The following is a 136,383-nucleotide window of genomic DNA, read 5'->3' as shown; positions in this document are numbered from 1 at the left end:
TCAAAATGATTAAATTGTTCTTTGCATGGTGCAATTGTTCTTTAGATAGATGGAGAATGTGTTGTATGTGGTTCTATACAGAATCTTTTTGAAAATGGTTCTACATAGCACCAAAGGGGTTCTGCAATTGTTACAAGCGTGACATCATAACAATAGCAGAGCCCTTTTAGTGCTATATAGCACCATATACAACACATTCTCCATCAATCTGAAGAACGATTTAGCCCTGCATAGCTGCATTTAATCAGGCAAATTGTTCTTTGAGTATTCATGGTTCTAAACAGAATCATTGTCTTTACTAAAGAACCCATGAGGAACCACCTTTTTTGTAGGAACTGGTTAACATTTCATGTTCTGTTAACTTACTATTTAAAATGCTTTTAACTCAAAATAAAAAAAAACATTAACTTTTTAATTGATTACAACCTTTTTTGCAGTATGTAAACAGAGTGATTCAGAGTGGTTTGGTGTGAAATGGTTCAGATTTCAGTGGTGGTGATAGGAACCAGGGGTCACCATGACTACAACACAAATATTGACATTTTATTTACTGTCCAAAACTACTAGTGAACCTACACAGGTCAAATATATTAAATTTGAAAAAAAAGAATTTTCCCTGGAGACTATTTTTCCTCACAACGCCCTGACCATACCTCCCCACCATGTACAGATTGGAATAACAGACCATTTTAGGCCAAAATCTTCAATCTTATGTTGCAAAACTAGCATAAAACAAACCCTCAGGCATCATTAACTAGTGTAACTATTTCCTGTAATAACTGTCTGTGAGGGAGCTTTTAGAGGTGGACGTCTGGTTCCTATCACCACCACTGTGAACAATTCTGACTCGGTAAGTTTCTCTAGAACAGAGCGTTTCACACCAAACCACTCTGAATGACTCTGTTTTCAAATTAAGCAGTAATTTTGAAAAATCAATGGAATTCCTCTTTTATGCTTCCAAACTTTTGACTTTTTGTCTACTATTCTTGTCACACCTGCGCTGCATTCTGGTGCTGCAGTGAGCTGCTCCAGTTTGCTTGTCTAGAGTGTTTTACATTCTTGGCAGGTTTGGATGTTTACGAGAGTCCTGAGTTATAAATGGAACGTTTTGGGTGTCGTTCCACATGGTAAGGTCATCACAGTCTATCTGTGTTTGTGTGGGTCTCTCTCGTATCTGTGATGTCATTTCTGCCATCTCTGTCTGTCTCTGCTCAAGGTGTAGAACGTGCTCCACTGCATGTGTGTGAATGTGAGTGTGCATGGAAGTTTGTTTACACAACAACGCCAGCTTGAAAATCTTAATCTTTTGATTTGTTTGTCCTAAGCTTGTCCAAGCTGAACATCTCCTATCACAGCTTTCATCATAAATCCAAAATTGAACCTAAATAAAAACTCGAGCTAAAACTCATAAATATAACAAAAACTTAGCTGTTCATTCATCCACTGACTATCTAAGCTGGGTCACGGTGGGGTTACTGGAGCCTATCCCAGCACTCACTGTGCAGAAGGCAGGAAACACCCTGGACAGGTCACCAGTCCATCACATGATTTAATATCTCTAATCAGCCTGACTGCAAGTCTTTGGACTGTGGGAGGAAACCCACACAGACACTGGTAGAACATACAAACTCCACACAGAAAGAACCCTGATTGCCCGGCCGGGGAATCGAACCCAGGCCCTTCTTGCTGTGAGGTGAAAGCAAGTTTCTTTGTGTGGTTTTTTAAGGCTACTTGTAGCTTAGCGTGCTAGCTAGCTCTGCCAACTCAGGCTGTTGTTTCAACTAGCTTGCACTAGGTTGTCACAGCCCTGTTGTTGAGCACTGTTACTTGAGTGACATTAGCAGGAGTGATTAGTGATTTAATTAATGTCTTACTAGAGTGACTCAGCAATCTGTTACAAAAGAGAAACTCCACCAATTTTCAAAATTCCCCATAATTCAGTGTTTGAAATGTAAACAGGGTGATTCAGAGTGGTTTGGAGTGAAAAGGTTCAGATTTCTTTATAGTCACCATGACTACAGCACAGATATAGACATTTCATTTATTATCCAAAACCACCAGTGAACCTACACGAGTCTTCTGAGTTTTATATGGAATGTTGATGATGGGAAAATATGTTAAATCTGAAATAATAACTTTCTTTGGGGACTACTTTGTGTATTTTGCCCTGCAGGCACCCCTCCACCATAAAGAGATTTTAAAAAGCACATTTTAGCCAAAAATCTAATTGCAAACCTATCATTAAACACTTAAATAGTGTCTCATGCATCAGGCTGTTTGTGTATAACCATTTCACAGGGAAGCAGGAAGGTGTTTTATGTTGGGTTTGCTAAGCAGCGTGTATGTGGCGTGACTGATGACATCATGCAGAATGATTGTCCTTTTTTTATTTAATTTATAAAAAAATCTAACAGAGCGCGTCAAAGTGTATAATGAGGCGAGAGACAACAACATACACACACAACTAACACATCAGGCCACTGACGCACAGACTCACTCTGTTCTCTCATTCTGGACGAACTAAATGCAGCTTACCTGGGCAGCGACCAGTCAGACTGTTGTTAATGTGTGGTGTTGTGACACATTGTGTCACATCTACAGTCACACGGTGAGATTTAACACTAGAATGCACACCAAACAGGAGGTATAGCAGCTTCATTATTACATGAAATGACTCTTTTTAAGCTTAAAAAAAGTCTTAGGCTGCTTTGGGGTTAAGAACTGGTCTATAACTCTGCACACCCTTTTCCTCTTTGCACCTGTGTGTGTTTGAGCGATGTGCCCAAATTGGCCAACAGTTTTTGATTCACTGTAATAAAAATACTGTTTCATTCACCTAAAGAGTGCAACTACTGCAGATTTGGAAAATAAGCCTTCAAATTTCTCTCTAAAACAAGCATATAAGAGCCTTACAATGTTCAAAGTTTTATAAAGTTCCAAAACTTGTATTTATATTATTTATTTTTAAGTTATTATTATCATTTTTAACAACTGGAATCCTGAAATCAGCACCCACACTTCCCACATCCCTGCCATTTCATGTAATAACTTTCTGTGGGGGAGCTTTTAGAGGTGGACGTCTGGTTCCTATCACCACCACTGTGAACAGTTCTTACTCAGTAAGTTTCTCTAGAACAGAGCATTTCACACCAAACCACTCTGAATGACTCTGTTTACATGTTTAATTGTGTAGGAATTTTAAAAAATCTGTGGAGTTCCCCTTTAAGGTTGGGGGTATAATGGTAATAAAGTATACTTGGGTGGGAGCTGACTGATAGCTGGCATTGATAAAAAGAGCCAGGAAAAACTCCGCCCACTCACACTGAAGCTATAAGGGGTGTTTCAGCCCAGACTACTCTTTGAACTAGGCACAGCCAATCAGAACAGAGCTCATTTACATATATTAGTCTTCAGAGCATAGCTTGTTTAATTCTAAGTGATAAGGAAAGGCTGTAAATGGTTATGAACCTACATTACAAGTGGACAAAATGAGGAGACAAAAGGAAAAAAGGAGAAAATAGAAAATGCATGAAAAAAGTCAAATACAGGCCCTTTAAAGCCTGGAGCAGCCAAGTGACCTTAGTTAGCCTAGTTAGCGTCTGTCTGTATATCTGTCTCTGTGTCTGTCTCCCATACTGGTTATGAAACATGGCCCGGATGTCCATTGCCTTCAGAAACATGCAGAGACACACTCACGCATCTCAAGGATGTTTTCAGTGCGTCTCGTGTTTTGAATTTGCATAAAGTTTCTCAATGTTTTTGGATAATGAGTTACAGAAGCAGCCAGGTGTGAGCAGCTCAGGTTATGAGTGACTGACTCTGGGTCGTTTATTGCTGGGTGTACACTGAGACACATGCAGGTCAGAGTTGTAGACGCTCGTACTCGTACTCCACGTCTACCAGAGAGCGAGTGTTAAACGCATTGCTGAAGGGCAGAGAGGTGATGTGTGTGTGTGTTTAACTGCCTTCACGCCCTTGCCAAGGACCATCAGGGCAGTAGGCCATATCACTATTTTGTATGGTTCTCCAAAAATCTGTGGACACCTCAGTTTTTATAGTGCTTTTAACACAAATTAGCATGTTTTCACTGTTGGTTTGCAATAATTTATAATATTAAGACTTAATCAGGTTTATTTAGAGGAAAACAACAGACATCTGATGTCCGGTCATCATTTTGCAGGTCCAGGAAATTGTCAAATACTTATTCTAAAGAGGAATTCCACCACTTTTTCAAAATTTCTGATAGGAACCAGGGGTCGCCATGACTACAACACAAATAAAGCCATTTTATTTACTATCCAAAACCACCAGTGAACCTACACATGTCTTCTGAGTTTTATAGGGAATGTTGATGATGGGAAAATAGTGATAAATTTGAAAAAACAGGTTTTCTTTTGGGCCAAAATTGTCTTAAAACTATCATAACACACTGTCTCAGGCATCACGCAACATATTCATAACCATTTCATGTAATAACTTTCTGTGAGGAAAGTTTTAGAGGTGGACGTCTGGTTCCTATCACCACCACTGTGAACAACTCTGACTCTAAGTTTCACACCAAACCACTCTGAATGACTCTGTTAATGTCTTAACTGTTTAATCATGCAGAAATTTGAAAAATCAGTGGAATTCAAAATTTGGAGTCAAAATTTGAATATTGCTACATACAGGCTGACACTGCTGCGGGCTGAACTGGCAAGACTGGCAGTCTTCACATTTAGGTGTTTTCTCTGCTCTAACACAGCTAATTTGATTTGTAATTAACAGGTAATTATGAAGCCCTTAGTGAGCTGAGGCAGGGTAAATTAAGCGAAAACACAGAAGTGTCCAGCAGCCCCTCTTCTACAGCCCCTCATCTACAGCCCCTCATCTACAACCCCTCATCTACAGCATCTGACTTCACTAATGAGCTCTACTCCTTAACAAAGAAACTAATTAAGCTAATCAAATGCTTCATTAATGGTACAAACATTTTGTGTTTGTGTTTGTAGCCATAGCAGCTATCTTAGAATCTGTACAGTACTGTTCATAAGTTTGGAGTCACTTTATTAGTCATATCATTATCTCATTTACAGAGCACAATTCACAGCCCCACAAATTCCAAACTTGTTCTTGATCCTAAGTGTGCTTTTCGGTCAGCAACTGAGGCAGAACAACTAAAAAAAACCCTCCCAGTACAATCAAAACTCCTCTCAGTACAACCAAAACCCCTCCAAGTATGACCAAAATCCCTCCCAGTACAATCTAAACTCCTCCCAGTACAATCAAAACTCCTCCCAGTACAACCAAAACTCCTCCAAGTACAATCGAAAATCCTCCCAGTGCAATCAAAACCCCTCCCAGTACAACCAAAACTTCTGCCAACACAATTGAAACTCCTCCCAGTACAACTGAAACTCCTCCCTATGCAGTGTCACTGGTTGTGTGATCCGTGTCTGTGAGGAAGATCTTCATAGAGGACTCACATGGTTGGGGATGATACTGATACTAAATGCTTAATAGTGATATGGATGAACACTGCTGTGCAAAACAAACTGCAGACGAAGAGGCTGAACGATAAACTGTTGGTAATTGGTTGCCGTGTAACGAGTTGATTTGCATATTCCGTCCCACACAGCAATCAGACTTTAGTCTGACTATGGAGACACATTTGGCTACCAAGTGTAAATAAAAAAACTCATCAAGATACAATCTAGACACAGGAAGGATCAGGAGTGAATGGGGTCTGTCAGTGGGGGGAGGGCCTGCTTTTATAACTGTTATATAGAGCAAAAGCGTTTGTTATTTTATTTACAGAGATGATCTGACTCTGTCTGAGGGGGTCCCTCAGCAGCTGCTTGTAGCAAGAAAGGGGTTAAAGTGTGCTGTGTGTGATGTAATAAGATTTTCGCTGCAAATCGTGCAAATTTCACCACCCAGAGGATTAAGAGCTTATTCAGGAGAGGGGGGGGGGTAAGGGAAAAGAGGGGGGGGGGCGGTGAGAGGGAAAGAAAGAGTGGAGAGAGAGAAAAAGATGAAAGGAGACAGGAAGAACAATGTAAAATCTGAGAAAGGAGGGAATGGGAGAGAGAAAGGACAGAGGGAGAGAGGGGGAGGGAGGGAGAGAAAATAGAAAAGATAGAAAAAGAAGGAGAGAGAAAGAGAGAGAGAGTAGGAGTGAGAAGGAGTGTGATAGAAAGAGAGAGAGAGAAAGATAGAGAAAAAAGGTGAGAAGGAAAGAAAGGACAGATAGAAGGCAGAAGACAGAAGGGGATAGAAAGATAAAAGGAAACGAGCGAAAAGGAGGGAATAGGAGAGAGAAACAGGAGGAGTAGAGAAAAAGAGAAAGAGAGGAAGAGAGAGGGAAAGAGAGCAAGAGAAAAGAGGGTTAGAGCAAAGGGGTGAGAAGGAAAGAAAGGGGGATAGAGAGAAAAAGTGGAATGGAGAGAGAGAGAGAGAGAAAAAAAAAGCAAATGCGAGAAAGGAGGGAGTGGGAGAGAAAGAACGGGTGGAGAGAGAGGGGGGAAGGATGGAGAGGGGAAAGGAGAAAAAGAAGGAAGAAAAAGAAGGAATGAGTAGGAGAGAGAAAGTAGGAGTGAGAAGAAAAGAGAGGGAAAGAGAGAGAGACAGGAGAGTAGAGCGAAGGGGTGAGAAGGAAAGAAAGGAGGGAAAGAGAGAAAAAGATGAAAGGAGAGAGAGAGAGAGAGAGAGAGAAAAGGAAATGAAAGAATGAATGGAGAAGAAGGAATGGGAGAGAGAAAAAGAAAAAGAGAAAAACAGAGAGAGAGAGAGAAGAGGATATGACAGAAAGAGTGAAGGAGTGAGAAAGAGAGAGAGGAGGGAGTGTGTGTGAGTGAGAGAGAGAGAGAGAGAGAGAGAGAAAGAGAGAGAGAGAGAAAAAGAGAGAGAGAAAAAGAGAGAGGGAGAGAGAGCAGGGAATGTGTGAGTGTGAGAGAGAGAGAGAGACAAAGAGAGAGAGGAGGGAGTGTGTGTGTGAGTGAGTGAGAGAGTGGGAGAGAGAGAGTGAGAGAGAGAGAGAGTGAGAGAGAGAGAGAGAGAGTTTATCAGATTGGATCTGGGGGGGTTTGTTCTACTCTGAGTTCTCAGTTTGTTTGTTTGTTATTTGTTTGTTGGCTTTGGGGATGCGGTGTGACCATGGCCGATCAGCAGGGTGACCATGAGATGCCGTTAGCAGTTAGCCTGTGATAACTCTCTCTCTCTCTCTCTCTCTCTCTCTCTCTCTCTCTCTCTCTCTCTCTCTGTGACGAGCCCTAACACATGCACTTTCATTGCTCTAATTAAACTCTCTGATTTCACAGCTCGGCATCTTAGAGTCATAACTGTGAAAGTGAGATGGCCGAGCGTCACTGAGCCACAGTGTGTGCTGATCCAGACATATCGCAGCCCTGTGGACTGGACACAGCGTTTCTTTTGAAATGAAGGGCATTAATAGGGAGTTAATGCAGTAACAGCCTCTGCTCTTCTGTGAAGGCTTTACACTAAATGTCGAACATTGCTGCGAGGAATTGATTGAGTGTTAGTGAGGTCAGGTACTGATGTTAGATGGTCAGTTCTGGATCTCTCTAACTCATCCCAAAGGTATTAGACGGAACTCCATCACTCCAGAGAACACAGTTATAAAGACCCACAGCATTGGTCTGGGGGGCTTTATACCCCTCTAGCCCACACTTAGCATTGTGCATGGTGACCCTAAGCTCATGTGTAGCTGCTTCAGAGCGTCCCGTTCTATTGGTCAGTGCTTTTCTGTGGAGATTTTAGCTGTAAGTGCGCAACTGAACACCTGTATCAGCAATGGGTGACCTTAAAGTAGCTGAGGTCACTCATTAGAAGGGCTGTCTGGATACTTTTGGACAGTGAACCTACACATGTCTTCTGAGTTTTATATGGAATGTTGATGATGGAAAAATAGTGGAAAATCTGAACAAAAAGAATCTTTGGGGACTATTTTGCCTTAGAACACCCTTCATGTATTCCTTGGCCATATTAACAGATTAAAATAAGTACGTTTTAGGCCAAAACTTTATCTAAAGCAATGTCTCAGACATCAGGCAGTGAATTCATAACCATTTCATGTAATAACTTTCTGTGAGGGAGCTTTTAGAGGTGGACGTCTTGTTCCTATCACCACCACTGTGAACAATTCTGACACGGTAAGTTTATCTAGAACAGAGCATTTCACACCAAACCACTCTGAATAACTCTGTTTACATCTTAACCAGTTAATTATGCAGAAAAGAATTCAATATGAGAGAATATCCCCTTTAACATTGTGTCCTGCTGTATCTTCAGTGCAGAAACATCTCAGTGATGTAAACGGATACTGCAGTAATTTTATTTGGCTCCTATAAAGATAACGCAGAGCCACAGTGTGAGTGCTGATCTCTTGATTTGCGTCTGTGGAAGGTGTGAAGACTTACGCAGACGACGGGTCAGAGTCTCAGAGACTGTAAAACTTCCACTAAACGGATGTACACAGTGTCCTTGGAACCAACGAAGCCGCGGAAGCGCCGCTCTGCCCATGTTCCATTGACCTTTGACCTTTTCTGCTGCGTGCAGAACAGTGGAGCACACTGGCGTCATCACAGCTGTCAATCATTACCCCATGACTCAGAGACCACCCTTTTATCTACTTACTATCCAGTCAAAATGGCCATTAGGTACAAGTTATTCATACTTTAGCAGATATTGTGCCTCATTACAACCACCTGGAAGACCTGGTAGACCCCCAAAACTGCCCCCATCAGATAAACTGCATTTTCATCTTTGATAGAGAGGAGAAAATCAAGCTGCTTCAGATCTGAAAACAGCCACAGGTGTTTCTGTCCATCCTTCCACCTGCGTTCTGCTTTTGAAAATTGAATAATGTTATTATGGGTGTTCGTCCAGAATTTATATGAATAAACGGTCATCCCTGACTTTTGTTCAGTGCTGTAGAATGACCAGCTCAATATGTTTTTATTAGTATTATTATTTTTGTTTTTCCTTATGTCTATATCAGGCGTATATGAATGTACTGAACACTGTGACTCAACAGCATCAAGGTTATAGCAGTATTCTGTGATATTCAGTGCATTTCAATGCAATATTCAATGTATGCAAGTATGCATTCATTTTTATAGAATTAAAATATGAACTCAATTCACTGACTATATGCAAAAAGAAAATATTATTTTACAAAGGTTCTTACATATATACGCTCTTAAAAAAGATGGTTCTTCAAAGGTTCTTTAGAAAGACAGTGGTTCTATGTAGACACTCAAAGAACCATTTGCATGCTTGAATGGTTCTTTGCATAGTGAAATGGTTCTTCAGGGTTCTATATGGCACCAAAAAGGTTTCTGCTATTGTTACAAGCTTGACATTGTCACAACAGGAGAGGCCTTTTTGGTACTATGTAGAACCATTTTCAAAAAGGTTCTATATAGAACCATATACAACACAAATCTGTTTTTCTGCATACTTTGTTAGCCCCCTTTTACCCTGTTCTTCAGTGGTCAGGACCCCCATGGACCCTCACAGAGTAGGTACTATTTGGGTGGTGGATCATTCTCAGCACTGCAGTAACACTGACGTGGTGGTGGTGTGTTAGTGCGTGTTGTGCTGGTATGAGTGGATCAGACACAGCAGTGCTGCTGGAGTTTTTAAACACTGTGTCCACTTACTGTCCACTCTATTAGACACTCCTACCTTTTCAGTCCACCTTGTAGATGTAAAGTCAGAGACGATAGCTCATCTGCTGCTGCACAGTTTGTGTAGGTCACCCACTCAGACCAGCACAACACACACTAACATACCACCACCACATCAGTGTTACTGCAGTGCTGAGAATGAACCACCACCCAAATAGTACCTGCTCTGTGAGGGTTCATGGGGGTCCTGACCACTGAAAAACAGGGTAAAAGGGGGCTAACAAAGTATGCAGAGAAACAGATGGACTACAGTCTGTAACTGTAGAACTACAAAGTGCACCTATATAGTAAGTGGAGCTGATAAAATGGGCAGCGTAGAAACAAGGAGGTGGTCGTAATGTTATGCCTGATCGGTGTAAAGGTGTCTTAGGTAAAGAAAATCGTTCTAAATAGAACCTAGCACCAAAAGGGTTCTGTTATTGTGTCAGTGTCAAGCTTGATTCAATAGAGGAACCCTTTTGGGTGCTATATAGAACCCTTTTCAAAAATGTTTTATAGATGTTTTATTATTCTTTCCAAGTCATTTTGTTCTTTCCATTCATCATTAAATTTACACACAATGTAAAGACTAACAGGCATTTTCAAATTATGTCAAAAATGACAAAAAATGGAGATACAAGGTTTTCCTCCGACAGCAGCGATATACTTACACATGTATTATACATATGGGCCATATTATTATTACATATATGGGACATATGTATGACACTATGTCCTGACAAGGAATGCAAACAAACACAGATGTAGAGATGCTGCCTGCAGCGCTGATGGCAGTGACAGAACTTTCCCTTTTAGAGCTGTTACATAACTCCTCCTGTCACTAACTCGGCAAAACACGGCTACAGTCTAATTTCCTCTCTGTGACCTTCAGCTCACAAACCCCAATTTACACACACACACACACACACACACATAGACACACACACACAGCCGAGTGGCCTTATCGAACATCAGATGTTCCAGATAAGATGGATTGCACGGTGCAAAGCGGAGAGGATCCGCTCTGACTGTCACCGTCTCCGTCTACAGAAAACGCAGTGTGGAAATGTGTGATTTCTGTACAGAGGTGGTGTACAGCAGAGTTATGGGTACTCAAACCTGGTAAGCTGGACTGTGAGGCAATTCTAATAAATGATTAATTTAAATGAGGACGACGGATAAACTCAAGGCCTTCAGGGGCCACAACACTGCAGCATACTGATTTCCCTCCTCTGACAAACAAAACACACCAAAATCATCACATATTTACCCTAAACTGCAGAGGCATTATTAAAGCTGCACTATGTTAGATTTTAGGGGTATAAAAGGGCAATAAAAACAGGCTAAAATATGGTGAGCACGCACTGCTGTGAGTCGCCCTGTAAAGCCTAAATTATCATTTAAATGTCAGAGGCATCGGGCTGGGAGTTTTTCACACCACTCGAAAAGAAGATCCGGTTTGATGTTTAGGCCTCAAATGATCCCAAACAACATTAACATTAAACTGATGAAGATGTGGTGACAATAGTAGATCATTCACTCACATCCTCAGAAGATGCGTCCCCAAGTTTAGACTGAGTTCTCTTTGAATTCTCTTTCAAACATTAATCCTCTTGGTAGCAACACACGCTACAACATGTTCCTCCACACTCTGCATGCAGTTACACATTTCCTCCAGAAAGTGTTGTGGAACCAGAGATTAGGATTAAAAGTTAGAAGCAATATTTAGCAATTAGTACAAAACTTTACCACAAACAGTACAACATAGACATAGTGTGTGTGTGTGTGTGTGTATTTGTTAAGGCAATGTTCACTGTTCGTAGCTGACCCCAGGTCCAGCCACCGGATACATCAGGCCTCCTCAGTGGAGGTCGGCCTGCTGATCGATCGGCCATATGGATTTAAGCTTTGACAGGGAACAGCTATAATGGGCACTGAGTGTAATAAACCAGCTCTGGCAGAACTGAATCTGGGTCATGATTAAAGGACTAGTTCATTTTACCAGCTCTAAAGTGCTGTTGGAGCTGGATTAGTTTTATCTGTAATTTTTATAATCACCAACAACATACATGATTTTAATTCAGTACAAATCTGCACTGTTTGTGGTCTCACTGGGTGGGCAGCATGGCCCCTCCCCCATCACTCAGACTAGGCGTCTGTTAACGACGTAACAGAACTGATGGTTAACGTTCACCTCCAATGATGTTGCAGTAGCAGCAGTTAGAAAAGATGCGGTGCAGCTTCACAGGACTCGGAGGAAGCCTGTGCTAGCTTTCGCCCTCCTAGCGCTGGTGGTATTGTGTGATTGGGGGGAGTGCTAACTAGTGGGTGGAGTCGGATACATCTAACCCGGGGAGAAAACTGGGAAAAAACAACTCCGTCTAATAGAAAAGTTTCCTTTTTTTCTTTCTTTTAACCTGAAGACAAGGCTAACTGCTAAAATAGAGCTTGATTTGACTCATGCTCAAGTTCAACAATTGAAATTCACAACAATTCAGTGTATATTCTCTCCTTGTGCCATGATCATGCAACATTATTTGGAATTGCCATTGACAACAGGCATCACCCCACACATTCCAAAGAAGTTGGGACAAAGGGCTGGTAAATTTGTGTAATGCTAAAAAACACCTGGTGGTTAATTTGCAACAGGTCAGAAACATGACTGGGTATAAAAAACAGTGCATAGTTCAAAAGCCAGTATTAATGATGGTATAGGGGTGCATTAGTGCACATGGCATGCGTGACGTGCACATCTGTGAAGGCACCATTAATGCTGAATGATATATACAAGTTTTGCCAACATATGCTGCCATCCAGACAACATCTTTTTCAGGGAAGGCCTTGATTATTTCAGCAAGACAATGTCAAACCACATTCTGCATGTATTACAACAGCATTGCTCCATTTTAAAAGAGTCCAGGTGCTAAACTGACCTGCCTGCAGTCCAGACCTGTCACCACTGAAAACATCTGATAACATTTGGAGCATTATGAAATGAAAAATACAACAAAGAAGACTGTAGCAACTCTAACCGTGATGAGAGGAAAGACGCCGGGGGCAGGGGTGAAGGCGGAGAGCTTCTTTTTTATTAATTATTGACACAATGCAAAACACGCGGCTAATAGCCCACAAAAGTATTACAACACGCTCGCTGGCCACTTTTCAGTGACTTCAGTCCTCAGGCTCAGCTCAGCTCAGTTCTCACGCCTTCGCTGGTCTTCTTCTCTCTCCGGGCTCTGCCAGCTACTGAGGGAAGAGATGACAATAAGTAGGCTGGCAGAAACAAGGCACAGGTGAACAACATCAGCTACTTAGGCCCGCTGGTTCAGCCCGACCAGCTTCTCCGTCCCACATTCGACGCTCGGCCACGCCCCCCTCTCCACAAAGACCCTGAACTGATGAGCAGCTGAAATAATATATCAAACAAGAATCGGAAAACATTTTACTTTCAAAACTACAGCAGTGCCTCCTCAGTTCCTACACACTTACAGAGTGTTGTTAAAAGAAGAGGTGATGAAACACAGTGGTAAACATGACCTGTCCCAAATTTTGGAACATGTTGCTGGCCTCAAATTCAAAATGGGCATATAATTTTCAAAAAACAATCAAATTTCTCAGTTTCAACAATTGATATGTTGTCTTTGTACTATTCTTATTTACATTCTGCACAGTGTCCCAACTTTTTTGGAAATGGGGTTGTAAATAAATGTTGAAACATGAGCTGGAAACTGCCAATTTCATAATGTCTTGCAGGTTCTTCCTGCAGTTGCCGCTGATTCATTAGAAAGCAGAGCAGGTTTCAGTGCTTGATTGCCGTTGGGCCTGAGGGTAACAGTTATGTAACTTGTCTTAATGTGTGCATATTTCTACACTTAGATAATGAAGCTGCATAAACAGGTTGTTTACATTTTACACCACATGCAGGTTCTCAACCCACTGCCCTCAAGGCCACTCCAAGAACACCTGAACCAGCCAACACAGATTACCCAGCTGAGTTGGGCTAGAATTACCCTCTCCAGGCTCCACCCACAAGTGTTTTCTTTCATAGCTACTGTTGTGAGGTTGGACAAACAGATCTGACTCAGTTTATACCACAATACCTACATTTTAGAGCCAGTTATTCATTCAACCTAATGAGAAACTGTAGAACAGACTTAGTTTATATCACAATACCTACATTTAGAGTCGGTTATTCATTCAGCCTAATGAGAAACTGTAGAACAGACTTAGTTTATATCACAATACCTACATTTAGAGTCGGTTATTCATTCAGCCTAATGAGAAACTGTAGAACAGACTTAGTTTATATCACAATACCTACATTTAGAGTCGGTTATTCATTCAACCTAATGAGAAACTGTAGAACAGACTCAGTTTATATCACAATACCTACATTTAGAGTCAGTTATTCATTCAATCTAATGAGAAACTGTAGAACAGACTCAGTTTATATCACAATACCTACATTTAGAGTCAGTTATTCATTCAGCCTAATGAGAAACTGTAGAACAGACTCAGTTTATATCACAATACCTACATTTAGAGTCAGTTATTTATTCAACCTAATGAGAATCTGTAGAACTGACTCAGTTTACGTCACAATACCTACATTTAGAGTCAGTTATAGATATAAAATTTGTTATTTATGTTTTTTTAAAGTAGCTCCAAGATGGTTCCACAACATTTGTATGGTATAATATACAGCGATATGTGCTAGATTACATTAGATAATTACTATTATAACTTATTAAGTTAATACCTTTGAGATTTGATCCTCATTTTTTTGAATATGAGGCTGTCTGAACATTGATTTGATGATAACTTCATTTTTCATCATTGTGGACACACCTAGATCATTATTGAAAGCTATTTAGTTGTATTCATATTCAATGTACATCATGTTCAAACTGTTTTATACATTCATGTGCAACACATTTGTTTTCATATTGAAAAAGTTGATTTTGCACTGTTGGATGGTAGTGCGCACTCTGAATGCTGTGGAAAAAGGCTGCATTCTAGGTGAATCTCCTGGAGGTGGGCTCTGTTCGGGGTCCTGCTGTGTGTTTTTGCACTGGGAGTGGAGTCTCCGGCTGTGGGACGTGGCTCCTGCTGGCGTTGGAGGAACAGGCTGTCTGTGTTGGAGTGAAATTCCTGCGCCTCAGGAGTTTAGTGTGGTGTGCAGAGTGTTGAGTTATCACAGCTCGTGGTCTCAGCCTGTTTTCCCAGCTGAAGCCCACCTCTGTATCGCTGCTTTTAAAGGGTCCATATCATGGAAAACCAGAAAAACAAATCTTCCGCATCTTTTCTTTTCTGAATTTTAGTCACAAAGCTTCAGTTCATACAGTCTGTGTACGGAAACTACACTTCAAATGCAGGCCAACTGAATCAGTTTGTTTTTGTGATGTCACTAAAATCCACGTATTTATATATATCTGCCTCAGCCTACAGCAGTTTAGGCCTGCCCATCTTATAACCCCACCCATGTTGAAGTTATAAGGAGAATTTTAGCCCTCCTTTTTGAATGAGGCATGGCCAATCAGAACAGAGCTCATTTACACATGTCAGTCTTAAAGGCACAGTAACAGAACCAGCCTGTTTAATTCTAAAGGATAAAGACAGGTCAGAAAATGGTCAGATAAGATGACTTATGACCATTTTCAGTACATAAAAACACACAAAGGTGGAATAAAACTGAATACAACTTTAGGATATATAGGACAAAGCCCCTTTAAGAATGGAAAATAAACATAAACGGTGACTTTGGTGTGAGAAGTAGGCTTGTTTTGTTGATAAATGTTATTGTTTATGGTCACTTTTATATGGTCATGTATTCCAAAAGTCAAACATCATACAAACATACTTACAAAATTATTTTATGGATGTAGTTGAACTATAAAACAAATCAGCAGATTTTTTTGTTGGGCTTATTTCATAATGTGACTCAGAGAAGGTTAACATTGAGATCTTCATAAGAATGTTTATAAATACAATACAAGAAATTCTTAAATACCCATTTTAAAGGGGAGATCCATCAGAATTCCCCCCATAATTCAGAGTGTGAGATGTGAACAGAGTGATTCAGAGTGGTTTGGTGTGAAATGGTTCAGATGTCTTTACAGTGGTGGTGATAGGAACCAGGGGTCGCCATGACTACAACACAAATATAGACATTTTATTTACCATCCAGAACCACCAGTGAACCTACACGAGTCTTCTGAGTTTATATGGAATGTTGATGATGGAAAATAATGGAAAATCTGAAATAATCAGTTTTCTTTGGGGATTATTTTGCCTCAGCATGTATCCCTCCACCATGAATGGATTTTAAGGACTAAATCTTCTTAAAACTATCATAAAACAGTGTCTCAGACATCAGGCAGTGTATTTATAACCATTTCATGTAATAACTCTGTGAGGGAGCTTTTAGAGGTGGATGTCTGGTTCCTATCACCACCACTGTGAACAGTTCTGACTCTGTAAGTTTCTAGAACAGAGCGTTTCACACCAAACCACTCTGAATGACTCTGTTTACATCTTAACCATTAAATTCTGCAGGAATCTTTGAAAAATAGGAAAATAGGAATTCCCCTTTAAGAATGCTAATTATAGTTAGGGATTAAGTTAGCATTAGGCTAAAGTTAGCAATTTATCATTTACAATTTATTACATTTTACAGCCTATCCCAAACAGCGGCAAATAAAATCTGCATTATATCCTGGTTTGTGATAAGAATGATGCTGTGATATGATTAAGAAAATATTTTCAAACATTTTTAAAAATAGCATTTGATCTTAGAATTGTTTAAGAGAAAGAAATGAAGGAAACTGTGTGCTGTTTATGAAGACAGTCGGCGTGTGAGGGTCATCAAAGTTCACTCTGTCCTGCCTCCTGTGGATGCAAAGCTGGAGGTTTTGTTGAATGTACTGAAGCTGTTTTCACACTCAGGGTCAAAGGTCGAGCTGCAGGATGATCAGGTTTCTTTCGTAACTTTTCTGATAGGGCAGTGATTCAAGGTCATTAATGAGGACGTCATAAGGGCTGTATTGATAACAGTGTGCACAGTAAGCATGCACTCTGATCTCCAGCACTAAAACAATAACACAACATAATATAAAGGAAAATAATGGAATTCAAGCTCTTAACTCTCAGAGTCTGTGAGTGGAGCCACACTTCAGTTCCTCACTCTCACAACTGCAGAACTTAGTTCCACAGTAGATACTGAAAAACTTAAAGTGGTTACTGAATAATACAACCCTATTTCCAAAAAAGTTAGGACGCTGTGCAAATTGTAAATAAAACAGAATGCAATAAAGTGCAAATCATTTGAATCCTATATTTAACTGTAAATAGTTCAAAGACAACATGTCAAACGTTGAAACTGAGAAATTTTATTTGGTTTTTGAAAAATATTTGCCCATTTTGAATTTCATGCCAACAAACACGTTTCAAAAAAGTTGGGACGGGGGCAACAAAAGGCTGGTAAAGTTGTGTAATGCTAAAAAAAACACCTGGTGTTTAATTGGCAACAGGTCAGTAACATGACTGGGTATAAAAGAGCATCTCAGAGAGGCTGAGTCTTTCAGCAGTAAAGATGAGGAGGGGTTCACCACTCTGTGAAAGACTGCACAATCTAATAGTGCAACAATTCAAGAATAACGTTTCTCAACGTAAAATAGCAAAGAACTGTTGCTTTTCATCATCTACGGCACATAATATCATTAAAAGATTCAGAGAATCTGGAGAAATCTCTGTATGTAAGGGACAAGACCAAAAAAAACAGTATTTGCTGGCTGTGATCTTTGGGCCCTCAGACAGCACTGCATCAAAAACAGACATAATTCTATAGTGGAAATCACTGCATGGGCTCAGAAACAGTTCTGAGAAACACTGTCTATGCAAAGAGTTGGTCTCTGCATCTACAAACACAAGTTAAAACTCTAAAAACGCAAAGAAGAAACCTCATATAAACAGGATCCAGGAATGCTGCCACCTCTGGGCCTGAGCTCATTCAAATGGACTGAGGGGAAGTGGAAAAGTGTCCTGTGGTCCAAAGAATCAACATTTGAAATTCTTTTTGGAAATCACGGACACTGTATAATATAATATAATATAATATAATATAATATAATATAATTTTTATTTCTCATTGAATATAAAGTATTTTGAATGCACTGTTCACTTCTATATTTTCTAAATGTTCATATTAGAGTTATTCATGTTAGAATTTCATTTTCCAGATGTTTTCAGAATGTAATGCTCTAGATGTTTTTAGCATTTGACATTCCAGATGTTTTCAAGATTTAATGTGCCAGATGTTTGCATGGTTTAATGTACCAGATGTTTTCGGGATTTCGCATTCCAGATGTTTTCAAGATTTAATGTACCAGATGTTTTCAGGATTCAACATTCTAGATGTTGTCAGAATGTACTGTTCTAGATGATTTCGGGATTTAGTGTTCCAGATGTGTACAAAATGAAAAGTTCCACATGTTTCAATGTTTTTTATAATAACGCTGCAAAATAACATGAATCTAAATGGACTAAACAACTGAATGTACCAAACATGACATTATTCAGAGTAAAGCAGAACAACAGTCTTATTGAGTAACACAGTAAGTCTGTGTTCAGATCACATTTCGGAGACCCACCTCGTTCTCTCAGTGTGTTCGTTTTTTGCGGATGTCAGGAGGTTCTAATCCCTCTGTGGTCAAAACATGACTTACAGGACATCACTGACTGTACATAATTCATATTACACAACCATGACCCTGCGTAATCCCCCACTCGATTCCTCCCCTCTGTCTGTGTGCTACGCGGTCAGTGCCAGTCCGGTCATACACGGCCGATCAATACTGAGGGGACGATGACGATCTGCGTTTATTTATAGCAGCTCATCATCCCACGTCTGACTGACCAGCTCACCAGTTACAACTGTATCTCTCTCTCTCTCTCTCTCTCTCTCTCTCTCTCTCCATGCTGTTGCTGGGTATGCTTCTCTTCTGTTCTCTGTTTATTAATAGAGCCTATTAAAGAACTAATATTAAAGAATAACAAGATGCAACATTGAAATTGTAATTGTATCTGTAAGGAATATGAAAAAAATAATTAAAGCTAACTGATAAGATTGACATTAAACATTACGAAATTGCAACACTGTCAGAAGTAAAAAGAAAAGAAAATAATAGAAAACAAAATGAAGGTGATAAAAGCACTCTGTCAATTTAAGGCTCTGAGCAAAGTCTCAGTTTTAAATTGTTAAATATTTACAGCTGATAAATTTAATAAAGTCAGACTGCAGTCTGATACAGACTCCAATATAACACGTGTTCATTCTGCATGATGAAGCAACATTTTGCATTTTGATCTTCCAGTTAACTTTCTTTGGTTTTGTTTTGTCTCCCTTCACTACGTTTTTCATTTCCTTCTAGTTTATTTTCTTTATTTTCCTTTCTAGTTCTAAACATGTACAACCCCCCCATCCCAACTTTTTTGGAGCGTGTTGTTGGCATCAAATTGAAAATGGGCAAATATTTTTCAAAACAATAAAATTTCTCAGTTTCAATATTTCATGTGTTTTGTTTATGTAGTATTTTCCTTTAAAAAATATGGTTTACATGATTTGCATATTATTGCATCCTAAGTTTGGAAATGGGGTTGAAATAAAACAGTTGCTGTTTTGAGGCATTTTAAGTTGATTTTTCTGGATGATGTTTTGGAGCGTACTGCCATTCAGTTCAGATTTTCACATAGCAAAACACTGTGTGTGTGTGTGTGTGTGTTTGTGTGTGTTGTGGATGGGTTGATAAGTGTGAATAAGTGTTGTGTGTGAGAATCAGTGCTGTATCTGCTCGTTATCGCTCTCATTTAGGTTGTATAACTCAGTTTAGTCCAGCTGACCTTCAGAACAAATTTCAGCGACACTGACGCTGCTGAAACTTCCTGGAATTTGACAAACACACACACACTACAAAGGAGCTTTGTTTGACTTAATAACCTTTACCTTAAAAAACCGAATAACACTGGAAACGCACAATATTTGCAAGTAAAAGCATCTTAAAGCTGCACTATGTAGATTTTGGGAATTTGGAGACCTCTCTGGTAGAAACATGTAACTGCATGCAATGCGCAGAAGCACCCCTAAAACGAGTGAATGAATCTGATGGTTGAAAGAGAATTCGAAGAGAACTCAGTCTAAACTTAGTGAAGAACGTGTCTTCTGAGGATGTGAGTGAATTATTTACTATTATGATCACTTCTTCATCAGTATAATGTTGATTTTGCGATCATGTGAGACCTAAACATCGAGCCAGATCTTCTATTTGAGTCTGTGTGTGGCGTTAATACATAAAGACATACGCTGTGGTGTGAAAAACTCTCGATTCAATGTCTCTGACTTTTAAATGATTATTTCAGGCTTTGCAGAGCGACTCGCAGCACCTCTTATCGTAGCTCTTAGCTTTATTCTCCTGACTCAGTAACGATACTTCTTTCAGTTTGAACATAGTGCACTTTAAATGTATTTATTATTGCATTTAATAATGTACAGTTGAGTGCAAAGGTTTGGGCCAAATGACATATTTTGAAGAAATGAAAAACACAGCCTCTGCAGCAAACTATTAAAAGAATATGTTACTTTTTATTTAATTTAATTTAATTAACTTGAAAAAATACTTTTCAATTCATGATGCGTTCCATTTAGCTCGAGAAGTTGGATGTTGGAGCTGAGAATGATGTCACACCCAAGCTGATCTTATTCCATTTGAATTGGGAAATCAGAAATTCTGTGTTCCAGTGGGAAGTTTAACACCATAAATACAGCCGGCTAGGCATGATCCTCAACAACTTCTGTTGTGGGTCCTTCCCCAACTATCATTTCACTCAGTCACTTTGTCAGCGTTATTATTATATCATATCTCTGCTATGGACAATAACACTAAGTCACTTAAGTCACTTTAAAATGTATATTGTCTCTATATTTTGTGTGTATTTTGTGTATATTAAATATATTTCAGTTGGTTTTTTTCTTGTATTTTTATTTTCACTTATTTACTTTCTGTAGAGTGATTACCTGAGCTTCACCACAAGCATTTCAATGCATAAATGTCCTGACATGTTGTGCAAATGACAAATATACTTGAAACATGAGCAAAGAATCATGGGAACCAAAGTGTGCTCTGACGCCATAACATAAAATGTGCCATAACTTTTGCACTTTTTGCCATATTTATTTTATGGAGCTCAGAAAATCCGATGTGCCAGTTCAAACGGAACACGATCAACTTGAGTGTGACGTCATTCCCAGCTCTGACATCCGTCTTCCAAGCTAAGTGGAACGAATTATTAGTTCTTAAAAGTTCTTAAAAGAGTAAGTAATGGCTTTCAGTTGCATTTTCAAGTGAATGTTTACATATTAAGAGAACACCAAAGCAGTTCAGTTTGGTACTGTGTTAGCTAGCGTTAGACTGTAGAGGACTGTGAGATAATTTATCACAATAATGATAAAATATTGTCATATTGCCCCCCCAAACTGCCGCACACACAACTGTGAAGTGATCTGAGTAAAACACAGGAACCATGTCAGTTTCTGGTTCCAGTTCAGAAGGTTCTGCTCTGATGACTCAGGTTAGTTGCCTGAAGTTTTTCAGCACTGTGAGTTCTGTCATGTGGCTATTACAGAACCGGTCATACAGTCATTACTGTGCCTGCAGATAATTGCAGTCATCAGCCATGTTGCAGTAAGAGTGTGGAGCCGGAGTCGGTATTTAAAGCCCAACAAAGTGCTGAGCTAACAGCTCCACAGTGAACATTAGCACTCTACTGTAGTTTAACACATCAGAAAAAAACACTCCCACACCGCACAGGAAGTGCTGGTGAAAATGGTAGACAGTGTGTGTGTGTGAAGGGTTTCCTTACAAAATGTGGTATTAATCATAATATATGCTCTAATATAATATCATATACAACTCCATTTCCAACAAACTTTACAAAATGTAAATAAAAACAAAATGCAATGATGTGTGAATCATTTAAACATTATATGTTGTATTGAAAATAGTATAAAGACAACATATCAAACGTTGAAACTGAGAAATTTTATTGTTTTTTGAAAAATATTTGCCCATTTTGAATTTCATGCCAACAACACGTTCCAAAAAAGTTGGGAGGGGGGCAACAAAAGGCTGGTAAAGTTGTGTAATACTAAAAAAACACCTGCTGGTTAATTGGCAACAGGTCAGTAACATAAGTGGGTATAAAAGAGCATCTCAGAGAGGCTGAGTCTTTCAGAAGTAAAGATGAGGAGGGGTTCACCACTCTGTGAAAGACTGCACGATCAAATAGCGCAACAATTCAAGAATAACATTTCTCAACGTAAAATAGCAAAGAACTGTTGCTTTTCATCATCTACGATACATAATAACATTAAAAGATTCAGAGAATCTGTAGAAATCTCTGTATGTAAGGGACAAGACCAAAAAACAGTATAAAAATATATAAAAGTGCAGATACAAATCCGATCTGGGATCCCATATGAAAGTGGCTCAGGTCAGATTTGAAAAGATTAGATTTGCATGTCCACAACTCTGAAACATCAGATCTGAGTCACATTAGGGCAAAAAATCGGATTTGTGCCACTTCAACCTGATAATGTGAACGTAGACATAATTTTGCATGTGCAAGAATAGAGTCCTCACAACAACGTCGTAAGCACAGCTGTTGCTGTGGTTATGCTAACATCCTTCGTTCTGGACAATGATAGTTAGAAGCACAAGTGGTGTATACAAATAAGCACAGTGCTTTCTAACAAAATCAATCTAACAACTATTCAAAATCATTTTTACTTAAAGGATATTTTTTCAAACCAGTGGAGCCTCACACACAGTGTCTTTATTGAGTATATCCAGTTTTGGCACTGAATTTGCATCCTTTTGCCAGGGTTTTTTTCAGGGCAGGAACACTGAGCTTGTTTTATCTGTTTCAACAGCCTCCATAATTGAAACAAACACAGGCATTCACCATTTTTCACTCTTTTCTGTAAATCTTTGTTCAACATGGTTCAACTTTAGAGCGTAAATACTGATGCAACTCCTTGGTATGTTAAAACTACCTTATACAATTTACCTCATTACAATTTTTTGCTCTAATGTAAATGCAACAAATCTGTTAAAACTCTAAAATGCAAAGAAGAAGCCAGATATAAACAGGATCCAGAAACGCCTCCGCCTTCTCTGGGCCTGAGCTCATTTAAAATGGACTGAGAGGAAGGGGAAAGGGTCCTGTGGTCTGACGAATCAACATTTGAAATTTTTTTGGAAATCATGGACACTGTGTCCTCCGGGATAAAGACCACTAAGCTTGTTATCAGTGCACAGTTCAAAAGCCAGTATTCATGATGGTGTAGGGGGCATTAGTGCACACGGTATGGGTGATGTGCACATCTGTGAAGGCACCATTAATGCTGAACGATATTGTTTTGACAACATATGCTGCCATCCAGATGACGTCTTTTCAAGGAAGGCCTTGATTATTTCAGCAAGACAATGTCAAAACTCATTCTGCATGTGTTACAACAGAATTGCTCTGTATTAAAAGAGTCTGGGTGCTAAACTGACCTGCCTGCAGTCCAGACCTGTCACCACTGATAACATTTGGCACATTATGAAATGAAAAATACATGAGCCCCCCGAACTGATGAGCAGCTGAAATCCTATATCAAACAAGAATGGAAAAACATTTCACTTTCAAAACTACAGCAGTTGATCTGTTGTTAAAGGAAGAGGTAATGAAACTCAGTGGTAAACAGGCCCCTGTCCCAACTTTTTTGGAAAGTGTTGTTGGCATCAAATTCAAAATAGGCATATATTTTTCCAAAAAACAATAAGATTTCTCAACTTCAACATTTGATATGTTGTCTTTGTAGTTTTTTTCCTTTAAAAATATAGTTTACATGATTTGCATATCATTGCATTCTATTTTTATTTACATTCTGCACAGCGTCCCAACTTTTTTGGAAATGGGGTTGTATTAAATTCAGAAAATAAACATTTATGCTTTAAAATGTGCAGAAGTTTGTTTCCTGCAGAGGATGAGTTCACTTACTTACTTACAAAAAACAAGTTATTTCATCAGGGCACGCAAACTTATGCCCCCGACTGTATATACAGTACTGTGCAAAACTCCTAGGCACCCAAGCACCTTGTTAAAAACTATTTATCTGGGCAATAAGTGTGTTTTTATAAATTTATAAAGGCTTATAAACTTATTTTTATTATTTTCTTAATGTAGTGTGTAAACACTGTTAAACGTACCATTCACTTTCCAGCCTGTACAGTCCACAAATATGGAGAATCAGAACAGAGCTTATTTACATATGCCACTCTTAAAGGTGCAGTAACAAAAAAAACAGCCCGTTTACAGGGATAAAGAGAGGTTGGAAAATGATCATGTAAGAATTAATGATGGCCGCATAACAGTACACAAATGTTATAAAAACATCTCAAAATGCAGGATATAGGCCCTTTAACATAATGAAGTTGAATTAATATCATTATTTTTTGAGGTACCTAAAATCACCACTTACTATACTGATAACATTAACACTTTTTTTAAATAAACACTGACTGTAATCTTCTCAGGTGCATAAACTTTTGCACAGCACTGTGTATATACACCAATAAGCCATAACATTGAAACCACCTCCTCCTGTCTAAACTCATCAGCTCCACTGACCATATAGGAGCATGTTGCAGTTCTACAGCTACAGACTGTAGTCCATCTGTTTCTCTGCATACTTTGTTACCCTGTTCTTCAATGGTCAGGACCCCCACAGGACCCGCACAGAGCAGGTATTATTTGGATAGTGGGTCATTCTCAGCACTGACATGGTGGTGGCACGTTAGTGTGTGTTGAGCTGGTGCGAGTGGATCAGACACAGCAGTGCTGCTGGAGTTTTTAAACACTGTGTCCACTCACTGTTAGACACTCCTACCTTGTCAGTCCACCTTGTAGATGTAAAGTCAGAGACGACAGCTCATCTGCTGCTGCACAGTTTGTGTTGGTCATCCTCTAGTCCTTCATCAGTGCTCACAGGACGCTGCCCACAGGACGCTGTTGGCTGGATATTTTTGGTTCTCAGTCCAGCAGCGACACTGAGGTGTTTAAAACTCCAGCAGCACTGCTGTGTCTGATCCACTTGCACCGGCGCAACACATACTTACACACCACCACCACTACAGTGCTGAGAATGATCCACCACCCAAATAATACCTGCTCTGTGAGGGTCCTGTGGGGGTCCTGACCGTTAAAGAACAGGGTGCAGAGAAACAGATGGACCACAGTCTGTAACTGTACAACTACAAAGTGCTCCTATATGGTCAGTGGAGCTGATAAAATGGACAATGAGTGTGTGTGCGCTATATATTTGTGCATATTAAAAAAGGCTGGTCAGTAAAGTTTACTGAATAAGCTGCCGTCTCCAGGAAATGGGCAACAGCACTGATTAAATTAAACACATCATATTTTGTTTTATAGCACATTCATAAGAGTCTATTTATTCTCTGCGGCTTTGTGTTGGTACTCTAGCTCGAGCAGTTCTAAGATGAATTGTTCAGTGAGACAGTGATTTATCATAAGAGCTGTGCGAACGCGATTATAACCAAAGCCACATCGTCCATCACTGTGATGAAGGTGAAACAAACAGGCCGGAAGAAAATGAGCGCGGGCTGTTTTTGTTTTGTTCTCCGTCTCTGTAATTAACAGAGAGAAGATGATGAAAGCAGAATGCTGGTGTCTGTGTTGTGCTGTGTTGTGTTGGGGGGGTAATTTTCCAGGCCCGTTGCCAGCTCAAGCCAACAAGAGACCCTGAAGGTGCATCTGTGGCCCAGAGTGACGCGGATGGCACACTAGGGTTTCAGGGAGTGTGTGGAGCTGAGGTTTCTGTGGAGTGTGTGGTCATGCTCAGTCTGTGTGGGTTGCCAGGTTTATCATTTCAACGGCTCGACTCAGATGAACTCCTCCCACTTCTGTATCTGCGGTTGTGCTGATGTAGATTGCATTGTTTGGTAAGAACTCTGAAGCTCCAGTTTTGCTGAGTCTAGTGTTGGCAGGTCTAAGTGAAAAAGCTGAGTCTGGTCTAAGAGTTTATCATAGTGCTGAGTCTGGCTTTAATGTGCAGCCACATTATAAAATTGCTGTTTCCGCCTCCTTCTAATATGCGGTGTGACCAAAATTGGATTGGGTCAGGTTTGCAGCAGTTATGCAGAAGTCTGTAATGAAGTTTGTGCTGGTTCTTCTGGATCTAGGCTAGATCCTGAAAGCGGAGTCTAGTTCTTGAAGGTCTGGGTAAGATCCTGAACGCCGAGTCTGGCTCTTGTGGGTCTAGGTGAGATCGTGAAAGCTCAGTATAGTTCTTCTGGGTTAGATCCTGAAAGCTGGGTCTAGATCTTCTGGGTCTAGGTTAGATCTTGATGGCCTAGGTTAGATCCTGAATGCTGAGTCTGGCTCTTGAAGGTCTAGGTGAGATCCTGAATGCTGGGTCTGGCTCTTGTGGGTCTATGTGAGATCTTGAATGCTGAGTCTGGCTCTTGTGGGTCTAGGTGATGTCCTGAATGCTGAGTCTGGCTTATGTGAGTCTAGATGAGATCATGAAAGCTGAGTCTATTTTTTCTGGGTTAGATCCTGAAAGCTGAGTCTAGCACTTCTGGGTCTAGCTGAGATCCTGAATGCTAAGTTTGACTCTTGAAGGTCTAGGTCAGATCCTAAATGCTGCGTCTAGCTCTTGTAGATCGAGATGAGATCCTGAATGCTAAGTCTAGCTCTTCTGGGTTAGAGCCTAAAAGATGAGTCTAGCTCTTCTGGGTATAGTTTAGATACTGAAAGCTGAGTCTAGTTCTTCTGGATGAGATCCTGAAAGCTGAGTCTAGTTTTCTGGGTCTAGGTAAAATCCTGAATGCTGAGTCTGGCACTTGTGGTCTAGGTGAGATTGTGAATGCTAAGTCTAGTTCTTCTGGCTTAGGTCCTTAAGCTGAGTTTAGTTCTTCTGGGTCTAGGTTAGATCCTGAAAGGTGAGTCTTGTTCTTTTGGGTCTAGCTCACATAGATCTAGATGAGATCCTGAATACTGAGTCTGGCTCTTGAAGGTCTAGGTGAGATATTGAATGCTGAGGCTAGTTCTCATAGATCTATGTGAGATCCTATATGCTGAGCCTGGCTGTCGTAGATTTAGGTGAGATCCTATATGCTGAGTCTAGTTTTTGTAGATCTAGGTGAGATCCTGAATACTGAATCTAGCTCTTTTGGGTTCAGGTTAGTTCTCATAGATCTATATGAGATCCGGACTGCTGAGTTCAGCTTTTCTGCATCTTGGTTCTCATGACAGGTTGTTGAAGTCCCAGAGCAAGAGGTGTTATCTCACCTCTTACCAGACAACACACTGATGCCATAGTGACAGCCCTCCAAGGCTGGGACAAGAGGAGGACAACAAAGTGAACAAAGTGAAACAGCTTGTGTGTTTTTATTCATGTTTTTCTGAAAGTCAGGCAGAGAGTGAGACACAGAAGGGTGCCATCAACATGGTGAGAAGACATCACACTTATGCTGTAGTGAAACTAGGCCAGTGGTTTAAAATGAAACTCCAGCTGGCTAGTGTGGTCTGGATCTTGGTGAAAATGGGCTGCAGAAAGATGGAAGCATTTGTGTGTGACATAAAGTATCAGAAACCACATAAGTCTATTAGACGTCTCAAAACACTGGTAGGAGAGGAATGAGTTTATGGAGTGCAGCACTGGCAGTGATGCTGTCAGCTATTAGGAGATGTAAGGACTGGAAGCGAATGACAGCGACTTGTTTAAAGCACAAACACAGCCAAGCTTACAATATAGAATTAGATAAATATAGTATTTACAGAGAATGTGTACATTAGATTTTTAAAATTTTGCCAAACTATCGCTTTAATGCCAGAAAGAGACCAGAGACAGACCAGAGGGGGGAGGGATAAAGAAAGAAGGGGCAACAGAAAGAGTGATAGATGAAGAAAGAGAGAGAGAGAGAGAGAGAGAGCAGGGGGTATAAAGACAAGACAAAGAGAGAGAGAGATGAAGAAAGAGAGAGAGAAAGCAAAAGAAAGAGAGAGAGAGAGAGAGAGAGAGAGAGAGAAGCAGAAGAAAAGACAAGAACTAAAAAGTGAACAAGAGAGAGTGAATGAAAAAAGAGGAGGGGAGGAGATAAAAGCAGATTAAAGAGAAAGAGGGAAATAAAGTTAGAGAGAAAAGAGAGAAAGAGAGAGACTGAGAGAGGAGAAAGAGAGAGATGAAAGAAGAGGGGAGTGAGAGAGGGGAGAGGATAAAAGAAAGAGAAAGAGAACGAAGAAGGAAGGGGAGAGGATAAGGGTGAGAGAGAGAGGGAGAGAGAAAGGAATGAGAAGTAAAGAGAGAAAAAGAAACATGGGATTGAGAGTGAAGGAGATGAGAGAAAAAAGAGCAATACAATACCATTAAGAGCGGGAGAGAAAGAGACAGGAGGAGAGAAAGAGAGGGACGAGAGAGATTTAAAAGTAATGAAGTAATGATCACGCAGAGTGTAATAGAGAAAACTATAGCAGCTGTAATAAAAGAACAGGCAGCTGATGAGAGCAGCTATTACTGAGTGTGTGTGTTTGTGAGTGTGTGTGTCGGGGTGGAGGGGTGGATCCACTAAAACTGCTCTGAAACCAACATCCATGGCCTTGGGCTGCAGAGTGTGGGGCTGTTAATGGCCTGATGTCTATGTGGATGTGCACGCTTGTGTTAATGGGTGTTAATGATGTCCATGTACACTAACGATCTGTATGTGTTTGCTTGTTAAAGGGGAACTCCACTCATTTTTCAAAAATTCTGCAAAGTTCAGTGTTTGAGATGTAAACAGGGTGATTCAGAGTGGTTTGGTGTGAAATGGTTCAGATGTCTTAACAGTGGTGGTGATAGGAACCAGGGGTCACCATGACTACAACACAAATATAGACATTTTATTTACTATCCAAAACCAGTGAACCTACACGAGTCTTCTGAGTTTTATATGGAATGTTGATGATGGAAAATAGTGGAAGCGTTTTCTTTGGGGACTATTTTGCCTTGAAACATCCTGCATGTATTCCTCCACTGTAAATGAAAGTGTTTTAAGGCCAAAATCTTCTCAATGTCTCAGTCATCAGGCAGTGAATTCATAACCATTTTTAAAAAGGTCGGTGGAATTCCCCTTTAATGGGGTGTGTGTTAGGCCCCAGGCAAAGAGACATTACTGTCTCTCTCTCTCTCTCTCTCTCTCTCTCTCTCTCTGTATTGATCGTTTCTGTCCAGTTTGCAGCTTCTTGACTCTGCAGTCTGAACTGCCTTACCATTAATTACATGCAGTTCAGCTGATCTGTCGCAAGATCACTCGGTTTGTGTACGTGTACTTTTTTCCTGTTTAGTCCCAAGTTAAAAGTAGAATTTAGGTCACAAAATAAAGCATTATGCAAATAAGATCATGATAATTGGTGTTATCTTCTACTCATTTATATGCAAAAGTTCAAACTCCCTCATGTTGTGTTGATTCAGTGTAAATAAGTGACACATCCTCTACAAAGACACACTTCTGCACTTTTTAATACACAATTACTGTTTATTTACTGAATTTAGCATATTGGGGAAAATATAAAGCTTAAAATATGAAACATCATGTATAAAATATATAAACTTTTGCAAACCTTTATTTACAAATAAACAGTAATTGTGCATTAAAATATGCCTAAATGTGTTCTCTGTAGAGGATATGTTAACTTAGAAAAGCAACAAAATGTGTCATTTGACCAGGGGTGCTAAAACTTTTGCATACGACTGTAAGTAGTGACGCTATGCAAAGTGAAATGCCTCATTTGTTTAACACTCATATGCCTGTAAAGTTCAGTTATTTTATTATTAAAATACAACTCAATTCAATTCATCTTTGTTGTCATTATACACAAGGTGTGAAATACAGGGGGTCCTAGGGGGTCTGAGACTTATTGGACCCCCTGACTGTCTCAAAATCAACTCTGAAAATAAACTCATTATGACGTTATGTTGTTCATTAGGGTAAAATGCAAATTCAGGGAAAGGTCATTGTTTGGCCTGCTTCTGTCTTTGATATTGTAAATCAACTAGTGATGCAGCACTGGTTATACACATTTGGGGTACAGTATAATGTGTTTTCAAATTTTAAGCACTTGTACTTAAACAATCCTCCAGTCTGAGGGTGCTGTGCCCCCCTCAGCCCACCCACTTCCCGCGGTCCTGCACATTAGCACGTTTGGTCTTACTCAGGGGTCAATGAAGAGTCATTTTGTCCTTTCAGCAAAAATCAAACCATCCATTTTACCTTTATCTTGGCTGTAAATGTGTCACTGTATGTGCTAATGTGCTAGTATAGGCTAAAAACTTTGCTCTGCTTTAAGCTTTAGCTAAGCTATAGCCGCTTTTCTCATATCTCTAACAGGAAACTTTTCCAAAAGTGGAACAGTTTCTTGTAAATTGTCTCTCAACGTTACACTTTTTACGAGGCTGAAATCAGCTTCTCACTCACCGGCTTCTTGTTCGAAATTTCCCGTTCCTCCTTAGCAGGCACCATTTAAGGTGGAATGGGAAAAATTTAACAAGAAGCTGGCAAACGAGAAGCTGACTTTGCCTTTTCATTAGCGACTAGATTGGCGAGATTGTTGTCTGCGTTGCTATGGTAACCAGTAGTCTGCTGATCTTCAGGGTTAAAGGGTGCATTAGCAGTTCTACATTAACTCCAGCATTTAGGATCATTTATTATTAAAACTGTGTTGAACGATCAGCTGAGCTTTATTTCACTGCAAAGGAGGATTATTTTATTTTTACCTACAAATCTAATTCTGCTGTGGAGTCACAACAAGACAGTAAAAGATCCACATATTGCTGACCTCTGGTCTAACTTTTCCTTTAAACACAGCCTCACCAGGAGAGTCATTCCCAACAATCAGTTTAGCAGTACATCAGGCCAAAGGAAACAAGAGTTAAGTGCTAGTTTTCTTCTTCTGATAGCAGTGATCAACATAACTAAGGCCTTCTGCACACGGTCAGCATTGGTGCTGACCAAGCTGACCAAGCATTATAGCAAAGACTGACCATTAACAGTCCAGTTACTTCACTATTGCACAAGTGGATGATTCCAGTCCCAGACAAAGATATATACAAAATTCAGGCTGCTGCTGCTTCGCTAACATACTTCAGTCCATGTTTATAGATAACAGTGTGTCCACTCTTAAAATAAATGGTTCTTGAAGGGTTCATAAGTTAAGGCAGTGGCTCTATATAGAACCATGAACGCTCACAGGACCATTTAGATGCTTAAATCGTTCTTTGCATGGTGAAATAGTTCTTTAGATTGATGGAGAATGTGTTGTATATGGTTCTACATAGCAGCATAAAGCGTTCTGCTATGTCACGCTTGTTACAGTAGAAGAACCATTTTTGATTCAACATAGAACCATTTTCGAAAAGGTTCTATATAGAACCATATAAAAAATGTGCAAAAAAAAGTACACCATTAAAATGAAAATTAGAATGTAAGAGGTTTTTTTTCCTCAGTGAGTGAGAGGGTGGGTTAGGGTAACTTTCTGGCGGGTCAAATCAAACGTCCTCAGGGGACACGCTTTGGGCAGCCCTGTCATAGAGCATTATTGAACACTCTTGTTTTTAAGTTGGTGAATGATTAAAGGTGAATGACCAGCAGATGCCCGACTGCTCTCCAGTGGTGTGAGAGTGGAGTGACTGGGAGGTTTGTTGGGCACTGGTGGGAAAATCTGAGGAAGTCTTCAAGTTCCTCTCCTGTTACAGCTTCACACACTCACTCATAACCTTTAGCCTAAATACCAGTGCTGGAGAAGCTGCTCTAAAAATGTAATTAACTAAAGCGCCAGTTATTCTCCACAGGAAACCACTAAGCTGCAGCAAAGTTTATTTAAATTAACACTAAAACGAATGTTAAAAAGGTAGCTAAGCTCTGAGACAGAACACTGAGTACAATATAACATCCAGCTTAATGAGGTTACAAGGTTTTCTGTGCATCTCATTGAAGCCTGATTGATATTAATCATCAAAATAATAAGAGATAATAAAAAACAACAAATACAACAAGTACATTTTTGCTAGTTGTTGCTTCTTTAGTTATGCACTGAAGCATAACTAGCTAAGAGGACACCAAAGTCCAGAACTAGGTAGTTTTAGTAGTTTTTAATTGAGACGTGTTATTTATTAAACATTAATACATTATAAAGATAATATAATTTGATTTTTTTCTGTAATAGCTGTCATGTATTTTGGCCAATCAGAATTGTTATGCTCTCTGTCAAGCTCTGCCTTATTTTCTAAGCTCTGCAAACACTACGTAGCCACCATTGCATTAAGCCTTCAGTTTCTTGTCAATGCAGAGCCGGTTATAAGGAGTCTGGCCTCTTCCTATTTCCCTCGTTATATCAAAAACAGTACTGCAAAACGCCAGAAGGCACCCGTGAGCAAGTCCTCTAAGCATGAGGGTGAATTGAGCCAAACAGCTAAAAACAAAAAGTTAAAATAGTTTATAATCACTCGTCCAGAGCTTTACTTTAATTGTAGAAAGTAGAAGGATGTATTTCACTAAAAAAGCAAAGAAAACGTACCTATATATTTTGTTTTTACTAGAGCAAACGGGCTTTGGGCAGCAGGATGCTGACATTACTGCTACTGAGTGCTGATTGTTTGGCGAGCGGAGCAGCTCATTGGCTGTTCACACTTACTGACTTCATGGAAGTACATGAGGCGCTGTTTTAAACTCTTATAACTAGTTCAAAAGCTCTTAAAAATATAACAGCAGTGTTACAATGTTTTATGCTGTTCTGTGTTCAGAAAATTAATGTATTTTTTTATATTTAAAATGTTTAAGCATTTATAAACTATGATTTTGCTCAAATGCTACATCTTAACCTATTCATTTTGGACTCGCTTGGGAACGCCCTCTAGCGTTTAAGAAACCCGGAAGACATTACAGGGTGGTAATTCTACAAGTTTTCTTGTCAGTGCTAGCTTGAAAAAAAGAAAAGGACATTTCTAAAGGGTTTTATGTGATTCAATGTGGAAACACTGATGTGGCCCAATCAGATAGTGACTCTCTCTAAGCTGACCTCAGAACAGATGTGAGCTGGTCACAGACATAACTGCCCCCTGTGTTCATCTCTGTACAAAACATTATGCTTATGTTATGTTATGTGACTTTGACTTCTTGAGATGTTCAGATATACAGCACACATGCTATAGGCTAACAACACAGCTATGATATGAATGTGAAAATCTATAAGTAATTAACGGATTATGATTGGAAATTGCAAACCTCATAATTTATTTTTTATTTGGGCCACGTGTAACATTGCTAGCTTAACCTGCACGCTTTAGTCCAGCTCCAGAAGCCGCTCAGTTTAGGCTTCCCATATGGAAAAAAATACATGGACATGTATTTTTATATACATTTCAATAACACTGCAGTCCACACCTAAGTACATTCCAAGCACTTAAATATATTTCAGAATATATTGCCATATTAACCAAATATATTTTAAAATGAATGGGGAAATATTACACCTAGAAATGTACCACACAAAAATGTGTACCATACAAAATGTATATAAATGTGTTTATAAAATTCATTAGAAAATGTACAAAAACAGCCAAAATCCTGTCTGATGCACTTCACTGTTTGATACCTTTTGAAATGAATTTGTATTCCAGTGTCTTAATTTTAAATATGATCAAATGAACCTTTAACATGACAAAAGCGAGTGTTGTAGGTATTGATACTCTGTGAAAATGCAGTTATGATTTAATATCTTGTTTATTTGAAATACATTGTGTGTGAGTGTCTTACTGCATACGTACATGGTTAATGTAAAGTACAATGCAGATCACAGAAGTCAGAACTGTTTAGTTCCATCCATAACCTTTATTACAACTACAGACAACTGAAAAAATGTAATAACAGATACAAATATATGCATTTTAAAAATGCATTTAACATACACATTTTTTGGCCATATTCATACATTGACAAAATATATTTGATAAATACATTTTTTCCAAATGACACTGTAGTGGGCTGCATTGTGTATTATGTAATAAATAGGTGATAAAGTAAAGTTATATTGTTTTTCCTCCTTATAACTACAACATGAATAACAAAGTTCACTGTAAACTAGCAGACAGGCTTCATCTAACATAATTAAGAAATCAACAGGTAAATTAGGCTGTATTTTGTCTCATTACTGGTCCTTTCCGTTAGCTGGTGTTTGATGGAGACAGACTTTTATAATATATGTTTTAATGTTTGCTTTTTCAGTAATCAAATATTAAGATGCTGGAGAGAAAGGAGACAGACAGAGAGAGATGAATTAAATAAAATCAATGTGATTTAGTGTAGTTTTCAACAAGTATTCTCAGCTAGCAAACAGGACAGGAGTGAAACAAGTGAACATGACCATAACAACTATGAATGGGCAAAAAATATTTGGTAAAAAAAAAATAAAACTAAGGGAAAAATTGATAGTTGGTCAATTTTCAGCGGTTAGTTTAATCACAATGTGATGTAGGTCACTTTCTGGCACAATGGACCTCACTAAAACTTTGATCCTAGTCACGGCTGTGCAGGGAAGCTACAAGGCTAATATAGCTAACAAGTAGTGCAAGCTTAGCATGTGTTAGTAAGGTGCTAATTCTTCACACATTCACTTCAAATCTTGCTGTCTTGCTAAATAATCTCTAATAGACTTTATTATGTGGTTGTATGACACACTGTTGTCTATAAACATGGAGTAATTCTGTCTTCTGCTGTTAGCCATATCAGAACGGCTAATGCTAATAAGCTTCCATTACTTAGCTACATTAGCCCCGTAGCTCCAATGCAGCAAACTTTCAACATGTATTGATTTATTCTGTGGAAGGGAAATTGTCTTAAAAAGCTAAAAATTTAGCTTTTTCACTTTAATGTACACCAAATGTAAACCTCCATGTATTAATGCTTTGATTAAATGCGCTATTTGCACAGCACTGTCTCATATTAGCCACACTTCACTCTTTTCATCCTGAAAATAAAACACTTTTCTACCACAGCACACGCTATCAGGCTCTGATCTAACGTTCGGGCTCCCTGAGCTTGCACCTAAAATAATTCTCTGGACAGCTCGGAAATACACGGCCCATTGATTCAGTTTCTTTTTGGCAAACTCTGAACACGGGTTACAGTTCAGTGACCCAGATATCCTCGCAGAGGCCAAACAGTTGTATAACAGCTTAAATAAGTTATCCTCAACATGAGCTGATAGCCAGAAGGAACAACAATTGAACGCGATTAATGTAGGTATCATATTTCCACATGTACTAAGCCGTATATTTGTTTAGACAATAAGCTGAGTAAATGATTCTTTTCCATTCGCTCCCTCTAGACCTTTATCAGTAGTCAGTTTCTGCCACACACACACACACTCCCACACACACACACACTTCCACACACAAACACAAATATCCATGCCACTGCTGTGCTGAGAATGTGCTGATAATGTGGCCAGTTAGTGGAAGTACAAGGTAGGTGTTTCTAATAAAGTGGCCAGTGAGTGGAAGCACAAGGTAGGTGTTTCTAATAAAGTGGCCAGTTAGTGGAAGTACAAGGTAGGTGTTTCTAATAAAGTGGCCAGTGAGTGGAAGCACAAGGTAGGTGTTTCTAATAAAGTGGCCAGTTAGTGGAAGCACAAGGTAGGTGTTTCTAATAAAGTGGCCAGTGAGGTGAAGTAGAAGGTAGGGTCACCGCCACAGAAAAGAAAAGCATTCCCAAACTTTCCCTCCATACTTGCTCTTGAGGGAATCCCTGCCTGAAACAGCTGAAACAGTGAGAGACAGGGAGAGAGAGAGAGAGAGAGAGAGAGAGAGAGAGAGGGAGGGAGAATTAAACCATATTTAGTTCTGAAAGTGTAGCAATGATGCTAACTGTGGCATGAGGCCTGCTCAATGACCATCCACATCACCAGGGACCAAAGTTCATAGATTGACCGTGTGGCCTCGGGTGCGCATACACCACAGCAGTGTGATGGTGAGGTGACTCAGGTCAGGAGAGGAACCAGCCGAGGCTATTTATTCACACCCCCTTAAAAAAAAAAAGAACAGTGGGCAGCATCTATAAACACAGAATGCTATTAATAACCACTGTGTCCATAATGAGAGAGAGAGAGAGAGAGAGAGAGAGAGAGAGAGAGACAGAGAGAGGGAGGGAGGGAGGAGAGAAGAAGGGAAAAGAAGAGGGGGGGAAAGAGGGGAGAGATAGAGAGAGAAAAAGGGAGAGAAGAAAGGAAGAGATAGATATGAGAGAGAGAGAGAGAGACAGAAGAGAGGAGAAGTGAAGAGAGAGAGGAAGAGAAGAGAGAGGAAAGGGAAGAGATAGATATGAGAGAGTGAGAGAGAGAGAGGGAGAGAGAAGAAGTGGAGAGAGAGAGAGGAGAAGTGGAGAGAGAGAGAGAGAGAGAGAGGAGAAGTGGAGAGAGAGAGAGAGAGAGAGGAGAAGTGGAGAGAGAGAGAGTGAGAGAGAGAGAGGGAGAGAGGAGAAGTGGAGAGAGAGAGAGGAGAAGTGGAGAGAGAGAGAGAGAGAGGGAGAGAGGAGAAGTGGAGAGAGAGAGAGAGAGAGAGAGAGAGAGGTGGAGAGAGTGTGTTAAACTCTGAAAGCCTCTTTAGGCTGATTATAACGGCTAAAGTCCAGTGTGAGGTCACTGTCCAGCTACAGGTCAGTGCTTATAAAACTGCACTGATACAAGGTTCCACACACACACACACACACACACACACACACACACACACACACACACACACACCTACAGTACTGTACAAATATCAGAGATCCCTTTTCATTTAATTTCCAATCAAAACCACCATAAAGCACAAATCATTCATTTCTCATTAAAACACATTTAACAGAAAATTACACTCAACAACTAAATCTAATCTCGGCTGTTTGAGTGGTCAGTGTGTCACTCTACCTTTATTCCAGCTTCCATTCTCTTCAGGAGACTCACTTTGAGTTTCTCAAAGAATCTGCAGACACACCTCCAAAGTTCAGTCTTAGAAGTTGGTTGATCTTTTTCTAACGTAATCAAACACATTCAGTGATGCTGAGGTCTGGACTCTGGGGTGGTCAGTTCATTGTCCAGCTTCTTTGTTTGACATGTCTGTCTCCTTTTCTCAGTGAGGCTTTTTGAACAGCTACACATCATTTCAGACCCATAGTGCTGAGTCGTCTTCTCACAGTGTAAGGATGGACAGAAACACCTGTGGATGTTTTCAGATCTGAAGCAGCTTGATTTTCTCCTCTCTCTCAGAGATGAAAGCTTGAAGTGCTGTTTATCTGATGGGGGCAGTTTTGGTGGGCTAACAGGTCTTCCAGGTGGTTGTCTGGAGTCCCATTTTCTCTGTAGCTTTTAATCAAAACTCCTGCTTTTCATTTGACTTTCTGATTCTCCTTATGCAAGTGGATTACTGTACTTATGTATTTGACTTGATGGCTGTTTTGACTGGAAATTAAATTTGCACAGTACAGTATACCACACATACGGACGTTGGGGGGCTGTAATTACCCAAAACACACTACTCACACACCTTTACTTCATTAGACATCAATTATTTATGTGAGAGAGACAGACAGCACTGTTTAAACACCAGGTAAGAAATGACAGCCTTTAGTGGCTTGATTTACACACAGTGCACACGGAATGTCTTTATATAAATGAACACTCATAAACACAAAAACACCAATGTTTTACATAAATAAAAGTGCACACATAACTGCATGAGTGAAGCTCCGCTCTCGCTCAGATCTGAAAACACCCACAGGTGTTTCTGTCCATCCTTCCACTGTGAGAGGACAACTCAGCGCTATGGGTCTGAAAGGATGTGTAGCTAACAAGAAGAAGGTTCTTCAAGAGTTCTTTAGTAAAGACAAGGTTTCTATATAGAACCATGAACACTCAAAGAATAATTTGCATGCTTAAAAGGTTCTTTGCATGGTGAAATGGTTCTTCAGATTGATGGAGAATGTGTTGTATATGGTTCTGTGTTACATTAAAAAGGGTTCTCCTATTGTTACAAGCTTGACATAACTATGGTAGAACTGTTTTTGGTGCTATATAGAACAAAAAGTTCCTATATAAAACCATATACAACACATTCTCCATCAATCTGAAGAACCATTTCACTATGCAATGAACCCTTCAAGCATGCATATACACTATATTGACAAAAGTATTGGGACACACCTCTTAATCATTGAATTCAGTTGTTTCATTCAGTCTCATTGCCACAGGTGTATGAATCAAGCACTTAGCCATGCAGCCTGACTTTACACACATTAGTGAAAGAATGGGTCATTTAAAAAAGCTCACTGAATTCGAGCGTGGTGCTGTAATAGGATGCCACAACTTTTGTAAAATTTCTTCCCTCCTAGATATTCCACGATCAACTGTGAGTAGTATTACTGAAAAGTGGAAGCTTTTAGGAACCACAGCAACTCAGCCACAAAGTGTCAGACTATGTAAAGTTAGAGAGCGGGTCGTCGAGTGCTGAGGAGCATAGAGCATAAAAGTCACAAACGCTCTGCTGATCAATAACTGCAGAGTTCAAACATCCATCACGCTTCTCTTTCAGGAAGTCTGATGGACGAGTCTGGGTTTGGTGGATGTCAGGAGAACGTCACCTGCCTGACTGCATTGTGCCAGCTGTAAAGTTTGGTGGAGGAGGGATAATGATATGGGACTGTTTTTCAGGGATTGGCCTAGAGCCCTTAGCTCCAGTGAAGGGAAATCTTACTGCTTCAGCAGTGTAAGGGATGTTTAAATTAATATGGGTTTAATTCATCTTCAGAATATTTCTGTCCCGCACTAGTTTTCTTTTTGTGAAATGTACGAATGATAGGGTACTCTTACTTTGGTATCGTGCATCTTGTAAAGGATGTGAAACTCGCGGCCGGCTCACGGGCGCTGGCACGATTTCTGGACAAAACAGGGAACTTGGGAGACGTGAAATGGAAGAGAAAAACGGCAGATTGAGCCCCTAGCTAGAGCGGGAACAAGGTATTTTGTGTTTTGAGTTTGGTTTTGTAACTCTTTTTCTTTCTTTATAATGCATGTGTTTTTCTACATACATTCTAATTCACATTCAAAGCTACGATTTTGTAATGCTAATTAGCTAGTTGAAACTGGTCTATTTCGCTCCATAATAGTGCTAGCTAACCTGAACTAGGCTTTATACTGCTGTAGAAGCTGAAACTGTTCGGTTATGATTGTCTAGAATCCCTCATGTGTGAAATGCTGTATTATTGTATTGTTTTTGTTTTGTGGCATATTATGCAGGTTAAGCATAAGTTTGTGTATGGATAAGTAAAATGCGCTTCTATATGTATAGTTCTTAACTCATTTATTGCATATGAGCTAAGAGACTGCGTGAGCAAGCTAAAATATAGTCTTGTTTCTTTGTTACGGTATCAAATCTTCATATTCTCATTTTTACTGGAGAAATTGAACTGTATTTCATGTATTTCATGAAAATGAAAATGTTTTTCTGTTTTTGGTTTTATATAGCTCTTACGGTGTGTTTATGATAACACACGGTATTAAAATCTTCATAAACCATCAGTCAGCTTTACAACTTTCTGGCTGGGTGGCTACAAGCAGACCAAGACACTTTGGAGAATTGTACACTTCCAACTTCGTGGGAACAGTTTGGGGAAGGTCCTTTTCTTTTCCAGCATGACTGAGTCCCAGTGCACAAAGCAAACCCTATAAAGGCATAGCAGAACAGAAGAACTTGACTGGCTCTCACAGAGCCCTGACCTCAACCCCATTGAACACCTTTGGGATGAACTAGAACGGAGAGCCAGGCCCTCTCGTCCAACATCAATGTCTGACCTCACAAATGCTCTTCTGGATGAATGGGCAAAAATGCCCACAGACACACTCGAAAATCTTGTAGAAAGCTTCCTAGAAGAGTGGAAGCTGTTGTAGCCGCAAAGGGGGACCAACTCCATATTAATGCCTATGGATTTAGAATGGGACGTCATAAAACCTGTAGGTGTGATGTTTACGTGTCCCAATACTTTTGTCAATATAGTGTAGTTCTTTGAGTATTCATGATTCTGTGAATGAACCAAACTCCCAAGTATCTCCAAAATGGTAACTTTACAGGAGAAAACAAAAACATGCTTTACCTTTAATGTAAGATAATGTAAAGAGATTTTATTCCAAGCAGTTTATATTAGTCCATTTATTTTCACACCATGTTAAGAGCACCAGCCTTGTTCTAATGATGGTGGTCTCTGACTTTTGCACAGGGCTGTACAGGTTAAACGCCCTTATATAAGGCATTTGCATAAACATATAAACAGGACACACATACCCCCCACACAAAATGGTGCTAAATGCCAATTATATAAACAACTGAGCACACACAGTGTGGTGTTAAATGTCCATTACATAAACAGACATGCACACACACGCCCTCACAGAAGCTGCTGACCGTATTTTCCACTGCTGGTTACGTGTTGTATGAGTGATTATGGTGGTCAGCAGTGAAATCTGAATTATGAAGTCTCACAGACTGCGGGCCAAGTCTAAAAGCAGCTGTGTGTGTGTGTGTGTGTGTGTGTGTGTGTGTGTGTGTGTGTGTGTGTGACAGTACTCGTTCATGCTGTGATCAAACTGCTGAAAGTAGGTCAAGTGTTTTCCCTGTCAAACAGGCAGGGCTGGCTTTAATTTGCTTTTGCTTAAAGGAGCCAGAAAACTTTACTCCTGCTCTCAGTGACCCAGACAGAGTTACAGAGGTCAGCTCAGTACATCCTCAAACCCCCACATGGCACCTCCATCCTTACAGGACATGACAGTATAGCTCACTGAAGGATTGCATGTCTGCAATTTGTAGTTTTTTTTTTATTTAATACAGTCCTCCCTTATTTTATTTACACTCTGTAAGTATTGTAGTAACACTGTTATTGCATTGTTAAGTTTTGGTTGGAAATAAAATGGTTAGATTTTTGAAACAGCCAACACAAATGTATCCAATCAGAATAGACCCTTTTCACAAGAGACGGAAGTGCGTAAACACTGGGTAAAACAATTTCCACTATTGCCTTTCGGACAGTTATTAACTTCAAAAATACAGGCGTTTGTATCATTTCAGCCACCACAGAAAGATTTGTCACTTTATCTTTGTCATAGTTGCCAAGATTGAAATTTGAGAATGTGTCCAGAACTGTTGGAGAACCAAACGCACAACAATGTGGGAGTCCAAACTAAATAAAGGATCGGTAAATACAAAATCGATGGATGGGTGAAAAATAACTATAACCAGAACACTAGATTAGCCATGTTAGCTGGAGATGTTGAAGCAGTTTGCTAACAATAAACTAGTTGGCAAAAAGCTAAACATACACACACATGTAGGGGGCGCGCTGGGTTGTCTGTAGTGCCTCTGTAGAAGTTTTCCACAAACACCAGGTCCAGTGAAAGAACATCTGCTCCCCACTGAGCACTCGCTTTCTCAGACACTGACAGCTTTTGAGGGAGAAAATAAAAACTGTTCCTCTGAAAGCGGCTGCAGCAGCAACTTTACAGCACAAACTGAACGTTAATGTTGGTCAGCAGCGCTGAAATACTGACAGAGGTTATTTTCCTCGATATGACAAAGTTTATTCCTTTATTAATTGCACAAACTCATTTCTCCTCTGCTCATCGTCGCTGACAAACCACTAAAACTGAGATGAGGCTGTTTTTGCTTCAAACTTGAACACTTGAGTGAGCTGTACACGCTCTACTCACCATCGTTGTAATCGTTATTGCTTTAGCAGAAGCAGCGTTACCCTGCAACAAGAACTTCCTGCAGAAAAAATGTGGAGATGTTAAAAGGGCCAATTGTTTTGTTGTGGTGTCTGGGTAGATACAGCTGAGCTGCTCTCCCATTGCTCAGGACTTCGGGAGCTGAACTGAAGGCCTTACATGTTAGATTAACTACCAGCATAATTAGGAAGAGACAGAGGAACAAATCAATTATGCCTTGGGGTGGTGAGTAAAAAAAATGTCTTCTGGAAGTTTTAGGTATGTCACTGACTAAATATGAGTCATAGTCTAAGCAGGTTAGTTGTTAGGAATGAAAAACAGTGGTGTCAGCTCTATATCAGGACTCTTTACTAAAAGATTCACTGTAAAATCGTATTGGTCCATTCATCATGAAACTTTAACACATGAACACAATGCAAAGGTAGCTTCAAATAACACAGAAAAGTGAAAAATGACAAAAACAAAAATGGAGAAATATCGAGAGTGTTTTACAATTGTATACAGGTTCAAAAATGCATTATAAACCAATAATTTTCTTTTCTTTCATGATAAACGTTGGTAGTTGGCTAGATAAATTGTGTTTTCCATGATTCTATTATATCAACTGTGATTCTTCAAATACCTGTAATATACACCTTCACAGAGCAAAATGAAAAGAAAAAACACTATATATATATATATATTATATATATATATATATAGTTGTCATAAGAAAACCTTGTATCTCCAAAACGATAACTTTACAGGAGCAGGAAAAAACTTACTTTATTTTTAATGTAAGTCAATGGAACCAGATATTTGAGATAGAGGGAAATGGAGAGAGATGGAGAGAGAGCAGTAGGTGGAATGTGAGAGAAAATAAGCAGGCATAAATTTGGCTCAGACAAACGTCTCTACAGAGCACTGCATTACCGCCCACTTCACCACCAACTCTCTCTCTGTCTCTCTCTGTCTATCTCTCTCGTGAGATTTCACATTCACTCACTGAACTCACTAACACCAGTTATTCCCACAATAATTACCTTCTCAACTCAGTATATGTATATAAAGTCTGCAGGACATACAGTAAATTAAAACAAAACAACAACGCAAGAAAGAATAAAATAAAACTCCTCTATTATAAACCACACTGGATAAGTTATTAAAGAGGTCATATTATGGAATTTTTTACACTGTAAAAACTATGAACAACAGTCAAAAGTCTGGCAGCACAAGATGCCAAAACATTAATCATAAATTTAAAAGAATAATAAAAAAAAACATAATTTGGAAAGTCTTATCAGTTGCCAGCAGAAAACTGTTAAGTAACAGTAAATATAATTGCAGCCCAAATTCTTATACCTTCTACCCAGTTTACCCAGTTTTTCTCCCAGTTTAGTCAAACCTACCCACTAGTTATGACCTCCTAGACCTCACAAAGCTGCCAGCACCTGCTCTGGTGGTCTACTGTCCAAGTCTGGCCTGGCAGGGGTTAAAACTTACAACCTCCTGATGTTGGTGTGAGCTCTTACACACTGTTACCTCCTGGTTGTTAGTCTACTTGTGGGTCTGTGCATTTTCATATCAAAAGGTAATAGAAAGAACTTAAATAATTGTCAATAACTGTAAATTTACAGCCATTAAACTGTTATGTGATGTTTTGAAGTGACAAAAAATTATACGTTAAATAATAAGTTAATGTAAATCACTTGTTGTTTGCTGTCTCTGTATTTTTTGACAAATTCTTGTACAAATACAGCCATGTTATCAAAATATACAAATTTGTTCTCAAAACTTAAGGGTAATGCATATAAAAGGTTTACTATTTTCAACAGGAAAGATTTTAACATTAAAACGATGGATAAAACCTAATTTATTGTTTTTACCTGTAAATTAACTACACTGTTATAAGTAAAAACCAAGAAAGAGATGTTAACTGGCATTAAATGTTATGGTAGACTACATGAAAATAAACATAGATATATATATTTTTTTTATACACTGTATCATTCACTCCTCAGTCCACACAGTACATATATGGACATTAAGCTGCAAAAAGAGTCTGTTTTGAATTTCATGATGTCACAAAAAACAGCATATTTATAGATATCCGTCTACAGCAGTTTAGCCCCGCCCACACACTAAGGAGTGTTTCAGCCCGGACTGCTTTTTTAATGAGGCACAGCCAATCAGAAGAGATAAAGAGAGGTTGTTTTGGTAAACAAAAACACACAGACTTTATAAGTAGAACTCAAGGAAAAAAATTAATTATAAGAAAAATACAGAAAATGGGCCCTTTAATGCAAGGATTAAACAAGGCAGCAGTGTGGAGTCAGTATTACTGACCACTGAGGAAGAAGAAGATGATCTTCAGCTCGGGAGGATAGAGAGAAAATACTGGGACGAGAGAGAGAGAGAGAGAGAGAGAGAGAGAGAGAGAGAGAGAGAAATATTTGAGAAAGTGTGTGAAAGGCATAAATAGAACAGATTGTCTTCTGAAGAGCTAGCAGTCTTTTTCAGATACATGACAAACTAGAGAAAGAGAGAGAGAAAGAGAGAGAGTTAAAGAGGAGAGAGAGAGAAAGAGAGAGAGAGAGAGAGAGAGAGAGAGAGAGAGACAGAGAGAGAGATATGAACTTTATCAATATTTGATATCAGTCTGATTGGGCTGGGTGAAGCTGATAGTGCTATCAGACAGAGGGGTCAGACGTCATGGTCAGAGTCTATAAAGAGGTCATTTACTTTAACAGGAGCTGATCTTGCACTTACACACCTTCTTACAATAATCAGAATCAGAATTAGAATTGTTTTATTAGTGCAGTACACTCTCACACACAGAGAAATTATACCAGCAAGTGCTCACTCAGAAATTAAAAAACTGAAATTAGTCTGCCGTCTTTTAGTCTGTTTAGTCTGCTGTGTTTTAGTCTGTTTAGTCTGCTGTGTTTTAGTCTGTTTAGTCTGCCGTCTTTTAGTCTGTTTAGTCTGCTGTCTTTTAACCTGTTTAGTCTGCTTTCTTTTAGTCTGTTTAGTCTGCTGTGTTTTAGTCTGTTTAGTCTGCTGTGTTTTAGTCTGTTTAGTCTGCCGTCTTTTAGCCTGTTTAGTCTGCTGTGTTTTAGTCTGTTTAGTCTGCCGTCTTTTAGTCTGTTTAGTCTGCTGTGTTTTAGTCTGTTTAGTCTGCCGTCTTTTAGCCTGTTTAGTCTGCTGTCTTTTAGCCTATTTAGTCTGCCGTCTTTTAGTCTGTTTAGTCTGCTGTGTTTTAGTCTGTTTAGTCTGCTTTCTTTTAGTCTGTTTAGTCTGCTGTGTTTTAGTCTGTTTAGTCTGCCATCTTTTAGTCTGTTTAGTCTGCCGTCTTTTAGTCTGTTTAGTCTGCTGTGTTTTAGTCTGTTTAGTCTGCCGTCTTTTAGTCTGTTTAGTCTGCCGTCTTTTAGCCTGTTTAGTCTGCCGTCTTTTAGTCTGTTTAGTCTGCTGTGTTTTAGTCTGTTTAGTCTGCCGTCTTTTAGCCTGTTTAGCCTGCCGTCTTTTAGCCTATTTAGTCTGCCGTCTTTTAGTCTGTTTAGTCTGCCAACTTTTAGTCTGTTTAGTCTGATGTATTTTGGGCTGTTTAGTCTGCTGTGTTTTAGTCTGTTAAGTCTGCCAACTTTTAGCCTGTTTAGCCTGCCGTCTTTTAGCCTATTTAGTCTGCCGTCTTTTAGTCTGTTTAGTCTGCCAACTTTTAGCCTGTTTAGCCTGCCGTCTTTTAGCCTATTTAGTCTGCCGTCTTTTAGTCTGTTTAGTCTGCCAACTTTTAGCCTGTTTAGTCTGCCGTTTTTTTAGCCTGTTTAGTCTGCTGTGTTTTAGTCTGTTTAGTCTGCTGTGTTTTTAGCTTGTTTAGCCTGCCATGTAAACATGTGTAGTTTTCCAGTATTTTAACAAAAGTTCAGCTAATTAGATTTCAGGACCAGAGTAGTCAGGTTTATAAACAGTGTTTTAGTGTAGATTGTCATATTGTTTCGGTTATTTTTGCTGAGGTTTGGTCTGAGGTCTCCCTGGACTGAGTTGTGAGTGAGACAGAAGTGGAAACTGCCAGACTGATGTAGTAGAAACAGACACTTCCATGACCTCGTTCTTGTGTAACTCCTCACGCTGCATCACTGCTGTTACTTAATCACTGTTCAGCTGAGTGAACTGCACAGAGAGAGAGAGAGAGAGAGAGAGAGAGAGTCCTCTTTGATGGACTGTTAGGTAATCGAAGGATAAAAGTGAAATGTTCTCTCTGACTCGCAGATGGCTCCGAGATTCCACAGCTTTGCCCTAGGTGTGTGTGTCTATGTGTGTGCCAATATTTGTCCCTTTATGGGGACCTAGATCCACTCAGGATGATGTAAACATAGTGGTTTTGGGGGGCTGCTTTCCACAGGGAAAAACTCCCTGTCTCCCTCTCTGTTTTCACTGCTAAATTTAAAATTAGAGTTAGTTTTAGATTCTTTTTATTACATATAGATACCTACAAATAATTTATATGGGACATATTACTTTTATATAGGAGTATTTCTATATTATTCCAAGCCAAAACGTTTTATCTCCATTTGTGTCGTTTTTTTATGCATAATATAAAAACCCCTATATGTTGTCCTTTGTCCATTGTCCTTTACATTATGTGTACATTTCATGATGAATGGACCAACAGAAATGACCCAAACTTACTTAGAAAAAAGTTTGGTTCCATTACATTAAAAGTCCTCCATGTCCTGGCATTGTATTAAAACAATTGTGTGTGTGTACTGAGGGGCTTTTTGGGTCAGTACGCCCCACTGGCACAGTGACAGATGTATGCATGTGTTGGGGGGGGGTACAGGGGATAAATGTCACTATGGAGAGACAGCCGTTTGCACCGCGCTGAGGCCGAATCCATTCAGTTCAATTCATGTAGCTTCTATAGCAAAGTAGGGCAACACCTGAAAGGTCCAGTGAGTGACAGTGATGCAAGGAAAAGGCTAAAGCAGCAAAACAGAGTGAAACAGAACTAAACCAGAAACAAAGAACAGCAACAGGGTATATAGACAATGCAAGACAAAGGGACTGAGCAAACACAGGGGTATAAATACTAACAGAGAAAACGAGAAACACCTGGGACCAATGAGAGTGCGGGGCTAGGAGACACTGGGAAACCAGAAAAAAGGCAAAAACAGAAAGACCAGGACAAAGAGTGAACAGATGTTACACATAATTTGAAAATGCCTGTTGGCCTTTACATTCTATGTAAATTTCATGCAGAATGAACCAACAGAAACAGCCCAAAATGACTTGGAAAAAAATCTGGTTCCATTGACTTACATTGAAAGTAAAGTATGATTTTTCCTTTTCAGTAAAGTTATCATTTTGGAGATACAAGGTTTTCTTCCGACAACAGTGATTTCCTAATGTATGCTACAAACTTCAAATAAAATAGATTAAATGTCTTTTACAAGCTTCAAACAGAACGACATGGGCTTACTGCTAACATACTACCCAGAGGGGTGCTAGCAGAAATTAGCATCATCGTGGCAACTCTATCTGACTTTCAAGCTAGAAAACAAAACACATGTACATCATGTGCTGGCCTCATTTAACATTATGGCCCCAGTCAGAACAAGATTTTACCATTATTGCAAATGTTTTTGGTTTAGTATGTTCTTTTATTTACCACTAACTAATATGAACTACTTTACTACCGACCAGGGGGTATTTCACAAAGCAGAATTTCTCAGTTAGCCAAATCATATAAACCCAAAGATAATGATTGTCCAATAGTCCCTCAGCTCTTTTCCGATTGGACTTTGCACTTAACTGTGAAATCCTGCTTTGTGAAATGCCCCTCAGATAACTTAAGTTATCCACCCAGAAGTACTGCAAACTTTCTGAGTTGGTTCTGATTTGGTCTTTAGAACAGCAGTGTCTGAGTGGAGTATCAGAATAGGGGTAATGGAATGGGGGCCATAGAACCTGACAGTCCTCTGACAGCATCAGATTACCCTGCACTGGATGATATTTCAGTGCTGATGCCCCATGAGGGGCAGGTGGGATTTATTGTTCCTGTTCTGCTGCCCCATCAGAGGGGCAGAGGCACATCAGGAACTGTTCACGATGGAATTAACCTTCTATTGTTCATCAGCCTCTGTACGTCAGCAGTGAGTCAGACATACCACAAAGACGTACACAAGCCAGAGAAAATGTCGCAGCGTTTAAAGCTTGGCATTCGTCTGTTTATTCTCATCTACTGGTGTCAATCATAAAGTACAATCTTAAAAAGAAGGTTCTTCAAGAGTTCCTTAGTAAAGAACTGGTGAAATTGTTCATCAAATTGTGACAAAGTCAAGCTTGTAACGATAGAAGAACACTTTTAGGCGCTATATAGAACCGTTTTCTAAAAGCTTCTATATAGAACCATCTACAGCACATTCTCCATCAGTCTGAAGAACATTTTCATGGCACAAAGAACCCTTTAATCATACAAAGAGTTCTTTGAGCATACATGGTTCTATATAGAACCATTATCTTTACTAAAGAAGCCTTGAAGAACCATCTTTTTTAAGAGTGTAGTGACCACAGTGCCCTGCATTTTTCTATTGAGAAAGCCAAATGAAAGCTTCAGTGATTCAGCATGACAGTGTTACAGAGTGTACACCAATTACGCTAATAAAGTCATTTTATTCCAAATTTTTTATTTCATATATGCCGAGAGACAGAAAAATGGTCTATGCTGTTACATAGCAGTGTTTAAATATGTAGAAATGGATTAATTTGCTTAAGTTTGAACCAATTGCTGTGAAGATGCTAATAAGTGCTATGATGATGCTAATTTCTGCTAGTAGCCCTGGTATTTTTATTGTACGTTAGCGCCATGCTAGCAAGGCTAGCTCAGCACTGTATTGGATTTTGACGTCAGTTCTAGTTTAAATACAGACATTTAAACTTGTATCAGGCACACAAGTAACACTCTTTACTTTGTTGGCTGCAGTTTTACAGCATCTTCTTAACTATGAGTCCATCTTTTATTATTGTAGCGTTATCTTGCTAGCTGGGTAGCTTTCTAGCTGGTTAGTCTCCTAGCTGGTTAGCTTTCTGCTGACCTGCTAAACCTCTAGAGAGGGCAGAATATATCCGGTTACAGAGAATATGAAGTGTAAACCAGTTAAAAAGAGTCTCATAGCAGCAAAAAGTAATGTTTAACTGGTAGTTTATCATCTGGTTGGATTTTACGGACACAGATCAGAACAAAAACAACTGGGCTTTTACAAGTAGACATTATGAAGCCACACTGAGTTTAAGAAGATATGAACAAATTGAGAACATGCCCTCAAACCCCAGAGGGTTAATGGGATATAAAATGGCAACCAAACCTTACAATGGATGACGTCTCCCTTCCCAACCGGATATTTTGACCTTAAAATTGAAATATAGTGATCAAGTGGAAAAATATGGCGGATTCCTCATAAAGAACCTGGAACTTCCAAAAAGGTCTGCAACTATGGGCTATTGTATATACTTACAAAAAGCCTGAATTTCCAGCATGTGTACTGTGTGTCATAACTGGGTCAAGACATTTAAAGCTTTTTATGCTGTTGACCCTTTTAAATGTACTTTATTACGTAAGTCTTCTCACACTGTAATGGACGTTCAGCCCTGTTGTTGTTTATTTGCGTCATTCATAAACCAGTCACAGTTCACTGAGGCATGCACGTCAGGCTTTTCTTTGTGAGAAAGCCAAAAGGAGCCTTCAGCTCTCACTGCCAGAACTGAACTTCACTGATTCAGCATGACAGTGTCTGTTCCTTCAAAAGACCCCCCCCCACTACTACAGAGGAATGCTCAGAACTTCATTCCAAAAATGCCGGAGGCTCTTACGAGAACAAAAGGCAATCTCTATCGCTGACATGCCTCTGAATATTACTTGGTGTTTCCAGTCTGTGTACATGCCGTTCCTGTATGATCCTCTAATATCGTACACAGTAGCAAAGTTTAGACACATGTTCTCATGAAGAAGCTTCATAGTGACGATAATGCTTCTTGGTTTGGACGCTGGGCCGTTTCTTGCTGTAAGCAGCACTAGCAGTCGCTTATCCCGCAAGTCACCAGTGTTGTACTTCATAAAATGTATCAAATACGGTTGTAAAAAAAATAAAGAGTGAAGTAAGAACAGTTGTTTTATTATTTTCCTTATTAAAATTGATTAAGCGTTCATTGTTTTTCTATTCTACCATACAAATCAATATGAATGGGTGGCTGAAGGGCCTCCAAGTAGACTGTTGCTTATAACCCTTAAATGCTCACAAACATCCCTGCTTGGAGACACGATTCTAAGAAAAATGTTCACAATATTTGGAGGTTCTTTACCAGGGTCCCAACCAAATGTTCAGAAATTACCCTGCTTGGACATACAGTTCTAGGAAAAACCTTTCCTTGGTATAGAACCTTCACATTATAAGGAGGTTCTATACCAATTAAAGTGTTTTTCTCAAGAACCACACCTAGAGCTCAACATTTGGGGGCTGTAAATGTTTAGAAATGACCCTGCTTTGATTTACAGTTCTAGAAAAAACTGTCAGAACCTTAACATTAGATGGAGGATCTAAGCCAATGAAAGTTTTTTTTTCTAAAACTGTACCTAGAACTCAGCACTGGGGGCCCCAAATGTTCAGAAATGACCCTGCTTGGAAGTACAGTTCCAAGAAAAAACTTTATTTGGTATATTGGTATAGAACCTTCACATCATTTGGAGGTTCTTTACCAGGGTCCCAACATGGTCCTCAAGTCTCCCCCAACATTTGTATTCCAACCCAACTCACAACATATAAGGACAAATATGCCCCATCTCTGGGGCCCTTAGAACTGGGTTGGGAACCACTGTTCTGTATCAATTTTTTTAGAACCATACCTAAAACATCTTGGAGCCCCTCAATGTTCAGAGATGACACTACTTGGATACAGTTTTAGGAGAAAGCTTTCCTTGGTATAGAACCTTCACATTATATAGAGGTCCTATACCAGTTACAATGTTTTAGAACTCAACACTTGGGGCCTGTAAATGTTTAGAAATGACCCTACTTTGATGTACAGTTATTTAAAAAAGTGTCAGTGGTCAGAGGATCTAAGCCAATGAAAGTTTTTTTTCTAAAACTGTACCTAGAACTCAGCATAGAGGAGCCAAAAAGTTCACAAACAACCCTGCATAGAAGTAGTTTTAGGAAAAACCTTTCCTTGGTATAGAACCTTCACATCATGAGGAGGTCCTATACCAATTAAAGTGTTTGTTTTCAAGAACCAAACCTAGAACTCAACATTTGGGGGCCTGTAAATATTCAGAAATTACTCTGCTTTGATATATGGTCCTAGGAAAACCTCTGATTGGTATAGAACTTTAACATTAGGTGGCGAGTCTATACTAATGAAAATTTCTCCTTGAACCATACCTAGAACTCAATATTTGGGGGCCCTAAATGTTCAGAAATGGGCCCTGCTTTGACATACAGTCCAAGGAAAGCCTTTCATTGGTATAGAACCATAACATTATATGGGGCTTCTATAATAATGAAAAGTTTTTCCTAGAACCGTACCTAGGCCTCAACAGTTCAGGGCCCCCAAATGTTCAGAAAAAAACCCTGCTTGGAAGTAAGTTTCTTGGAAAAGCCTCTTTGGTATTGTACCTTAGCACTGTGTGAAGGTTATACCAATTATACTTTTTTACTAGAACCATACCTAGAACTCAACATTTGGAGGCTCCTATATGTTCAGAAACAACTTTGCTTGGACATACAGTCCGAGGAAAAACTTTTCATTGGAATAGACCCTTAGCATGATGTGGAGGTTCTATGACCTGATCTGAAGAACCAGGCTTGGAACCTTTATTTTTGAGAGTATTGTACTGTATACAGTTGTATGAAAAAGGTATGAAAAGGTTTGAGCATCTCTTGTCAGGTTATATTGTGTTGATTTCCTAAGTGAAAATAACACTATGGCCCAATTCCATTTCACCCCTTGCTGCTACCACTTAGCCCCGCCCCCACGTTTTGCATGTTCACGTCTAGGGGTAGGGTGTCCCGATTCTTGTTGAGATAGAGGGGTAGGGCAAAGTCTTAGGGCTACATGGCCCTCCAAATGGAGGTTTTTCAGAGGCTCACTACAAACAGAGCGTTATGAGCAAAAAAAGAAAAGCTGGCAAGGTGGCTGTGCAAGAGACGAAGGGGACCCACAAATGTGAGTATTTTCTCACTTTAAAAATTATGATAACCACTGTATTATGTTATTTTACTGTCATTTCAGTGTATTATGGTCCTTTTCTTCATAACAAGTATACAAAATAAAAAAATTCCGGTTCCACCTTAAATAGTCCAGCAGTTCTGACGCCTGAAGTGTAAGAATGTAATGCTGTGCCATTTAAGGTGAAACCGGAAAATTTAAACAAGAAGCTGGAGAATATCTGACTACAACTTCATATCACTGAAGAGGTAGGGGTGGGTGATAAAATATAATCACCCCCCCATATGATATCCTAAATGTAACTAAAGCCCAGCAGTGAGGTTGCTGAACTTTACCCTCCTCTGCTGTCACTGCAGACTTGGCAGGTACAGAGCTGCACTAGTAGCTGTTAATGAAGTAATGCTCTGTTTATTTGAGGGTCCCATTTCGCAGAGAAGATTTCAACCACTAATGCTTGTAACTCAGTTCCAAGGGGCAAGGTGACACTCGAAAACAAGGGTTGGTGTAAAAATAAGAAATGGGATTGAGCCTTATTCTACAGAGAATATGCCATTTTTCTGCACATTTTATAATACAATTTCTATTTACTTGCTGAACAAAATCCCATAATATTAAATTTAGTAAATTGTGTATTAAAATGTGTGGAAGTGTGTTCTCTGTAGAGGATGTGTTCACTTATTTACACTTAGACAATCAACAGTATGGAATTTGTGCCCAAATGTTTGCTAATGACTGCATGTTTTCAGCATGTGTACTCAAACATTTGACTGGCATGTGATAACTGGATCCTGAGCTGAACTGTTAGACTGAATTCAGTACTTCATTATGTAATTGCCCTCGCATTGGCAGACTCTGAACACAAAGTGATCTGGGGGTTTTACAGGCCTGGCTGAGGCTGCAGTGACGCAGATGAGGGTCCGGGGTGCTCTATTTTAGCTCGGTGCTGCTGTGGTTTTGGGAATTTTGGCAGAAGACTGTCTCTCTCAGCTTGTGTGACCTTCCAGGAAGTGGACTGGGGGGGATGGCTAATCAGCTAAAGGAGGTTCTGTTGTTATGTTGAGGGTCAGTGCCAAATACTGTGTCAAAGTGTATCATAACAAAGCAAGATGGGGGCATGGTCTAACATGGGAGAAATAACTATTTCTTTAAACCTGCCTATAAATAGCTCTAAAAATAATAATACTTATTTGTGTAGCATCTTTGAAGCACAGAAAAGCAGCAGATGACAGAACAAAAAGGCCTAAAAAGTACCTAAAGGCCAAATGAATACATGGGTAATTGATATACAAGCATATATCTGGCAGTTGTGGAATGTTAGGATTGTTGTGTACACACACATTTACATGTAAACAAGCAATTAAATGCATTTAGGGCTAGCATCACTGCAAAAATGGTATCTTGTAAAGTAAAATGATCTTATAGTCAATAAATCCAATATTTCTGTCTCCTGTTGAGACTGTAAGCTTAATCTAAGATTATTTAACTTATTTCATTTTTTTCATTTTTATCAAGTAAATTTATCTCACTATATTGGCAGATAATTGTGCTTGTTTAAAGAATGTGCTTGAAAGATGCGTCATAGTGAGATAATTTTACTCAATAAAATGACCTAAAACAAATAAAATGTCTAGAAATAAGTTAGATAATCTTATAATCAGTGTACAACCATCTTAAAATGGAAACTTTTAGATATATCGACTAGATTTAACATAATTTCACTTGACAAGATACTATTTTTTGCAGTGAAATGAATATTAATCGGGTACAACTTTAAAATGTCATATGGTGCGACCACAATTTACCTCGCAAGTAATACATTTTAACATTACATCACATTTTACATAACATCAGCAGTCACATTCATCTCCTAAGTGCACTGCTACCCATTTTGTATAGTTAATAGACCAATTTTTCTCTCTAAAATCCATAAAACCAAATACATCCATATAAATAATAACATACATAATTCTTTTACCATTATTGGTTACACCTCATGACAGATGACAGACAGCTCTCTGCCCCTCATACAGAACTAAAATTATTATTCAGCTTTTATGTGATGCTAACTGGATGGAAGAAGCCACAGACAAACAGACGTCCAGACGGACAGACAGATGAAGCAATACGTGAACGAAGGTCTGGACAAATGAACAATGTTGGTGACACTGTTAGGGCGACAGGCAGCTACAGTCAGGTGGTCTAGCTTGCTAGCTTTTGGTCATGCTGGGTTAGCTTTAGCTCGCTAAGCTTATCTGACTCTGATCTTTAACAACACACGTTTTGAGGGAGGTGAGTGATGACTGAGGTGGCTAACTGCTGATGCTAATAATCTTCCATTACCTTTTAGCTACATTAGCCTCGCAGCTCCAGTGCTAAAACTAAAGAAGCACCAAACATGTCTTGGCTCATCAACTACATTTGGGGTAACTTTGAATAGCAGAGCCTCATTCAGATGCAGCGAACACGGACAGGATGGCGTATTCCTCCGTCCAGATTTAGCCTTAGCAGCCAGGAAACATCTCAGAGCTTACATAACATGGAGTGAGAGCGGAGAGGAGGGATCGCCGGAGCTCTTTCACTTCACTACAGCTCTAAATATAACCCTCTAGATCAAATCCGCTAGGTTCTTCTAGGTGGATGGTGCAAGTGGCTTATAATGAACTCTAGGAAAAAGAGTTCATGAACAATACAGGCCAAAAGTTTGCCTTCCTTTTTAAATAAGTAAGAAAAAAACGAATGATTTATTTTTGTGTAAATTTGTTTATAAGGCAAAACAAAAAACAACAAAAAAGACAGTTCTATCATAAAACATTCAATATCTGACAGATTATCTAGTATTCAGTGTTAAATCTCTCTCAGCCTCATTGATTTGACAGATTTTGAATTTTGTAACGTTGTTTAAACTGTTTCTTCACTAAAATTCCCAGTATGCCGTAAGCAGATGCATCACAGGCTCAGCGGAAAGCCCTAAAGCAAGAAACCCTGACCGCTAGCCTAGCTGCTAATCTACAGGCTACTAAATGCATCCACACTTATTTAGCATTAGCAGTGTAATGCTTGCCTTAGTCGCACTGGTCATGGGACAAGACAAATAAAAACCCAGACAGTACGAGGACAGCAGGCCGGTCCCACTGGAGCCACTTTTCAGCTCTCATTTTCCTTCATTGTCCTTCATTTCTTTCTTTCGTCGTTCTTTGTAAATTAGTAAATGTTGTGAGCAACATTTTCAACTATAGTCATTTTTCTCTCAGTAGTAATATTTTCATTTTCCAAAATAAAAGTTTCTTTAAATCTGTTTGAGGCGCTTAAAAACTTTAGACCTTGTATGCTGGACAGTGATCTGGGTGGTCCAAGGGTGGGTCAGCAGTTGCATATAGCCAGCGGGGTGCTGATCTTATCGAGCCAGCGGACCAATATATGCTAGCTATCTGTGAATAGCAGTTAGCAGCCAAAGGAAATGAACGTGGTTAATACTCCTCATAAAAATTATGTAACCTTTATTTGGAGATCGTGAGTACAACACCTGGCGCCACCACAGCTATCCATCACAGCCGTCCTCTCTCTCTCTGGGTTGGTAGGGTGGTCCTCCCTGCCCCATTACACAGCATGATGCTGTCTGTTAGCTGATATAACGTTATAAGCAGTTAGCACTCTCCTCCAAGAGTGTTGAGCTGTTCTATTACGTTGCATTAGCTGTTAGCAGCAGTTTGAAAAGATGTGGCGGAGCTTCATATATCTTGCAGGAAGCATATACTAACCCCCCCACCCCACCTCACCCAAGCTGCTAATATACAAGCTAACAAATGCATCCATGCTTCTAGTTAGCATTAGCAGAGTAATGCTTGTCTCAGTCACACGGGCCATGGACCAAGCTTAATAACAACCCAGATAGTAAGAGGATAACCGGACACTGTTGACCCACTGACGGAAAAGATGGCGGCTCACAGGCTACATATACATGTTCATGGCTCAAACAAGTGCGTTAGCTGGGAATGATGACGTGATGGTACAGAACTAAAGGTTCTGCGGTTTACCCAGCATGCCCCTGTGACTGATGAGCTGGAGGGATGATAACGGAGGAGAGAAAAAGGAGGTGAGAGAGGGAGGAGAGGGGGTTGCGAGGGATGGAGGGCGAATGATGAATTACTGCAGTCCCCCCCAACACCCACCCTCCTGTGTCTGGGGCTGACAGTGCAGCAGAGTAGCAGCGTACACACACAGTTACATAACCACACTGCAGAGAGAGAGAGAGAGAGAGAGAGAGAGAGAGAGAGAGCATGAGAGAGAGCATGAGAGAGAGCATGAGAGAGAGAGAGAGAGAGATAAGGAAGGGGAGAGAGAGTGGGGGAGGAAGAAACAGGGGACTACAGAGAGAGATAGGAGGGAGTTGGGAAAAGGAGAACAGAGAAAGCGAGATGACAGTAGGAAGAAAGCAGGAGAGAGAGGGGTTCAGCCCCAGCATGAAGATGAGCTAGAACCCCCTCCACTATACACACACACACACACACACACATACACACACAGAGAGAGACAGACAGTAAACTTAATTACAGTGTTATTATAATCAGACTCTGCCCACCAAATAACACACTGTCTCTCTGTGTGTGTAGGGGGGTGTGTAGGGGAGTATGATGGGGAGGTTCTTTTCTAAAAGAGAACAAACAGAAACATTTACATAACACTTAATTACTGAGAGAGGCAGAGTGGATGGGGACGAGAGAGATGAGGAGAAAGAAGTGTGGGAAAAGCGACAGAGAGGGAGTAAGGGAAAAAGAGGAGAAACAGTAGAAATAAAGCAGATGGACAAAAGGAGAAAGAGAGAGATGAGAGAAGAGAGGGAAGGAGATCAAGAGAACAGCAGGGCAAAAGGAGTGAGAGAGAAAGAGGGGGAACATAAGGGTGAGAGTGAGAGAGAAGGATATGAGAAAAGGAGACAGTGAGAATGAGAGAGAGAAATGAGGAGAAAATGAGATAGAGAGAGGAAGACAAAGAAAGATGGAAAAGAGGAGAAACAGGAGAGAGAGACAGCAGAAGGAAAAAAAAGGAGAGTGAGAATGAGAGGGACAGAGGATAGAGGGAATGATAGGAATAAATGAGAGTGAATCAGAGAGAAAAGAGGAGAAAAGGAGAGAGGGAGGAAAAGAAGAGAAACAGGAGAGAGAAAGGAGGAGAGTGAGAATGAGAGATAAGGAGGAAAGGGAAGGAGAAAAGGAGAGAGAAAAAGCAGGAGGAGAAATGGGAACAGAGAAAAAGAGAGGGAGAGATAAAGAGGAGAGAAAGAGCAGGAAGAGAAAAGCAGAGACGGAGAAAGAGTGAGCGAGAGGGAAAAGAAGAAAAACAGGGGAGGGGGAAAACAGGAGAAAGGAAAGGACGTGAGAGAGAAATGGGGGAAGAGGAGAGAGAGCGAGAAAGCAGGAGGGGAAATGAAGGACAAGGAGAGAGAGAGAGGGAGAGAGAGAGAGAGAGAGAGAGAGAGAGAGCGCTACAGACCCTCATGCCCACATATGCGTCTCTTTGTCTGCACCTAAGTGAGATGATGATCTCACCACTTTAAATTACTGCTTATAAATCATATTGTTATAGCAGGAAAACCTTCAGTCTCCACTGAACAAACACAAATAAACACACTGCTGCCTCTTACAGACACAGCTCCAAACCTGACCATGAGGACATGACACATCAGCTCTCAGTATATTTACCTCAAATTATTGTCCATCAGATTTAAAGAACTCCACAATTTCAAATTTTCCAAACTTTCAGCATCATCTTTCAGACACTGTATGACATCACATATAAACATTTTCCATGTTTATAGCTAACAGTGTTCATACAGTCAGAAGCCTCAATCAAATCTATTCGATATGGCTTAAACAGCCCACATCTTACCGTTTTCTCATATTTGAGGTCTACTTGTGACATTTGTGTGGCTTCCTATACCAAAAACAGTCTTTCTTCTTATGTTCCCACCCCCTCTTTATCCCTTAGAACTAAACAGGCTGTTTTTGTTACTGTGCCTTTAAGACTGATATATGTAAATCACATCTGATCTGACTGGTTCTGTGTTGTATTCAACAGCCCAGGCTGAATCACTCCTTAGCTCATATTCATAACCATTTCATGTAATAACTTTGTTATTTTATTTTTGAGCTTTTAGAGGTGGACGTCTGGTTCCTATCACCACCACTGTAAACAGTTCTGACTTGGTAAGTTCCTTTAAAACAGCATTTCACAACAAACCACTCTGAACGACTTTGTTGACACCTCATTTAATTATACAGGGAATTTTGAAAAAAAATGGTGGAGTCCCCCTTTACATGTAAACAGAAACACAAAGCTGGGAGGTCATTTAAGGTCAGTTTTATTTTCTACTGATGCTATACAGCAAAGAAGCTCCTTTATAAAATATACAAACCAGCAGCCGCTGGTTACAGTGTGGCCCAAAAACAATGATCACGTAATCGTACAAAAAACAAGAACAGAAAAAGAGAAGGAAATATTAAAGAAATTAGTCTTCCTCTTCTTCATCCTCTTCGTCGCTGATGACATATTTCTTGGCTTTCTTAGCGGAAGCCTCCTCGTCATCCTCGGCCTTTCTCTTGCCCGAGTTTTCTCCTTCCTGAAATCAGAATTAGAAGAAAAAGTTACGATAAATGTACTGTATGATGATATTGAGTTTTGGAGGTTTGCAAACAACAAATACATTTAAAAGGTTGAAAAACTATGAAATGAATGAATAAAATAAGATGGGCTGCCATCCAGTAAGTTACGTGTTAACATACAGTTTATAAAGTAACTATATACTGGCTGTTGTTTACAGCATCTCTGTAATTCGTCTAAATCTGTCTTTTTATGATCCATGGAGCTGTCTGGTGTTCTAGAAGTACTGCAAATACTCAGAAAAGGGTACTGTGAAATAATTTAAACCATAAAAATGAAATATTGCCATGTCACCCATCTGCATTGTAGCTACTCAGAATAAGTAACACTAAAGGAATGAACACAGAATGTACAACAATCAGGTGCATGAAAACGAAGAATGCACTAAGTGCAAACAGATGTTAGCGTTTGTTTAATTTATGACGATAAAGCTGCAATGTGACGTTAGTGCTGTAGAACAAAATAACAAAAAAATCAAATAACCAAGTAACTAAATAAATAACTGTAGAAAATTGGCCAGCAAAGAGCATACCAAGAATTACTAGGACAGATACTTTCCCACGTCCCCCACTCCCCTCCACTGGTGGTGACACCCTGGTGGTGTTGGAGGGGGTTAAGTTGGGGGCATTCAAGTGCCACACAAAAGCTCAAAAGTCAGCTGGTGGGCTGAACTGCACTTAACCAGCGACTCTCTCTGATCTCGTGAAACAGCACCACCTGCTGGCTGCAGACACAACCTGCACACATTCTACCACTACATAGCCTACATTTTTCTTGTGTTTTAGCTTAGTTTAAGCTTAGTTTTCAATGTTTGCACACTAGAAACTCTCAAAACCTCTTTAATTTAAAAAGGAACAAAAAAGTTTCAGTTTTTCAAGATACAGACACTTAGACAAATTATTCAGGACAAGGCAGGATTTGCACTCATGACCCTAAATTTGCCTTAATATCAGACCTTAATATCAGTCAGGCTGTTACGTACATGATTCAGAAACGAAGGAGATGTTTACAGGAAAATTTCTGCATAATTCAATGGTTGAGATGGTCTTAAACTCCGTTCATGGTGGAGGGATACATAATATGCAGGGCGCTGTGAGGCAAAATAGTCGCCAAAGAAAACTTATTTCAGTTTTTCCACTATCTTCCCCATCATCAACATTCCATATAAAACCCAGAACACGTGTAGGTTCACTGGTGGTTTTGGATAGTAAATAAAATGTCTATATTTGTGTTGTAGTCATGGCGACCCCTGGTTCCTATCACCACCACTGTAAAGAAATCTAAACCATTTCACACCAAACCACTCTGAATGACTTTGAAACATGTAGATATTTTGAAAAATACGTTTTTTTTTTTTATACATGATTCAGCAATGAAGCGGCTGTTGACCCGTCAGTTGAGGACACCTTGTCCTGTTTAATAAGACTTTAAAAGCAAATGTGAACAGTCCTGCAAACCCATCCCACCTCGTCACTGTCCAGCTTCTTGGCCTTCATGAGCCGCTGGGCTTTGTCCTCGTCTGACCCTTCGTCGCTGTCGGACGAGTAGATCCTCGCTCTCTCCTCTGCGTCAAACAAACAAACAAACACACAGGTCAAACAAACAAACAGGCATCATTCAGTACAGCTTAGCAGGGTTTTCCCACATTCCATACGGCTCCTGATTCCAGAGAGATGTTCTCCCCGGCCTAATGCGCTCTAATGCTCAGAAAACAATTTAAAAAAAAAAAAATCTAATCCTAACAATCCTAATCTCCAGCAAGGTTTCACTGTTACAGCGCTCGGGTAATCCGCCGCCTGCTGTTATTAGTAATATCTGTGTGGGTGAGCTCACGAGTGGGAGAGAAAGGCCTGCGTGATTGTGCTCTGAACAGCAACCTGCTGATTTTGGAATGCTACAGGCGGTTCCTGGGTCACTCGCACGTCTCTCTGCGGGGCTCAACTGTAAAAACACTGACCACACGCACGTTTGTCAATGTTCAGAGCTACGTGCGGCTCAGCACAGACCCACACATTATTCCAATATGTGCACCAACAGCGGCTTTATACGTGCACTGCGTGTTGTGATATATTCGCTGCATTTGTGGCACATTGGAATTCTGTTAAAACATGAAATGCAGTGCAGACATGACATTACTTTTCCAGTGACATGCTATATATTAATCCTTTATCGCACTGTTTTCACCTTGTTTTTTTCCCCCTTTCTGAATGACAATATATAAAAACAAAGCGAAATGCTGAATTTGAGTCACAAAGGTGAAAATAATCTACCATGAAATTTTTCAGTTTTTGACATAATTTGAAAATGCCTGTTGTCCTTTACATTGTGTGTAAATTTCATGATGAATTGACCAAAAGAAATGACCTGAAATTTCCTGAAAAAGTCTGTCCATTGACTTACAATAAAAGTAAAGTAGGTTTTTTCCTTTTCGTGTGAAGTTACCATTTTGGAGAGGTTTTCTTCCAACAACAGTGAAATCAAACAAAGTAATAAATTACTGTAACGGATCTTTCACTCTGGCATGTTTTCCTCCATTTCATTATTTAATCTCAATCTTTTGTGCACTGCATTTCACTTTTCTCACGACTGCATTTCAAAGAGGCACATACTAGTCTTAGGACAACTCTACCATCTTTTGTTCTTTTAGCATCATTTAATTTCTTAACATATTATGGAAATTGTGCTTTCCTGTATTCAAACATATAGCATTTTTGCTGTGCTATAATCCATCACTCAATACTATGAGTCCATCTGCACAACAGCAAACTAGAAAACTTTCACATAAGCCCCCATTTTACTGCAAAACAAAAGTGTGGACACTAATCCAAATGCACAAGTTTAAACCAGATATCTTCAAATGCTGCTCTTTTTAATTAATAATCAGGGTAATTTTAAATTTCAGCATTTCATTAACTGCAAATCCACATGTATTGTTTTTCAGTAAACAGGACGTGAAAACATTGTAATAAATATTTTAGTGCATATTCTGCGTGCCAATATGCAAATGTCTTGTGTGAATTGCATTTTACATATTTCCGCTGTAGTGACCGCAGTTTGACACAAATGTATCTCCATAAACACTGCAGATAACGGCAATAATATTTCTTCCAAATTCTGTGTGATAAAATTTATGTTCGTAAGGAGTGTAAACAAGGGTTGACACTGCCTCTTGCTCGGTGCATCTGGCCACAACATTTCTTATTTTGGACACTAAAATGCTGGGCTAGTGGCCCGAGGCCCTTTTTTAACAAACTAGTTTGCTTTGACATTGAACGCTTCAGATCATATGAACATTATAGAGTGCTTTTTAAAATAAACAACAGAAGCCATATCGCCCCCTACACTTCCTGTAGTGTATTACAGTGTCAGAATGACTGGGCGGATCATATGAATACGACAGGGTGCTTCTGTTCATAAGTTAATGACTTCACCTCTCAGTCCTCCTCCTTTGTATTTGTTCTTGATGGCGGCGAGGCTGATGGACTCCTCTCCCTCCTCATCCTCCTCATACCGGTCAGGCTCCAGATACCCAGCGCTCAGACCTCGCTGGTGCTGCTTCTCTCGCATCCGCCTCTGCTGCGACTCGCGGCGGATAGAGGCCCTTAAACGCTCCTCCTCTTTCTACACAGAGAGAGAGACGGACACAGGGGTCAACATAAATTCTACAGTGTGTAAAAATGCAGGTGATGATTCAACTGCATCAGTTTTGGAATGATACGATCAGTTCTAATCTATTACAGCAACATTCAGTGATGCGTGCTCTCATTTTTTTGGCTGAAATAACATTTTCAGGCTATTTTCAAACACAAAAAACTTTTATTTTGTATTTTGTTACTTCCACAACGATTCAAAACAATCATATGCATTGGCAGTGTGTTGGCCAGGTGTTGCGTTTGCATATGTACGCTAATGTTTGACCTCACAGGCTCTGGTTATTTATAGTGCTGTGCATTATGTAAATTAAAAAAAATCTGCACTGCATCTGTTCCAAGGTGTCACAACTTCAATAATTATATTTTATATACATATTCATATTCCACTTTTGTGGATTTTTAGCTTTCTGCATCATTTGAACATGGTGGCTGTCATTTACATCAAGTGAAAATTTCATGATGAATGCACCAATATAAATGCTGCAAAATGACTTGAAAAGTAAAGAATTTTGGAGACGACTTCTTTTTTGGACAATGATATACATATATCGTCACTGTCCAAAGAATTTCATGATAAATGCCCCAACAGAAATGGCCCAAAATGACGTATGTATCGCTGCTGTTTCTCCAAAATGATAACTTTGCAGGAAAAGAAAAAACATACATTACTTTTAATGGAAGTCAAAGGAACCAGACCTTTTTCTGAGTAATTTTGGGCCGTTTCTTTTGGTCTACTCATCACGAAATTTACACACAATGTAAAGGACAACAGGCATTTTCACATAATGTCAAAAACTGAAAAATGGTTAGTGACAACAGACAAACACACATACACTTATCGCTGCTGTCTGACCAAACTTTACAAACTTTAAAGGACAAGCAAAAATGCTCAACTTTTAGTGGAAAGTAATTTTGGACCATTTCTGTCAGTCCGTTCATCATGAAATTTTGAAAACTTAAAGTGCAACATTTGCCTTTTTCAAATTATGGCAGAAAATAAAATGAAGAACAACAAAATGGATATACGAGGTCTTGAAAATGTGTATGCGTTTTTTGAAAAGAAAACGCTAGAATTTCTCTGTTTACACTATCCCACACCACACACTCTTTACTTCCATTGTGTCTTGCTGCTGATTTGTCTCGCGTGGGACAGTGAGCGCTCTCCTCTTACGTGATTCTTCCTTACATAATAAATACAGTGTCTTCATTTTCATTATGTAACACAGCGCTGTGGAGATCCAGCCGCAGCTTCAGATCTTCCCAAAAACCACAACAATGCTGGATTATAGCTTTATTTTACTGATACTTCAGACACAGAGTACAAACCTAAAAACAGCTCAGCCAGTTTGCAGTGTAGTCCATGTAGTTACTGAATCTAAGCCTCTGTATGTAAGAAGCCTGGGATTTAACATGGTTAAGCCAAATTTAGTTGATCAGCTAAGACACGTTTGGTGTCTGAAGCTTGCTTCTTTAGTTTTAGCACTGAAGCTACAAGGCTAAGGTAGCTAATAAGTAATAGATCCTTATGCCCCAGTGAGCAGTGTATAAACTATAGATACAATACAGGCTTGAGTTCAGAGTGTTCTCTACCTATGCATGTTTACAGATAACAGTGTTACACAGTGTCAGAAACCAAATAAGCAATTTTGAGATTCTGTTTGAGCTTTTATATGTTCTCCTCTTTGTAAAGAACTTTGAGCTGCATTTTCCTGTATCAAAGGTGCTATTTAAAGTTTATTATTATCATTACTGAGATTACTCAACAAGTGTGTGATGATTTAGGCATGCAGCTAGCACCATGCTAATTGGTGGGATATTATAAGGTTCCATCCTCAGCAACATTAGCCTCATATCTTCACCAACACTAAAGAAGGTATATGGGGGCGGGATTACAGTTGTGTACATGTGATTCTTCGCTGAACTGATTTTAGAAGGAGGGAGTCTGTAGGAGTGGGTTTTCTTCACGTTCAGCAGAATCCAGCACAACGTGGAGATCTTTCATAACAGCGTGAATCATGAAGCTCTTTCATAACACTATTATTCTACTACATTTCTGCTGTACTATCTCAGCGACCGCTTCTCTGACTGTGTTGTATTCCTTTGTGTCATTGTGTGAAATTCCCACTTGTATTCGGGGGTCCTATGTCGGCTGGCTACTTCAGCAATGGCTAACTGCTAACTTAGCCAGTTGTTCTTCTGTAAAGTCTCTGTTCTAGTGTGGTGATGCGCTTTTCCTCACAGTAACTGAGATCTTCCTCATCTCCTCTTCTGTCTTCAGTATGAGAAATTAGGAACAGTCACTCTTTACACCAAACTCCTGGGAAACTGGGCGAGTTTTCAGATTTACAGATCTGCTGCAGCTCATTGTAAAGTTTTTCAGAGGAATCCGGGCAGAGTTACAGGTTCTAGCCTATGAAGGACCAACTGGGTGAACCAGTCTGTTACAGTGCCACCCTGAGGCAGAGCAGTGCTGCAGCTCTAGTTAGTTAAGAATATTAAAGACAGAAGCTGAGTGTGGGTGAAGCAGCTAAACAGTTGGCTTCATTGAATCTGCGTTTGAGTGTCTATTTTTCCCTGATGGACAGCATAGCGTCAGATTTTTATTTTCAGGGTTCCCCTAGAATTTTGATTTTGAGACATTCAGGCGGTCCAAGAGGTTGATTAGAGGATCCTGGACCCCTCAAGACCCCCTGTATTTCACACTTTGCTTGGTTTATGTTAGCGATGTATCAGCACTAGTATATAAGAGTGAATATCATGATGTTATTCAATCATGATACAGATTTGACCATACTGTGCCCCTCCAAGACAAACTAAACATAAGCATCAACAGCTTAAATAACTCCTCATCTCCACATAAAGCGCATTTAAGTATCAGTCTGTGCACACATGAAGCCAATCTATTGATCGCTGCCTGCCATTTGTAGCATGGCACTAGAAATAACTGACGTAGAAACAATGGCTTCATGTAAAGCGTTACTTGAGATTAATTCTTCACTATTTTGTTGCGATCTGATGAAGAAAGCAGATATGATGTGACCAGCCAAGTACAAAATGCTGAGGATGAGTGGGGAGGTTAAAACAAACAGAATAAAAGTCTGTAGGAGAGACAGGTGAAGAACCGGTTCCATTAAAGTGTACTAGAGAATCCAGTTCGAATTCACATAACAAAGAAAAGCTTTTTAGTTGCACAATGTTTGGATTTATAAAGTTAAGAAGGATCCTTGTGTCATTAATTAACTTTAGAGGGCTTATAAAGCTATTATTATTATTATTAATATTGATCCTGTGATATCACATCCTCATTATACAAGCACTCAAATAACTGATATAAATTTGAGTGTGTGTGCATGTTTGTTTCTGCAGCTCTGCTCTCTCCCTCTCTCCCTACCTTTATCATCTCATTCCTCTGTGACTCCGGGTCTCGGCCGGCCATTGGCAGAATTCTGATCTTCTGTGTTTTGGAGCATCGATCAGCCAGAGAGAGAGTCATCTTCCTGTGGGTGGCGCTGTCTGTGGAGTGGGGCCTAAACACAGAATAAGGGAATGTCATCAATTAACACAACTAATAACTATTTATTTATGCAGAAATTATGCTAAGATGTAAACATAATCATTCAGAGTGGTTTAGACTAAAATGCTCTGTTCTAGAGGAACATACTGAGTCTGAAACGCTGTTTTATGATAGTTTTGATTTTGGCCTTAAAATCCATTCATGGTGAAGGGATACATGCAGGCTGTTGTGAAAAATAGTCGCCAAAGAAAACTTATTATTTCAGATTTTCCACTATTTTCCATCATCAACATTCCATTTAAACTCAGAAGACTCGTGTAGGTTCACTGGTGGTTTTGGATGGTAAATAAAATGTTTATATTTGTGTTGTAGTCATGGCGACCCCTGGTTCCTATCACCACCACTGTAAAGACATCTGAACCATTTCACACCAAACCACTCTGAATCACTCTGTTTACATCTCACACACTCAATTGTGACTTCCCCTTTAACATCTTTTTAAGTAAAATGTCTGTACAGAAAATACCAGACTGTGTTTTGATGTGGAGAAACTTCAGACCTGCAGACCACAAAAGACATTTCTAAAGCACAATCTGAGCTCATAGTGGTCACTGTTGGTCAGTCTCACTGTCGACTCAACAGACTTTCACAGATTTCACTGATCCTCAGAGCTGAATCTAAGCCAGAGAGTCAAATGTGCTTGCAGCCGCTGTCAGAATGTGGACTTTAAGAGGTACTTAAGAGCAAAACTACAGCTCTAAATCACACGTTTACGCTGTCTGACAGACGGTGGCTGAGTTTAAACAGCAGAAGTGTCGCTAACGCTAAACACACTTACCTCACTGAGAGCCACTCGAGGATTTACAGCAAAAACTCCACTTTAAATTAGGAGAGTAAATAAAAACACACACAAGCAGAAGCCTCTCTCTAATATCTGGAGGAGAAACTTCCGGAGAAACACTGATGCTAGGCCTCATGCATGTTTAAAATATTTAGAAATGGGTTTTGCTTTTGCTCATTAACTACATATCCATTATTTTATATTAAACCAATTTCATATTAACATCTACTAAAGTAATCATACTAGTTACTATTAGCACTAGCAACTAACATGCTGCCTACAGTTCTCATGTAAATAGCTTTATGATGAAAATGTAAGCAAATAATATTTTTAGAGCTGCAACTATTGAGTATTTTTATTTTTTAAATATCTTATGAATATTATATATTCTATTTTGAATATACGAGCACTCCATAAGAATTTTTATGATTACTTAGTATTACTATTATTATTGATTGTTAGATAGTCACATGATTAATTTATATACATATATATATTTTTTTAATAAAACTACATAATGGAAAAAAACCCATCAAAAATAAACAAGTATTTTCACAGCATGTAGCACAACTTTCAACAACTTGGCTAATAAAGCATTTAATCATCAAATGTTTCACATTTTATCAAAGAATTATTGTAGCCCTTAATATTTTTGGGGCAAAGTGCTAAAAGGGTCTTCTGCCCCACGTCAGAGGGACTTCTTACCCCACAGTAGTAGTAATACTAGTTATGTTGGTTATTAATATTAATTATACGCAAAAAATATTCAATGTGCATTATCCAACAAAATATACAAAGTTAATGCAGTTGGTGGTGATGACACCCAGAGGTTATAATTGTATATCAATTATTACCCATTCTTAGCTCATCTCAACGAGATTGGATTCTGAAGATACTACGTAATTATTCATAATTAATATTACTGTAACGGCACAACTGCATTAAAACAGTGTTAAAGAAGATGGATGGGTCATAGTTAAGTGTGTAAATGTGTACCTGAATGTGAGTTTGGTCTTGAACACAGCCTGGCCCTGCAGTCCAGTACCCTGCCGGATGAACAGGTGGTTGTGGTCGCCCTGCAGTGGAGCTTTATACACATCAAACACCTCATTACCCAGGTGCAGGGACATACTACACACACACACACACACACACACACACACACACACACACACACACACACACACAGAGAGAGAGAGAAAATATACAACATGAATACAAAATGAACAAACAGCACATTTGTTTTCTCACTTCAACAAGATCATATTTCACTTAAAGCAATAGTTCTGCTCTGGTTTTTTACAGTGGATCAGCCAAGACACGTCTGAAGTTTGCTTTTTTATCAGGCTAATGTAGTAAAGGAAGGACATGTACACCAATATGCCCTTTTCACAAGAAACAGAAGTGTACAATAACTGGGTAATAGAAGTTCAACTGTTGCCTTACAGACAGTTATTAACCTCAGAATTACAGGCGTTCATATCACTTCAGCTCACCACAGAAAGATGTGTCACTTTATCTTTTTAATAGTTGCCAAGATTGAAATTCAAGGTTGTGTCCAGAACTGTTGGAGAACCAAACACACAACAATGTGGGAATCCAAACTAAATAAAAGACATAAATGCTTTGTGAAAAAATTCATTCACAGCTAACAGGGGGCATGCTGGGTTGTCAGGATCTGTAACGCCACTGTAGACATTTTCCACAAACACCAGCTCTGAACGAACATTTGCTCCCCGCTGAGCACTCACTCTCTCAGATACTGACAGCTTTTGAGGGTGAAAATGTTCCTCTGAAAGCGGATGCAGCAGCAATTTTAAAGCACAAACTGAACGTTAACGTTAGTCAGCAGCGATTAAATACTGACACAGAGTTTCTTTTCCTCTGTATGACAAAGTTTATTCCTTTTTTAACTGCACAAGCTCATTTCTCCTCTGCTCATAGCCAGCTGACAAACCACTGAAATGGGGTTAAGGCTGTTTTTGCTTCACACTTGAGTGAGCTGTATATGCTCAACTCGCCAGCGTTTTGCTTTAGCAGAAACAGCGTTACCTTGCAATGAGCAGAAAAAAAAAATTGACATCTTAGAACTACATCTTAAAAATGGAAGTTCTTGAAGGGTTCTTTAGTAAAGAAAATGGCTCTATATAGAACCATGAACACTTAAAGAACCCTGTGCAAGATTAAAGTGTTCTTTGCATCATGAAATGGTCCTTTGGACTGATGGGGAATGGTGCTGTAGATGGTTCTACATAGAACCTTTCGAAAAGGGTTCTACATAGCACCCAGAAGGGATCTTCTATTGTTACGATGTCAAGCTTGTAACAATAGAATAACCTGTTTTGGTGCTATATAGAACCCTTTTCAGAAAGGTTTCATATAGAACCATTTACAGCACATTTTCCATCAATGTGAAGAATGTTTACAAAAAAGACCCTTAAATCCCACAAACGGTTCTTTGAGTGTTCATGGTTCTACATGAACCATTTTTTCTACTAAAGAACCACTGAATAACCACCTTTTTCAAGTGTGTAGAGAAGCAAACCCAACACAACGTTTTGCCTAAACGACTGCATTTTTGGAAACTTCATAAATTAGATTTCTGTATCACATTTTAACTAATTTGTTTATATATCAGTCCCTCACAAATGATATAAAAATAAAAATGCATCACAAAAGAGTATTTAGAAATGTGGAAGATCCACTGGGTTTGATTTCTGCAGGTAAACTCTGATTATAACAGAGATCAGATAAGCTCGTACCTGCCGTCAGACCATTTAACAATGCGTGCGTTACTCTCTCGGATTTCATTTCCTTCTTCGTCTCTCCGAGAGCGCCACCTGATGGTGTTCTCCACCTTCAGCTTCAGCCTTGTACGACCTTCCTCATCCAACATCTCCTCATCCTCAAACTCATCCTCATAGTACTGAGGATCAAATGGCCTGCAGACAGAGAGAGAGAGAGAGAGAGAGAGAGAGAGAGAGAGAGAGAGAGAGAGAGAGATAGGAGAGAGTGAGAGAAGTTTATACCTTCACGACAGTTAGGAATATGAACAGTATAGTGCAAATACATACAAGGGCCCATTTTAGGGATGTGCATTCGGACTAATATTGACATTTGAGTATTTCATAAGTTCATAAACAGATGGTTTGATGCAAAGAGTCAAAAATGTTCAGAGCAGTGGTGATACAAACAAGACGTCCACCTCTAAAAGCTCCCTCACAGAAAGTTTTTACATGAAATGGTTATAAATATGCAGCTCGATATCCGAGATATTGCTTTATGATAGTTTTAGGAGGTTGTGGCCTGAAAAGAACTGATTTTCAGATTTTCTGCTATTTTCCCATTACATATAAAACCCAGAAAACACGTGTAGGTTCACTGGTGGTTTTGGATAGTAAATAAAATGTTTATGTTTGTGTTGTAGTCATGGCGACCCCTGGTTCCTATCAACATCACTGTAAAGAAATCTGAACCATTTCACACCAAACCACTCTGAATCACTGTTTACATCTCAAAAAAAAATTAAGCAGAAAATTTTAAAAATTGATGAAATTTCCCTTCAACAATAGACTCCTCTCACTGACATCATATAAAATAATGACGGTCTTTATCTATCACTCTCGGTAGTGGCTGTCTCTCGTTTTCTCTTTTAAGCATAGCGTGTACTGTACCTGGGCTCCACACTGAGGAAGTTGGGTAGTTTAACAAAGTAAAGGTCACTGCCGAGGTCAGTGCTGACTTTAGGAATCTCCACCTCTATCCGAGTCTCGGGAACCGGCTCCTCCTCCTGCTGCTCACCCTCCATACCGTCCTCATTATCCTACACAGACACAAAATACCCTCATTAGTGTACAACTCAGTCATAACGTCATCCAGTACCCTAAACACTAATCGTGCTCTGGCCTGACCGATATGACCATCGTCACTGATGCTGATTCTGAAGAGTTAAAAACTACTAATATAATAAGACCAGACACAGTAGTCAGTAGTTTTACTGACTCTACTGACCTTTCTGTTTCAAAACGTTCACCTCCTAGTTTGTACAGCCTGTATGTAGAAACTAAGCTGTAGCCTGTTTTGAATTCATTGTTTTTGTGATGTCACATATATCCATCTATTCAGCCAACAGCAGTTTAGCCCCGCCCACTCACGCTGAAGTTATAAGGAATGTTTCAACCTCATTTTTGAGTCACAATACAGAGCTTATTTACATACACCAGCCTTAGAGGCACATAGTAACATCATAAAACCAATCTGTTTAACAGATAAAGAGAGATTGGAAAAAAAAGTTATGTATTACAATATACTATATATATAGATACTCATGAACTTCAGATAAATATAAAACCAGAAAAATGAAAACAGTTATGGGCCCTTTAAAAATACCAGTGCTTTATCAATAAGATTATGGCCAATACCCACAGATTTTAGGGACGCGCTGATAACCCAATATTGACCCAATAATTTTATGAACCTAACTCCTGATATCAACCCACAAACATTTAGGAACTTTCGAAACTATGACAACCTGGGTTAGAGACACAATTATTTCTGTGGAGTTACAAATGCAGTTTAGTTTCGTTCCACAACCCAGCGTTCACCTAAATAGATACATCAGCAAATAAACTGTACAGAAGTGTTGAAAATCCAGTGCAATTCCTCTTTAAATGTTACATCTGCACATATTCTGTTAGCATCTGAAGCAGTGTCCAACACGCCCCTCCGGGGGGAAGAAAGGACAAAAAAAGAAAAAAAGGATTTCTATAAACAACAAAGAATTGCCTGATTTTCTTATTCAAACCTTTGACAAACTTTTATATTATTTTTAATTCATATTCATTAATATGTAGTTACTTCTGTTTTCTTATATATTGTGGCAACACCATGCTGCTGTATGTAGTTCAATATATAAAAGAGAAATGTTTATGCCCTCAATGTCACAGTATTAATACATTTGGTGAAAATTCTTAATCTGATCTACACAGACATCATTAGCTAATTTGTGCGCTCATGGTTCAACCTCAGTTCAGTGTTTTCGTGGTTAGGAGCTGAAAACACAGAAAAATAAGGCTTTGCGTCGAGTCTCTTCACAATTGCAACAATACAGCAAGCTGCAAGTCCAGTTTCGTTCGTTTAATATCAGTATTTTTATGCTGATCAGGGGTCAGGGGGTATGACTCTACTGTAGTTCTGACTCCCGATAGGCCGGATCATTTGGCACTAGCTGCAGATGAGGCTCCTCCACAGATCGCTGCTTCTGAGGACGCTACAAAGGACGCATTATACCTGGCAACGGTCCTTTAAATGAGCCACACCGACTGTCACTGGCCTGAACAGGCCAGCGACTGGCTAATCATACTTTTACTGGCCCTGGGCCATCAGGCCATTGCGACTTACAGCACCCTCGAAAGTCTCCAGCAGCAAGAGTGTCCTTATAAGACACACACTGAGTTTGTTTTAAGGATGTTTCTGTTAAAATATACTTTAAATGTGTTCAGCAGCATTTTGGTTTTATTTAGTTCGTGATTTTAAGCAGCTTTAGTCAAATACACCTTAAAGAGCTATTTTACAGAGTTCTCGCTTGAAGAACGTTTCAGTGAATTCTGCAGATTTGGGTGGGGTTTATGTTGATGCTGTTTGTGTTTCCCACTGACAGATGTAATCAGTGAAGCTGAGCCTCACCATTGGCTGTCCCGGTGTGGGGGGTTTCTCAGCGTCACTGTCTGAGGAGATGTCGTCTGCTTCCCCAAACAGGTCATCTGCTGCAGTTTTCTTACCTACAGGGAAGAAAAGAGCTTATTAATCATAATAACTCAGAATATAACTGACCATATTCATGTTCCTCATGAGAAACTGTAGAACAGACAGTTTATATTATAATACCTACATTTAGAGTCAGTTATTCATTCAACCTAACGAGAAACTGTAGAACAGACTCAGTTTATATCACAATACCTACATTTAGACTCAGTTATTCATTCAACCTAACGAGAAACTGTAGAACAGACTCAGTTTATATGACAATACCTACATTTAGACTCAGTTATTCATTCAACCTAACGAGAAACTGTAGAGCAGACTCAGTTTATATGACAATACCTACATTTAGACTCAGTTATTCATTCAACCTAATGAGAAACTGTAGAACAGACTCAGTTTATATCACAATACCTACATTTAGACTCAGTTATTCATTCAACCTAACGAGAAACTGTAGAACAGACTCAGTTTATATCACAATACCTACATTTAGACTCAGTTATTCATTCAACCTAACGAGAAACTGTAGAACAGACTCAGTTTATATCACAATACCTACATTTAGACTCAGTTATTCATTCAACCTAACGAGAAACTGTAGAACAGACTCAGTTTATATCATAATACCTACATTTAGAGTCAGTTATTCATTCAACCTAATGAGAAACTGTAGAACAGACTCAGTTTATATCAAAATACCTACATTTAGAGCCAGTTATTCATTCAACTTACACTGTCAGAAGTGATTGTATATATTTTTAATTATGTAATCTAGCTAGTTGGATTAATTATTAAGCTATCTATAAATAATTTATAACTGAAATTGAATACTTGTTTCTACTCACATAAGACGTAATGGCAAGTGCATAAATCAACCAGTATTTCCTAATTAGCATTTGAATCATTAACTTTCAACAAATTCTGGAGGAGCTGCAATGCTGAGACAGCTCAAAGATGAGGCTTTAAAACTGTCTCTGTACGCTCCACACTGTTTTTACATTTTGTGAATGAACAGTGTGACTCACCCCCCCTCGCACCGACATCACTGTCCGAGTCAGAGTCTGAAGCCACTTTCTTCTTTCTGCGTCCCACAAAATCGTCTTCGCTGTCACTGCCTTTAGGTGAACCTGAGAGACAAACCAGCACAACTGTTTAGAGAAACTCTTTAAGAAGAAAAACCTTATAAACCTCAGCTTTTAAGACAAAACAGCCTGCCTGTTATGCTGTGTAGGCCAATCATTATGTTTTGTTTTAAGTTTTGTTTTTTAGCTCTTAGAGCTAAAGGGAAGGCCTTTCAAGGGCAATTCTACCTACTTTTCAAAAGCTTCACATTTTTCTATATATTTTCATTAAGTTGTACAGTTACAATTGAGCATTTGAGATGTAAACAGAGTGATTCAGAGTGGTTTGGTGTGAAATAGTTCTGATTTCTTTACAGTGGTAGTGACAGGAACCAGGGGTCGCCATGACCACAACACAATTATAGACATTTTATTCACTATCCAAAACCACCAGTGAACCTACACGTGTCTTCTGAGTTTATATGGAATGTTGATGATGGTAAAACAGTGGAAAATCTGAAATAATAACTTTTCTTTGCAGACTATTTTGCCTCACAACACCCTGCATTTGATGTATCCCTTCACCATAAACAGAGTTCAAGGCCAAAATCTTCTAAAAACTATTGTAAAACAGTGTCTCGGACATCAGGCAGTGTATTCACAACCTTTTTTATGTAATAACTTTGTGAAGCAGCTTTTAGAGGTGGACATCTGGTTCCTATCACCACCACTGTGAACAATTTTGACTTTCTCTAGAACGAAGCGTTTGACACCAAACCACTCTGAATGACTTTGTTCACATCTTAACTATTTAACCATGCAGAAATTTAGGCCTATATTAAACAAAGCAAATGCATTCATGGAAAGGTTTTCTTCACAGAATAGCTTTAAATTACTTGGTTAATATCTGAATACAGCTATGTCTAGACAACTTACCCTTAGAAACACAGAAATAATTGTTTATAATATTACATTTTATTTAATGCTACATAACATTATGCTGCATTTTATTAGACTATAAACTTGTAGCTGTTTTCTGTACATTCAGCGTAAGGTACGTTATGTAACTAACACTTCTACATTATAAAGTAAACTTTTTTGTGTTATCAGAGCTGTTGATACCAAATCGCTCCACTCACCAGATTTATTGTCCCTCCCTTCATCATCAGAATGATCCCTCTCTTCGTCTGAATTCCGCTGCTTCTCCTCGTCCTCCGATTGATCACTTTTGCCCTCACCGCCCCATTTCTCGTCTCCTGACTGGCCGTCTCTGCCTGACCCCTCTCCGTCTGAGTGGGGGGTCCCGGAGCCTGACTGTGGGGTGCCGGGGTCAGACCGGGGGCTTATGCTCCCTCTCCCAGATCTGTGACTTCCGGATCTGTGACTTCCGGATCTGTGGCTTCCGGATCTGTGGCTTCCGGATCTGTGGCTTCCGGCTCCTGAGACAGGGCTTCCTGCGTCTGACCTGTGGCTGGGGCTGCATGATATATCATACCTTTAATTATTATTGTGATACTGAACCCAGGTGTTAGCAATACGGCAAAAATATTACATCTCGATACTTCAACATTTTTATGATACATAATACGCACCATAACATTTTGTTTTTCTGATATTTAGTAAGTGAGAACAGACTTACAGAACCTGTACTGCCACATATAAAAGTAATAATGATAACAATAATAATAAAAAAAAAGTACAACTTTTGTTCAGTGTGTTACAAATTGCACTGCACTATATCCAGTTAAACAGGCCTAATTATGCTCACTTTGAAACAAAACATATTTAAGTATAGTTAAGAAAGAAATGATGATTTCTGCAATATGCTCCGAAAAGTGTATTGTGACATAATGTATCAAAATAATGATAAAATTTCACAAATTTTCCCACCCCTATACTGACCTTTGCATATATTTATATAGCAAAGAGCACTGCAACCAATCTCAGAGCTTTTACTGTGTGCTGACTGTCAAAGGGGATGAACACATAAATTTAAATTTTTCCTTGTTTGTTTGTCAAATAATCTAATTCAAAATGCATTTTTTAAAATCATAAGTTATTTTCAAAAGAAAATCAGAAAGAAGATAAATAAGGTAAATGAAGGTGTTCATCCAGCAAAAGTAAATTATTTTATATCTAAATAATACAGATAATTTCTGTAACATCTTTAATCGTGTAATCACAGACGGGCGAGATTATTCATTGTCCTAATACTACATAAACGGTACACTCTTCAAAATGATGGGTCTTGGGAAAATGATGGTTTTTGTAAAGAAATCAGTTCCATATAGAACCCTGAACACTCAAAGAAACCTTTGCATTATTAAAGGGTTCTTTGCATTTGCATTTGAGTATGTGCTGTAGATGATTCTACGTTGAACCATCTTTAAGCGTGTACATACACCACTAAATCAACCAAACAAATCAGGTACAGATCACCTTTTAGATGAGCTGCACACAATTTATCAAACTTCTCAACAGTAAAGATGCTGTTCTCGGATCAGTTAATGCCTTTCAGCACTGAACAGGACTACATGGGCTGAAAACAACTGATCTAAGATTAGGGTTCCTACTCTGACACGCTTGACTTCAGCATGTTACTAGAGATACAAACACATTAAGGTCTCTCACTGGACTGTTTCATTTCTTGATTAAATTCTTAATTAAAAATATGAAGAAACTGCCCATCCACAAAGGCATATTACAACTGCTACAAGCATCATTACAATATTTTCGGCCCCACCTGTGACCTTCATCCTCCTCCTCTTCGTGATGACCCTCTGAGCCACTCTGCTGCTCCGCCTCAGAGTGCTCATTGTCAGAGTGCATACTGGCGTCTGATTGGTTGCCGGAGTGCTCGGACTGGTTGTCGCTGCCGCTGCGCTGGCTGCCCCGCTCGTCCTCGCTGTCGTCTCCAAACAGCTCTTTGTTGCTCGGCTTCCCGCCATCCTGACCTTCTTCATCGTCATCTTCGTCGTCGTCCCGCTCCCTCTCGCTCTCGCTTCCAGAGCCGTTGCTGGCAGACCTGGGCCTTTCCTGCTCCGATTCGGAACCAGAACCGGAACCCGAGTCTGCAGGAGACGACAACAGACAACTTCAGTACCAATTTCAGATGATTCACAGCCTAACTTTGTTGTTTTGTTTAGTGTCTTCAAGAATGCTATATGTAAACGAGCTCTATTCTGAGCAGCTGCTCTGTAATATGCCTCAGTCAAATAGCAGACTGGGCTGAAAAAAATCCTTATAACTTCAAAATATAACAGTACTAATAAAATCTGTGATATGCTCAGAAAAGCATATTGTGACACATTGCGATGTCGTTTATCGTAATCTTGCCCTGCACTCTTAAAAAGGAAGGTTTTCCAAAGATTTTTAATAAAGAAAATGGTTCTATATAGAATCACGAACACTCAAAGAACACTTTGCATGATTAAAGGGTTCCTTGCATCATAAAATTGTTCTTCAGATTGATGGAAAATGTGCTGTCTATACAGAACCTGTTTGAAAAGGGCTCTATTTAGCATCAAAAGGGTTCTTCTATAGTTACAATGTCAAGTTTGTAATAACAATATTTGGGGCTACACAGCACCCTTTTCAAAGAGATTCTAGCTAGAAACATCTAAAGCACATTCTCCATTAATCTGAGGAACTCTTTCATGATGCAAAGAAGGATTCTTTGAGTGTTCATGGTTCTACATAGAACCATTTTCTTTACTGAAGAACCCTTGATGAAGCATCCTTTTAAGTGTACAGTTATAAAGTACAGCCACAAGCACATAAACAGTTCAACTCAATTCCATTCTGCAGTTACTGGATGAAATATGAACGATTATTTATTGCATTCATTAGAAAATTTCCCAAACATGCAAATCCACTCAGTAGTATTAAGGTAAAATATAGTCCCAGGCAAGAAATAAAATTAATTGTGTTCTCGCACCAAAAAGGATCCTTCCATTGTTAAAAGCATGTCATTCGTACACATAGCAGTCCTTTTTGGTGCTATATACACTTCAAAATGATGGTTCTTCAACAGCTTTTCAGTAAACAAATGGATTCTATAACGCATAGCACCAGAAAGGGTTCTTCTGTTGTTACAGGCTAGGCATCGTAATAACAGAAGAACCCTTTTCAAAAAGGTTCTATATAGAACTATCCACTGCACATTTTCCATCACTCTGAAGAACTCTTTCACGATGCAAAGAACCCTTTGATCATGCAGAGGGCTTTTTGAGTGTTCATAGTTCCATATAGAACCATTTTCTTTACTAAAGAACCCTTAAAGAACTATCACTTTTATGAGTGTAGAGCCATTTTCAGAAAGATACTATACAGAAACATGTACAGCACATTCTCCATCAATCCGAAGAACTACTTAATCATTTAGCTAACCTATAGAAGTTAGCTAGCTAGCTTACGGTTCTTAGCGGAACCGTTTCCTTACTAAAGAACCCTAGAAAAACATCTTTTAATGAAAACGTATGTATCTGGGGGGAAAACGCAGGACTGTTTCTCTAACACGAGGCTTCTTATTTGCCAGCTTCTTGTTGAATTTTCCCGTTCCACCTTAAGTGGTGCCGCAGATACAGTCGGGCAAATCTGACCGGGCCACCATTTAAGGTGGAACGGCTAACCAGCTACATTCGAACGAGTAGCTGCGCTAGCTGCGGAGCTAACACGAGTCTGTTCTATCCTTAAAACTGAGCGCTACAAACAAACCCGGACAGGACTGGGACATTAAAGACAACAACATCAGAATAAGTGATTAAGCAGAACTAAACGCACCCCTCTGCTCGTTGTCGCTGTCCCCATCGCTGCCGAACAATTCATCCACGTCCGCCATTTCTCCGGACCGTAAATATCTGACAACATCCGGGCGCGGTTCTCTTTTAAAAAATAAAAGTCACCTCGCCGCCGCGCCGTTCATGCGACACTGTTTTTTTTTTCCAAGTTCAACCTTTAATTTCTATGTGAGATTTTTCAACACAGTTTTAAAAAGTACTAATCTCATAATCATTAATCTGTACAGGAACTGTGTCTGTTATCAGAGAAACCCGCTGTTATTCTTTGTGATTACCCGCCGTAAATGCGTTCATTGTGTTTTATTTCTAATTCATAATCAGCTCAGAATAATAAATGACACTTCACAGAAATTACACTGTGGAAAAATAAGCTGTAAGAAAAGGGCTCAAATGCTGACCAGATAGTTGACTAATTACATCGCCAGGTCTTTTTTTATCATCTCACACTATCAATACTCTGAAACCTGTAACGGAAAGCCCTGTAAATAACGGACGATAAAAGAAGATAAGAGCAAAAGAAGAAAAAAAAAACTCGAAAGTGTGCTTCAGTGTGAAAAAGCTTACAGCACCTGGTATTCCCAGGCGGTCTCCCATCCAAGTACTAACCAGGCCCGACCCTGCTTAGCTTCCGAGATCAGACGAGATCGGGCGTTCTCAGGGTGGTGTGGCCGTAAGCGATAGAGGCGCTGTGGAAAAGACTGTTTATAATTCTGAACCAAGAGCAGCGTGCAATTCAGAGACTACTAGAAAACTAAAAGATTTTTTATTCATGCGATACTGTTATGTCACCACCGGGTGGCACAAGGTACCCACTGTTGTGCTTCGATAGCCATTTAAAGGGGAACTTCATTAGTTTTTCAAAATTTCTGGAAAATTCTGTGTTTGAAATGGAAACAGAGTGATTCAGAGTGATTTGGCGTGAAATGGTTCAGATTTCTTTACAGTGGTGATAGGAACCAGGGGTCACCATGACTACAGCACAAACATAGACATTTTATTTACTATCCAAAACCACCAGTTAACCTACACATTTCTTCTGAGTTTTATATAAAATGTTCATGATGGGAAACTATTTTGTCTCACAACACCTTGCATGTATCCCTCCACCATGAATGGATTTTAAGGCCAAAATCTTCTTAAAACTACCGTAAAACAGTGTCTCAGTCATCAGGCAGTGAATTCATAACCATTTTGTGTAATAACTTTCTGTGAGGGAGCTTTTAGAGGTGGACCACTGTGAACAATTCTGACTCTGTAAGCTTCTCTAGAACGGAGCATTTCACACCAAACCACTCTGAATGACTTTGTTTACATCTTAACCTTTTTATTATGTAGGATTGTTCCGAAAAAATCAGTGTAGTTTTCCTTTAAAGGGATTTTTGAAAATCAATTACGTAATATAATGGCAAACATGCAATCCAAGAAAATAGCATAGAAATAGAATAGAACAGAACAGTGATACAGAGTAGTGTTAATGTGAAATGGCTCATAGTATAGAAACCAGCAACCAGGGGTCTTGATGTCTACAGCAAAAATCTGCATCCCTGATAATTTAACAGGCTGTTTTTGTACTGCCTTTAAGACTGATATATTCTCTTATTTTGGAAAGTCAGTAGCCATTTTATTTACTATACAAAACCAAAAACCTTCAAGCTTATATGCATTTATACGAATATATACACGGACACAGATGTACATATATACTGTGTGCATATATATATATATATATATATATATATATATATATATATATATATATATGGGTATATATACATATATGTGATTAACAATAGTCAAGATGAAAACAAACTACACCTTAATGGTTTTAGGCCCAAGTTGGCCAGTTTACTACTATTTACTTAATATTTTAATTTCACACTAATAGGCAGTCAATACAAGTCATCCAGGTTGCACAGCAACATAGCAGGCCTAGTCCACCTTTGCATGAGATTTGCATGACAAATATCCCTATCAACTCCAGGGATGCATAGAAAGTGTCCATGTACTTTTTCATTCACTTTAATAATCATTACAAAGTGTTTTCACCACACAATCTGAGCTGATCTGACCTGTTTTTCTTCCAACATCTTTGCAAGGTCATCAGTGCTTTTTTGGCACTAGGCCCACTTTACTATGCTAATCTTTAATAAAAAATAAAAAGTAAGCATCAATAAAAGTAATCTATCTAGTAAATGTAAGTATAATTACATATTATATCCTCAGTTGTTTACGTTGGTTTAGTTCGACGAGAGGAGATTATAAAAACGCATCTTAAAAGCATTCACTCTTTACGGCGCACACAAGGAACTACAATACCCATAAACCTCATGCTAGAGTGGGCGGGGGCTCGGCGTGTCGAGCGGCGCTCATTGGCCGCTCCGCACGTCAATCATTCTAGCTTGTGTGTCTTCCTGCGTCGCCGCCCTTAGTGAGAGCGAGAAAGTGGAGAGAAAATAATTTCTGGTGCTTCTTGACAGAAAAAAGGGGCGACAGAGGTCTGTAGAGGAGCCGAACCAGCTTATTAAGGTAAATAACCGACTTTATTACCTCTTACACGCTCCGAGTGGCGATTATAGCTGGAGAAAGTGCGCTAATAGTCGCTGTGTCTGTGTTGGCAGATTAGCTTAGCTTAGGTAATGATGAGGATGATTATGATAATTGTGCCTCAAATCAACTGCAGTATATCTCTCTACTCTTGCTTTTAACTTTTCACGATCAGTTTTTACTCAGCCGGCTGCAGACACTGTGAAGTGAGAGCTTGTTTGGTTTCTTCTGTGCTCTGTGATGCTAACAGCTGCTCTAATACACACACGTGAAGTTTTAGGGACAAAATGAAAACTGATTCATGTCTTATTTCTTAAATCTGATCTTCAGTAATCTCCTGAGACGACTATAGTGTGGAGAAGTTGTACGTTGTAGGTTAGAAGGCTCTGTTTTCGTGTCTGAAGGTGAGTTGACTTTGCTCTGGGTTCTGAGGAAAAACCTGAGCTCGATGTTGAAGAGAAACTCCACCCTCCACCAGTTTTTTTAAAAGAAAATCTACATAATTGAACGGTTAAGATGTAAATAGAGTTATTCAGAGTGGTTTGGTGTGAAATGCTCCGTTCTGGACACACTCAGCGACTCAGAGTTGTTCACAGTGGTGGTGATAGGAACCAGACGTCCACCTCTTAAAGCTCTCTCACAGGAAGTTATTACATGAAATGGTTATGAATTCACTGCCTGATGCCGGAGACATTGCTTTAGCTATGATAGTTTTGGGAGGTTTTGGCCTCAAAATCCATTCATTTACAATGGAAGGATGCATGCAGGGCGATGTGAAGCAAAATTGTCCTCATAGAAAACGAATTATATCTTATTTATCACTATTACCCATCATCAACATTACCAGTAGGTTCACTGGTGGTTTTGGATAGTAAATAAAATATCTATATTTGTGTTGTAGTCATGGCGACCCCTGGTTCCTATCACCACCACTGTAAAGAAACCTGAACCATTTCACACCAAACCACTCTGAATCACTTTGTTTACATCCCAACGCAGAAATTTAGAAAAATCGGTGGAATTCTCCTTTGACTGGGAAGCAGTTCGTGGGCCTCCGAAAAGAAGCGCGCGCACGCTCGTGCTCGTAAAGTGGGATTCCGTCATCGAGCGCACGGTTTCAGTATTAGTGTGTTCTTCCGCCTCTGTCTGAGTTTCCGAAGCGTGTGCATTATTATTATTATTATTATTATTATTATTATTATTATTAACAGAGCATTTGCTGTAAAAGGGGCTACAGTTGCTTATCAGTGGAGGGAGTTTAACGATGTCTCAGAGCAGCACCACCCTGGGACTGCTTTGTGTGTGTGTGGGAGCGCGCGCGCTCGTGCACCCTGCTCCGTGTGCGCAGGGCGTGGTGGGTCACTGAAGGATGACTGCTCTGCTTCTGCTGTTTCTGAAGAATGTGTGCAGTAAATAAACTGCCCTGAGCAGCTCGGCCTTCTCAGCTCCAGCTTCGTCCTCTCTCTCCATTAACTGGGCATTTGCATTCGTTTATTTAGAACAAGCTTTTATTCAAAGCCACTTAGTCCTCCTTCCTCAAACTAGAAGGGGGATTCCACCAATTTCTCACAATTTCTGCATAAATCTGAACATTACCAGGTTGAAGTGGCACAAATAGAGCGGAGTGAAAAAGGCAGACAAGTAAAACCACGATAATTCAAGAACTTTTCTTGACCCCGTTCACACCTGGACACTTTCTGTGTCTGGATTGTATCCTGATAAGATTTTAGCCACATGCATTTACACTTGGTAGTCAAATGCGTCTCCAGTTAGTCGGACCGCAGTCTGATTGCAGTGCGGGACGGAATATGCAAATCCGCTCATTATACGGCAACTAATTACCAACTGTTTACTGATCAGCCTCTTCCTGTGTTGTGTTAAAGATGGTTGCTGCCTGGAAGTTCGTCTGTCCATAGTGCTTTAAAGCGTTTAGTTTCGCCTGGTCCCAAAACATGAGCGTCCTCCATGATTGTCTTCCTCACAGATCACGGATCACGAGCCCTGTGATGTACTGCAGGGGGAGGAGTTTCAGTTGTACTGGGAGGGATTTTGTTTATAGTGGAAGGGGTTTAGGTTGTAGTGGGAGGGGTTTAGGTTGTAGTGGGAGGGGTTTAGGCTGTAGTGGGAGGGGTTTGGTTGTAGTGGGAGGGGTTTTGTTAGTAGTGGGAGGAATTTAGTTGTAGTGGGAGGTGTTTTGTTAGTAGCGGGAGGAATTTAGTTGTAGTGGGAGGGGTTTTGGTTGTACTAAGAAGGGTTTCGGTTGTACTTAAAGGGGTTCTGATTGTGCTGGGAGGAGTTTTTGTTGTACTAGGTGGTGTTTGGGTTGTACTGGCAGGATTTGTGGCTATGCCACCGTAATAAGAACAATCCTATCAGAATTCATGTGAGGTGTTTTTTGCACTGCGCCATTATTCAGTGTTAACACGGTCACAGGTCCTGACTGCTGTTAGCGACGGTAAACACTGCAAAAGTAACGCATCTCACTTTTCCCACCTTTTGTCTCTGAATTTTCTTTATTGTTGGTTATTACTGGCATTATCAGTCTGACGCTACAGCAACGCTGCTGTAATGCAGAGTTAGTCTGTGTTTAAGGGCTGAGAGGCAGTGTTTGTTTTCGGTCAGTTACGGGCTCGGCCTGTGAATCATATGATTTATCGGTGAAGGTTGAGTCAGACCTTCATTGTTGAATCCTGTGTGGTGAGTGGCTGTTTGTGCTGTTAGTAACAGGCTCGCAAACTTGGGACATTTATTATTCTTTCTTTCCCAAACAATAGTAATGTTGTTTTTTTTAACAAAGAAAAACACTACAGCATTACTTGGGCATCAGCTGTTTGCTAAGCTGTGGTTTGTGATTTTCAGTGCAGTATTTTTACAAATCCTTGAATGTAAACTACGATACTGTGTTTTTGAGAGTCAGTACAGTATCACAAAACATAATATTGCGATACTCAAGTGTATCAGTATTTTCTTACACCCTCTAAATACCACATAATCAAGATTACTGAGTAACCCCACATGCTTGCAGTTAGCAGCATGCTAATTGGTGGGTTATAAGCTTTCATTATTTGTTTGCTACATTAGCCTCGTAGCTCCAGTGCTAAAACTAAAGAAGCGAACTTCAGACACCAAACGCATCTCGGCTGATCAGCTGCATTTGGGGTGAGAGGAGAAACTGGGAGGGATCATATTTTTAGCTGAACTGTCGCTTTAAGACAGCGAGTGTTCAGGTGTGGGACGGCGATCAGTCCGTTATGTAAAGCGGCTCCTTCGAGGCCTGAGTGTGTGGATCCATCACTGAGCACAGAAGAAGGGATTCTAACACGCGTCCAGAGGGACGAGGAGAAGGAACAGATTGTTCTTATTCCACTAAACGACCCTGTAAGTGAGTGCAGTGTGGAGGAGAGCTGGTCACTGAAGGCCCGGTCACTACCTCAATGAGACGACCGGCTACCATCTGTAGAACACAGAACACACACCATCAGCCTGCAGCTCAGTTACATAACACACACACACACACACACTCTCACTCACACTCTCTCTCTCTCTCTCTCTCTCTCTCTCTCTCTCTCATTATCTCTCATTATCTCTCTCTCACTATGTATATCTCTCATTCATTCACTCTCTCATTATCTGTCTCTCGTCTCTCTCTCATTATCTCTCATTCTCTCTTTCTCATTCTCTCACTCTCATTTAATATCTTTCTCATTCTCTCACTCTGTATATCTTTCTCTCTCTCTCTCTCTCGCTCTCGCTTTTTCTCATTATCTGTCTCTCTTATCTCTCTTTCTCTCTATCCCCTCTGTCTCTCTCTCTTTGTCTATCTCTAATTCTCTCATTATCTCTATTTACATCTTTCTCTATCTCTCTCTCTCATCTATATATGCCTTTCTCTTATTCTTTTTCTCTATTTTCTCTCATTATCTCACTCATTATATCTCCTCTCTTTTATCTCTTTCTCACTCTCTCACTCTAATATCTCTTTTCTCTCATTATCTCTCTTATCTCCTCTCTTTCTCTTCTTTTTCTAGCTCTTTCTCTGTTCCTTTCTTTTCTTTCACTCTCATTGTCTATCTCTCTTCCTCTTGTTCTCTGTCATTCTCTCTCTCTTTCTTTCTCTCATTTCTCTGTCTCTGTCGCTCTCTGTCTTTCTCTCTCTGTTCTAGCACCTTTCTCTTCTCTTTGTGTCTCGTTCTGTCTCTTTCTCTCTGTTTTCTCTCATTTCACTCTACCTCTCTCTTTTCGGTGTCTCTTCTGTTTCTTTCCGTCTCTCTTATCTCGTTTCTGCCTCTCTTTTTTTTTTCTTAGTTTTTTTCTGTTTTTTGTCTCTCTGTCATTCTGTCTCTTTCTCTCACTCTCTCTACATCTTGCACCCTTCTTTTTTGCACCCATTCTTTCACACATTTAGTCTTTCTTGCTTTTTCTTACACTCTGTCTGTTCCTCTTTTTTCTGTCACTTCTCCCTTACTTTATCTTTTTCTTTCTTTCTTCTCTCTCCCTCTCACTCTCTTTCTCTCAGTGGAAGTGAAAAGGGAGACTGGGTGGAGGATGGAGTTTTTTCACCTCAGGGAGTTTAAACTAAATTTAGTCATTTCTTCCTGGTGATGATCTAATCTGGATTAATCTTCTTCTTCCTTCTTTCTCTCAGTCTGTTCAGGTTCCAGAGAATTGAGTTTTACTGTATATTGAAATTTGTGATGTCACTGTTTCTGTTCAGCACCACTGACAAAGAAAAGCAAATACAACCAAACAACAAACAGTGGAAATAAATATAAACATACAGTACACGTTACAAATTATATTTTAAGCCCTGCTGGAGCCGAAGAGGTTCTGTAATTCTGTAAAAAAAAAAAAGATTAACGACAAGATCCATGATTTTAGTCCAGTATGAATCTGCAGTGTGTGTAGTTTTACAGTCTGACGGTAATAATTGTGGAGTGATTTTAATACAGTCAGAATAGAGTGGATAAGCTGACCAGTCAGAGCCCACTGGGCTCACTGGGAGGCGGGGCTTAAAGACACAGGAGCTCCAACGGCGTGTTTCAGACAGAGGGTGAATAGAGATGTACAATATGAGGAAAATAAATGTAAATCTATTTTACTAGACAAAAAATTAAATTATGAACACTGAAAATGAGCATAATAGGTCCCCTTTAAGTTCACCTTTTTCCAGCAACTGTAGCTACTTTTACCGAAACCTGCAGTGTGTCTCCAGCTGTAATCCAGCTCCAGAGCCTTTAACCTGTCAGAGAGCTGAGCTGTGGCTGTTTAGATTTGGCTGGTGATGTTTTTTGGCTTGGAGTGAAAACGTCCTTTATTATGCGCTCAGGTTGCTCACATTTAAACACTGGCACAAGCTGATGAAATGGAGCTAAATAACAGGCCGTCCTGGCAGGAGCAGGAGCTTCTCAGTTTTACTTTGCAGCATTTTTTCGTTTATTTTTTGTCTGACTTGAGAGGGAGTTTGGTGTGTTTTTTACACTGTGTGTGTCCTCAGTAAACTCAAAATCATTTTGCTTTCATTGACCTGTAGAAGAAAAAGCTCCTCAGTGCTTTGTAATGCTCATATGACCCACACAGTCATTCTGATAGACAGTAATACACTACATGAAGTGTAGGGGGCGTTATGGCTTCTATTGTTTCATTTAAAAAGGGCTTTATAATGTTCATATGACCCACACAGTCATTCTGATAGAGTGTAATACACTACAGGAAGTGCAGGGGGCGATATGGCTTCTACTGTTTCATTTAAAAAGCGCTATATAGTGTTCATACAGTTTTTACAGTGGGCTTGTCACTGGTGATCGACGATACTGTCGTGAGGTGTCAGGAAAAAAGCTGTAGATACAGAATGCCGGCTGCTCCTTCTGTTGACAGACTCAGGATCGTCTTATTTGATGGCGATACGTTTCTCCAGTAACACATTTTAGCACAGCAGGTTATGTGGTAGTGCTACACTACCTGCTGTACCTGCTTAAACTGGAGAAAATACACTGTTTTCTGGTCAGAAACATGTACGTTCCTGGTTTAGATCAGTAGTTCTCGGTGTGGTTTGGTAGTTCTTGGTGTGGTTTAGTAGTTCCTGTTGTAGCTTGGTAGTTTATGGTGTGGTTTGGTAGCTCTTGGTATAGATTGGTAGTTCTTGGAATGGTTTGGTAGTTTTAGTTTTTGCTATGGTTTGGTAATTTTTGGTGTGTTTTGGTATGGTTTGGTAGTTCTTGGAGTGGCTGGGTAGTTTTTGGTGTGGTTTGGTAGTTTCTTGGTCTGGTTTGGTAGTTCTTGGTATGGTTTGGTAGTTTTGAATGATAGGTTTAATCAACTGTGTGCTTACAGTCTATAAATTATTTCTTGTTTAACTCATTATTATTTAAACTGTGTGAAGTAGCCTAAAGGTTACTGTTACTGTAGTGAATATTTTGTCTTTTTTGTATTTAATGTCTGATGTATTCACAAAATAAAAGTCATTTAAACCTCTGTTCATGTTTGGTGAGGGAAGGCATGCCATGTGTGGAAGGCTGCAGCACGGCTTTATCAGTTTAACAAGCATGATGGTCAAGAAAAACTAAAGATCTCCCTCAGGCTGTTACAGAACGTTATAAAGCCAGACAAACATATCGGGGCTGATTCAGGATGTGGCCTAACATCAAAACATCAAAAGAAACTCAAAACTGTTAGTCAGGCAAATACAGTTACTGCTGTCTATTTACAAGCACATTTTCGGGCATTTAAACTAGGTTAACAATTGCAATAGATGGTATGGACAGTTGCTCATAGTTTCCATCATCATTTTCCAAACCAAAAGATCTGATTTTCATTTAAAAGTGAGCTAATCATCCCCGACCCTCCCTTACAGGACTGGTGTCAGTGTTTTGACCAGCACTACTGCAAACTCAATGGCTTTTTTGTGTTTTTTAGCACTGGAGATTGTAAGAGAGTGACGGACCCAGCGGGAAAAGATCTAAACTGCAGTTGACCCTTTTAAACCTGCGTGACGTTATCATCTCTGTATCTCTGACTGAGTGAAATTGTCCAAACAAAAGACTCTTTATTCCAAACATGTGGAGGAAAAGTGTCTAATTGCGAGCGCTAAGAATACAGTCTGAGCACACGCTGCGGTTTCGCTCGTTTGTCATCGTAGTTGTTCGCGCCAACATTCGTTCTTTCATCTGCTTTGTAATCTTAATGGAGGAATCTGCGGTAAATCACAGCCGCGTCTGAGCCAATAACAGCAAACGGCTCTGAACAGGAGCGCAGACTCTCTCTCTTTCTCCTTTTTTCCTTTTTCTTTTTTTCCCCTCTTTCTTTTTCTGCTTCTGTTTTTCTCTCTTTTGCTTTCTCTTTTCTCTCTGTCTGTCTCTGTTTTGTCTCTCCTTTTTTCTTTCGTTTCTCTGTCTCTCTGTCTCTCTTTGCTGTTTTCTTTTTATTTTTTCTTTTCTGTTTCTCCTCTGTTCTCTTTTATAAATCATCCTTATCTTTTTTCTCTCTTTTACTGTTTTTTCTGCTCTCGCTCTCTCTCTCTCTCTCTCTCTCTCTCTCTCTCTCAGGGTCATTGAGAGGTCAGTGTGTGTTTAGATGAGATGGAGATGTTGTAAGTGTAAGTTCCAGCTCAGGGGTCAGAGGTCATCTGAGCGGGCGGTTAGGGTTTCAGAATGGAGAACATCTGTCAGCCTCTGGAGAAACATCTGGAAAAATGTTCCGTCATTCCTGACTAAGAGCCAGATCTGAGAGAAGAAGCTCGAACACTTTAACGTCATGTTAAAAATCATTATCGTGATTCATGAGCGGTTTGTGTGTTTAACTCGGTAGTTTAGAGCCGCTACTGTCGCTTCACCTCATAACACACTTAATCACACAATACATCAAATCTGCACATAAGTGTTGATATGAAAAATACAAAAAAATATAAAGGGTGTTTTTATTTCTGCAAAACTGGACTGTAAACACAACAATAACTTCACATCAAATCAAATCATAATACGGTGGTTTGTGTGGAAGTCCAGAGACACCATGAGGTAGTTACGATCCTCTGGATTGTTATCTTAATTCCTCAACTCAATTATCTTGTGATCTCAAGATAACAAAATTTGCTATCTTGAGATCATGACAAAATTATCTTGAGATCCTGAGATAACAAGTTATCTTGAGATCACAAGAAAATCAAGTTGTGATCTTGAGATAATAACTCCCTTGTGATAATTCAGTTGTTATCTTGAGATCACGATGTATCATGTGATCTTGAGATGACAAAAGTAGTTATCTTGAGATCATGACTTAATTAATTTTGATCTCAAGAAAACTACTTTTGTTATCTCAAGATCACGATATGTTGCTTTACCTTGTGATCTCAAGATAAAGTTGTTAATTATTATGTGCTCTCAAGATAGCAATATCAATATTAGAAATATGATATATATATATATATATATATATATTTAGTAATTACAGTTGTAGTAGTACTAAGTATTGATAATTGTCTAGTTACACTCTTGTGTATCTTGTGTATCTGGACCTGCTCAGTGTATCGCTCGCTTCATTGATTGCTGCTAAAACAAGTTCACACTTTGGCATTAAGTTATGTAATTGTGCCTGGTTGCAGTAACCATGGTAACAGGCTGTGTTGTTGCTCTTCTCTGACACTGGCCAGGCTTTTGTTTTTCTTTTTTTTTACCTTCTTTAGCATGTGACAGCCTCAGCTGCTGTGAGAATCCAGTGTTTTTTCCTCAAACTCCAGACTCGTCTCATGTTTTTGGCTTCTTCACTCAGTGATTCGATTGCGTTAGTGACATTTTTTTCCCCATCAGCAGCTCAACAAGGCATTTATTGTGATCTTGCCTGCTTCGTAATGTCACATTCGCGGCAAAGACGGGTTGAACTGGTCAGCTTTTATTCATTTTTCCTTTCCTTGTCTCTGTTTAGATCTTGAATCGTACTGGACGGAGGTCTGCCTTGCTGTAGCTGCACCCTGGAAGGTCGTAACCATGGCGCTCTCGTTTAAGAAAGATCTGGAAAAGTACAAAGAGATCGACGAGGATGAAATCCTCAATAAACTCTCCGAGGAGGAGCTCAAGCAGCTGGAGAGTGCTCTGGAGGAGATGGACCCTGAGGTAAGAGAGATGTTTAACCATGTTTCTGTGATAATATATAATCGTTTCAACAAGATTTGATACACTCTGGAATGTGAAATATTGCAGTATTGTGATCTGGCCTAGAGCAGGTTTCTAGTCCCTGTAACTAGGCCACAATTTAGGGGGTTTTGGCGACCACTCTGGTAGAAACTTGTAATTGCAGGCAGCTTGTGGAGGAGAATGGACCTCTGAGGACCTTTTACACTTCGCCATTAGCATCCAGATTTGCAAAAGTTCTGCAAATTACTTTGTAAAAGCCTGTTGTAAAAGCCAATCCGTGCGTGATTTGACTAGCCGATTCATATGGGATAAAGGGTCCATATAGTTTCCCTAAATTGCCCTGATTGAAGCATCATTGCACGGACGCTTTCGTCATCATTGTGCAAAGGCCACCACACTTCCGAACAACACATTGTGCTGGTAAAGCCGGGGTTACATTACATGACTTTTAACCTTGATTCTCAGTCTCAGCTGGTCAGCTCTATTCTGCAGATTTTGGGTCAGTTGGAGAGAGAATCGAGTAGTGTGTGAGGGGCACAGACTCAGATTTTTTACCTCCAGATAGCATTTCAGACCAGTCAAGAGTTTATCAAACGTGTCTGATTTTTCTACCCGACTGAGCGTAATCTAGTGTAAACTAGTCAACAACTCTGAATAAATTCCTGCAACAGCCAATAAAAACAGAGAGCGCCAAAGAAGAAAATAAAGCAAATTAAAAAAAAAATTGGCGAAAAGTCTCTCATGTGTGAAGTGAAGCTTTTTAATGAGCTGAGTTTAAGGCATGTTTATGTACGTTTAAAACTCAAAAAACACACTGATCACATTTTTAATGCATGAGCCTCATTTAAACATGTTTGCCTGCTGCTTTTTTACTGTGTCAGTGACAGAGAAAACAGCAGCAGCAGCTACATGTTTGTTTATTTGCGTCTCCTAGTAAAAGGAGAACGGGAATTTGAGTGAATTCTGTTTGGTTAAGCAACAGTTTAAAAGTTGAGTCGTAAGTGATCGTGAGTCATTTAGTGTGTGATCCCCAATATTTCAGTCACCCAAAAAATCTGCAAAAACCATTGTGATACTGTGAGATGCCAAGCTTTTTTATAATCTCTTAAGACTTTAAAAGTGGTGTAGTGAACCCAGGGTTTAAATGTCATGTAGGCGAGCATTAGGGTAGTAAAATGGGTTCATTCAACTTACCAAACGCCACCCAACAAGACAGATAACGCGCTGCCTTGTGAGAGATGCTTTCGAGATTTCGTTTTCTCTCTGCTTAGAATTCAGCCATCACCCGTGGTGTGGATCTCCGTAGTCTTGTGCAGCACAGTAGTAACTTTATTTTTGTGCAGTGTTGCACCCTCTTTATGCCGGTTTCACATGTTAGCATGCTTTTAGCCAAGGATGCACAATGATATCAGAATCATGTCAGTATGGGTAGTTATTGCTTTTAAAAAATTGTTTAGATTTAACAGGGATTTCAAACTGATATTTGATGATGTATTTTGGAGGAGTCGTTTTATTCTTTTTACTGCATTTGTTACTCCACAGAAATATTATATATCTTTGTAATGCCAATGCAAATAGACCAAATCCCAATTTCTACATTTTATAAATGTTTATATGTTGGTTTTGGCAGATATGCACATGGAAAATATTGGGTATTATCATTGGCCCAGTTCCCATGTTGGTGAATCCCTACTTCTAGGCAATATTAGCATTTTAAGTATGAACTTTGAACAATTTCTGTTTACCACATGGTGTGATAGAGGCAAATTTAGAAAACATCCGGTAAACCAACTTGGACCCAGAGTTTCTGATAAAATGACTAGAAAATGACTAGAAAATGACAACGCCAACTTTTAAATGAATATTTTAGGTTTTATAGAGCAGCTCACAACAGCACAAGGACACCCTGGTTTAAGAATTTTTTTTTTTCTGTGATCATTAAGCTACTACTTTAGAAAAGAATCTGACATAGTGCAGCCTTAACACAGCTTACTGTGGTCTGGATCATGGTGTTTTAGACGAGGATCGATCCTGAACTCGGGCGTTGGCTGTACAGTGAAAGGGTTGGAGACGTCTGGCCTGAACTACATTTTACATTGTTTTCCTCTGCTTTGCTTCATATTGATTTTTTTTTGAAGGAGCTCTTAACTGGTGGAGAGTTCTCACTGGCTTTGAGTGTTAGTTGCTCTACCATCATGCAAGTATTATTCCGACAACAGTTTTTTAAACTTTACTGCCTACTGTTAACTTCAGCGACCAAAATGTGGCTCATAGTCACGCATTACATGTTATTTTATTGGACCCTTTAATGCAGGTTGCCTGTTCTTTATTAGCTTTGTCAAATGTATGGTTAATGTGATATGATAAAAATATTAACAATATATTAAAAGCAATAAATATTTATGTATCACCAACAACATTGCACATGAAAAATATCAGATATCAACATTCATACACAATTCCCATATCTGTGCCTCCCTAATTAAGATGTTGATACATTTACATTTACAGCATTTAGCAGACGCTCTTATCCAGAGTGACTTACAAAAAGTGCTTTGTCTTATCGAAAGTGTCTTTGCTAGTTACCGATAGGTTAGTGAGAAAGCTAGTCCTGAGCTCAGATACTGCTAGAAACAAAAGTCCATGTTGATACCTAATAGAATGTGGACAATAAGAATAAGAATAAGACATCTAGCGTCATGTTTATTTTCTGTAAGTGCCAGATTTTAATTAAATCATATTATTGCATTTGTAGCCTTATAGAAATAAATATTATATTTCTCTGTAATGCTCCATTGGGTGCATTTAGTCCGGATTTGTACTTTTTAAAATATGTTTATGCATCAGCATCAGCATCGTACATGCAAACTATTAGATATTTGGTACACAGTTCTCATGTTGGCGCATCCCTTTAAGAACAGTACATTCATCACATTCACAGCCCAAATTTCAATTAAAGCAAACCAGTATTTCAGTTTTCAAACTAAAAAAATGAGTGCGTACCTTATATATGAATGTTATAATCAATTATAATCAATGTAGTTGAGCCTTTTAATTTACTTTTACACCCTCCTGAATCAGTGTTTGTCCACTGAAGGTGAATAAAGGTTTTAATAAAGGCTCCATCTACTCCAATTCCAAGAGAGACAGTGAGACAGATCAGGTAAAACCTGTAAAGCAGCTCTTAAAGGTGGTTAAGCTCGTCTATTTGGGTCATTTCTGACAAGCTACCCTCGTCCAAATGTCCTGAACACAGAATTGTGTTGTGTCATTAAAAAAGAAGGTTCCCTGTTTCTGTTTCCCATATGAGGATTATTTATAATGTCCACAACAGTATAACAGGTTTCTGTGGTGATGAGGTTTAATGTAATTAGCCACTTTGTGCCGTAATCATGTTAGATTTTGCTGTGAGGGCGGAAAGAGTTCTTAGTTTGTTTGTAGCTGATCTGTGTTTTGGCTGAATTTCACTGCACAGATGTTATAAATATCTCTTAATGAGGAGATGAGGAAAGATCGCATGTTGTGTACATGAGTGTTTATACAAAACAACTGTGTGTTTGTTTGTTTACGAGGGAACGGAGGCTCTGAGCTTTCCCAGAGTTGCTAGCGCTAACAAGTGTTTGGATTTTGGAATGTGGTGAGGAATAACAGAGTTGATGTTGAGGTAAACAGGTTTATTGTGATGGAGATTGAAGCTGAACTCTGTTCTCAGGGCTCGATCTCACGAAGTACGTTCACATAAAACCGGATTCCTGATGAGTTTCGGCTTCACTGAACTCGTCAAATGCAGCTGCAGTTAACTCTGTTTATGACGCCGGTTAACAGCTCTCTCTGTTAGAGAGGTGCGCAAAGTATGACGTTTACGATGAACAGCCAAAAGGGTAAAATATGAGGAGGCTTAATTTAAAAGAAGGAAAAGAAAATATTCTTTATAAACGTAGAGCATAAAACATATCAACATATGCATCAGTAAAATGTATAAAATACTAAAGATCAGTGCTGTCTCTGTGTTAGTGCTTGTTAGAGTAAATTACTAGTTTTTGTAGGTTAACAGCGACATTATTATAGTATATAGGATTTCCCTTTACATTAAAAAGATCCATAAGAACCAAAACTGTGTGTGTGTGTGTGTGTATGTATGTATATGTGTGTATATATATATATATATATATATATATATATATATATATATATATATATATATATATGGTTAGCCTGCTAAGCATGAAGGGATATTTGGCTATTGATTCATACTGTCTGATGGAATGATGTACATAATAAAAATGCTTTTGATGCTGAGTTTTTGCAGAATTCGGTGTGTAAACAGAGTCACTCAGAGAATGTTGATGATGGAAAAATGGTGAAAAACCTGAAAAAATATCCTTCCATGAATGGATTTAAAGAATCTGTTTTAGGGCCAAAATCTTCTCAAAATGATCTTAAAACAAGTGAATTCATAACCAATTTCATGCAAGAGAGGTGGACGTCTGGTTCCTATCACCACCACTGTGAACAATTCTGACTCTCTAGATTCTCTAGAACGGAGCGTTTTGCACCACTCTGAAGTCATTTTGAAAAATCACTTTATCCCTTTAAAATCCTTCTTCCCTGTGCCTTTACCCAGAATGCCCTGCTCCCTGCAGGCCTGAGGCAGAAGGACCAGACGTTGAAGACACCGACAGGACCGTTTAACCGAGATAGACTGCTGCAGTACCTGGAGAAAGAGGCGATGGAGTACAAAGACAGAGACGACGTCGTTCCCTTCACCGGAGAGAAGAAAGGTTTGAAATTACTGCGTTTATCTGTTTGTTTGTTTTACATGGATTGCCAACATGGCTAACAGTGAATGAAACCTTCTTTTCATTTACAACATCTTTCACCTTTGTGGTTACATTCACTGTTAGTAGGGATCGGTGAGACGAAGGCCCAATTCCTTTTCTCATTTTTACCCCTGCCCCTTGTTTTCGGGTGTCACCTTGCCTCGCTGCTGGGCTTTAGTTACATTTATATGTCACGTCTTCGAAGGGGGGGGGACATTAATTAATAATCGCCCACTACTTATTCTTCAGTGATATGAAGGTGAAGTCAGCTATTTGCCAGATTCTTGTTCGAATTTTCCTGTTCCACCTTAAATGGAGGTCTGACACCTGAGGCGCCAGAATGTAACTTCTGCATCATTTAAGGTGGAACGTGAATTTTAGCTAGCTAGCTACCGAGACATCAATGTACTGTTAGCGATTTTTAATGTGTATTATAAAGAAAAGAATTATAATACATTGAAACAACATTAAATTAAGATCAATCAATGGTTATCGTAATTTCTAATTTCTACCAGAGAAAATACTCACATTTGTGAGTTTCTTTGGTTGCTTGCGCAGCCGTCTTACAGTTTTTTCTTTTTTTCCTCTTAACACTTTGGAGGGCCATGTAACTGTAACACTTCTCCCTACCCCTCTATATCAACAAAAATCTTGACACCCTACCCCTAGATGTGAACACACAAAATGGAGGGATGAGGGATAAGGGCCTTAAGTTAGTCAGTGTCTGCAAATATTGTCAGTGTCGACTGTACTTGCCTGTATTGATTGCACTTGACAATAGGCGCTGTGTGGGCGAGTGGCCTCGACCTACATGTGCTCAGTATTGAGGTGTGTGTGTGTGTGTGTGTGTGTGTGTGTGTGTGTGTGTGTGTGTTTAGTCATGTTTTATGAATAGAGTGAGTTCAGTGTTGTGTCTGCATTGCCTTTAGTGCGGAACCAGCCTTTGTGCTGAAGTGAACAGCAGGTGTGTTTGTGTGTGGAGGTGTTTTTATGCCTGGTGTGGGATCAGAGAGAGTGTGAGTGTGTAGGACTAATATAATGTAAGGTGTGTGTGTGTGTGTATGTGTGCGCTATCTGAGCTGTGGTGATTATGGTCCTGCTGGCTCTGCAGGTATTACTAATGCAGTCTGCTGTTATGTAACCACAGAGAGACTGCAGAGCCGGAGTGAGGAGGTCTGTGTGGGCGTGACGTCCTCCTGCTGCAGTAAAACCCTGTGTCTGTGCATCTCTTTAGTTGTTGCTAAAACACTCTGGTTCCAGTCAAAACGGCCATTAAGAACAAGCTGTTCATTTTGCAGGAGATATTTTTGAGAAGATGGATTACTGGGGTTGAAACAAAATAATTAAAAGCTACAGAGGAAAAATAGGATGCATAACAACCACCTGGTAGACCAGGCAGACCACCAAAACGTCCCCTATCAGAGAAACAGCACTATTTGCGGTTAAAGCAATGCCGCCATTATTCCACCTCTAGTAGGAGCGCACCGAAGATTGAAGATTGCATACGTTCTAATTCCTCTTGGTAGTCACCATGCTCCTTCGCTCCTTATTTGCATAAAGCGCTGCCACAGCCGGTTATAATTAGTCTGGCCTCTTCCTATTTCCCGCGTTATATAAAACATGACTGCAAAACACCAGAGGGTGCCCACGAGCGAGTCCTCAATGAATGGGGTTGAACAGAGCTAAACAGCTAAAAACAAAAAGTTAAAATAGTTTATAACCCCGGAAAATATTACTGAGTGGAAATTCTCTTCAATACAAGTTCTCTGGTGCCACCTCCTGTCGCCAGAAATCTCCAGCTCTGAGTGCAAATGAATGACCTCTGGCTGCTTTGTCACGTTGCGTTGCTGCCGGTCCGAACACAGGGTAAGACTGAACTTTGGAGGTGAGGAAAAACATGCCTAAATGGAAAGAATGGAAGATGTAATAAAAGCAAAGCCCCCCACACTGAAAAATTACTAGGATGTTTGCAGTTACATGATTCTAATGACACAAAATCAATACGGAGAGCAGGAAATGAAAAGCAGGATGGACGAGATGGAGTCGAGCTCACACTGCGCTAGTTTAGACAACATTAAGAGGGAAAGATAGAAACAGAAAATCACAGCATATGTTGGATGTGATCCTTCTGTTATGAAGAGGAGTGAGGTTTAACTGAACTGAAAGACTCGCCTGATGTGGAGTCAGCAGATATGAGCAGCTACCTCGTCCTGCAGACGTCCCTCTGTTCAAAAGAACTGAAGAAAGCACACAGAAGTATTGGGGCACATCTTTACAAGGCTGAAGTTGAATTTTCCGTTCTACCTTAAATGGTGCAGTAGTTATTATTATAATGCCCATGCCAGACTGTAATCGCTGCAGCATTTAAGGTGGAACGGAAAAATCTGAGCAGGAAGCTGGCATGGCAGGGTGAGTTTAATGTGCTCTCCTGTCTTTTGTGTAGCTCAGGGGTTGCAGCCCAAATGTCAAGAGCCATTTTGTCCTTTCAACAAAGTTCAGAACACCTTGGGAGCCACAACATTTTAAGTCTATTTTACCATCTTGGCTGTAAATATGTCTCAGTATGTGCTGATGTACTAAAAAATAGAAACGGAAACGCAGACTTGCTTTGCTCTGCTTTAAGCTTTAGCTCAGCTGTAGCTGCTTTTCTTGCATCTCTGGCAGGAAACGTTTCCTCAGAAGTTGAATAGTTTCTTGTAAAATGTCTCTCAATGTTCAATTTTTTACAAGCCTAAAGTCACTTCTCATTCGCCAGCTTCTTGCTCAAAGTCTCCCATCCCACCTTAAATGTTGCCTGAGGCACCAGAATGTAACTGCTGCACCATTAAGGTGGAAGGGGAAAATTCAATCAAGAGGCTGGCGAGTGAGAAACTGACTTCAGCTTCGCGACTGATTAGAAATGCAAATAAGTCAATTAGTCTCCAAATTATCGATGTTCATTTTAAATCTGTCTCTTTTCATATTTTTTTGGATTTTTACCTAATTTTCTCCCCAAATTTAGTCGTCTCCAATTCCACCCGCTAGTTAGGACTCCCCCCATCACGTGATACCATCAACGCTAGGGGGTTAAGGCTAACACAGGCTTCCTCCGAGACCTGTGAAGCCAGCCACCGCTTCTTTTCGAACTGCCGCTCACGCAACGTCACTGGACAGCTGAACGCGCTCGGAGGAAAGTGCCAACCGCCAGATCTGTTACGTCAGCTAACAGATGCCTGCGCTGACTAGCGTCGCGTTAAGTGATGGGGGAGAAGGAGGGGCCATCCTACCCACCCAGAGAGAGCGAGGCCAATTGTGCTCTCTTGGACTCCCGGCTACGGATGGCTGTAGCATCACCAGGGATCGAATTCGCGATCTCCTGATGATAGGGTCAACGCTTAGACGGTTGCGCCACTCGGGAGCCCCCTTAAATCTTTCTCTTTGCCTTTTTCATTAGCTACTGGCTAGGTGAGATTATTGTCTGCGTTGCTATGGTGACAAGCAGTCTCCGTGCTAATCTTCACGGTTAAAGAGTGAATTAGCAGTTCTACATTAACTCCAGAGTTTAAGACCGTTTATTATTAAAACTGTGTTGAACGATCAGCTGAGCTTTACTTTACTGCAAAGGAGGATTATTTTATTTTTACCTAAAAACCTAATTCTGTGGAGACGCAACAGGGCAGTAAAAGAGCCGCATGCAGCTCTGGAGCCGCATGTTGCCGACCGCTGGTGTAGCTGTTAACCCTGATTTAAGTGTTAGAGGAGCTGCATGTAGTTACCGTTCTAAGTCTATCAGCAGAGCTCACTCACAGATCCTCGTGGTTTCTGTTAGATCTATTTGAGCGACTGTAAACGATGCAAACCAGCTTGTGACGGCTTCCTATGCTGAAAATCACTTCCTGCCCTCCATCTGGTGATGTTCGCACCACTGCAGCACAGTGATGTCATATGCAAAGAACATGGTCTCTGACTTTGCACAGTACTGTAGTTTTTGGACATTAATAGGTTAAATATTGCCCAATATCAACCTCCGTGTACATCCAGGACTCATTCTCAGGTACATCTGTAAACACAATGCTGTACTTGTTCTTTTTGAAAGTAAAGTGAGTCGTCTACACGCGTCTGAAACAGGAGAAGAGCTTCAATAATGGATGAGACTATCAAATGTTCAGGGTGAAAGCTTCCATCTGAGAGTGTGTGAGAGAGAGAGAGAGAGCGAGAGAGCTTGGTTATCTCTCATTCTGCCGCGTGTGCACATTTTGTGCTCTTTTGGAAAAAGATCAGAATGCTGTCCTTGTCCGAAACTGGGTTTTCGGAGGAATACTGGGGTTGGGCGGATTTCCAGCAGAATTCCAGTTATGTGAAATAATGTTTGCACCTCCATAAAACAGGCATCCACACTTTACACACCCGCACGCTCACTAAGGAGATCAGTCAGTTGGCACCGAGGGGCTTTCTCCTGTGATGTAACTCTTCACTGTTTTGAAACCTTTGGTCCAAAAGCAGGGTCTTCTGTACTGTTATTATAGCGATCGTTTGGCCAAAAACTTAACTCCGAGTGTAGACGATCAGTTAAGACTTATTTGGTGTCTAAAGTTTGCTTCTTTAGTTTTGTGCTGGAGCTACGAGGCTAATAGAAGCTTTTACCTCACCAATCATCATGGTGCCTAAATCATCGCTCACCTGCCTCATTGTGTTGTTGGATAATCTCCTGTAGACTTGTTCATGTGGTTTCTGACACTTTTGCTGGGTCTGTGATAGGCTCAGTTGTGCTTGAGGCAGGGCTGTGATTGGCTGAATTTGATTTGAGGTTTGGCTGTGATTGGACCAATTGGATTTGAGGGGGATGTAATCTGGTTTAAGGTCATCTGTGATTGGCTGAGTTTGGTTTTAAGTGGGCTGTGATTGGCTTGAATGGGGTTGAGTTGGGGCTGTAATTGAATGGGTTTGCTTTAAGGTAGGCTGTGATTGGTTGGGTTTGGTTTGAAGTGGGCTGTGATTGGATGGATTTGCTGTAAAGTAGGTTGTTATGGGCCAGATTTGCTTTAAGGTGGGCTGTAATCGGCTGGGTTTGGTTTGAAGTGGGCTGTGATGCCACGCACAGTTTATATATATATATATATATATATATATATATATATACAGAGAGAGAGAGAGAGAGATGATGTCTGTGTTAGTGTGTCAGTCAGGGTCTCTGTGATCGTCCAGCCTCATTTGTCACTCTGTCACTGAGACCTTGAGCTTTAAGGCCAGAGGGAATTCAGCAGTGTGGATTTAAATTGTACACACAAACGCGCTCCCACACTTTCTCCCACTTGCCCTTTTTTCCCCTCTATATTTATATCTCATTGACACTGTGCCTGTTAACCTCAGCCTATACTTAAGCCCTCAGTGAATCTTACTGTGCTCAGACTTAATTCAGGTGCTCCTCTCACTTCATCAGCAGCCCTTTTGTGCTGAAACTAAAACCTGTTTGCGTAGACAATAGTGTAAGTGTCACATTATTGTCCCACCTTTGTGTACATGATAATGCTGCTTTGCTTTACACAAGAACTGCCTTTCTGACGTTTTCCACAGTTGGCTGAAGTAAGCAGTTGGATAGAGATGCTCTATGGTTAAGGAGCAATGCTAATGACACGCCTTCATTCTTGTCATGGTGTAATCAGAGGCAGCTCAGCCATGGAAAGACCCTGCCTGAATAACAACTATGAATTAAATGAGCTTGTGCTAGCCAGCCTAGTTTATATCACAATACCTACATTTAGATATAAACTGAGTCTGTTCTACAGTTTCTCATTAGGTTGAATGAATAACTGACTCTAAATGTAGGTATTGTGATATAAACTGAGTCTGTTCTACAGTTTCTCATTAGGTTGAATGAATAACTGACTCTAAATGTAGGTATTGTGATATAAACTGAGTCTGTTCTACAGTTTCTCATTAGGTTGAATGAATAACTGACTCTAAATGTAGGTATTGTGATATAAACTGAGTCTGTTCTACAGTTTCTCATTAGGTTGGATATCATTCTTACCAGCATTCTGTAAAGCTCATCCAGCCTCACTAAAGTAGCTATAACAGATATTGGGTGGAGCCTGTATAGGTCAATATTATTGATGTTGCTTATAGAACTCCTGAGTGGTTCTAGAATTGGGTTGCGGTTATTAAAGTTCCTCAGTATTTCAGAATAAAGTCACAATGAGCTCGTGAGAGACAGGAAGTGCTGGAATTCCTCTGGGATCGAGCCACCAGAGCAGCGCTGAGGGAGAAGAAGTAAAGAAAGGAGGAACGATAAAAGAAGAGATTTTTATCTGTGCCAAGTCGTTCTGTTCCCCAGCACACAATACCAGCCGCATATCTCGTTCTCCTCTTACTGTAGGGCCATTGACCGTTTCCATAGCGATGCCACCAGGCATGGTCCGCAGGGGGCGTTACTGCTGCCAGCTATTCTTATTGATGGCGTTGATGAGTTGGGGAGGACGAAACTCTGGCCAAGTTTGTTGTTGTAATATTTATAGCCAGCGCAGTGCAGGGAGCAGATTTTTGGGACTTCTAAAAGTGTTGTGCTGAAACAGGAAACAGTTTCCCACACTCACACTGCTGCGATGCCGCGGGGGAATCATTGATTTCTCTGTTAAAGGGCCACTGTCACAGAAAACTGAATTTTACTCACCATTGTAAAATTAAATAGTTGGTTCTTGCACTTAACACTGTAAATGTTTCATAACATTCACTAACCAGAGAATACACTCAATATTTGCAGCTTAGTTGCAAAAACAGCCCCTTTTGTATTCATCATTTTTGTGATGTCACAAAAGCCAGCACATTTACATATATCCACCTGTCCAGCCTACAGCAATTTAGCCCTGCCCTTGATATTATAAGGAGTGTTTCAGGATGGATTGCTCTTTGAATGAGGTGCAAAACAGGGCAGCCAGTCGGAACACAGCTCATTTACATATATTCATTTTAAAGGCACGGTAACTAAAACAACCTGTTTATTGTGAGGGATAAAGAGAGGTTGGAAAATGTAGGATATGGGCCCTTTAATATTTGCTATGCAGTTTATTGGTAAACACAGATTTTCCAGGGGCTAAACTGAGTTTCTCACTGAGGCACGTTGTTCATTTGAATTGCACATTTGAACGCATATATACTACGACTGAAGGATTTTGGCAAAATATCTAATTGCGGTTTTTCTGACCAAGATTGCAATTCCGATTTAAGTTGCCATTATACTTTTTCTGGCTTGAACTCTTAACACAGTGCGCCAGCCTGTCAGTTATTTGTAGTCGTGATGTCACAGCAGTTCAAATAAAATTGAGTTTCTCGAAAGTTTTATAGTGGCCCACAGTCCACTGCAAACCAAACCCAGCCAGTCACAGTCCACTTCAAAGCAAACCCAGCCAATCACCGTCCACTTCAAAGCAAACCCAGCCAATCACCGTCCACTTCAAAGCAAACCCAGCCAATCACCGTCCGCTTCAAAGCAAACCCAGCCAATCACCGTCCACTTCAAAGCAAACCCAGCCAATCACAGCCCACCCAAGTATAAAACCTGAAAATAATATAGTTAACTGTAATAAAAATTGCAGTTCTTGCGATTTGAAAATTGCAAATTTCAATATAAAAAGTTTAATCTTTCAGCTCTAATGTATGAATGGCTGAACAGTCATTATAAGGGTCGTCCATTGATTTAGGTGGGAGAGTCTCACTCACTGTGCTCCTTTAATACTTTCTGAGTTCACTGAAGGCTGTTTCTCCTCTCTGATCCTCTGCTGTCACTCTGTTTCTCGCTGTTGTCCTGCTGGAGTCCTTTAGTGTTTGGCTGGTTCTCTGAGTGCCGGGGCAGAAAGGCCCGGTCCGCGGGGGTCAGAACAGGAAGTGCGGGGGCGATGGGGTGGGGTCAGCCAAGGTCAACCCCGGGGGAGAGTCGTGCCCAAGAAACGCCCACTGGGGGTCACCGTGGCAACGCGCCAAGCTCCGCTCCCTGCAGATACAGGAGCCAGACTGTCCAGAACGCGCTTTGTGCAGCAGGGCTGGACATACAGCGAAGCCAAAGAAGCAGAGTGTTCACACCCGGCCACTCCAGAGGTTAAACAGCGGAACTTCACGATTAAAAAGTCATTTGCTTTTAATGGAAGTTGTTGCATTCAGAGGTTTTGCCTCCCTGTTTCTGGCAGCAGTGAAGCTTCGAGTCAGGTTTGGCTTCGGCTAGTCCTGCAGTGATGTTTCACTCCAAAAGCTGACGGTCAGAAATATTTAGTGTTTAGGTGTAAACTCTGGTCATTTCCACATTCAATTTATGACGAATCACCAGCCTGTTCTCTGATACCACAGCAACATAGTGGATCAAAGAAGGCTACACACGTTCACATTTTTTATAGCAAGAATCGATTTCTGAGTGATGCTACTTTTGTTTTTTTGATACCTTGTTTTTAACTAGTTTTTGTACAATAAAAAATTATATTTAACCCTAACCCAGTAGGATAAGCGGTTTAGATGATGTATGTGTGTATGTGTAAAAAGGTATTGAATTGACTAGCGCTGGTCAGTCCGAGCAGATATACCAGTTTTCAATGACCAACAGGTATTTCCTCATTTTTACTGCAAAATTGAGAAAATTGCTGCTGTTTTTAGTTATGTAACATACTTTTGTCTGTAGTTACACATAACAGTATGTGTCAGAAACCACATAATCGAGTGTATTAGAGGTCTGAGTGAAGTATGTGATGATTTAGGCAGGCAGTTAGTGCCACACTAATTGGCGGGTGCCCTGTTTATTTGGTTTGAGGGGGCCAAACTACCTCCTTTATCCCTCACAATTAAACAGGTTGTTTTAGTTACTGTCCCTTTAAGTTGGATATATGTAAATGAGTGCTGCTCTCATTGGCTGCCTTGTTTTGCAGCCAACTTTGAGGGAGCCACACTATCGCTTTAATGCAGCCTCCTCTTTCAGCCTCACTTTTACTCCATAAACATGAAGTCATACGAGCAGCTTCCCAGCGAGGGCACAGCTCCGTAATTGAAAACATGAGTCCTTCTCTTATGATCACTGAGCTGAAATAACTCAGCAGTGACCTCACTCTGTCCACTCCGCTCCACTCCGCGGTGATTTCATGCTGGGCGGATGTATTTTTTAAGTAGTGTTTGTTGCGTAAGTGTTTTTTATTTGTTGATTTTTCACCCCCTGCAGTTCAGAGTGGTGTGTGTGTGTATTTATATGTGTGTGTGTGTGTGTGTGTGTGTGTGTGTGTGGAGCAGCAAATCACTTTCTCCCAGCAGTCGACTCTTTTATGTAGGAAAAGCACTGTTTATGAATGTGTCCTGACTATGTGGTGCACCATACGCCCTTGAAAATAAGGGTTCTTCAAGGGTTCCTATATAGACCCATGAACACTCAAAGAACGCTTTGCATGGTTAAAGCGTTCTTTGCATGATGAAATAGTTCTTCAGATTGATGGAAAAAGTGCTGTAGATGGTTCTATATGGAACCTTTTTGAATAGAGTTCTATATAGCACCAAAAATGGTTCTTCTGTTGTTGCGATGTCAGGCTTGTTATAATAGAAGAACCCTCTTTGGTGATATATAGAACCCTTTTCAAAATGGTTCTGTATAGCACATTTTCCATCAGTCTCAATCTAGTGTTGGCCTGAAACAAAACTGAGTCTTACTCTGAAGGGTTAAGTTACTCTGAAGCCATCAGGGCTCGGTAGTGCTGGCTGCGGTCAGCTGGCCTTTCCGCTGGTTTGTTGAGGTACCAACAAATTCAAAGTGTGTCTAAATGCTGTGTTAATGCAATAATACAACTATAATGAATCAAATCGTAAATATGACTCTTCCAGCCACTGGGCAGGGTCATTCGTCCACTTTGATGGAGGCAGACTGAAACTGAGACTCATCAGGCCCTGTTTCTTTCATTTTTTCTGTATAACAGCACTGTTGATCAGCAATGACATGAGATAACAGTTTGCCTAGGATTTGGGCTCCTGATAGCTGTAAATGAGTAGGGTATTGTTATTTTATGCTATTAAATTGTCAGAGACCTCAGAATTTGTATTTACCGCCAGCTAAAGTGCAGAGTGCCTGGATGCACTGCTCTCATCTCTGTGTGTTGGCGGAGTGGCTTTGGAAGGAGGGGTGACAGTAGGGAGTGGAATTTATTTTGAAAACTACCTGGTTTCTACAGAATATTGTGACAAATCATATTGTGAAAATGTACTGAATTATCGTGATATTACAGTTTTGCCGTACCGCCCAGCTCTATCACATATGATTCATATTAGACGTTCATATTAGACGTAAGGGTCAGCCTACATTGTGATGCTCTATGAAAACAAATGAACCTTGTAGTGTTGTTTAGCTGTCTGCATGTGACTTTTAGCGCTTCTGCCTTAACCCTGACTCACCTCTGCCTTAACCCTGACTCACCTCCCTCGTCTCTTTGGCTTAGCGCAAGAAAACCGGACTGAACTCAAGCTGATTCTGTTTTCAGCTGTGCTAACGTTCTTCAGTCCATGTTTGTAGACAACAGTGTCAGAAACCACAAAATCAAGTCTATTAGAGATTAATGAACAACTCCACACAGTTTGAGGCGAATGAGTGATGCAGGCATGCAGTTAGCATCATGCTACTTGATGTACATATGCTTCTATAACTTATTAGCTAACTAAGTGAACCTCAGACACTAAATGTGCCTTGGTTAACTGGCTACGTCTGGTATTGGGGCGGGGAGCCCTGGGGGGATTATTTTTTTTATCAGACTACTGCTATAAAATAAGGTTTTTTATTTAGTTATATGTCCGAGTGTTATGATGTTACCCGCTGTGGCTGAGCGAGTGAAGAACGGAGCTGCAGTTTGAGCAGACAGGGTTCTAGAAGATAAGAGAAGATAAGCTCTTTACGGCAGCGGGACAGCCGGACCGCCGAGAGCTAATACACACTAATCACTTTCACACAGACCCTCACAAACTGCAGTACACAACCGCTTACACACACACACTCTCACACGCGCACACACACACACACACACACACTTACAATGTATTTGCAATCTTACAAAACCAGCACTGATGTATCTAGAATGGGGGGCCTAGTTGTCTTGGGGGCTAAAGTGCAGTGTTTGGGTTGGGCCAAAAAGATAAAACATGATACAAATAAAAAAAAGATACATTAATGTTACACTGTGATTCGGTACTAAATGGTTTAAAACTGCTATTTTAGAAAATAAGACTGTAATAAGTTAAAATATTAATATGTTTATTCTCTCAAATCAGCCCAAGTCAAACATCCTCATGGGACTCAGAGCGGCTCTGTTACAGAGTGTTTATCAGGAAACGCTACAGTTCACCTTCCTTCTTTCTTTCTTTCTTTCTTGCTCTCTCCTTTTGTTCTTTATCTTTTCTCTCCTTTCTTTTTCCTTTTTCTTTTTTCTATCTCTATTGCTTTAATTTCTCTTTTATTCTCCCCCTCTCTTTCCTCTTTTTTCTTTCTCTTCTTTATCTCTTTAGTTTCTTTCTTTTTTCCTTTTTCTTTCTCTCTCTCTCTTTTTTTATCCCTTTCGTTTCTCTTTCATTCGTTCTCCCCACTCTCCTTTCTTTCTTTCTTTCTTTCTTTCTTTCTTTCTTTCTTTCTTATCTCTGGTTATCTTTTTTTCTCCTGTCTCTTTTTAGTTTTTCATCATTTTTTTAATCTCTTTTGTTTGTTTCTTTCTTATGTTCTCCCCCTCTCTCTTTCCTCCCTGTTTTCTTTCTTGCTTTTTTATCTTTTTCATTTAATTTTTTGTTCCTTTTTCTTTTACTTTCTCACGCTCTATCCTCTTTCTTTCTCTTTCCTTTCTGTCTTTACTCTTCTTTCTCCTGTTTTCTGTCTTTCTTTCTCTTTATCTCTTTTGTTTCTTTCTTTCTGTCTCTCTCTCTCTCTCCCTCTTTCCCCTCTCTCTTTTCGTCCGTACTTTTTGTGTGTGAAAGAGAGAGAGATCATAATAATGTGGAAAATAATGATAGAAAGAAATGTAAGTAGTATTATTTTTGCTATTGTTTTCAGTGTTTTGTAGTAGTTGTCTTGTAACGTGTGTGTGTATGTGTGTATGTGTGTATGTGTAAGTGTGTGAGCGTGTAAGTGTGTGAGCGTGTAAGTGTGTGAGCGTGTAAGTGTGTGAGCGTGTGAGCGTGAATGTGTGAGTGTGTGAGTGTGTGTGTGTGAATGTGTGAGTGTGTGTGAGTGGTGTGTGTGTGTGTGTAATAGGATCCAGCAGTGTTGGCTCGGTTGTTTTTTTCAGAATGGAAACATTATGTCAGAGGAAATCATATACAGCACATTCAGCGCTGCTGTAATGGAACAGCCTGGGAGGATAAAACAACCCATAATGCACTGCACTGGTTCTCTGCGCTTTCCAGAAAAAATCATAATGTTTAATTGGAGAAGTTGATTCATATATGACTTCATATAATAACATCAGTGATGGAAGATACTGATTGTAGAAGATACTGACACTGTCAAATATGGAGAATGATGTGTCATTTAAAGTGCTCTATAATGTTCATATGATCCACACAGTCATTCTGACAGACTGTAATACACTACAGGAAGTGTAGGGGGCGATATGGCTTCTAGTGTTTCATTTAAAAAGAGCGCTATAATGCTTTGTAACGGGGCTTCCCCAAAGTTGAGAATGTTCACCCAATTAGGAGGATAATTTTTATATTGTATACGACTAAATACGCTTGTTTTTCTTTCAAAATTATAGATTTTAAATATTTTAGCAACAAAATATATTGTAATGTTATTAGACACACCTATTTATTCATATGTTGTTTTGTCTGTTTGGCTCTCCACCACAGCATTGACTTTGGACTCCTGAGGCACAAAGTTTGGGCACCCCTGCATCCCTTGATCCAAGTGATCAGTCTGACTGATTGTAATGCACTGAAGGGAGTGTACAGGGTGAATCAAATGATTACTGAAATGATATTTGACAGATTTATTAATCAAAAAATAGCATTACAGAAATAATGCTAAATAATGCCCTAGTAACCACAGATACTGCTAGCTGTGAAACACTTTGGCTTCTTACAGTACACGTCCTCTGTTTTTGCTGAAATGGCGAACTCCTGCGAGGTGTGTGTGAGTGGAGTGTAACAGTAGGTCTAATAGTTAAATGACCATAGTAACATCTGGATGAGGTTAAGCTATTAGCCATTACAATGATTAGCCTGGCGCACAAGGTTTTCACGTCTGCCATGTTGAGTCTGTTGGGTTTAAACACTGTGACTCCTTCATAGTGCTGATTTGTTTTGCGTGACTGGTAGCCACTCTCGCACAAACAGTTCACACTTGTTTTCTGTATCTCACACTAGTGTGCTTTACTTTTTAAGACTTAATTTGCTTATTTATTTGATGTATGATCATATTTTATCATTAACGTGGTAAATTACATCACAGTACACTTTTCTGAGTATATTGTTGAGTATTGTTGAGCTGAGTATATTGTTGATATCCTCAGTACTTAAAGAACGCTGACAAGCGGCATGTTTAATTTACAAAGAGAGCATAATTAGTCATGTGCATGAAATGTTTTTGATACTATGTGCTATGTGGTCATTGTGTATTGTTGTTTTATTATTTATTTTTTAATGTCTTATTTACTGGGGATTTTTTGGGGATTCTTACAACGAATCAAAACTAAAAAAAATTAAATGTTGTAATATTGTGTATCATTTAAAAGTGTAATCGTGTAAGATTTTATTCTGTTTTCACCATATTGTCTAGTAGTGAGGGGTATACCTGTTCTTCTGATATCAAAGTTGAAATTGGGGGCTGTATGGTACACTGAGACAAATGACTTAAGAAGTTTGACGAAGCTTCAGTTGGCTTCTGTTTTTCAGAATGAAACTGCTGCTCCATTTAAGGTGGAACGGAAAATGTAAACAAAAGAAATGGGCGAGTAAGAAAACAACTTCAGCCTTGTAAAAATTAACACATGAAACAGCATTGAGCAACATTTTTGCTGGTTATAAAGCAAAACAGGTTCATCTGTATATTGTTTGGTTTTGTTTTTGCACAGTAAAAGTATTTCAGATTTATGTTAGTTGTTAAAAGTAATTCTTACAGAAAAATGAAGGAATCCCAGAACAATAACCCACTGTTAACCTACAAAAATAGGTTTTACTTAAGCATCTAAAATGATCTTTGGTGTATGAATGTATGTGTATGATATGTGAAAGACCATAAGCAATTTTTGTTATACCATGATACCAACTTTTGGTCATATCACCCATTACTAATATCTCATATCTCCCATTCCTGTTACATGTTTTGGTGGTTCTAACAAAAACCAAATGTACATCCAAATTGCTAACTTTACAGAAGAAGGGAAAAGCATTCTTAAACCTGTGTTAAGTAAAGGTGGCATGTTGGTCTTGATGGGTATCACCATCAGGCTGATATTAGCAGAAAAAGCAGAATATGAATATGCTTATTTTTTTGACTGTAGAGGATGAACTGCATCTCTTAACTGTTCTCACCTCGTATTTTTTGTTTCTTTAGGAAAAGTGTGGGTGCCTAAACAGCAGCCGATCGAGACACGCAAGGAGGAAGTGACGACTCTTGATCCGGAGCTAGAAGAGGCGTTGTCCAGCGCTACTGACACTGAGCTATGTGACCTGGCAGGTGAGCAGATTCAGTACTATGCTTTATGGAAACTAATCAGTGCATCATGAAATTTAAAATTAAATTAAATTAATTTAAATTAAAATTTCAATACCTTTTGTACGTTTCTGAGTTACAGGTGTTCAGATGTATGGAAACACCACATACTCACACAGTACACTTACGCACTGGCCATTTTATCAGAAACACCTAATGTATGCGAAGGTTTAGGTGCCCCACTCGGATGTTTTGTTGATTTTCTAAGTGGAAAGGAGAACATATCGAGTATCGTGAAAATGTCTTAAAGTAATATTTTTGCCATGTCGCCCAGCCCTAGTCGGAGGTGGTCCTATGGTGGTCCTATGGTGGTCCTTTTCCATGAACGAAGGGGGTGGGGGGTGGGATTAAACTGCACAGTAACAGATGGGCTGCACCTATATGGTAGGTGTTTCCAATAAAATGGCCAGTGAGTTTGAGTATTGTTTGAGTATTGTTTTTTTTATTTTATTTTGTCCATTCCCTGTATTTTCAAAGCCATGCTGAATACACTCATATAAACAAAGAAACTACGTACACAGTATTGGACTGAAGACAATAAAGCTCAGTTTATTACAGTTCATCAATGCATTTTCATCTAACGTGAGGTACAGAAACTGCACCACCCACACAGAGACTGCCCCCCATTCCTGCCAGACTGAGCTCTGACTGGATCCTGAACTGTATCAGGAACAGGACTCTGACTGTAACGCTCGGCTTTATAGGCTCTCGCTATACAGATTAGATCTGACTCATGCCCATCATACAGCTTCAGCTCTGAGATTAAATCCACAATGCTTTAGTTCTGAGCTGAGAGCATCTCTCTCAGTATTACTGTCCTTTTTTCCTTTTTTATTCCTTCATCTCTCCTCCTGTCAGGCAGCAGTGTTATTCAGAGTGAGAACGCCCACACTGCTCCCTCTTTACTGGAGAATGGTCTGTTTTTTACCTGACGTTATTGCCAGAAGATTCAGGTTTAACTGGGATAAAATGCTCTGAAGAAAAAGCTACATGTTCTGCCTAAAACCTTCATATATGGGGGCTTTTGATGTGCTTTGTAATCCTTAATATGTTTGTATAGCACAGTCCTTTGCTGGTTTGATGATGATCATCATGATCATCATTTTAAGAATGTAAATAATATGCATATCAAAGTTGTTTAAAAACATTTGCTGTAAATCTTGAAACCATAGTCATTTCATTTAAAAGTTTTTTTTTTTTAATTTTAAAATAAAAATATACTTATTAAAAAAAATAATAATTTTAACACTGAAATATTGCTGATAATAATGATAATAAAAATAATAATAACTCCTGAACTTTAAATAATGTTCATATCAGTTGTTTAATACAAAAAAAGCTGATCAGTAATGATATAATAAAATAATAATGACTGTAAACCTTGAATCAATATGCTTAACATGGTCACTTTTTTGATTATGGTAATAATATTTATCATAGCTTTAACTTTTGAAACAATATGCATGACACTGAAATTTTATTTTATTTTTATCGCTCCTATTATTACATTACAACGTTAAATTGTTTTACAAATAAATAGCAAATGAAAACAACAAAACAGCAGAACATAAATAAAAGTGTAAAAACACTGAATAAGGACCGTAATTCATAAACAGAACAAAACCGGTAATTAATTTTAAAAGATATTATGAAAATAATAAAAGAAATGGTAATAATGGGTAAAACAGGGCGGTGTGTCTTTAACTGAGTAATTGTTTTGTGAACTGAGATGTTCTTTATGGATCAGTGCGGTTGTCTTTGTTAATCCCTGGATGAGGCAGAAACGGAGCTGTCGCTGCTGTATTTCTCTCAGCGCTGTGGTTTAAATCATAGAGTCGACAGGCTTTCTGAAGTCGGGCCAAACATGCGTTTTAAGTGGTCCTGCTGTGTATTTTTAATGTTCTGGCGTTTGATGAAAGACGCGGTTCAAACTGAGTGTTAGCTGCTGTCAGTTTGAATCCATGTCAAGTTTTATTGTCGCCTTTAGCATTGTGACCTTCAGGGCTGAACCTCTGTGTTTTCAGAGGGATAATGTTGTGTTTTTTTTTCTTTTTTTGTCGTCTTTGTAGCTATCCTTGGAGTGCACACACTGGTGACGAGTACACAAAGCTATGACGGGACCACCAGCACAGACGGCTACAACAGTATGTATCTGCTCTTTAACTGTTGCACTTTTTTAAAGGGCTCATATGCTACATTTGTCTTATTTTCTTATTCCCTTCTTTTACAATGTTTATGTAACAAAAGCTGGACTTAGACTTGTGCCTGTAATCTGGCTGAGATACACAAAAACAGCTTAGTCTCCATATGTGGACTGCATAGCCTGAGGTGAATGATATGTTTTAAACCTTTAGCAGTGTTTACGTCCTGCGTTGAATATATTTTATTTCAAAATTGCAAATACATTTTGGTTTGTAAATAATAAGGACTCTTAAAAATTATTTAAAGAATAAAGAATTAACTTTTCAACAAAAAAAGAAAAAAAACTGCCAAATAACAATAACAGCATTACAGAGACTTCTACAGAAGTCCAGAGAGGCCATGAGGTAGTTTTAATTTTCCTGATTAATATCTTCAGATAACGAGTTATCTTGTGATCTCAAGAAAGTTATCTTGAGATAATGAGTTATCTTGTGATCTCAAGAAAACATTGTTGTTATCTTGAGATAACGAGTTAATTATCTTGGGATCTCAAGATAACCAAGTTGTTACATTGAGATAACAAGCTAATTATATTGTGATCTCATAATAGTTATCTTGTGATCTCAAGAAAACGTTGTTATTTTGAGATAACGAGTTAATTGTCTTGTGATCTTAAGATAACAAAGGTGTTCCGTTGAGATAACAAGCTAATTATCTTGTGATCTTAAGATAACCAAGTTGTTATGTTAAAATAACAAGCTAATTATCTTGTGATCTCAAAATAGTTATCTTGTGATCGCAAGAAAATGTTATCTTGAGATAAGGAGTTAATTGTCTTGTGATCTTAAGACAACAAAGGTGTTACGTTGAGATAACAAGCTAATTATGTTGTGATCTCAGAAAAGTTATCTTAAGATGAGTTATCTTGTGATCTCAAGAAAAAAACGTTATCTTGAGATAACGAGTTAATTATCTTGTGATCTCAAGATAACAAAGTTGTTGTTATTTTGAGATCACAAGATAATTAAATCGTTATCTCAAGATAACAATCCAGAAAATTCTAGCAACAGCTCATGGCCTCTCTGGACTTCCGTAGAGATCTCTGGATATCCAGATTTTCTGGTGAATAGTCTTTTAATCCCCTTTTTTATTTGGAATTTCGCTCTTAAAGTGATAGTTTGAAAAATAACCTTCGCCGTTTTCCCCCTTATTGTAAATATAGTTGATCAGCAGAGACGCATTTAGTGTTTAAAGTTTTCTTCTTTATGTTCAGTACTGGAGCTACAAGGATACTGTAGCTAACAAGTAATGGAAGCTTATACCCCACCAGGTAGCTTGGTGCTAACAGCATGTCCTTTATTATAGATAACAGTGAGTCATACAGTGTCAGAAACCACATAATCAAGTCTATCAGAGATACTGGACAAGTCCAGATACTTTTCATGATGATTTCGGCATGCTAATTGGTGTACATAAGCTTCCATTACTTGTTAGCTACATTAGCCTCGTAGCTCAAGTGTTAACACTATAGAAGCAAACTTCAGAGACCCGACACGTCTTGGCTGATCAGTTAAAGTCAGAACTGTCTGGTGGTCTTGAGTATCAGGTCAGGAACTTTGGGGCTGATACAGCACATGGTGTTTTTTCACTGATTCCTGATTGAGGTTTTAGTGCCATCTCCACCAGCTGCCAGTCAAAACAGTCTCCTGCCTCAAAAGTGCTGGTTTGAGTTGCACTGGGCTGAATATGCTGTTTTACTGTACACACTGCAGAGCTGCACAGGCACTATGTTTATTATCTCTTCTGTAGCTTTATTATCTTTCACGTATGTTTTAATGTCAGGCTGCTCTTTCCATAACAGCTGTGACTGTTTGAAGCAAAGCTCAGGTTTCCTCTCCCTGATTATTTGTGCCGTTTCTGTTTTAGATGTAATTAAAGGGGAAAAAGTGAAGCCAGTTTTTGACGAGCCGCCCAACCCGACTAACGTGGAGGAAACTCTGCAGAGGATAAAAGCCAACGACCCCTCGCTCACGGAGGTCAACCTCAACAACATTAAGGTACTGACTCTAAACCTGGGCACTCAAATTTTATTTTGTATTTTGTTGTCATTGTACAAGAACAGTGATAGTTCGTTTAATGACTTCCAGAGTATTTTTAATTCGGCATTATTTATTTTTTACTCTGTGTTCACTTCTACAGCAACTACTCTTGCTGGGGTTTACAACAACAGATCATACAATAACAGCAACATATCAAAAGGAAAATACAAGAAAAAAAGAAAAGACAAATGTAAAATAAAAATCAGTCTAAAATAAAAGTGAGGTTTAGCAAGAAATATGTAGGAGTAAATCATTACTAGTTTAATTTTAGTGATATTAATTGTTGATCCATTACTAGCTTGCTAATCTAATCATTACTAGCGAAGCTTTACACTAATTCCAAAATCATTACTAGTTTAGCTTGAAACACTAATTACATTAATTATCAAATTATTATTAACCAGTTTTTTTTTTCAATGTTGATAAAGCATGTTTTGGGTATTTTGGATAAAATTATTGTTTTTTAAATCTGGTATTCGCAGCAGTTGCGATTTGCTGCACTAGGTGGCGATGTGCACATTATATTTCTTAGACAGAGAAGAACTCTAGCCATTCACTCGCAACAGCCACGCCAGGGAGACAGTTAGCAGAGTCAGAGCTGAAGTTATAGAGAGGTAAAATAGAAAAGGTCTGTGAGTTTAAGGAAAATACGTTTAGTAGATTATAATAAATTTTATTATATTCGTTTATTAGTTACGTTCTATTTTGATTCATTTTGTATATCGCACCTAAATAACCCTTTTGTTTTCTTTGTGTGGTAAATACTGTGTGTTATGTAATGTATGTAATTATCCATCGCTATCTATATTAAATATGGGAAAATACATGGCGTGTTTTTTTTAGCCGCATTTAGGTACTGATTCAACTTTACATTCATACACTGATTTAACCTCATGTGTGTTTTATTTTCTAGAACGTTCCCATCCCCACACTGAAGGACTTTGCCAAAGCCCTGGAGAAGAACACACACGTGAAGAAGTTCAGTCTAGCGGCGACACGCAGCAACGACCCCATTGCAGTGGTGAGTAAAACGGACGATATGATGATATGGTTCATTTTTCAGCCTTAACCCTTAAATAGCCAGGGCCTACTGGCAGGGCCCCAAGTTTTATTATACCCTTCTATAACCTAAGAATAGCTCAGCCAGTTCGCACTGAAGTCCCTGTAGTTACTGAATAATAAGCCTTAGTGTGTAATAAGCCTGAGATGAGGTAAATGTGCTGCAGCTGTTTTCTGATGCACTTTATATGTTATTTCTTAGACTCTTAAAAAAAGATCGTTCTTCAAAGGGTCTTTAGTAAAGTGAACACTCCTTTAATCATGCTAAGAGTTCTCTGCGTGGTGAGTGGGTTCCTCAGGCTGATGGAGAGTGTGCGGTAGATGGATTTGTATAGCACTAAAAAAGGTTCTGATATTACATTGTCGAGCAATAGAACAAACCTTTGAGTGCTGTACAGAACCATCTACAACACAGTCTCCGTCAATCTGAGGAACGATTTACCATGCAAAAAAGCGTTCTTTGAGTGTATATGGTTCTATATAGAACCATTTTGTTTACTAAACCATTGAAGAACCATCTTTTTAAGTGTGAGTTCTCAAAAACTATATTGTGATACCTGTTGTGTAGCATTAGGGAAATAATATATAATATATACTTATAATGTTTTTTACAGGAGAAGGAAAAAACTTAATTTAAGTTAATGTTATGAAAATGTATTCCCAGTTATTTAGGATCATTTCTGTTGGTTCATATATATATATATTTTATATATATAAAGCTTTACATTGTATTTCCATTGTATTTCATAATAAATGAGCTAATATAAATGGTCTGACGTTATTTGGAATGCGGTATTTTTACCTTAAAAGTTTCATTTTTATTCATTTTTTCCATCAGGAAGTGTAGTCGGTGCCTTGAGCCAGGTCAGCGATGTCTGTCTCAGAGAGAGAGAATGTACTTCATCATTTCTAACATGTTTGCTTTTTTTACTTGGAATGATTCTTCAGGGACTTCAACTTGTTTTTCTTGCTAAACTGTTTGCGTGTGCACATTTGTTCATGCACTCGTGTGGCCTTTTGTGCGCTGTAGGCTTTTGGAGACATGCTGAGAGAGAATAAGACGCTGAGGAGTTTGAATCTGGAGTCGAATTTCATCACCAGCGCTGGAGTTCAGGCGCTCGTGGAGGCTCTGCGAGACAATGACACGCTCTCCGAGATCAAGATCGATAACCAGGTACAGTCAGGATGATCAGCCACTGATTTAGTGTTTTAAACTCCATCCCCCAGTAAAAGAAGCATTGATACTGTAAAATAATGACTACAGTAAAAGGACCTTTTTCAAAAAACAATCACAACTTACAGAACTGCAGTGGAGCTGCTTAGTACGTCCCACATCTGTCAGCACACAATGAACATTTTGTGGCAGATAACTGATAATATCAACAGATATTATTTTGTATTTTTTTATTTTATACATCAGTAGTTTCAGTTTTCACACTTCTTAAACCTACATAAACAGCAGAAACTCTTCACATTGTTATATATAAATATTGTAGCACTGGAGATGGAGTTCTTTGCAATTTTGTTTTCTGATTGACTCCTTTTTTTTTTTCAAAATTTATCTCAGTAGAAAAAGTCTTGCATGTTATTCTCATGCTAGAATTGTTTTGGATCTATTTTACTTGTTTTTGTTATTATAACCACGATCATGTTCTCTGTTCATCTGCGGTAGATTAAAATCGAATCCCGAAAATGTTTAGGATTCAAACTCAAAAAATGCTGCTAATTATCATTGCATTATGAGGCTTATTTTTACTGATACTAATAAAACCAGAGATGGTCTGGTTGAAATGGAACTGTAATGTTATTAACTTTATTCACTAGTATAACTGTAAAAGTATTATTGTTTCAAAAATACAAATCACTCAAGTTTACTTCCATAAATGAAAAATAATAGTAGTGTCTGCTCACCTCTGGTTTTATTGTGCTGATAAATGCTCTAATCCCACCCCTACACCCTAAACTCTAAAAAAGATGGTTCTTCCCAGGTCCTTTAGTAAAGGAAGTGGTTCTAAATAGAACCTTGAACACTCAAAGAACACCTTTGCGTAATTAAATGATTCTTCAAATTGATGGAGAATGTGGTGTAGATGATTCTATATGGAACCTTTTTGAAAAGGGGTCTATATAGTGCCAAAAAGGGTTCTTCTGTTGTTACGGTGTCAAGCTTGTAACAATAGCAGAACCCTTTTTTGGTGCTGTATAGATCCATATATAGTTGCCCACCTCTAGTTTTACTGTGCTGATAAATGATCTAATCTCAGCCCCACCCCTTAGTTAAATAAGCGCATTCTCGTAAACATGACCTCATTTGCGAACACTTGGACAACAAACAACACATTCATGATACAAGAAGGTTTGTTGGTGTCAAAGTGCAAAATGCAAAACTCATCTTTCCAGTTTCATCCTCTGTCGGCCTGGCACTGGATTTTTTTACCATGTTTTGTCTTTTGTCTTAGATGTATACTGAAATAAGCGCCCTGCAGACTTCTGCCATGATAAAAGCTGATAATACCTGTCTGTGAAATACCCATGATCATGATTTCAGCGTGTACCTTCAAAGGTCCCCCAACTGCTTCTTAAAAGCTCATGTTACTTTCCTTTACTGGTTTTTGTTTGTTGACAAAACTGCGTAGAGCAATGTCTACTTAGGGAAACCGTATGACCACTTAAGATAAAGATCTGGGCTGGTATATACAGAGAATTTCAGAGTAAGATTACGGATTAGATTCCACGTCTGTTTGTAGATATTGTAGTCCCAGGAGACTCAGAAGTTCCGCCCACATAGTTATATGAAAGGTCTGCACAACAAAAAGCCTTTCAGACTGGATTATAGAATACAAGTTACTCTGATTTTGTAAGTTGACACACTTTCATTCAACAGAAAATCCAGGGTCATATTGAACGGAGTTTAAAGTTGGCTGGCTGAACTAATAGACGTGGGCAGTATGATATTTTATCATGATCATGATAAATTACATCGCAAATTTCTATATGTATCATGGATATTGGCAGCTATGGAACGCTGATTGGCTATGTTTACAAAAAAATTTGAATTAAATGAATTTTTCTATAAATGTATTTAATTTGATTTAATCACATTTATTTTTTATTATTATTTTCTCCACCTTTTGTTTTCATTTTTTTTCTTTCTTTTGCTTCTGACTTTTGGCACATTTGTACAGGGGGTGGTTCTAGGGTGTTCACCTGCAGTATCTATTGATCAGCAGGTCTTTTAGCACTTAGCCACGCCCACTCTGTGACTCAGGAATGCCTAAATAATGGCGGACCGCGTCATACTGATTGCAGTACTGATTATGAGCAATGTTTGTCTCATTCCTTTTAAACTGTAACACATGTTGGATTTAGGACAGGACAGTGTGTGAAATATAAAATAAAATCACGGTACTTTTCGTGGTTGACAGCATTTTTTAATGTGGACTATTGGTTCATTTGTTCTGGTCTAACTCAAGAGTTCAAGAGGCTTTATTGTCATTTCAGCTATATAGAAGTACACAGTGACAAAAGACTTACAATAAATACAATAACACAGGCAGTACACGGTACTGAGTATATGTGGAGCTGTTCAAAGCAGGATACATACTATGACATATTGGCAGATAGCCTAGCATATATGAGCATAGCAGTCGCTGAGGTAGCAACCAGAACAACAGCAACGGAATACAGTTCATTTGGTTTATACTGTATTCTAGTAGCTGATATTGTTATGAAAATATCAAATCTTAGAATAAACATCATGCGACATACTGTATGTCATAAGAATGTCTTCAAGTATAGTGATTTTTTTTTATTGCCCACTGCTGTTGAGCAAGAAAGCCTCTCACATTTTATGAATATTAGACTCTGGGATGTTTTTTTGCTGAACTCTTATGATGCTGATGTTTGTTCTTCAGAGGCAGCAGCTGGGCACCACAGTGGAGATGGAGATCGCTAAGATGCTGGAAGCGAACACCAGCATAGTGAAGTTTGGATATCACTTCACTCAGCAGGGCCCGCGGGCCAGAGCTGCGGCCGCCATCACCAAGAACAACGACCTCGGTAACACGCACACATACACGCATTCAGGCACTGATACAGAACTCGCTGTGTATTCTGTAGATATACAGAAGCAGGCAAAAGTTTGGAGACACCTGTTATTATTTATCATTTTACTGTTTTCCACAGTATTATTAGAATAATAATGAAGACTGTGAAAGAACACATAGGGACTTATGCAGTGTAGGGATGCTCACCGATATTGGAATATATAATTATATATAATTATAATTAAAATTTACTAGCAGATATTTTTATGCAAATAGTAGATGATGTATTTATTGAACTTTGCATGTTATTCATTTTACTGCATAAATAAATATTATGTATCTCTGTATTGCTAATCCAGGTGCATGTAGTGCCACTTTTTACGTTCCTTAAATGTTTGTAAAGCAACATCAGCAGAAAATGTACATGATAAATGTCAGATATCAGCATCGGCATATCTCTCTTAAATGTGTATTCCTAATGCAGAGGCTAGTAAAGTCTTAAATCAAAACTTCTGTTTTGATTTTTCAGTTTGGAAATATGTCTATACATCAAAATCAAAGTATTTAGGTTTTTCTTTGTCTTAATTTCAGCATGAATCAAAATTGTGCTCTCTATTATAAGCAACAAACGTTCAGTCAGTCGTGTCCAAACTTTTGACTGGTACTGTATACAGACTGTAAATGAATCAGTATCAGTGTTCATCACTATTCACTGCTGCAGATGGAGATCATGGTGGTCACTCTGATGAAAAGTGCTGTAAGAGCTGAGTCTCAGTCTGACAGTGATTTTAGTCCTGAGGATTTACAGCAGGGAACACTTAAGTCATGGTTTAGCTGGGTGGGGGGGGAGATAACTGTTTAATGTGGTGGGGGTGGTGGGGGGAGGTTGGTAATTTCTGTGGTCCCTGCTGATGGCCCATTTCCTGTTCTGGGTGGCTGAAATTCTAACTAAAATCCCACCAGAACCCCCCACCCAGCTCAGACCACTATAATACTACATTAAGGTCTCTCTGTCTCTTGCTCTCCCTCTCTTTCTCTGTCTCTTTCTCCCTGTCTTTCTTTTTTTTAATCTCCCCCTCTATCTATCTATCTGTCTATCTATCCGTCTATCAGTCTGTCTATCAATGTGTATCTTTTTGTCTATCTATCTATCTATCTATCTATGGCCTTCTTTTATTTCTCCTTTCTTTCTCTCTTTCTCTCCTCTATTTTTCTCTCCACTCTTACTCTGTATGTGTCTCTTTCTCCCTCTCTCTCTCTCTCGCTCTCTCTCTTCCTCCCTCCCTCTCCCTCCCTCTCCCTCCCTTTCTCTCTCCCTCTCCCTCCCTTTCTCTCTCCCTCCCTTTCTCTCTCTCTCTCTCTCTCTCTCTCTCTCTCTCTTGCTCTCTCTCGCTCTCTCTCTCTCCTCTTAGAAAAAGGAAACGGACCATTCTGCTCCTTCTCAAGAGACACTCACTCTGTTTATTGGATGTACTCCTTTTTTCCCTCATTTTTTCATCTCATGTTTCACTTGATTTTACTTTTTGTTATCATTTACTTCATGCGTGGTTTGATGTCTTACTGATTTCCTTGTTTTGTTTTGTTTTTTTTTTCTCTCTGTTGGTAGAGTTGTTTTTCTGTTGTCATCCCTCTCTCCACTCATCTAAAGCTGGAATTCCTCTCCTTCGCTCCTCTTCTCCATGCCTGAACTGCAGCTCTGTAGTTGAGTGTTTAGTGTGTGTGTGAGGTACCGTTAAGTCACACTCGTCTGTGGTCTGAGGTCAATTTTCTCTTCACTCCGTGTGACTGAATGTTCACTCTGTTTAAGCATGTACACTGACCATGTTTTAATCACCCACAGGTTTGCAGTGTCAGTACACAATCTGAAGCCTTAAAGTTTAATCCCAGCCTGAACTGACTATGATGAACTTTTTAATGATTGTAAGAATGCTTCAATTTCTTGGGTGCATAAACTATGTTCCCATATACAAACAAAATAAATCAATTTTGAAATATTTATAAAATGTCTTCAAAAAAAATTATATCTGAAGGAGGTACTCTATATTTTACAGTGGTATTATTTACAGTGCTAGCCTATACTTCACAATGGTAGTTACTACTATTTGGTAGATTGTATTTCACAATGGTAAGTCTATACATCACAGTGGTATTCTGTGCTTCACATTAGTAGTCTGTAATTCACATTGGTAGTCATTATGGTGCTATGGTAGTCTGTATTTCAGAACAGAAGTCTAGCCTATGCTTCACAATGGTAGTCTATGCATCACAATGGTAGTCTATGCATCACAATGGTATAATTTACACTGATACTCTATATTTCATGATTGTAGTTGCTACTATGTTACAGTATTCTGAATTTTACAGTGGTAGTCTATACATCACAGTGAAAGACGACTTCACAATAATAGTCTGTGCTTCACTTTGGTAGTCATTACTATGATATGATAGTCTGTATTTCACAATAGTAGGTTATACTTCACAATGCTAGCCTGTGCTTCACATTGGTAATCTGTGCATAACAATGGTAGACTGCTTCACAGTGGTGGTCTATACTTCACAATAGTATAATTTACATTAGTGCTCTATTTTTCACAATTGAAGTCGCTACTACGCAGTGGTGGTCTGTATTTTACAGCAGTAGTCTGTACTTCACACAGGTACTCTATGTTTCACAATTAGGCCAGAGACTTAAGCACAATGGTATACTATACTTCAGAATGGCAGACTTTACTTCTCAGTGCAGTACCATCATAAAAGATGTTTTTGTTACATTTGCCACAGTGTGTCCTTTAAAATGACTCATGCAGTTTCTTGTCACTTAGTAACAGTGTAGCAGTCAATAGATCAAATTGGTGGTGGGATCAATAGTTAATGATTGAAAGAGCATCAGTTTGTTCAGGCTGTTGAAAACACTTCAGATTGTGTATGTATTGAATTTTGAGAGTTTTTTTCAGTCACGCTGGTTTGCAGTGTGTTTAGCACAGATGTGTGTCACTAGCTTTTCGCAGCTCACGGTCACCTGTTATTGTGTGGAGTGTTTATGACTCACCTGCCCGTTCTAGTGTGTGTGTGTGTGTGTGTACGGGTGTAAAAGACTGGTAACTTATCAGGTTCTGATTGCTGCTCTTATCTGACCCACAGATAACCTGAAGCTCTGCCAGAATGAGTCTATATATGTCGAGGTTTCTTGGACATCTAATCTAATTTTGCCTTTAACCTTTAGAAGTCGTCACCAGCACGCTGTAATTTTTTACAACCTATTTTTCACTCATAGATCATTGAAGCAATTCTGTGGAAAGGGAGCATTTCCATAAAAGGAAAAAGATGCAGTGCAGACTCTGATCGATACAGTCGATACAGGATGTAAATTTACACCATGCACTTAAACTGTGCCTTTCGTTGTGTAATACTTTTTTATATTAGTGCATTTTCTTAGTTTGACACATCTGTAGTAGTGCAGGCTAAAGCCCATCTCTGGTACACTTCTGCTCTGACACACTTTAAAATGCAGCTTTTGAACAGCTTTTAAAGCGAAATGTTCAGCAGCCAAACTGGACAGGGCTCGCAGGAGAACCAAATCAGCTAGTAGCAAACTAAAAAAAAATGCCTCCAGTCTAGTGCTGCTGCGTATAAACGCTGCTAAATGACGTATCACACACCGCATTGCAAAGACTTCAGGATGTCTGCACTGAAAACAAGACTTGAACTAGTTACACATAATATGTCTATAAAATGTTTAAATTTAATATTTGTAGCCAACAGCAAAAAGAAAAAACAGGTAACCAAATAGCAGTAGCAGTTTCTCAGCCCCTCTTCAAAGCAGGGTTATGAGGCTATGAAGAGGGGCTGAGACACACGTCATCTGCCTCTCACTGTGTGGAACTGGTGGGTTCATGTGTCCGTCTACATTCTGTGTGAAACTGACCAATGGACACTCAGGAAATCACTAAAGACTGACCCATCACACTGGAAACCCTTCATTCTTCATTCAGTCCACATTGGAGACTCATGTGAAATGGTGTGCAGAGAGTTTACAGCTGCTGAAGTTGCTGCAGCAGTTTTGGAAAGTAGTGATGAAGATAACGGAGCATTTTGATATGAAACATATAAGGATCAAGTTAAATGAAGAGCCTTTAAAGGAGAGTTTAAGAAGATATGAACAAATCAGGAGAAACAAACTCAGACTCTCAACTCAGGTTATAGTGGGTCTGTGGTCAGCGCGCTATCTGAGCGTCCAGTACGGCAGGGTTCGCCATGGTAACGAGATCAGTGTTTGACTAACTCGTGTGGGTCTGTTAATCTCCTTAGATGAGCAGATCTCGTTAAACAGTCTCTCCGCTCACATAGCATGTGCCTTGGACCAGCGAGAGAGAGAGAGAGTGAGCCTGCTGCTAACACTGCTGAGAAATTTAACATTGTTTAAAACAACAGTTCATCCAAAAATCAAATTTACTGTTCCCACCCATCCGCCTACACCCCCACCACAAACAGCATCAATCAGCCAAGGTGTGTTTGATGTCTGTAGTTTGCTTCTTTGGTTTTAGCACTGGAGCTATGAGGATAATGTAGCTATCAAGTAATGGAAGCTCATTAGCATCACCAATTAGCATGGTGCTATCTGCAGGCCTGAATCATCACAATCTCGCCTCAAACTGTGTGGAGATGTTATAGGGCCCATAGCATGAAAAAATATATATATTAATAATATATTTTTGGGTTTGATGTAGTGTGTAAACATTATAGTTTCAAAACATACAGTCCACTCCTCAGGCCGTATATCGTTGCTGTCGGAAAAAAAGACTCGATTTTGCGATTTTTAGTTTTATGCGTAATTTGAGTTCTGCAGCCGTCCTTTACATTGTGTTATAGCTTCATGATAATTAGACCAATAGAAATTCTCCAAAATCACTTTGAATAAAACATCTTTACATTAATTTACATTGAAAGTAAAGTTTCCTTTTTGGAGATACTTGTTTTTCTGTGGACAGCAACAATATGTGGACACTAAACTGCAAAAACAGCCTTTTTTGATATTTTTTTTTTTTTTTACAAAATCAGCACACTTGCATACATCCATCTACCTAGCCTACAGCAGTTTAGCCCCACCCCTTCACACTGAAGTTTTAAGGAGTGTTTCAGCCTAGATTGTAGACCACTGTAGTCGTGTCATCATTTTGTAGTCGGCGCCATGCTCTAAACGCTCAATCTTAACGCCGAATCTAAACTCCATTTCTCTATGGCCAGAATGAAAAGGGTTTTCGAAAAATCGCCTCTATCGCACATTGTGGTAAATAAAAATGTTCAGAACCCGATACGTTTTGTCCTGTGAACATTCTTCTCTTAAATATCACTGGATCCCCTGAATTACGAGGTCGTTAAAGAGTTGAAATATGAATGTTGCTACATGTTACCTAATGCTACTGTGCACTGAATTCACGTCATTAGACTGGCAGCCTCCTTAAGCAGGTTTTACCAGTGTGGTAGCGTATTGCACATTGACACTTCAGCTTCATGGAGAATTGAAAGGCATGATATGAGCATATGAGAGTAACATTAGCTTCATTTTGCTGTTTCACAGAACCCGAAAGGTCATTGTTTTGTCCCGTTTGCTAATGTTTGTGATAGCTAATCATAACTGCTGCACGATTTAAGGTGTAACGGAAAAAATTCAGACAGGAAGCTGACAAAAAAGAAGCTAAATTCAGCCTCGTAGTTTTAACACGGGTAGTATTTTTTGATAAGGAGTTTTTGGCTGAATAGCTTAAAATATCCTATCCAGAGGCTTCTTTTACAAATATACCCGTAAATATGCGCTATGGTAGAACATTTTGATAAGGTAGCACAACTCCTCAGAACACCACCATAGCGTGCCTTAGTTTCATGTTGCTTAGTGACATCAAATTGATGCGCAGTAGCTTTAGCTTGCATGTAGCAATATACTAATTAAGGCTCTTAAACGACCTCGTAATTCAGAGGATCCAGTGATATTTGGGAGAAAAATGTACACAGGACAAAACAGGTGAACATCTCTATTTACCACATGTTGCAAAAGAGGCCATTTTTTCGAAAACCCCATTAATTCTGGCCATAGAGAAATCGAGCTTAGAACGCAGAGTTCCTAATATGGGCATAACATGGACTACAGAATGACACACAACTACAGTGGCCTATTAAATGAGGCGCAATACAGGACAGAGCAGAGCTTGTTTACATATGTCAGTCTTAAAGGCACAGCCTGTTTAGTTCTAAAAGGAAGAAGAGAGGTTGAGAAATGGTAATGTAGACATGAGTTATAACTGTTTTGGGTACAATCCAAACAAAACTCATCCATAAGTGGGTAATTGGGGGATAAAATACGGTACAATACAAGAAAAATTTAGAATATGGACCCTTTAAGTTCTGGTTTAGACAATTTAGGCATGCAGTTAGCACCATGCTAATTGGTGGAGTATAAGCTGGTTCCCGTGAACAATTTAGTAAGTTTCTCTAGAACGGAGCGTTTCACACCAAACCACTCTGAATGACTTTGTTTACATCCTAACCATCTAATTATGCAGGAATTTTGAATAAATGGTGGAGTTCCCCTTTAGCTCAAGAAGGTTTGAGGAGAGTGGTTGATCGTCGTAGCTCCAGCGCTAAAACACCACAAGCAAACTCCAGACACCAAACGTGTCTTGTCTGATCGTCTACATTTGGTGTAAATTAGATTTTTGGCTGGACTGTCCCTTTAAAATGACTCACTCTATGATCCCTGGTGTTCACTCTGTCTCTCTCCTTTTCTCTCACTCTGTTTTTCAGTGCGGCGGAGGCGTATGGAGAGGGACGCGTAGCGGATCGTCTCGTTCGTTCTCCTCCACTCTCGCTCTCTCTCTCTCTCTCTCCATCTCTCCGGATGAGTCCTGTGCCAAACTACGAGAGAGAGAGAGGCGTTCTAACCCTGAATAAGGGACACAACTGGAAAACCCACCATTTGGCTCTCAACCACCTGGATTTGTTATTATATTATTATCGTCATCATTGTTATTGTTGTTGTTATTGTTTTTACAGCTGTAAATCTTTTTTTTTCTGTAGCTTAGTCATTCCGTTTCATTTTTTTTTCTTTTGACATTTGGTGTTTTGGTGTTTTTTTTTTTTTTGCAATTTGAAAAAAAAAGAAAGAAAACTCTTAAGCTGAACACAGGGATCATGTACATTTCCAACACTCGTGCACCATTTATAACCTTAAAAACGGGAATAAAGTGAAAGGCTAGCAACACTAGTGAATAATCAAAGCTGGAAGCTGAATGAGAAAGACAGAGAGAGAAAGAGAGAGAACGAGTGCAGCTGAGAGGTTTTTACTGTTATCAGTGGGTTTGGCTGCTGGGGAACTGCAGTGATTGCTCCATATCCTGCAGGGAGGGACACGCCCGCAGTGAGAGTGCATTTTTCTTCTATTAGACTCGCTGTAGGAGCGCGTGCAGCTGTTTTGTGAAGCTTGTGTATGTGTGTGTTCAACTTGGTTTTGCTTTAAAGCAATAGTCTGGCAGAAAATCAAGCTAAAAAATAATCCCCAACCCCCACAGTCATTCACAAAAGCACTGGAGCTACAAGGCTAATGTAGCTAACAAGTAATGGAAGCTTATACCCCACCAATTAGCATGTTGCTAACTGCAGGCCTACATCGTCACAGGCTCATCACAAACTGTGTGGAGTAGTTCAGTATCTCTAATAGACTTGATTATGTGGTAGCTGGTGTGATACTAATTGGTGGGGGATGAGCTGGTGCAGTTAAGGATGTATAGGCAAAGGTTTGTGCACCCCTGGTCAAATGACATGTTGATTTTCTAAGTGTAAATAAGTGAAGTACAGAGACACACTTCTGCACTTTTTAACACACAATTACTGTTATTTACTGAATTGAACATATTTGTGGAAACAGAAGCATAAAAATTTGCCTTTGCAGTAGTTTTGGCACATTTTATTTTTTTTCCAATATGTTTTTCCAACTTAGTGAAATTGTGCACTAAAATTTGCAGAAAAATGCCAAATTCAAGTGTGTTTCTGTAGAGAATGTTCACTTTTCCCATAGAAAATCAACAAAACAAGTAGTTTGACAGTTTTTTTGGAACACACACACACACATACATACATACATTGTCTTATCAGGAGCTCATTTTTAAGCATTTCTACTGCAAAAAAATAAAAATTAAAAAGTGACCCCAGCAACTAATAAAGGGAATTAATTTTACGTCTGATCTTCAGTTGCAGTTATAGGCAGTTCAGTTTAGCACTGAAAGTGACTGCAGATGGTAAGTGAGCGCTGCGGTTGTGATGTTATAGATTACTAATGCTCTGGTTGACCATCAGCTTCCTCTGAAGCTCTGCTGTCCTGAACAGAAGGCTGACTCAGTTGATACACTCTTACCCAGTCGTGTGTCTGCTGTCTGATTGGACGCGGTGGAGGTTTTTGGTTTGTGTCTGGTTTTGCAACAAGTTCAGCGAGACAGCATGAAGGAGGAGGAGGAGGAGACATTTGATCTTGCTTTGCACCAGGAGTTCTAGATGGAGTAGAACGAAGGTTTTGTGGCTTTTTAAAGCTTTAGCTCTTTTTAGAGTAGGTAACCATGGAGACCGCAGAGGCTGAACAGCTACAGTCAAAGCTCGACATGCGCTCTCATATGATAGTTTGGTGAAAAATCAGATGTAGTTGATCAGCCAAGGTGTGTTTGGTGTCTAAATTTTGCTTCTTTGACTTTACACTGGAGCTAATGTGGTAGCTAATGCAGCTAACAGGCAGTGGAAGCTTATGTACACCACTTAGCATCAGATGCATTGAGATTACTTAGCAACTCAAGACAGTTTGAGGCGAGGTAGTGATGATGCTAATTGTTGTACACAAGCTTCTGTTACTTGTTACCTACATTAGCCTTGTAGCTTAAGTGCAAAACTAAGGAAGCAAACATGTTTTGTCTGATTGAGTTTGGAGGAAGAGAGAAAAGAAATCTGGTAATTTTGTCAATTATTTGTTGCTTTAAACTTTTAAAGAAAAGGCACATTTTACCAGTGTACTCTTACTCTTACATCAAGAGCACTTGCGCATTAACTATATAAAAGCTAAACTCCTGACTGTGTTTGCTGTTAAACTAGCGATTGTGGAAATTTGTCAGATTGGATGGACTTATCCTTTGATACTCTAGCATGAAGTCTGTTTTTGTTTTGTAAACCTGGAGTCTGTCTCACAAAGCATGTTCAGCTTTCACATTCAGGGTTCCTGTCTCTGTTGCAGCTAACAAGTGAGACTGTGGTTAAAGGGGAGCTCCACCAATTTTTCAAAATTTCATTCAGAGTGGTTTGGTGTGAAATGCTCTCTTCTGTAGAAACTTACCAAGTCAGAATTGTTCACAGTGGTGGTGATAGGAACCAGACGTCCACCTCTAAAAGCTCCCTCACAGAAAGTTACTACATGAAATGGTTATGAATTCACTGCCTGATGACTGAGACACTGTTATGATTTGAGAAGATTTTGGCCTTAAAATTCATTCATGGTGGAGGGATACATGCAGGATGTTGTGAGACAAAATAGTCCCCAAAGAAAACTTGTTTCAAATTGTTAAAATTGTTTTCATGATAGCTTTGCAAGAAGCTTTTGGCTTAAATTTTTTTAGATATATAATCTTTGCCCTGGTTGGTCAGAAGCTTCTCCCTGATTGGTCATAGGCTTCTCCCTGATTGGTCAGAAGGCTGTCCCTGATTGGTCAGAAGGCTGTCCCTGATTGGTCAGAAGCTTGTCCCTGATTGGTCAGAAGCTTGTCCCTGATTGGTCAGAAGGCCATCCCTGATTGGTCAGAAGGCCATCCCTGATTGGTCCAAGAGCTGATCTGAAATCCTGAACTTGACTGGTCCTGGAGCAGGCTAGTCATGCAGTACAAGTTGCCGTGGTGATGTAGCTCAGTCAACTGTTTTGACACAAAATCCAGGCTTAGAGTGAACTAAGCCTAAAGTTATCTTGCTAAGAAAGGAATCCTGCTTCGTGAGACAGACCGCAGCTTAAAGCCCAGTGCACTTTCTTTAGCTGGACCATATAGGGGATCATGAAGCAAATGCATGCTTTCAATGTGAACATCTGGACCAATTTCATCTGTTCTTGCTTTTTTTTTGTTTTGTTTTTGTTTATTTTTGTACACATCAGATTGGAAATCGATGATGGAGCCTTGTGTATCAATCCATATTTGTTGTAACTTGTCTTTTTTGTTTTTCCTGTGAACAGTGGAAAGATTGTGGTTTTAATTTGTTTTTAGGGGTTCTGGCTGATTTTTCGGGGTCCGGTTCTAAGGGTCGGGGGTTGGCAGGACCATGCTGAGTGTGGATGTATGAATGTGTGTGTGCGTGTGTGTGGGCGAGTGTGTGCGGTCCTTCAGCCTGTGAAAACTGTGTATGATCTCTTCATGTTAATTCTAATCATCCATCTCATTGAAGCCTCTTCTTCAGATCTTCCCACACAGGCGTATATATGAATGATGTAAGTGTATAAATGTTACTGCACGTTCACAGCTGTAACAGCTGTTTTCTTACTCCACTGTTGTAGTGCAGGATTGACTGAAGAAGAGGATCTATAATAATACTGTACTGTTAAACTACACAACGCTGCGGCACTGTCTATCAAAGATATTCAATAAAAACCTTTTTACATACTCGTCCTCTCCTCAGTACATACATACAGACTTAAACGTGTGTGTGTGTGTGTGTGTGTGTGTTGTACATATATAAATTCTAGAACCACAATAATCCATTGAGAACAACACTGAGAATTCTAGAACCCCACTAATTCATTGAGAACACAGAATTCTAGAACCACGCTAGTTTATTGAGAACAACACTAAATTCTAGAACCCCACTAATTCATTGAGAACAACACTAGGAATTCTAGAACCACACTACTTCATTGAGAACAAAACAGAATTCTAGGACCACACTAGTTCAATGAGAAAAACTAAGAATTCTAGAACCACTATAATTCATTGAGAACAACGCTGAGAATTCGAGAACCATCCTAGCTCATTGAGAACAACATTGGGCCTCATTCAGCAATATCTTCCCAAGTTTGTTCTTAAATGTGTTGAGAAAGATCATGAGAAAAGGTCCACATCAGATTCATGACGTGTTCTTAAAGCTCAGAACCGTTCTCACTTTTGTGCTCTTGAGTGTGTAGATTCTGTTCTTACCTAAGAACAAATCCCAGATAAGAAAACACTGGTGAACGTCAGATTCTTCATCAAAAAAACTGCGCAAGTGGGTTTTAAGAAGAAATTTCTTAAGAACGTTTGGTGAACGAGGCCCCTTGAGTTTGAAACAGGCTGTTCCTGATTGGGGAGAGGAGAGTCTGAATCTTCAGCAGTGTTTACACAGTACAGCTCACTCAGTTCAGTAACAGTGAGTAACATTCAGTTTTCTATATATTGGCCCTTTAATTTTAAACAGCTTTTTTTTCCCCCACAGTGTGGTGGTCAGGGTTGCAGGTGCCCCCTCTCTAATTAGCTCCAGGTTTGGAGGATTGTTCAGCATGCCGGGGGTGTGATGTCATCGAGATTACATCATCCTCCAGAACCACAGAGCTTATCTCACACTGTGAACAGTACAGGCCTGTCTGTGGCTGCAGGGGGAAATGACTCACTCTAAACTTCGTGCTCGGGTCTGAAATGCTCTTCCTTTACATTTTCATGCTGTTCACTAAGTCCTGTTTTATGAAAATATTGATGATTTTTTGCTTTATAATATTCAGTTTCCTCTAAAAGTCTCTCTGGGCAAAAGTACAGAATTCAGGCTGCTGCTGTTTTTAGCTTTGTTAACCTACTTTTGTCCATGTTTATACATAATAGAGTGTCATGCAGTTTCAGAAAGTCTATTAGAGAACACCTAAAGGGAAGGTCATCCAACTTTTCAAAATTTCCTCCATAACTCAGTGTGTGAGCTGTAAACAGAATGATTCAGAGTGGTTTGGTGTGAAATGGTTCAGATTTCTTTACAGTGGTGGTGATAGGAACCAGGAGTTACCATGACTACAACACATTTTATTTACTATCCACAACCACCAGTGAACCAACACATGTCTTCTGGGTTTTATATGGAATGTTGATGATGGAAAATAGTGGAAAATCTGAAGTAATAAGTTTTTGGGGGACTCATTGCCTCAGCATGTATCCCTCCACCATGCACAGATTTTAAGGCCAAAATCTTCTCAAAACTATCATTGTAAAACAGTGTCTCAGTCATCAGACAGTGAATTCATAACCATTTCATGTAGTAACTTTCTGTGAGGGAGCTTTTAGAGGTGGACGTCTGGTTCCTATCACCACCACTGTGAACGATTCTGACTCAGTAAGTTTATCTAGAACGGAGTGCTTCACACCAAACCACTCAGAATGACTCTGTTTACATCTTAACCAGTTAATTATGCAGGATTGTGAAAAATTGCTGGATTTCCCCTTTAACAGCTCAACACAGTTTGAAGCAAGTGTGCACTGTGCTAATTGCAAATTACTGGCAATGCAAATGAGCTTCCGTTACTAGCAACATTAGCCTCGTACCTCACATCTCAACTAATTAAAAACATTTAGGATAAGAATGGAAAACTGGGAAAATTAGATTTTTTTGCTGAACTGTCACTGCCACAAAAAGTTTAGTAAAGACAGCGCTTCTATATAGAACCATGAGTACTCAAAGAACCATTTGCATGTTTAAATGGTTCTTTACATGGTGGAATCTTTCTTCAGATTGATGGAGAATGTGTTGTATATGGTTCTATGTAGCACCAAAAAGGGCTCTGCTATTGTTATGATGTCAAGCTTGTGGACCTTTTGGTCCTGTATAGATCCATTTTCAAAAAAAAAAAACGTTCTATATAGAACCATCTACAACACATTATCCATCATTCTGAATAAACTTTTCACCATGCAAAGATCCACTTAAGCATGTAAACCTCAGGGTACTATACAGAACCATTCCCTTTACTAAAGAGCCCTTAAAGAACCGTCTGTTTTAAGAGTGTATGACGTAACACACTGAACAGACCAGCTCACAGACTGTTCACATGTATTTAACTAAGTGTATAATAAAATAAAATCAGAATAAACAGAATAAAGAATATGAAAGGATAATAATAAAGAGCTGATGTGAAAGGAGCTGCAGAGGTGAGTGAAGATCTGCACACACACAAATCTGAGGAGCCACAAACAGAATATTATAGAAAGCTAAATATTGTTTAGAGTTTCCAGGGACAGGCAGACAGATGACCAGCCTGCGTGTCATCAGTGAGGAACACACGCCTGGACTGGGCAGAGTGGAGCATCCACACTCACAGATATCATGACATCATCTCACAGAGTTCAGACAGCGGCCAGTCAGAAGATCCGACTGGTTCCTTCATCGTACACGAAATCCCCATTCAGAGTGTTTCACAGAAACGTCACAGATATAAGAGCACACAGCTTTGGGCTGCAGTCTGTAGTTGACCTAAAGAATGATAATGATTTTTTTCATAATATGACAGATGCTGCTGGAAAAGGAGGAGGAGTGGCAGCTGAACGTTTACAGAGAAAAAAGCAGTTGCAGCCAAACAGTTCTTGGCTGTTACAGGCCTGTTTTTAGGCCTAGAACTGGTTAAATGACAAAACATTCTGCAACTCTTTATGCAAACTGTGATTGAAAAATGCAGAAAATAAAAAAAAAATTGATTTGCGGCCTGTATTTACAGATAGTTTTAACATGTAGGAGGCAGTGTGGAGCTGTCTGGCTGAGTGTGGCTCCTGAAATCCCTGACTTAAAGAGGAGCGTGAGGAAAAAAGGTTAAATGCTTCTTTCTGAGGCAGATATTGTCCCAAAGCTACAGAGCCCATAAAGAGACATAGTGACCATTTTTAATAAGACATGGCCACAAATTACTACATCAAGGCCATAAATTAATATATTGAGGCCACAATTTAATATGTTAAGGCCAAAAATTTATATATTGAGGCCACAATTTACTATATTGAGGCCACAAATTAATATATTGAAGCCACAAAATATATTGAGGCTGCGATTTATTATGTTAAGGCCACAAAATATATCAAGGCCATGATTTACTATATAACGGCCACAAAATATATTGAGGCCACAATTTACTATATTGAGGCCATGATTTATTATATTGAGGCCACAATTTACTATACTGAGGCCACAAAACATATTGAGGCCATGATTTACTATATTAAGGCCACGGTTTACTGTATTAAGACCACAAATTAATATATTGAGGCCACTATTTACTATATTAAGGCCACAAAATATATTGAGGCCACTATTTACTATATTAAGACCACGGTTTACTATATTAAGGCCATAAATTATTATATTGAGGCCAGAAAATATATTGAGGCCATGATTTACTATATTAAGGCCACAAATTAATATATTGAGGCCACGATTTACTATACTGAGGCCATGATTTAGTATATTAAGGCCACAAATGAACATATTGATGCCATGGTTTACAATTTTGAGGCCACAAATTACTATATTGAGGCCATGAATTAATATATGGCGGCCACAAGTTATGAGAATCTTCAAGGCCTCAATATAGTAATTTGCAGCCTCGGTATGTTAATTCGTGGCCACGCCTTATTAAAAAATAATCACCATGTCACCCAAGGCGCTCTGTACAAAGCAGCTTTGAAGCTTGAAGATTAAACAGAGGAGCTCAGATAAGCTACTGTTGCTCCTGCAGTAGTGCAACAGTGACATCTAGTGGCCAATGGTTGAAGTGACATGCAGTATTTACAGTAAACCAGCAAGGGTCACTATAAGCCTAATTAGCTTCCTGTGAGGCCACGCGATCTTACAGTAAACCCCAGGTTAATCCTTTAACAGAGTCTGTGGGTAACTTTCAATAAACTGACAAACTGTTTTTAACATCACTATTTTTAATAAAAATGAATTTTCATTCCAAAATGCTGTATGCACCATGTGCGCCAAAGAATGACAGCTGATGTCGGATGAAAACACATTTCATTTCTTGAATAAAGGTGGTATAAATCATAATAAAGCATTTGACGTGTCTTGTATGTGTAGAGCCCACTCTCAACTATTTATGAAAAAAATTAAAAAATGAATACAAAGGCTTTCAATTACAATCCATTAAAAAAATATATACATTATTATAGTGTCAGTGAAGACGCAGACAAAACTGCACGTACAGACAAATGCTTTTTTTATTTCTTAACCGGCAGTGAAAGAAACCAGCCCAGTGCTACCTCAAGACGAAACACAGGAAGGGCGTAACACAGGAGGACATGACATATAACCACTAACCACTACTTAACTGCAAAGCCCCCTTCCTCAGACAAAATTACTCCAATAACCGCAACTACCACTAAACCACAGCACAACAACAGCAGTCCATTTTTACACCAGTAATGTGTGGCGTCTCCCGAGAGCCACTTTGCATGGCCAAACCCGCTAAGCTCTCCACAGCAGCACAGCCTATAGCGGATCCCACACGACCACCCCTTCAAGAGTCAGCTGTCCACACAGTCTGAACATAATCCCTGGGGCATGTGGAGTCCAGACCACCACATTAATATATTGTAGCCAAATAAAAATGATTTTCATACAAAAAAAATCCAAAAATGTTTGTATCGTTTATATTGCCTGTATTCCACGACTGCGTAAATAGTTTCCCCATTTACATTTGTGTGTTCAGGTTGTTTTCAAATGTAATTTTGAATCGTGACAAAATAGTCCAAACAAATCGAGTTGTGATGAAATGAACATTAAACCTCTAAAAGACTCTAACTTAACCGGGGGTGGAAGGGAGTTTTGGCGGGGTAGAAGCCAATGACGTGGCAGGTGGTGTTTCAGGTGACCAGTCAGATTTTGGGGGGAGTACACTGGCCACTCTGGCCACCCCTTTAAAACCATGCATGATCATGTCTGCTTATGTGCAAAAATTCATCACGGATGCATCAATTGGAAAAGTCAATGTGGAACATTAGAATCAATTATAACCCATTAATTAGTAAACCGTCGCTGTCAAGCAAAAAAACCTTCTATCTCTATTTTTGTTGCATAATTTGGAAACAAGAATGCACAAACAGAAATGGTCCAAAACTAAGTATTAAGTAGTAAGTATATATATGCTTCTTTAAAAAACCTGTTTTGTAAATGAGATGTGAGTGTAAAGAACCTTTCAAAAAAGTTTAAAGAACCTCCATGATTACATGACTGAAAGGTTTTATACCAGTTAAATGTTTTTCTTAGAATCATACCTCCATGCTAAGACCCATTTAGGAACCATTAGTTCTGAGAGTGTTCCGTGGAGGTGAGTGTGTACTACGGCGTATGAGTCAGTTCAAACAGCACACATGATCTTAACGTGTGTTTGTGTAGAACAGCTGCTGGAACAAAAGAGTGACTCACCCTCCACTACCATCACCATAACAACCACACCATCTCTCTCTCTCTCTCTGTATCTCTCTCTCTCTCTGTATCTCTCTCTCTCTCCCTATCTCTCTCTGTATCTCTCTCTCTCTCTCTCTCTCTCTCTCTCTCTCTCACTCCATTCAATTTAATTTCAGTTCAGCAGTGCTTTATTGGCATGACTGCGATAAAATACACTATTGGCAAAGCAGTTAACAAGAAACACATGAACATAAATAAAGAAAAATAATATTATAGATACAACAGAACACTAGAAATTGTTATTTACATGGTTATTAGTAATCAATAAAAGAAAAGGAAATAAAAGAGTCAATTAAATTTCAGAATATGTAATGATCAGTAATAATTAATAATATTTTGTTGACTGTCCTCACAGGTATTGACAGGCTTTATATCTCCTGCATGTATGATCAGCTCGCTCTTCTCTACTAAGGGCAGTCGTGGGTTTGAGGTTAGGGAACCAGCCTTGTGACTGGAAGGTTGCCAGTTTGATCCCCTGAACCGACAGTATGTGACTGAAGTGCTCTTGAGTAAGGCACCTAACCATGAATAGGGCTGCCCCCTAGTATGTGTGTTCACTAGTGTGTATGTGGTGTTCCACTGCACGGGTGGGTTAGATTGTGGAGGTGAAATTTCCACATGGGACTAATAAGGGTTACTTAATCTTAAAACGTGCGGCGGTTTCTCTGAGGTACTGCAGAGCTGTTCTCTCTCTCTCCCTCCTTTTTTTATCCGTCTCTTCTTCAATCTCTTAATATTTCTTTTTCTTTCTCTCCTTTTTCTTTCTTTTTTCCTTTTCTCTCCCTCTTTTTCTCTCCATTTTCATCTCTGTCTTTCTCTTTCTCTTCCTTATCTCTCTCTCTCTCTCTCTCTCTCTCTCTCTCTCTCTCTCTCTGTAATAGAGTACACTGTTGTGTGGGTTATTATTTACAGTATTATCTCTGTTTCTGCTTCAGCTGATTCACGCTGCTGATCTAAAGGCTGATCATCTTTAGCTCCTATACAGTCTGAGTTATAATCCATATGAATGAGTCTCTTTACTCGGGTCAGTGTAGTTCTATCACAATGGTTCAGTAAATTGAAAGCAACGAGCCGCAAAAGGTCGCGCTCTACGCTGATTATAAATGTGATTAGCTAAAAAGCCGCTGTAAAATCTGAATATGTGACCAGACAACACATAAACTGCACTCTATTAATGTCGCTAAAATCCACTGTGCTGTGAATGGACTGTAATCCTGCTTGCACGGACCACTGAGTGAACTGGATGAAGGAAAAACCCGGTTCTGAGACAGCTTACTTCCTTAACAGCTCGGTTAGGTTAGAAGACAGCAGAATAAACAGGCTAAAACCAGCAAAATAAATAGGCT

At 39.4% G+C, this 136,383-nt stretch overlaps 2 protein-coding genes and 1 non-coding gene across 3 annotated transcripts; 1 reads left to right on the top strand and 2 right to left on the bottom strand.

Annotated features, from left to right (window-relative positions):
* Positions 1-58,097: 58,097 nt before the first annotated feature.
* On the bottom strand, positions 58,098-78,118 carry leo1 (LEO1 homolog, Paf1/RNA polymerase II complex component). The gene is made up of 12 exons (XM_036564604.1): positions 78,033-78,118; positions 75,994-76,321; positions 74,390-74,727; positions 73,215-73,316; positions 72,112-72,206; positions 70,101-70,249; positions 69,189-69,368; positions 67,423-67,557; positions 65,463-65,598; positions 61,850-62,039; positions 59,885-59,982; positions 58,098-58,377 (listed from the first exon to the last, which is right to left on the bottom strand). The coding sequence occupies exons 1-12, from the start codon at positions 78,088-78,090 to the stop codon at positions 58,267-58,269; spliced, it is 1,920 nt and encodes a 639-aa protein (XP_036420497.1). The 5' UTR covers positions 78,091-78,118; the 3' UTR covers positions 58,098-58,266.
* A 488-nt stretch (positions 78,119-78,606) lies between these two features.
* On the bottom strand, positions 78,607-78,725 carry LOC118804027. The gene has a single exon (XR_005006954.1). It is a non-coding gene; the product is annotated as a 5S ribosomal RNA (ribosomal RNA).
* A 1,732-nt stretch (positions 78,726-80,457) lies between these two features.
* On the top strand, positions 80,458-125,661 carry tmod2 (tropomodulin 2). Its single transcript, XM_036564562.1, has 10 exons — positions 80,458-80,575; positions 89,507-89,694; positions 94,340-94,496; positions 109,060-109,182; positions 111,288-111,362; positions 113,287-113,417; positions 114,373-114,480; positions 115,549-115,692; positions 118,433-118,577; positions 125,363-125,661. Exons 2-10 carry the CDS (start codon positions 89,569-89,571, stop codon positions 125,392-125,394), a joined length of 1,041 nt encoding a protein of 346 aa, XP_036420455.1. The 5' UTR covers positions 80,458-80,575; positions 89,507-89,568; the 3' UTR covers positions 125,395-125,661.
* Positions 125,662-136,383: the final 10,722 nt, after the last annotated feature.

Source organism: Colossoma macropomum, unplaced genomic scaffold, assembly GCF_904425465.1.
Source record: "Colossoma macropomum unplaced genomic scaffold, Colossoma_macropomum, whole genome shotgun sequence".
Classification (NCBI taxonomy): domain Eukaryota; kingdom Metazoa; phylum Chordata; class Actinopteri; order Characiformes; family Serrasalmidae; genus Colossoma; species Colossoma macropomum.
This window is presented reverse-complemented; position numbering and strand designations above follow the sequence as displayed.

Bases quoted from the DNA above. Each gene is read 5' to 3' on its own strand.
- leo1 (XM_036564604.1), bottom strand. From the start codon at position 78,090: ATGGCGGACGTGGATGAATTGTTCGGCAGCGATGGGGACAGCGACAAC. The intron at 69,369-70,100 runs GTACAGTACACG...CTCTGTCTGCAG, and splicing joins TTCCTCAGTGTGGAGCCCAG to GCCATTTGATCCTCAGTACT. The intron at 65,599-67,422 runs GTACACATTTAC...TTCTGTGTTTAG, and splicing joins AAGACCAAACTCACATTCAG to GCCCCACTCCACAGACAGCG.
- tmod2 (XM_036564562.1), top strand. From the start codon at position 89,569: ATGGCGCTCTCGTTTAAGAAAGATCTGGAAAAGTACAAAGAGATCGAC. The intron at 111,363-113,286 runs GTATGTATCTGC...TTTCTGTTTTAG, and splicing joins CAGCACAGACGGCTACAACA to ATGTAATTAAAGGGGAAAAA. The intron at 118,578-125,362 runs GTAACACGCACA...TCTGTTTTTCAG, and splicing joins CACCAAGAACAACGACCTCG to TGCGGCGGAGGCGTATGGAG.